The 144,179-nt window shown below is 36.8% G+C and overlaps 1 long non-coding RNA gene across 1 annotated transcript; it reads right to left on the bottom strand.

Moving 5' to 3' along the window:
• Positions 1-32,548: 32,548 nt before the first annotated feature.
• On the bottom strand, positions 32,549-123,577 carry LOC115610853. Its single transcript, XR_003992362.1, has 5 exons — positions 123,404-123,577; positions 95,736-95,934; positions 93,089-93,163; positions 40,014-40,146; positions 32,549-32,645 (listed from the first exon to the last, which is right to left on the bottom strand). It is a non-coding gene; the product is annotated as an uncharacterized LOC115610853 (long non-coding RNA).
• Between the last annotated feature and the right edge of the window lie 20,602 nt (positions 123,578-144,179).

The raw sequence follows: 144,179 nt of genomic DNA, 5'->3' as shown, positions 1-144,179 counted from the left end.
TCACATTTCACTATGGTGAGATTTCCTGCTGGCAGCATATACCCTGGGAGGGGCAGATGACCCGTCCTTGGGCTGGGGGGCCCAGGTAGTACCACAACACATTTCACTCAGCAATTTAGGGACCTGGAGACATCCTCTGATACCAAATGCTTTCAGAACGAAATAAAGGTTGCTTCCTCCTCTGCCTGTACATCAGCCCTGGCTGGAGCCACCTGCTCACAGCAAGGAGCTGTAACATACCTGGCAAATGCAGCACTGGGAGCTGCTCTCCAAATCACACATTCAAAAATACTTTGTGGTCTGCTTTTTTTCACACTTACAGGCATTATTAGACAGAGCCTACCTACGTAGCTCACAAAAACAGGAGTATGAAATGCAGTGAAGAAAAAATAGAAACAAAAAAAAAAATAGCATGACTTTTTGACTTTCCCTGTAGAAATGATTTGTGCCATTTTTAATTTCATCCAGGCTAAAGAAAGAGCATACTAAATAGTCAAGTGCTATATTACAGCAGTCGGGGGCGGGGGGGGGGGGGAGCAGACCTACATTTTACATTTTATTTTTTAGACTCTGTGTTCAAGACACTTAAGATTGGAGATTAGGGCATCAATACCTTTTGCTAGAGTGGTATTTGGTAGCTGCATTTTGTACTTTTAGGCTGGTCACAGAAAATAGTCCTAAACCATACATAAAGAAAACATTATAAATATTATTCAGAAATAGACATACATTATAATAAGCAGCTAATCAAAACTGGTTGTAAGGTATTTTGCAGGCCTTTTGGGAAAGATGAAGCATGGCTCATTAAAGCAGGATGGGGGAAAAAAAAAACCAAAACCTGTATTTAAATCTGTTTGATGCCAAGGGTTTAATCACAGAGGAGAGCCCCTTCTTACTGTATGAAAATGTTACAGAAAATAAAGGGATATAAAAAAAAGTAATCTGGTCTCCAGATACACATTTATCTACTAAGATATGCATGAATCTATCTTTCTATATTTGAGCAACCCATGACCAGCTTTTAGTTTTTGAAACAGCTGCATCATTTGCTTTATAGAATTAAGAAAAAAAAAAAAAAAAAGAAAAAATTACAAGGTATATACTCAGTTTGGGGAATACTTCTCTGTATGCAATAACACGCAGGCACACAGCAGTACTTTTATTGCATTAGAAAGAATTTTTCACATTTTATTCCTGAACGCCTGGAAGGGCAGGAAAAATGATGGTCAATATTTCAGCTCTGCATGGAGATGGTTTTAAGCAATTAGGCTCAAACTCTGAAATCAGCTACTGCAGATTTTCTTTATATCTCATTGTCTTCTCCATCTCTTTTCCCTTCTTCCTCTGCTATAAACCGTTGAGTCTTACTAGCAGTCTTTAAAAATGGAAAAAATTTATGGAAAGTAGCTTGAATAAGTTCTTGGAAGAATGACACAGGCTGCAAGGGGAACCCTAACCTCAGGGCTGAGAAATGGTACTTGTAAGCAGGTGAGTTATTACCTGTGAGAAATGAAATGGCAGCAGCTGTTTGGGGAACTTTCACATGAACAAATCACGATGTGGAGCTCTTCCAGGTCAGGATGCAGAACCTGGATACTTTACTGCTGACTTCCCACAGTGTACCAGGATTAAGGCTCATTCCCTGGAGATTTAGCGTAAATACTTATCAGAACTCTTTGCTGAAGTTCTCCAGGGGCTTTTGTGGGATTTGCTTATTGGACTTACAGAGTATAACATGTACATTCCTTCTTGATTCTTTGAACATCCTGTTTATACTGATAGTGCTAAACAAGGTTTTATATATCTCTCTCCCTGATAAATTACATTTTATTGTTATAAACTACTGAGCCTCCTTAGCACTAATTTTTTTATTTTATTTTTTTAATTCTCATGCATTACATTTAAAGACAGGTTGAAGTACCTGGCTCATTGTTAAAAATCTGAAAAAGCACAAATGCCATTTGAAAACTGAAGCACTGCTAGAGCAAACAAACGACTAAACAAAGGAGCTTAGTAAAGGAAATGAGAAATCTGCTCTAAGCATTCTAGGGAACAAAAGGCACAGCTGAAACTAATGAAGAAGACAGTAAAATTCCTCTCTCACTCAGCCTGATAGCATGTAGGCTCATGGGTTTAAACTGAAACAGGGGAAGTTCAGGTTAGATATAAGGAAGAAGTTCTTTACTGTGAGGGTGGTGAGGCACCGGAACAGGTTGCCCGAAGAAGTGATAAATGCTCCATCCCTGCCCGAAGAAGTGATAAGTGCTCAAGGTTGTACAGAGCCTTGGGTGACATAGTCTAGTGTGAGGTGTCCCTGCCCATGACAGGGGGTGTGGAACTAGATCTTAAAGGTCCTTTCCAACCCTAACCATTCTATGATTCTATGTTCAAAGCACCAAACAGGTTTATGAGAGCCTGGATTTTAACTCTTCCTTTGGTACTGACTTTCTGTGTGATGCTGGGTAACCTCTTTACACCTCAGCTACAAATAAGCCTCATGTATCATCCTGTTGCAATACACTTTGGAAAGTATAGTGAAACTGAAGATACAATACTTATTTCCTTTACTAAGCACCTCTAAAAGACAAAGAAGTGCGAGGAATATTTTGTTTCCCTCTGGAGAACTCAATATGAGGCATAGGGCTGAAAAGTAATAGTTACTTCTGAACCTTCGTGTAGTAGGATCGGTACAAAAAGAAATCTTGACTGGATTTAAAAAAAAAAAAAAAAAAGAAGAAAAAGCGAGGGTAATTTTTCTCTTCTGTTAAAACAAGATTTAAGATTTGTCTGACTTATTTTCTGCTATTGAGAAAACCTCAGGCAGAAGAAAATCAATTTCTACTGAACTTCATTAACTGCTAGATTTCTCCTATGTTCATGAAAAATGCCCCATTAATGATGTCTGCGTGTTATTTTTCCATCTTCCCAATTCTCAGCTGCATCATTCTCCTATTTCAAAGAAAAAGTCCTACAGAGAGAAGTAACCTCTTCTATGTGTTTACAGAGAAAAAAAATAATCTAAAACAAAGGATGTGACACAAAAACCCACACTGAATTTCTCGGCATTTGATTTTCATTCAGATGAATCTGCCTATGATGAAAGTTGTCAAAGAAAACCCCGATTTCAGAAATCGCTGTCTAGATCTTCACTGTCATTTTCCACTAAACTTTTTACTAAGAGTTTGAAATGCATCACTCTCTTATTAAATTCTGGCTCTCTCAAAAATATCTCCAAATAATTTATTTATTAGCATTTGAAAGGAGGTATTACCTTTAAAGAAATCTTTACAGCCACAATTTTGAAAATGCTAACACATCTTCCTTGGAAGATTTACCTCTGTCACAAAGATGAGTAGATGGTGTGTATTTCACTGGGAATGTTAAAGTCTTTCCCTTGGTATTTCCAGACATTGGAAGCAGTAAGAATGGATAATGGCAGTTTCCTTTCTTGCAGTACCTACAGATTTTCTTCAGTTTGATGGAATAAATTCTTCTAGTCCCCTCTTCCAGTTTCTCTGTACTGAAGAGGATGCAGAGGGATGTGAAGAACTGCTCTCTATACAATCCTACTCATTATAAGAATGAACTGAGTTGAAATTGAAATCTGAGTTTTTCAAAATGTGCAAGACATTAAAGAAAGCTATTTCTGAATATCTGGAAATGACCAAAAAACCAAAAAAAACCCCACCAACAACAAAAAAACCCAACCAAAAAACAATAAACCCAAACCATGGGCTGAAAATTACTTTTGTGTTAAACAAAAGAGTTGGACTCTCCTAATAAACAGGAATCAAATAAAGCTAGGAGTAGAACACATGTGTGCATGTATTGTTAGAAAAAGAAACCTGCTATTTTGTATTAGAAATGTTAAGACTGTCAAAAGCTGTTTAGAATGACACAGTAAGGTGTCATGACAATTCCCATTCCAGTTTCTTCAGATGCCATAAGCAATAAAAAAGCAGACAATGTTTAAATGTGTGGATTTAACCTTCTAAAGCACTTACACATATATGAATATATGTAAGTTATATCTTCCATTTTGCCACAAATCCCAAAATAATGAAAGGCAACGATTGTCTTTCCCACCGCAATGGAACCCCACACGCAATGACACATGCGCACTTATTTATTACTCTGTTTACTACCAATAAAAGTGAAAATAGCAGAAGCCTATCAGATATCTCTATTCACAACTCAGATATTTAGGCTTTTATGTATCACATTCACTCCAGAAAACTAGAGCTGAAGCAAATCAAGGGTTCACAAGAGAGCACAATATGCCAATACTTTCTCTTCTGGTAAAATAACACTGGGGGGGGGGGGGGGGGGGAAGCAAACAACTTTTCAACTTTTTCCAAATAGTTTCCTTTCAGTAGTAAAATTTATAAAACTATTTGTTCCCCAGACAATTCCATTCCTATGTACTCAGCCTTTGGGGAAAATCTAATTTTATATAAAGGTGTTTCAAATACTTCTTTATATATATTTGTTTTAAGAGAAATAGAAGAAAGATTATGTCCATTTTTGCATTTCCATGATGGGTTTATTTTTATAAGCTGTATATAAGTGACTGCCTAATACAGGAATGAAGGGCACTGAAAAGCACTGTTATGAAGGCACAGGCTGAACATCAGGTGACTAGTTCAGGCGGTGCTTATAGGCCACAAAAGGGAGAATTTCTTCTGTTCATGAGAAACTGAGCTGTTGCAAAAGCATCATAATCCCAACACTGGCAATGTTCTGGAAAAGGGTCTCCACAAATAGCTAAAAAAAATAAGAGTAAAGAAGAAATTGTACTAAACCCCAGCAGGGGTAAAATTTGAACTGGGACAATGGCATGAAACCCTTGAAACCATCTAAGCTGATCTATATTTTATGTGTTCTTGCATGCAAACAACACTGAACATTTTCTATTCCCCATGTTCTCTGTAAAGCTGATGAACTGCAAATTTTTTTTTTTATGTGCTCTAGGAAAATGTGATTAAAATTAACATTAGGTAAGGGACTTAAACCTGTCAGGAAATCATGAGGGAGCAAAACGTATTTCTGTGAGAAGAAAATGCTGAAGATTTTTTAGTACGTTTCACCTTAACTGATTAGCTTGTTCTCCTGTTTGACTGTACCACTCAGAGATGCAGGAAACTGCTGCTACCAGACATAAATAAACTTTCAATACGTTGTGAAGACCCCCTGAAGAAATACGTTCTTTATCAATCAATCAATCCAAAAAGTTCGTAAAGAACTAGATTATTAGAAGTCACAGTTTTCTGGGTATTGCTTGGAAGTGGACATTTTAACTGCATGACAGCTGAACTCCCAAGTATTTGGATAGAAACTCTTTCTCCTGTGGTTTGCGTGGTACTCTTTTGTGTGTACATACATATTTATCTACTAGTGTCCAAAACTTCTGAAGAAGAGTATTTGCCAAACTACTTAAAAGAAATAGCTATGCATTTTTAAAAAATAGTGCTTGTATGTTTGTGAACACCTCCTCATTACTACTGTTTCTCTTTCCTACCGAGTGTCCTCCTGTTTTTTTTAAGTGACAAGCTTGTTTATAACTAAGATAAGTAAGTAGTACACATTTCGCATATAGTAAGTTACATTTGAAATTTAAATGAATAGCACAGCCATCATGGAAATAAGTACTGACTATTCAGGTTAGAGAAGCTGCACTTTTCAGCTGATTCAGCTCCCACCATGACTTTTGTTAACAGGTCCAGTCAAGAGTCCAGTCATTAAATTGGCATTTGCCTGTTCATTTAATTCACCCATGGGCTCATTTGTGAGAAAATTCAACGGAAATAGTCATATGGAAAATGTTATAAGGTTGCCTTAGAGAGTAGTCTTTGGTTTAACTATTGGCAAGGAGAACACTTTCCCTCCTCAAGTACTCCTGTTCCCAGGAGGACCATTAACAAGCAAGACCATTCACACAGGAGGCTTTTGCAATGGTTTGTGTCCTTTGACTCCCTGCCAGTATAGATCCAGTCCCACTGAAAGGAGTTTCTTCTGGTACAGGCACAACTAATTTCCATTTCCATTCAGCTCATTCATTTCATGGCTTTTGAGGCAAAGCCTCACGCCTATCCTTTGTCTCTGCCCTGACTATGAGGACTCGGCAATTAGCAAGGATCTATCACAACATTAAGAGTGAGAAGCAGAAGTCAGAGAGAGAATTGTGGAGAGCTCAGAAGCCTGCCATCATCCTTGCAAGCAATTTTGTAAGTATGAGAAATGGCCATGACTGTGATTAAATACATTACTGGTCCACACTCATAAATACTATATATTGAGTGTGCACACACCCAGGTTGCTTCACTTACCACTAGTTCGTTCAGTGGTAACAACAAATTATTTCAGAGTAGGATCTTCTGATATGTATTCTAGAAGGTCCGTGTGGGAATTAATTAGTTTCCACAGGGAAGCATAAATTTAACACTTCTTATACGGCACAAGGTCATTAAATGTTGGCTCTTTCATTACTTTGCTTTCTCTGTAGCCCAGACCAGTATGTGGTATTTATTGATAAACATGTTAGAAAAGTGAACAATTGCCACCAAGAATAACTTTCTCTAGTCATAAAAAAAGTTCCTATTTCTTATATAAGGCAAAAAAATACTGTTCAAACTCTCCAAAAAACAAATTTTCACAAAGCTAGTGAAAACAAGGTCACACATTTACTTTTGTTGTTCTGATGTGCTGAAGTTTAAACAGGGTCATAACCTCAGTGTATGAAGAAAAGGTTTCACTTACAGAGGCTGGTCCTGAATGGAAACAGTTTAATTTAAGGGATATAGCACAGTATTCAGTATTATTAGGATTGATCTTCTCTGTATATATCAATAACCTTGATTTGAGAAATGTGTTGAACTTTGATGAAACCTAAAATGGAAGAAAACAATCAATATGAAAGGGAGAAGAAAGACGCATAGTCAGCTTATGCTTTGTATGAGTTTTTTACAACATTTTTAGATATTTTGAATAGACTTTGCTGTAAACAAAGTTAGGAGTTTGTTGTTTCTTGTGGCAGACACACCACTTTATATGTACTAGCAAACTGAAGTCAAAGGCAACATAAAAGAGTTTCTGGGACAGCTTGAAGTCTGATAATTTTCCGTTGTTTCACAGTCATTTGATATCAATGCCACGGAAAGACAATTATACTGTTATTACAGGCTCCATTTAATTCCTCCAGCAAAACCTGTATTTATTTACAACTTTCTTCATTCAGTTGCTTTCTGGCCCCCATCTCTAGTTAAATATAACACTTTCTACTTTTGATAAATGATATTTGATAGCTATCAGGGAGGCACCTGTGCTTCCTTCAAAGTTGAAAATAACACACTGACTCCCTTTTCCATTTCTAACAAAAGAAGAAAACAATAATTGATACGTATTTAAAGTACTAACCTTTTCTGCCAAATAGTACGGACATACTTCAAATTGCCATGTAAAGGTTGCTGGAAAATGTTAAAGAGCATTTTGCCTATCAAGATTTTCAGGCCAAGAGAATTCAGTACAGAAAGCTGTGTGAAGAAAACTTCAGTGTTGTTTTTCAGTAGCATGAATCATTCACAAAAATCAAAGTTTTAATCACCTTTGAGATACAGAGTACTGATTTTGCAGATCTCTCCTTGTTTTCATCACAGCAGGAGGAGGTGAAACAGCCTAATAAAAGACAGGTAAGCATAATTGTTCATTACATGTTCAAGAAGACCTCTAGAGGGGATTTCACTTACTATTGCAAGGTTGAGACAAGGTAACACTACAAGACAAGCTTATATTAATAATTCACTCCTGTCTTGAAGCAGCAGTATGAAAGTCAAAGACACTCTAAGGTAGTGGTCAACTAAACCCCAACTTCTAAGCATTATGTTATCAGACCCCTCTGGTGTGGCTCCCAGCTAAAGAACATTAAAAATGTCGAGACTGAGACTGAGACTGACACGGAAAGACAAAGAATGATATTGGTGTCAGCATGACGCTTGTTGAGTATTGTTAAAACAGTAACATGAGCAGCTTAGCAGTTACTGGGCAAAAGGGGTTTTTTCTTAATACATTTGTTAATTGTAAAAAATTATCTATTAACATAAGTAAACTAAAGACAGACAGACATTTCAGAATAATACATGGAAATAATGCAGTGGTATCAGATCTGTTTATGCAGAAATAGTATGAAAATCCCAAACCCTTTCTTTATTCAAAAAAATAGTAGTAAGTACTCCACTGATTCAAAGAAATACAGAAATATGTTTAGGGACACTAATAAACACAACCTCAAAAAAGCAATTCCTTGAGAAAAGGCATCGGGTTTGTAAGGAAATAATTAATTTTCTTCTGGAAGAAATGGACAATTCAACTCTTAATTAACAACATTAACTCAAAAGAAGTACTAAGAAAGAGAAGAGAGAATAAGAACTGAAATTGAATCATTATGTCTATAGAAGATTAGAAGCCAAAGTATTAGAAATTTGTAAGACAAATTTGCAAAGTATGATAATCAGAATGTATTTGGGAGAAAAGGGGAGAATAGAGCTGGAAAGGGAAATGGAATATTTATGGGATGATAGAACAATGAACTTAAATGGAACAAAATAATCAGCCCAGTCAGTGGTCTGCTAAATTTAACTCCATGTGGAATCCTTCTCATTTATACTCGTGGTATTTCAGACTTCTTTTGTAGTACCATAAAATATTTCAGGCTATTACCCTAAAATAAGGTGAAGAAAGAGTAAATGTAATAAGAACGAATATGAAAGATAGTGGATGCCAACTGTCTGGTGCAACTAAAAGGCTGTTAAATAGGGACTAAACGGATGACATAAGAGCAATACGTGAGTTTGATGACTGGCACAATCACAGGATTAAAATAGGATACAGGGAAATAGGTATCAGGATACCACCCTGAGCTGATCTGTCCTGGATACTGAATGAAGATTACATCCATACTAGCCAATGACCATACCTAGGACGCAGAATATTGCTGTACACTGGAAAACAAGTAACACTGAAACTGTGACAACACTCCCCAACATAAAATTGGCTCCTTTCAACTCCCAAACAGTTTCTGGTTCCGTTTCAGGAGCCTGAATAATACAGACTCCATAGCCACTGTCAGTTTGCACATAGTCATTTGGGTTTGACAGCTAGGGAGCTCCATGCCACATTAGCTTCAATACCTGGGAGGGGATCCTGTGTTTGATAGCACAAATGTAGCCTCAGTGGGGTTACTCCAGAATATACAGCAGCAGTGTTTAGGCTGCTACACGTGTCTCCTCTTTCTCCATCAAGCTGTGGCTCAGATACAACTTAGTACTACTAGACAACAGTAAAAGGAACAGATTTCCTCTGAAGCACAAAGTATCTTTTATTTCCTATTCTCCTTTACATTGATCAATGTTAATTCTAAAGTTTGCCTAATGTACTCTCTCAAAGCAATAAAAAAAAAATAAAAAAAAAATTAATAAAACTGTTCCTTCATATAAATTGCACAGTTCTAGCACTTCATTAAAACCTAAACCCATCTGTGCACAGGAAAGGTGAAAGTATTTGGATTCTGAGCCAAGATGGCAACTGCAATGGCAATTTTAATATAGTAAAAAAGGTCACAGTGATGTCCATAATGTGCGATGCCTAGGAACACTATTGTAGGTTTCTCTTCCCTTATACACCACAAAGCACTGCTGGCAATTCATAAAGCTAAGAATAGTTAGGCAGCATTAAAAAAAAAACCAACCAAACAAAAAACCCACCCAAAATAATAATGCATAACTGAGCTGTCAGATCTACTTGATAATTCATACAGGACCATCAATCTGTGGTCATGCAAGCTAGAACTTTATTTAGACATATACCTCATTTTTAGATCCTTAGAGCAGAATTAAAACTCTGAATGGCTTTTCCAAAATTAATCTTCAGATTTCTGTCGAGGGTAAGGCCTGTTTCCATCCGGAGGGCGAACACTAGGGACATCCTGCAAATCCGACAGATTGCAGGAGGTCCACCCATACTGGTTCGCACTGGTGGCCAGGTATTGGTATTTTCCTCTCTTAGATCTTACTACATTACAACTTTAACAGATCAGGTAAAATAATCCCTTTTATATTGCAATACACAGCTGCTTTCACATTAATGGCAGCAGGGAAACATTTGCCTTGTCTTACTTGTATTTGCCTGCCTATCCTACTCCTCCCCTTTCTTCTCTTTCCTTTCTCCTCTTCCCCGACTGGAGGGTATACTCACACACTTCTGACAGTAGCCACTCTTTCTCTTTGGAGGCTGGGAAATACAGACAACAGAAGTAAAAAGTGAAATAAAGAAATAAACAAGTAAAAAAGTAAACCAAACAAATGTAAAATACATAAGTAGCTGTTACTTCTCCCTGGAGATTGTGAAAAACTGAAATCAGAAGTAAAAAGTGAAATAAAGCAGATAAAGAAATCCTCAATCAACCCCAAGGCTAAAAAATAGCCAAATGTTGGCGTAAAGTCATAAACTTCATGCTAGTAACCAATAGGCATGTTTATCAATAGCATAACATGGGTCAAAAGGATGTGCTCTGTTTTCTAGCACAGTGGTTAAGAAGAGAAAATACTGCTACAAAGTCAAGTTATTACTTTGGAATGAAAATGAAAGCTTACCAGATCATTTTCTCATTACAAAGTGAAACATAAGAAGTTACTGAAGAATTCCATACCTTCCTCTTTCCATCCATACCTGTATATATGTCTGTGTTATGTATAAAACTTTCACAACTAAAATCTCATAGTTTCACATTTCTTAGGGAAAAATAATTACTTATCAAATGAAACATCTTCTGTCCTATTTCAAGCTGAAGGATATTTGAATCTGAAAATACCGCCCTCATCCTTGTTTTAAAGTCCTGATTACCAGTCTCGATTTTGGTCTAAAAATGTGGGGGCACATATGATGAGGTTTATTTTCGGAAAAAGCACAGTTTCATTGAAATTAAAAAGCTTCTCGAAAAAGACCTGATTTGAAGAAAAAATTAACGGGAATATTTCTGTGATCCAAAGAGGAGAATCCACCACTGTGATCCAGTCAAACTGTCATACACAAGCAACAATACCACTAACCACAAGGGCTCTACTGATTTTGCTCTTGACCAATTTAGAACATGTCATTATGAATGTCTGCATGGAGGTCCCTCTATTTCCCCCACCGAATCTCTATCCGATCCAGGCAGCGAAAATCCCTAAATCTACCTGTGACTATTCAAATTATGTACTCTGTTACAGACTAGCTGTTTTAAAGGAAGACTGAATTACGATCGGATACATGAAACTAAATAATTGTAATTTACAGCATTATACTACAAAAGGATATTTCATTTTATCAGAAACATTTTGCCAGCTCTCTCAGTGAGATACATGCAATGTACTGTAGTAGGCAAGACATTGAAAAGACATATCAGGTATTAGTCTACCTGAAAAACATTCTCAGAAGCATACTTTTATTCCTCTTCAAGCAGCTTTTGCTACCCCTCAGCTAGAAACTATTGGTCTGTAATTACAGGCCTGTAATTACAGGCCTTTCAAGTTATACATTCAGGAATTGCCGAGGTGAGTATCTCCAGAGAGGACGCCTTTAACACCGGAGCGGGGGGAAGCACAGCGTCCCGGAGCCTCAGTTCAGAGCGGCAAGAGCGACCGAGGGAGCCTCAAATCCTTGACAGGCCTTGCCCAGGAGCCGGCAGCTCCGCTGACGGGAGCAGCTGACTCACAGGGGGCGGCGCCAGGAGTGACGGCACCAGCCCTCAGCGGGTAAAACCCACCCCAGGGAGCGGGAGCGACCAGGAGCGCGGCGCGGCAGTTTGAGCGGGACGGTGAGCACCCGCCTCAGGACCAGGGCCCGCTCTGGGAGCTCTGCCCCGGCGGTGGCCAGCGTAGGCACCCAGACAGAGCCGATGAGAGGGGAGGCTGCGGCGCAGACCTCGGAGTGTAGAGAGTGCCTCGACTGGTCTCTTGGGGCGAGGGTGCACAATCGACAGGGCTGCGCTCGGTGCGCCCTGGTGGAGGTCCTCCTGCAGCAGGTGGCTGAGCTGCGGGAGGCTGTTGGAGAGCTAAAAGATGCCAGGGAAGCTGAGAGGAAGCTGGGCTGCTTGCTCCAGGCCCAAACTGTGCAGGGGCGGCAAGCGCCCAGCATTGCTCATACAGGAAAGAAGGAGGCAGCAACCCAGGAAGCTGGGAATTAGTTACAAGAAAAACTAACAAAAAAAGGAGGAAGAGGACAATTAACGACAAGCGACTTCCTCCTAAATCTGATGCCCCCACCCAGAACCGCTTCACAGTTCTGCAGGGGGCTAACGAGGAAACACCCACCACACCTAATGAGCATCCTGCTGATGCACCAGTAAAGAGGATCACTACTGGTGCCTCCAGGAAAAAGCAGCAGGTCATAGTAGTAGGAGACCCTACTTTGAAAGGCACAGAGGCACCCATCTGCCGGCCTGATCCAGTCTCGAGGGAGGTGTGTTGCCTGCCAGGGGCTCGGATCAGGGATGTTGCTGAGAGGCTGCCTGCTCTAGTAAGTCCTGCTGACTATTACCCCCTTCTAGTGGTCCATGTGGGTGCTAGAGATATAGATAGGAGCAGCCTGGAGAACATTAAGGACTACAGAGCCCTGGGAGAGGTGGTTAGGGGCTCTGGAGCTCAGATAGTTTTTTCATCGGTTCTCCAGGACAAAGGGGAGGACCTTAAAAAAGCTAGGCGCGTTTGGCAGCTTAATAAATGGTTAGAATGCTGGTGCCATAGTTAGGGGTTTGGCTGTTTAGAACATGGGGCTCCATTTGGGAGGCCAGGTCTGCTGAAGGCTGGTGGAGCTGGTCTGACAAGGGGAAGAGCTGTTTTGGTAGGAGGCTTGCCAGGCTGGTCAAGAAAGCTTTAAACTAGATGTGTTGGGGGAGGGGTGCATCGATCCATCCCAACACTCCCAGTCAGTTGCCAGCACCAAAAACTTGGAGCGATGTAGAGATGTTCCAGCTGCCCCAGCCATTGAGTCGGCTGCATCTGGAGCTCAGCCCAGGTGCCTCTATACAAACGCCCAACAAACAAGAGGAGGTAGAGATGTGTGCAAGGCTATGGGGATATGATGTCATTGGTATCACAGAAACATGGTGGGATGGCTCCTATGACTGGAGTGTTGGAATGGAAGGTTACAGGCTGTTTAGAAAAGACAGGCCAGGCAGACGGGGAGGGGGTGTTGCTATCTATGTCAGTGATAGGCTGGAGAGTATGGAACTCTGTCTGGGGACGGGTGATGAGTTAACAGAGTGTTTGTGGGTCAGGATCAAAGGGAGAACAGCGATGGGGGACATTACGGTGGGGATCTGTTACAGGCTGCCTGATCAAGAGGACTCTGTGGATGAAGCGCTCTACAGACAGATAGGAGCAGCCTCACGCTCGCAGGCCCTTGTCATCATGGGGGACTTCAACCATCCTGACATCTGTTGGAGGGACGGTACGGCCCGGCACAAGCAATCCAGGAGGTTCCTCGATTGTGTGGAAGGCAACTTCCTCTTTCAAGCAATAGAGGATCCGACAAGGAGAGGTGCCATGCTGGACCTTGTGCTCACCAGCAGGGAGGGACTGGTTGGAAATGTGACGCTCCAGGGCAGCCTTGGCTGTAGCGATCACGAGATGGTTGAGTTTGAGATCCTCAGGACAGTGAGAAGAGCGTGCAGCAAGCTCACTGCCCTGGACTTCAAGAAAGCAGACTTTGGCCTCTTCAGGAACCTCCTTAGTAAGGTTCCATGGGATATAGTCCTAGAGGGCAGGGGGGCCCAAGACTGCTGGTTGGTATTCAAGGATCACCTGCTACGTGCTCAGGAGTGTAGGGGGTCTGTAAGGATACTGGGGAGGGACTCTTCCTTAGGGACTGTAGTGGTAGGACAAGGGGTAATGGCTTCAAACTTAAACAGGGGAAGTTTAGATTAGATATAAGGAAGAAGTTCTTTACAGTGAGGGTGGTGAAGCACTGGAATGGGTTGCCCAGGGAGGTTGTGGATGCTCCATCCCTGGCAGTGTTCAAGGCCAGGTTGGACAGAGCCTTGGACCACGTGGTTTCGGGCAAGGTGGCCCTGCCCATGGCAGGGGGGTTGGAACTAGATGATCTTTAGGTCCTTTCCAACCCTAACTGTTCTATGATTCTAAGTGAGGCATGGTAATGGACTGTGTGCGTTCTGCTCATCCATCACAATACATTTTTGACTACTACGTGAGAATAAGACAGAATTCATGAAACTGAAGACATGCATTCAGAAAAATTCATGGATTTATGTCATGCATGGTTTAGAACAACAAAGTTTTAATCCAAATATCTCTTCTGATTTTTTATATTTTTCTGCATGTTCCCACTTTATTTATCCTCTTGCACATTGTATGTATGCACTTACAAAAAGAGGGGTGGAGGAAGGGGGAAAAAAGTGATTTGAATAATTAAAAACCTTAAGAACAACAAAAAAAAAAAGTTTCCTTTCTCACCCTTATTTTCATCATTATCAAGAGATGAATGAAAGCAAACATTAATTTCCATTTTCAGTGAATTCTGTTGCTCTAACACAGTAACTAGAAAACATGCTTCTTCATGGAAACTCCCCCAAATCACCTTACTTTAGTGGAAAATACACAGAGACATGAAACATCTAAACCTTTGTAATATTTTTATAAATCAGGTCATGCAGCAAAGGATTCTTGATTTTCTGGTATTTGTCTCACATGTGATGGCACTAATATAAATAATGGTACCTAACCAAGAAAATACTGTTCCAAAATTGATCATTAAATAAACAATAATACATAAGTGGCATTAAACATTAGCCTCTTAGAACAATAATCACAACCATTGGCAAAAAAAATCCTTAAAAAATACTGGAAGATTGTATTCTCTAACTTCTGCATTCTCACTGCTTAGGACATATCTCATTTGTAGCTCAGCTCTAATTAATTTATTGCTTGCTCAATACTTGAGTAGTCTAGCATCTTTTAATAAGTTAAATGAAAAGCATTGTACCTAGCATGAATGTTTCTAAAGATTTTCTTTATTAGTGTAAAATTAAGTGCTCAATACTTTGAGATGTATGGTTATTATTATTTCCATAACCTGATGCTAAAACATGTCCAAGATTATACTGGAAAATAAGGTATAAACTTCTGCTTTCTTTCACTTTAATGTCCTGCATGCCCTGCAAGCTCTATTTCCAATAAAATTACCATGAGTACTTAAGTAACAAAATTAATAAATAGTAAAAGTAAGGAAGGGTTGCTTGTTGTATAGTATTTCTTTCTCTAGTCCCAGCACTTTGGGCTATGTTACTGAATCTAGTGATAAATTTTTATTGCTATGATTACATCTACAGTAAAACAAAATTTATGCACTTTTTATTTGGTCTATAAAAATGCATAGAAGGAATAGATGAAATTACTTCATCTGGTTTACTGCTAAGGTCAGGAATTTAAGGATCATATCTCTCACCACTGTGGCCCGCCCTAACTGCATATACTGAGAACAGGGAAAGAAAAATCTGTTTCTATGATGAGCATGAATGGACAGTTTGTTTTCGCCTGTCTATAATATAATTGTGTAAAATAGAAGAAAACACGAAGATGGCAAAGTTTCAAAGCATCCTTTAAAACTGCAACAAGTTTAATTCGAAAAAGAGCCAAGAAAAGATTTCTAATGAATAACAGCTTGGAATTACAACTGTATCTTTCTTGAACATACGTACATTTTGTATAGCATGTTTGAAATGTATATTTCCTGAACATATTTTACAGCACAAGTAAAAACTCAACTGTGAAATTTGCGTGATCAAGTGAATATATGAACAAATACATAAGACACTTCATGTCTGTATACCCAACAGGCCTCTGGGTGCCTACATGTCTGGTGTTTGTATGTAAACACAGTACAGGAGCAGCAATGGTGGTTCATTACATTTATCCATTTTTATCTATTTTAGTGCAGGCAGCAAAATCAAAGAGAATTTATTGTCTTTAATTAGTACCAATAGAAACATTTCTATTACAACACATTTCTAAAAGTCGACCCTGAAATCAGTGGCTACACAGTCCTGTCATGTGACATCCTATCAGAGTAACATTTTGTAACCTTGGAATCTCTTCTGTAGCATAACATTTTACAGTTCATAATCTGTGTTTCAATAGACAAAAATGAGGAGAGGGGGAAGAATAAAGAAACTAAATGGTCTCTTCTCCCAAGTAACAAGTGACAGGACAAGGCAATGGCCTCAAGCTGTGCCAGGGGAGGTTTAGATTGGGTATTAGGAAAAGTTTCTTCACCAAGAGGGTGATCAGGCATTGGAACAGGCTGCCCAGGGAAATGGTGGAATCGCTGTCCCTGGAAATGTTCAGAAACCATGTAGATAAGGCCCTCAGTGACATGGTTTAGTGGCGGACTTGGCAGTCCTAGGGGTAATGGTTAGACTTAATGATCTTGAAGGTCTTTTTCAACATAAATGATTCTGTGATTCCCCTGCTTCAGGTGAAGATTGGAATATTGGTGAATCAGACAGAATTATGACCTTCTGGTCATTCAAGTATTCTGAAAAGTAACAGATCACTAGTGCTCCTGGCATATCCCTTTGTCAGTGCCTTCCTTTTCTAGGAGAATGAGCCTTGCTAGTTTACAGAACCTACGTACTTCTAGTATGCAACAGACAAGCTTATGCACGCTTTCTAAGCACTTTCACAAGTGCGAGATGAATGGAAGATACTACATGCCTGGAGTTTGCTTACATTTGGGAAAAATTCTGCCTATGAAGGAAAAAGCAGCCCTCTTCCTCATCAGGGTGAGCTTCTGTGTGGTGGTCTGGAGAGGGGAAGGACTTTGTTACTGATGGTTTATTTATGTTCATTTATTTTTAAATGGCAGCTGTCTGAAGCTGTTCAGTGTTTGAAGAGTGAAATTAAGTCTCAAGAGAGATGGATTAGGGAATAGAATGCCAGGAAGTCAATCAAAAGTTCACAATATAAGTGGTTTACCCTATAGGTCTGAGAATCTATTACAAAGCTTCCCAGTCTGTCATTTGATATAGTCGTTTGATAGAATCCTGCATCATATGTGTGTGTGTGTATACATATATATATAACACACTATCTCAAAGGCATGCTTTCTTTCATACTACTAGCATTCACATGCATGCAGTATGAATACTCAGCACTATGAAATGTTCCATTTAACTATATTACCATTTTATTCTTCTCTAATATTTAATAAAGACAAAATTACCATATAAACCATGCAAATGCCAGATACCATCTTACACCAAGTCCATTTCTCACGAATTCTTGCCTGACACGTAATCCTTTCTCCAGCCACTAAGTCTGCTGTAGTACTCTCCACTTTTTCTATTATATTACCTTTAAATAAAATCCTAAATGATACTATTCTTTCCGAGACTTTTTTTTGGAAGGAACAGGGAAAGAGAGACATTCTAATTAAATGTACTCATTGTTGATGGCAACCCAACATTTTTACTTACAAAAACTCCACTAAAAAAGTTCAGGTGAAACATGATTCTTAATAATCAGAGACTCAAAAGCATTGTAGAGCTGATGGTTTAATATTGTTCTTTGACTTGACACTGTTGGGGCATACTTTTTTCCCCTGAAACATATTTGATAAAGTAATAGCAATCAAGCTGCTATAGTAAACTAATAGATGTAATGAAATTCTATTAGTACCCAGGGACTTCCGAAACTGGAAGGAGACAATAGATTAATTTGGAAATCACTCTTTCGTTAATTCATTACATTCCTCTTTTCATAATTCTCACATGCAATCATGATACAACACAAATGAAAGCGACAGGTGAGAAAGCAGGTGGGATAATTTAGGAAATTATTCATCAGTAGAGGGAAGAGTTGCTGATCTATCAGAAAAGATCATAACATGACACTATTTCTCCTTCTTATTCCCTTCCTTTTTGTATTTGAACCCTTATAAACCCCCAGATGCTATCTTTTTCTGGGGGCAGGGACTGGCTTTCACTGGGAAGAACTGCACCAGAGATTACCAATCAGTACACCAGCAGACCAGAATGGTTTTTAATGGGAACTGCAGTGATGGGATCCTCCTGTCAGAGGGGCAACAGCCTGGAAATCTACAAAGAGACATAACCAGGTATTAGACTCACCCCAGCGACTTCAACTAACTCCACCCCAAAAGAAAGGGAACGAGTCTCTGAAAGAGAGCAAACTGGTCCTAAAGGAAAAATATACGTGTATGAGGCAATGACAAAGTTAAGATTTGTGCATTTTAGCACATGACTAGTTTTTTGTTGTTAAAAAAACATGTTTGAGGAGGATGACTTCCTCTTACAGGGGCAGCATCTTTATTCGACCCAGCAGGACCACCAATTCATATATGGTGGTTAAAATTGAATTTTTATCTAATTTGATCCAAACAGAGCTATAATCCATTAAGGAACCAGAATGCTTCAGCCAAGGTATACTTAGCAAACAGTTCCGAAGTGGGCAATAGGAAGTTCAACAGCCAATGCTAAAATCCCCAACTGGCTGGGTTTTACAGTACAGCATGAAGGAGCAGAAACCACAGATGAACACTGTAAGAAGTGAATGCACATCTGACTAACAGCTCAATTAGATGTTGCTCCTGAAGACACTAACAGATGTGGGACTGATTTGCAAGCCACAACTTCAATGATAATGTACTTCCTCTGGCCAAGTGCTGATCTAAATGCTCTACCTGACCCCTGAAAGGCATCTTGTTTTGCTCATGGCTATGAGGGAACAGTGAGGGCTGGCTGCTCCCTGTGGGACTAGACTTGAGCTCAGAGGCTGAGGATGGAGTTTGCCCCCATGACTAATCAAGCATAGCTTTGTCAGCAGTGCAGATCACTCTTGCTTGGTGGGGTGGGGAAGAACTCCCATCCAACAGTTTGCCCTGATGCAAAGTTTGATCCCTGACTTTGTGGGTTTCATTAGCAGACTGGGAGACTGTGATTCACGTAGCTCTACTTCTAAAAGTTCTGCATTTACTATTTGATGCATTGATCCTTTCACTTAATAGCTAGCCCTTAAGCCATAATAACTTACAGATATATGCATTTATTCTACAATACTCTGAAAGGTCTTTTTAAATATTCATTCTATTCTGCTAAGTAAGCATCCCTCTTTTCCAGAAGGCCTGTGATTAACACTCCTTTCATCTGTCACCACTATATACTGCCTTTGGGAAAGCCTGATCCTCTTGCCACTCCGAAAACGTAACTTGAACCAGAACTTATTTTCCCTACTTCTGCTACTGACAAGCTTCAGGACTTTAGGCAAATCACTTGACCTTACTGCATCTCACTTTCCTCTCCATTAAAGTGGGGATAGTGCCTGGCTTCATAAAGTATGTCACTTCTACAGATTAAAATAAAACGCTATAGATGAACTTCTTGTAATTATTCTACACTGAATGGAAATTTCATCCTTTAAGATGATGCCAATGACAAAGCTGTCAAATCAAAACTACTTCTGGCAACTAAAATCTTATATCAGCACCATGGCCCAGTGCCATTAGTGAGGCCATAAATAAGAGAAGGGACACATTTGTTCAGCTCACTTGACAGGATCATCATCAGTAGCTGGACTTCCAGGGCTGTTTTTTTTAACAAATGAACACAGGATATAGCCCAGTGTTAATTTACACAGGTAAAAGAAGATACAGGAGGCGTATACAGAATTTTCTATTAAAAAGCAAGTTGGCAGCACAATACAGTGTTCAGAAACAGTTCTAACAATGTCTGCTAAAGCTGGTTTAAAATGGTGACCTGCCTATTTGACTAACTATTCTGAAGGATGTGGGATAATTATTTCAAACTGGCATAAAATTTAATTGTATGGTAAATTAATGAGTAAAAGTCTTCTTACTGTTTTTTAATAAGTATGAAGGAAATACACTTAACTTTTCATATAATGTAGTCAAATTGCATAAGCAATAAGAGCACATTAGATGCCATTCTTATTACATCAAATCTGTGAACACTGTTAATACATTAACATTTAAAAAGGTGGCCCATGGCAAGTCAATTTCACAGCAATTAAAACTAAAAAACTGGTAATTGACATTTGATAAGTATGTTAATTGATATCAAGCTTGCAATAGCTAACATGTTAAGTGTCGATTAGATCCATGTGTTTTTACAATTAGAATTTATTAATAAAGAATCTAATTACAAAATGTTGGTTATGTCAATTTATGTTAATTATGCAACAACTAAATTTATAGTGGAAAAAATTCCTTCAGTCCTCAACAGCACTTTAAAATTTTTCCTAATTTTTAGCATTTTGCATTTAATGCGTTGTCTGCTTTTTCCTGTTGTAGTTGCAACAGGGATGTTAGATTGATAATGTAGAAACACTTGTCCAATTATTATATTTAAAAAAAATTAAGATGAGCGCTTCTAGCATACTTTTTATGATAACTACCTATTCAAATCTCTTCATAAAATTTAGAACAAATTTTCTACGGTTTTGTGAAAGTACAGTTATGAAAATATTCTATATTAAATGTGGTAAGTAAACCCAAGAAATTTATTTTCCTCATTGTTCATGTGCTGTTGCTTTTATTTATAGACCACTGATTATGGACACTAATCATACAACTGTGCCTGGACTACACAGATCATAGGTATTTCCTTATGACCTAAAGTTGGAAAAATGCCTGTGCAAGGCAGCCAAGGCAAAATAGGGGAAGATGGGCATAATTTCATAAGGCTGATGCTTAGTCACAGAGACTGACTCAGAGTTCTAGATTTTGACCGGAACAGTTTGGATATTTACCCATTCCTGCCCAGGACAGGAAAATGACCACGTGAAGCTTGTCCCAACCAAAAAGCAAGCAAACTGGAAGCAAATATAAGATTTTACTTGTTTGTGCTTCAGAAAAAAAAACCAAAACCAAACCAAAACCCAAAACCAACAAACAAAACAAAACCTGCATTTGATGTCTAGTCTTTCTGATAATACATCCAGAGAGCAGGATATGGCCCTAATATACACCACGTTTTGTTTCAAAAGTCAGCTTCCTATCATGAGATCAGCATAGTGATTGAGCTCACAAACAGCCAGAGTCCACTCCCTGAGTTTCCAGCTAAGCTTTTCTCAGACCACTTAAAGATCATCTGGGGACATCTGTTCTGCTACGCTTGGTTTCTACTACAGGTGGCACCATGCTTTTTAGGCTGGTATGCATTGATGGAAGCTGGAAAGAAGAGATATTGCCACCAAGGGCTTGAAGACAGGGTTGAAACTAGAGGTGCTGTAAATGACTGGAAGCATCAGCCAGAACCATGAGCCACTGTGAGAAAAGCAGTCAGCTAGGAGGAATTAATGCAGGGAGAGAGTGTCAGGCACCATATGCAGGGGAACACAAAGGGAACAAAGAAAAGAAAAAATGTTTAATACCCTCAAGGCACATATAGAGAATTAAGAGAACTGCAAGAAAGGGAAAGAAGCTGGGTACAGTGAAAGGAGAAAGAAAAATGAAGACACCAGATTTCTACGCTATTTTGTTTTCATGTAAAAATTTGTTTGAACCTGGGAAGATAGGAGTTCAAATCAAGGTGAACAAGACAGAAATATTTTTAAAATGATATCATAAACTGAAAGACTTAGTGACATGTATATTGGTTTGTATTAACAGTTAAATTTCTATAAAAAATAATTTCCTATTAATTTTCACCATTTTTCTATCTTCATCTTCCTGCCTGTTGACATGGAGTCTTTGACCGCTGCTTTGGAATTTGAACAGCTGCTCTTTTGTGCATTGTAAGGTCACCAACAACAAAGGTCCCTTTACCTAACAAAGTTAAAATTGATTCTCTATTGGTCTTGTTTATTTGTTCAGAACACTTGTTTCAATTGTCATTTCTGCTATTGCAACTTCTACAGCTTACTTTGCTTTTAATTTGACACCAATAGGGAAATTTGATTTTATTTCCACCTATTTCCCAGCCTGTCACATGTTCGTCTCCATTTGGGACAACATGCAATGCTGTTGTCTCCCTTCACTGTGAGTATGAAAATTAGGTTTACACTAAAGCAAGATTTTGCAAGGAAAGAACACTTTGACCTGACAATATCTGTAATTAAATTCTTAGAGAGAGGAATGCTGAGCTGAAAGTATTTAAAAATTAACCTCCTCTGAAATCTGAAGTGCAACACCTTTTGGTACTTTTAAATGAAAATTGATCTAGTAAAGCACAATAGCAGATTTTGTGTCTTCCCCTCCCCCCCGGAGATTTGTCCCCCTTTGTCAACCAAATTTAAAATCCAGAAAAAAAGGCATAGTTCAAAATTCACAAATGCACTGGAGCATCATTCATGAAAGAGAGAGAAGACGACATAATTTGGGAAAGGGGAGGGGGGGAAGAGTTGAGATGAAGCAGTAAAAAGCTGCCCTATAAGCGTACACAAGTAACAGTTTCCAGTATTTACCTAAATAGCAGTTTAGTAAAACTGCATAGGCCTTTGACATATGGCTGTTCCATAGCTGTGTACGGTATGCACAGTTATCGGAAAAATTAACAGTAGCCTTTCCTTAACATCATGACAGAACCCGCACTTTCTCATTTTAGGAAAATAATTTCTCCAATGGCTTTGTTTTATTTAGTTCTGCTCCTCTAACCTTGCAGAACAGTAGGTTTAGAGGCTCTCTTGAGCTTGCTTCCAAGTCATTGTGCTATTTTGCTCCTATCACATAGTATTTCTCTGTGTAAACAGACACAGTAAGGCAACCTTTGCCTGCTGTCTTGGCTCTGAGTGAGGTCTGGACAACCCAGGGTCCCTCATCAAGGACAGTAAATTTTATGTACCATATATATTAATTTACAGAAGAGAAGGCAGCATCAAGAAGGCTGAAGGAAATCTTCAAAATGCCTGTTAACATCCTTTATATGGCATTTCAAGTATCCTCATAAATTCTGTTTCTGATATAAATATGCTTTAGATACTGAGCTCCTCCACAGATCCAAAATTCTATCTTATGTACTACAAGGCAAATGTCATGGTTTAAGCCCAGCTGGTGACTCAGAACCACACAGCCACTCGCTCACTCCCCTACTTCTTCCTCCTCCTGCTCCCGGAGGGATGGGGAGGAGAATCAAAAGAATGTAACTCCCATGGGTTGAGATAAGAACAGTCCGGTAACTGAGGTGTAATACAAAACCACTGCTGCTACTCCAATAATAATAATGGTAAGGGAGATAACAAGGGGAGAGAATACGATTGCTCACCACTCGCTGACCGATACCCAGCCCGACCCAAGCAGTGATCTGGGCCTTCCAGGTAACTCCTCTCGGTTTATATACTGGGCATGACGTGCTGTGGTACGGAATACCCCTTTGGCTAGTTTGGGTCAGGTGTCCCGTCTCTGCTTCCTCCCAGCTTCCCCTCCTCCCTGGCAGAGCATGAGACTGAGAAAGTCCTTGGTTGGAGTAAACATTACTTAGCAACAACTAAAAACATCGGTGTTATCAGCACGGTTCCCAGGCTGAAAGTCAAAACCACAGCACTGCACCAGCTACTAAGAAGGAGAAAAAAATAACTGCTACAGCTGAACCCAGGACAGCAAAACATAATCAATCACAAAAACATTGCAGCTTTTAGCAGTGTAATTCCAGTGAAATGCATGCAGACCTACAGCATTCAAGATGTTATTTCAATTTAGTAATAATTTCATGTCACTTAGAATGGCGGCTTTTAAAAGTTCATTTTTAATTCTACTGATTACAATAGGGGTGATACCAACATAGATATTGATTTCTTACTCAGTACTTGAGAAACTCTGTCAATAAAAAGATATTTTTAACATAAAGATTATATTCAGGCTTATTTATTTCTTAACCTGGACACATCTCTGTCCTCATATATATCACCTGAATCTTCAAGACTCTCTGAAGAACAGCTAAAGTAAACAGTCTTGTCATGCATTTTCCATTATTGCAGCTTCCTTCTCAGTAGCTTTGGCATCAGAACCTGGATGATCAATGCTAAACCTGACATCCTAATCTCCTCTGGCTGTGTAACTTACGTTTTTGCATCCTTACCTTTCCAAAGACTGAAAATAAACCATCTTTCTTGCTTACAAGACCTTTTAGCAACATTTCTCGGTTTTGGTAAGGGTTAAGAATCAACACAAGCATACACTTCATAGAATCCTCGGATGGTTAGGATTAGAAAGGACCTTAAAGAACATCCAGTTCTAACCCCCTGCCATGGGCAGGGACACCTTCCACTAGACCAGGTTGCTAAAAGCCCCATCCAGCCTGGCCCACTTTCAGGGATTAATTCCAATGTAACATCAATTTTAAATAGAATAGGTTTCCTTCATAATTTTCTTATTGTTCTCCCTAGATTTATTCTTTTTAATGACAGAAAACTAAAAATAGTTTTTACTTCCCCCCCCCCCTTTTTTGTAAGTCTTTAGAATAATTTTCTTGACTTTAATAAAGTTGTTCAAAATACCTGCAATGTTATTAGGCCCAGCATTTAAAGAATTTGAATGAATCTTCAAAGTGCTCAGTTCAGGAGATTTGCAAAATTAACTTTGTAATTACAGTATGCAACAAAATACAGTGCTGAGAGGCATTTTCCAACTGAATGGACTTAATTTCTAGCATTAAACATTATGTATCCTGTCTCAGACAATTTTGGCTTTCCTGAGCATGGGTTCTGTAAGAGAGGCAAATTTCCCAGCTATTACCTCTAGAGAAAAATGTCAGAAACTACTCCATACACTGCATATTGTCAACCTGCTCATTTCAATATCTACCTGGTTTTGAGAAGTGAATTTGGAAGGACAGATCCTGTTTACACAAACTGAAGTCTTGTTCTATTTAAAAGCCCTGTTTGAAGGCTGCCAGGGTCATCTTCTCATCCCTCCAGTTTTAACTAGAAGAAAGAAAAACAACTCCAAAAAACCTTTGAAAAAAACGTAACTTTCCATAATTAGGGAACTTGGTTTTGTAACACATCAGGGACGATGTGTAATGGCTTTTATCTCGGCACAATCTTATTTGGAGACTGATGATCAGCTTTTATTTTTTTGTTTTTAGACATGGTATTCCGACTGTAAAATGAGAAAGTCACATTTAAATTTGTATAAGCAGCTGATATGAGCAAGAATATTCAATTGCCTTTCTATGGCTTTCGACTTGTTTTTTTCTCCCTCCCCCCGGCCCCCCACGCTTCAGGCAACTTTTTAAAACATACTTCTGTTGTATTTCACAACCAAAATACAGAACTACCCTGCAGGTCTGAGTAAAAGTCCAGTGTTTACATAAGACCCAGTGGAACACTGAGAAACCTAGCAAAAAAACCCCACACCGAATGTAGATAAGCAGTGGAAGAATTTCTTTTGGGGTCTAAAGAATTCTCGTTATGTGTGGTATTTAGACTGCACTTGTAATAGGTCAAAACTGAGTGCACTGGCTTTCTTGATAGCTTGCATGGGCTTGACACTGTCCTTCACCACACTGACTAGGCCAGGTAGCCTGCCATACAAGGGGGGACACATGCAAATCCACATGGCCAGATGACTCTGAGAAGTGTCTGGCATTTCTTGATTTGGTCATACGTTAAAACAAACACACTCGTACAAGCTATTTGCATGCCCTGACACATAAGGATACCTACTGAATGGTGAGTGGGCCTAGAGGTGTTTTCTGTAATGAGGACATGCCACAGCATAAAACTGACCTTTCCTGTAACTGACATGCAACAAGTCGTGGAGTAAACATGTCTTTTTAGCTTTAAAACATTTGATTACTTCTTTTACCGATCAGTAGTAACTTACTAAATTCCCAAATCTAAATAACACAAAAAATCAAGTTGAAGGAAACATAAACATAAATTTTACAGAGTAGTAAACTTTTTAATAATAATCTCTGTGTAGATATCCTTTTTGCTACGAATTTACATCTGCAAAATACCATAACAGATTGCCCTGCAACTGCAACTACACTTATAAAAATCCTGCCATCTCCCATTTAAATCTTAGTTTTTACCCATAAAAACATGCTGAAGGCACACAGAATTGCATGAGTGGTTAAAATGGTAATTTTAAGGAAAGAGTTTTAAATAAGTGCACACATAATTTAATATCCAGAATCCTGAAGAAAGTTAGACAGACTGCATGGTCCCACATTGGAGAAGGCAACATCTGATTTTGCACCTTAAATAAATTATATCAAATATTAATGTGACAGAACATTAACTGAAACCCTAGAAACCTGTACAAAACAATACATAGGTGTCATCTTCAAATAATTTACTGGAATAAAAGCAGGGGAAATCAGTATAGCTGGAGACCTATTTTTCATGTTTCATTCTCACACTTTTGAAAGATGCTAGAGGTTTGGGAAGAAGATAAGAGAAGAATTTGATACAGAACACAAAGACCTGGAAACCTTTCGATGCATGTTCCAATTATCTGGTTTGTTCCATTCACAGATATTGTGCAGTTTAATATGCACCATTAGTATCTGTTTACTAAGCTTCAGACATGAAGGACCTCTAGATTTAAATGTTCACACCAGTATATCTTAATTTCAGCACTCTGCTCAGGTTTTAGCTAGCAGGCACAATAACCGAAATTCTCAAAACTAATTTACCAGCACCTTGGAAACCTTTTATCCTTCATACTCTACAATAAAAAGACTTTTTGTATTCTCATTCCACTTGAAGTCTTTCTTGAAACATCCTTCTCCTCAATCCTGATAAAATGTGTTCCTGAATCTATATATGAAATAATTACCTGAATATACTTGTGAGAAGCTTATAATTATTGCCATTTTTATTATATTGCCTAAGTTAACTACTGGGAAAAAGAACAAAATTAAGCCCCCACCCCCCAAATATGCACTGCAATGAGTTTGTTTAATTAAAGATTTGTTTTTATTTCATACCAATGGTATCTTGAGAAGGGTTGGAAATGAAGAAATTCAGTAATCAACTGTGCTGTACCTAGTAGGTATAATCTCTACTGCAGCTTGTTTTTCTTTTCTGTCTACAAATTAGCCCCCTCCCACAAGGGAGAATGATTCTAATTTAACAGCACCAAAAGCCTCTTGATGTTTCTACCTGGACACCCTCCAGACTTTGAGGGAATTATGTCATGTGTATGGCTGTTTTCCAGCTTCTTCCTGCTTTCTAAATCTACAATATCCTAAAAAGAAAAACTTCTATTTCTTGCAAGCTTTTGGAAACAGAGCACGTAATTAACTATCACTTTCCTTTCATTCTAATTTTAGAATGCTGCTGCTCTGTATGTGAGCCTACATTCAAATCTGGGACATTTAAAGAAAAGAAAATACAAACAATCTTGAAAAAAATATAATTCATTTTTGTGCGACATACAGGAAAATGAAGAAACAAAGCTTTCAGTACTTTATCAACTTAGAAAACAAAATATAATTTGGGCACTGCCTCAGTAATCCCCATGACATTTTCAATTCTTGGGTTACGAAAAATGGGAAAGCAGGATCTGTAAATAGCTCAATATTTTTTTCAGTAGATTAAACCAAATTAATAAAAAAAAAATTTATTACTCTGATTTTGACTGAAGCCTTTCGTTGTCTGTCCAAGGTCATCAAGCTTTTCCATTTTAAACTTAAAGGTCCAGATAAGTACCCTTTATTCAATCAAGTACCTGTAAACTTGAAAGCTTATAAATCTGTGACTGAATTTTAACCTTGGGAAGATCTGTGCTAGTTTGATGGGTTTTAATAACAAAACAGTTGATGTGCTTTCTGTTTTCTTTTCTCTGGCCTAGAACTGTAAATATTAAAATATTCATGTATGAAGTATTATATTTTCCTCCAAGAACTATCATAGTTCTTGAAGAACTATCATACGTTCATAAAGCACACATCACTAAAGAAAGGTTTAGGGCTTTGTTTTGCCTTTTTACCACTCTTGTTGTTCAGAAGTGGTTTCTTAAGAATGTACAACATAATTTGCAGACCTAAAAGATATAGGGGTCTGATGATCAACTAGTTATCATTTAGACACACAAGTTGTCTTTATAATGCTTCTTTTAGCCATTTTGTACATATATATATATTCATAAAAGAAAAATCAAACTAAGAAGAGAAAGCTCCAGATAGTTACTGGAAAAAAAAGAACAATTCTTAAAATGCAGAGACCAGAATAGGAGATTTCACTGACCTGCTCTGGAGGCAAAACGTGAATAACCACAATAGCTGGGCAAAGCCTGTCAGAGCTTAAAAGGAAATGGCAGTGCTGTGAGCTAATCAGAGGGTGAAATATCTATTGTTACCCAGATCAAAGTTAGTTCTCTAGATCTGGTACTTCCAAAAGATAAAACATACTTTAATGTCAATTCTCAGACTCTTTAATTTCCTTGAGGAAGCCAGCAGGGACATGAAAACTGTGGATAAGTAAAATGAATCTTTTGTGTGTATACCACATCGACTCTACAGCTAGTTAAAACTGTAGAGCTGTTTCTCTCCACCACCCAAGACTCTACAGCTGCTGCATTTTCTCAGACATTTCCCATATTTCCCTCCCCCCGCCCCCCGTAATCAGGCCTACATTGAATTCCAATTTATTTCCTAATATTTTCTCTCCTTTTGCCCTTACCTCCCTCTCCCATGTTTATCAAGTGTTTCTTCACTGATTTAACATTACGGTGTGCATTACTAGGTATGTATAAGTAGTAACTCCTCGAATACATATCAATCATAGAAAAGTAGAATAAGGACCTCAAAAATCAACTAGGCTGCATATTAGATCAACATCACAAAAGAATTAGAAAAATAACTAATTAGTTTCTGATGGCTGTCAATGACACGAACTACTTGCTATTGTAATGTAAGGAACTAAAATCTCAAGAAATAGTAATGCATGTTCATAAGGCAAATAGGATCTGATTAACTACAATTTAGCTTCTTTTCATGAGCTAGAGGAATAGAACATTTTATTGTCTTGTTTTTGTTCTGACAGAACATTTCCACTTTCAGTATTTGCTTTTTTCCTAAACCTACTCACAAATCCATTTATATCTTCATGCCTTTAGTAGGTTCTGTCAAAATTCCTGTGTACCTAGAAACAAATGTAGTACGTTTAAGTACTGTACTGTTCCATTTTTAAATATGGAAGTCATTTAGGACCTTTCTTAGATAACTATGTTTTAAGATTGATTTAATAGTTTTCTAGGCACTAGTTTGACAACACATTATTTTGAAGACTGTTTCCTTGGGATATTTTTTGTATGTATACCACATCTTGTATACAGTCAATGGTGATGCAAGGCTGATTTTTTAACATGCTAAAAAAAAAAAAAGAAAAAAAAAAAAAGTATAGCATTTTGGTGTAGTTCTGCAGGACTACACAGTGATTAAAAAAAGAAACAAAAAGCTAAAGCTTCATACCAAACACATATACATAACACATCAAATAACTGAAGGTGGTCTTTCTCCCATCCTTCAGTCTCAAAACTTCTTCCTTACCCTGCCTGAGGCCAGAAAGTCTCCTGTCGAGCAGCTTGCTCTGCTTTGCAGAATCTCAGTTTATTGCTGATGCAGGCAATGACTTCCAGCAGGGTTGTGAACTGCTCCCCACGGTGATCCCTGTCCTCCCATTGCAATGACCAGATCGCTTCAAATCACGTGGAAAACTTCCCAATTTACAAAATGCACTTCATCAAATGACATGTTCTTATGTAAGGTCCTAAAACAGAGAACAAGTGCACAAATACAGGAATTGTGCTTCCAAACTGGATTGACATATTCAAAAAGTAACTTCATTGCCTCCATAAGGAATCACATCTACACAACCTTACACCAACAGGTGCTCCAGGTATTTGGCTGCTGCTGTTGCGGTATAAATCTTCACCATGGGACTCTGGTACTGGAAATAACCTCAGTGCTCTCTTTCAACTCTTTCAAGTCTAATGCTTTTTCACACATTTCTACAAGTGCGGAGCAAGTATTACACTTAGCAGCCTATGGAACCTCAAAGCAAGTTTTTAATATTTTCCCCAAATCCTCTTCATCCTTCTAACGTATATCACATCCCACCATTCCACAGGGTGTTACAAGCTCTGCCCAGAGTTTTGGCCTCCTTTAACACAAAGGACTGTCTCATCATCTTCTCCACGGGGATAAGCAATAGCGAGAGACCTTCTGGATAAAGAAGATAGTTTCCAAATGTTTTCTATCTGAGCCTGCACAGACTTCTGATGAAAGAGGCACCAGAGCTAGAGCTGCTTGGACAGCAAGAGAGCAGATGGCAACTGCACTAACAGTCCTCCTATGCCAGAGCGGCATCTGTTTGTGGGTGAGAGTTTGCTGATGGAAAATCCAGAGGGGACAAACTTATCGTGCTGTGACTCTGAGAGATACTCAAAGAAATGCTACAGAGTTCTGAAACTGTAAAGATTCCCCCTTCTCAGCAAATGGTAGTTAAGACAACTGTTCCAACCACAGATACATTCATAGAAATTTATGAGATTATTGATGGAAAAAAAAAAAAAAGAAAAAAAAAGGAAAATTCCAAATTTAAAAAGACAAATAAAAATCACATACTCTAAAATAAAAGTAAGTAAATAAAAAAGGCATGCATACTGAGAAGACCAATTCTAGACCAATTTGTTGTGGGATGGTGGAAAAACACCATTACAATCTCTTAATCTTTTATCCATATAAATATATGGATAGGGACATATTATATGCCAGAAAGGACTTTTAAGGTAAAGCACAGTTGCAAGCAGTAGCAGGTATATGATGACACAAGCACGACAAAGATCAGGGCATGGCAGCTTCTTCAAACAGCTGGGAGTGCGGTCCCTACTCTGGTAAACCAGGCACAGCCATAACACTTCTAACGGACTGTCAGTAGAAAGTTTCCTACAGACAAGGAGGAGAGAGTGCAGTAGTTCAAAAGACATGACTTGAAACAGTATTTAGATTGTTAATGAGAGGTAACTGCAAATTTTGCTAAAGATCTGTATTTCAGCAAGGTACAAGGAAACAAGTCATTCAGGGAAATACACTAATTCTTTCCTGTATTGCCCAGAAAGTACAGCAGGAATTTGATTTATTCCAAACTTGGGAAATCTGACTTTAAAACTAACGCATGACAGCCTATACTTACACAATTTTGCTTGTTTGCAAATTTACTTCTAAACCCTGCATATTTTGGCCTAATCTCACTCTTCCTTGAAAATATTTTCACATGTACATTGCTTTTACGAGTCCTTTTTTCCCCCCTCCTCCACATAATTTAGATTATTAGCAATGTACTATCCTTAAGAGGACTATGATTAAAGGGTAACTTTAGCTTATTCCCAAATCTTAGGTCTTCTATAATATTCCCAATTGTTCTTAAAGACAGAGATATTTAAACAGAAAGTATTTATGCACATTAAATCAAGTGTGCCTTTCTTTACAAAGGTATATTTATAAAGTTTTAAAAGTCTTACAGTATTTTTGTGTATTTCACATTATTCATGTTAAAAATCACCAAAGGCACAAACAAAATCACATTTGCTCTTGAAAACAAGAACACAGAATCAAAGAATGTGAATGAAAAAATTAACAGTAAGAAATGAATTCCAGTAATAGATTCCTAGATTCCTTTAAAGTAGATAAATCCACATCTGTAATGAAACTGATATAATTAAAAACCTCTAAATACCAGAGGTCATCCATATGGATAGCCTTGTCTCTGCAAATCTCTGTGTGTACCTGCATGAACATCCTTCTATATTTTAAATGTGGCTGGGGGAATTTTCCCCTCTCACTTTATTAGGTCTTTCAGGACTTTCACCTTATTGAAAAGCATTTTAGCAGCCTTTGTTGTTTGACCATATAGAAAATTAAGCCTCTTGGTAGAATTATATTCTCAGTGATGGAAATCAATATTTCCCAGATGGACAATTGAAAGGACTTACTCTTTCTGTTTTAAAACCAGTGTCTGTGTCTCGTGCCACATTTCATCGTTTATTGCTCCTCCCTCATAAAAAAAGTGTTGGTGTTTATAACTTTGCATTTATTTCTAACATCAGAAACCTATAATTCTGACTGCCAGAAAAATAAGCTTCAGAGTTCAGAAGCCAACTCCAGGGCAATCTACAGAAAAACTCAGGCACTATTTCATATTGGGCACATGCCAAATCACACATATTGCAGGCACACTAATTGATTGTTACAGAAAACCCCTAACTACCAGTGAAAAGAAGCGACGTGACAAACCCAGACACTGTTACAGTTCTGAAGAATTCTCTGGAGCAATGACAGCTTTAACAGATGCATATCTGTCCTCATACTTTACAACTTGGCTAAAGAAAAACTGCTTTTCTCCCATCAATTTTTGGGAGGAAAAACAGCCCCACCAAATAAACCCCAAGTAAAAAAAATCCTACTGGATGGAAACAATCTCATTTGCAGTGAAAAGTTCCTTCTTCTAAGACAATGATTTAAGCAAAATCAGTTTGTTAATGATTTTTTCCTAGGAATTGAATTTCCACCGATGCTAAAAATCCTTTTACTTCAAATTTCAGGCCAAATACTTTTGTCCAGGCTAATTCAACTCAAAAGGTTCATTTCTTCAATAGGCTCCTCCCGTGCCCTGTGGATTACATGATAAAAGACTTGGTTTACATTTATAGGCTTATTTTAGTTGTACTCTTAAAATAAAGAAGTAGATATCTCTAAACACTGGTAACAGATAAAGCAGTCAACAATCTTATCTGTTTATGCCATATTGAGGGACACCAGCTGTGTCATAAATGTAAGGACTCCAAAATAGAAATGTAAAACTTTTTACAAGATGATTTCTTGATATTTTCGTATTTCAGCACTGCTTGTATAGTAGTCCAACTTTTTATCAAGATATATAGAAAGAAGAATCAGCTCTCACAAGGCATGTATTATTCGACCATTGTTACTGCTATTTGGGACTTTAAAGACATTTAACCTTCAAGCAATGCCACTTACTTGCATGACATCTGCATAACAGCTGATCTGTTAAATCACAGCTGTATCTGGAAAGCCAGAGCCATAAACCATTTGAAAAAGTAACTTATATATAGATTGCATATTTTAAATATGACAAAGTTACTGTCCTAATGCCAACAAGGAATCTCAGTCATTATATGTGAAAAGAAGTATTTGAAACTTTAGAGAGAGTAAGAGAGATGGTGCTTTTTCCTCCACTGTATAGCCTCAAAGTAAACTTTTGCAGTCTCACAGTTCAAGGGTGTTATTTAAGCAATTTCTCTCATTTGAACAAAAAGAAGTGCTTTAACTCAATCCCTGGTTTGGTTTTTTTTTTTAGTACAAGAATATGATGTTTGATTTTAACATAAAAAAATAAATGGTTCTCATGGGATACAAAATTCATACACATGCTGCCTAAGATACCATCTGAAGAAAGAGCTTAGAGCAATATGTTGCTGGGAGTTATTAGTAGGTCTAATATCAGTATAAAGAACAGTTCTGTAACTACCATAGTGATATTACTGATTTATCACTAGCATCAGCATTTTTATTTTTTTTTTCCTCTTCTATCATTGTGTTACAGCCTACTTCCTATTATTCATCTATCTTGTTTCCCACATAAAAAAAAGTGTTACTAGTTCTTTTTGGTCTTCTTCCCATTTTCAGCATTCTGTCTTCATCACTACTTAGGCCATTGACAGTAGCTACAAAAATGAAGCACTGTCAACTGCTTGTTCCAAGTCAGTTGCTTTTCCTTCACACTGAGTTCAATTAACTGGGAAAGAAAACACTCATATAATATCAGGAAACTCAGATTTTCCTGTTCAAGTTGACTTGTGAATTCCACCTCTTTGGAGGTTTCGGATTTGTTTATTGTTTAGTCATCACTGAACGTCTCATCTTTTTCTCTTAGTAGTACGGACAGAGAGAAAGGAGGGAAAAACAGCAGCTGAAATCTATCAGGGAAGAAAGTGGTTACGTTTGTGCCATTTTGGATATCAGAACACCAATAACCCATATTATTGATATATGTGATGGGGAGAGAACTACATTGCAAAATTGTTACAATTTTTAAGGATTTTTACCAGGGCAGGAAAAGAGGAGCGAAAACCCCATCTTTTTAAATGTATTTCATTAAGTGTTTGAAATTTGCAGAATGCCTTGCACACACACTCAGTTTTTCCAAAGGTATACTGTCTTGCCAGTGCAACTGTAGCTTGCTCAGTTTACTTGCTCAGATTACTTGCTTAGATCATATTTTTCCCATTAACTTCTACAGCTTTACTGGTATTAGCTGAGCTCTACTGCTAATAAAACGGAGATGGAGACTGAGGAATTCTGACATTAAAACTCAGTGAGAAAGCCCCATCTTGTGTCTCCCATTAACAGTTGCTGTGCAACAGTAATGCTGGGAAGTATGCTCTCCCATAGTCATCCCTGGCAGCTGTAAACACTACTACCTTCTTCCCTAGATGTGCACACAGTAGCGGTTGAGTACCTTCTTTCTCTTTGAAAATTATAGTCTTCTCTCTTATCCTTGCTTAGCAATCAGAAGTCAGAGAGAGCATCTTTATTCAGCTCGAAGAGAAGCTTGAAGTGAAGCTCTATCAAGGTCCCTGTCTCAAAGCTGTAGTTCCAGGGCCACCCTACTGGAAGTGCTTTACCTGTGCACAGCATTTCTTTGTGGTTTCTTTTTGTGCCCTTTCTGTTTCTCTGTAAGATTCGGCAAGAAGAACAAGATAAAATCATAAACAAACAAGTCTGGTAAATATAGGGACTACAGATGTTCTTCTCTTCAGGTTGGAGATATCAGTATAAGTGATGTGAATGTTGTGAAACCTAACTTCAGTTCTCTGGAAAAATACTGTAATTTCCCCCTTCATTTAAGGAGAAAAGTCTTTAAAACCTCAAAATTATATCATTGCCAGAAATCTTAGAAGGCAGCAGACGGAGGGTCTGGCTAGGGCCACCAAGCTGATTACTAAAAAGGAGCACGTACTTTACACACTGCTGAAGTGTGTGGTAGACATGCCGTAACACATTTCAGTGGAGCATACCTTTTTTCAGACATAGTGCTCCTTAGAGCTGCTTGCTTTCCCCACTGTGCTTCCAGTCATTTCAAGACCTCACCAAGCCCAGTTTAATTCATCCTCAAAAAAAAAAAAACCAAAAAAACCTCATTCTGTTTCTTTTAATTTTACTCTTTCTTCCCTATTCCTTTCCCGTGCAACCCTGTGCAGAACACTTGAGATGAGAGCTTAAACCCTGCCTCTCCACTGCCTTTTCACCTGAAGTTGGCTGGGAACAACTATCCCGCCCCAGTTGGGCTGGCAAAGCTGGCTCAAGATTTTGAGTACCTGGCTCCATCACTACATTCCCTTCTGCTCTGCTGGTGCCATCCCGACACCCTGGCAGAGGCCAATCACACAAATGCTGGCCCCAGGTCTGCCCTACAACCATGCTTCTGCACTTTCTAATTAATATCTTCCTTCCTGTGTGAGAACAGGCATCACCATTCCATTTGACTTTATTCTATAATGCTTTTCTAGTGATTCAGGAGACTAACCCACACTATTACACTACCTCAGCAGAGACTGGTTTTCCTCCCGTTGAGGTCAATAGCAAAATTCATGTAATAAGAAAAACTGACTGCAGATGAACATTAACCATATCCTTTCAACATTTTTCTCTGCCTAATGGAGTATATTAAAGCTTCTCTGCATAACTTCTGAATAATACTGTATGCAATTTCATTATTAAAGTTTCACTTAATTTAATTCTGCTTTGAGGTTTCTGGTTAAAAATAAAATATGATTAATGCTTACAAAAGAGAATGAGAACTCTGGGTGTTAAGAATTCTGATAATGGCTACAGTTTCTGGGTAAACTGCTTCAGTAATTTTCTTAGTAAAACACATTCATGTTACCCTTGCTTATTGCATTTCCTTACCCTAACAGTCGCTGCTCTTCCCTATGATTCTTTCTAAAACTAATTAGTGTGGCTTTTGTGCCCAATATAACACACTTTAAAAACAACCAGTTTCCCCTGAAGGTCATTAGTGGTTGTATAGAACTGAAAGAACATGAACACCCAGTTGTAGGTGTTTATCCTGCCTGCATCATGAATGAATTTCAGCTTTAGAGCAGATTTACCAGATCTCCCTCTGGCTGGCTGTTAAACCTGAGTTTCCAAGAGAAGAAAGCTCGTATAGGCTAAGAGAAAGAAGGACAACTGTGATGTTACCCATGTCCAGTCTGAACAGGGTAATGCCAAACATTTCATGACACTATTAGCAGCTCTATTCCCAGTAGTGATTCTAAAATTTTACTAATACTGATTTGGATTAGATATTCGGACAAGAGCAGAACAAAACCTGAGACTGTGTTTCCAAAAACTTGAGTTTTATAAATTCATGATATTCTTTACCCATGAAGGCTCACAGCCTGGCTGGCAAGTCAGTCAGTGAAAGCTTATTAGGATAATCAGGGATTCCTTAGAGAAAGAAGTTTTTTCAAATGGGGTAAAGAAAGCCAGAAACAGAAGCTTTCCTATGCTGTTCATTCCCTGCCTTTTCATTGTATAGATTTAGCTGGAACTTTTTTCACAGAAGATGCGCATGCTTTCAGAGTCTACTTACCTATTAACATGTGGTAAAATATTATATAGTTATTAAGCACAGTAGATGTTGTGTGATAAAAATGGAAAAAATAGCTAACCAGTCCATCACATTTATTATTGTTATTATAGGAGATCCATAGTACCTTTCCTAGCGGTAGTACCTATGTAGGACTTGAATACAATGAGGTGATTCGGAATTTACAAAGAGATGGGTCACCCTACAATTAAGGATGCCGATAATCACATTTTCCCATAGGTTTTGTTAATTCACATTTGGCCAAGACATTAAAAGCAATTATGGCATTAAGCTCTTATGGGTTTAAAAGAAGATCTTTTCAGATAAATAAAAGTACATGATAATAACTGCTTTTTAAAAATTGAAATTTATTCTACGGATGAACTCCAACAAAACTACCAAATTCCAAATGCTGCGGAAATTGGAATCTGCCTGCCAATCTAACAGAGATAAATTAACTGAGCCTTATTAACTAGAGAGAACCTAATAAATGTGGTCCTTTTCCTAAGAATTATGTGATACTAGCCCCGACCCAGAAAATAATCACCTTTGAGCATAATAAGTAGTTCTATTGAAATCAATAGAAATTCCCGTAAAAGTAAAATATTAACTTAAGCCTGTGTTTAGATCCTGTGAACAATTTGGACCTTACTCTTTGAAACCTATCTTGAAAATAACAAGCCATAATGATCTAGAGAAGGAGATAAATTATGAAAAAAAGGAGTCAGCAAATAACTGATATTACTTGCTGCAGCTGCAGGTTAACAAATCAAATCTAAAGCAGCTATTGCCGTCAGACAATAGAGAAATTCAGAGTAAAATCTTATTCATGACTAGTGGAGCCAGGGGTACTATTATTGCGCTTTGCTAAATCTCTATAGCCTTCATTTATAGTCACACGACTTGGCATATAAATTCTCCTTTTATGGTCATGAATTAAAAAAAAAGTATTATTGATTATAGAAGTATCAATACGATTCCCAAATACTGTGATGAAAGCAAACCCTCTAGATAAACAAACAGAACATGTATATGACTAGAGATGTGCTTCCCAGCCTACATCCACTCCACTTAAACACTTGTCACCTTTTTTGTAAATGCGGGCACAAAAAAAGGCAAAACTCTCATGTACACTGTATCTATCTCTTGCCCACTCAACACACAACTGAAAAATAAAAGCAAAGCATATCTTTCAACTGAAGTAGGTATGTTTCCTAAGATTTTTGTTTTGTTTTTTTTTTCTTCCTCCAGAATAAGGAGGAATTGATGGGAAAATGAGGATTTGAAGGCAGCTTCTACTGCTAATCATAAAATGTTCCGTTTGCCACAGGCTGCTTAACAAATTGAAATTTATTTCATTTAGAAATAATATGGAAAGGAATATTTTGTTTCTTGAGTATCAAACTGAACTATAATATAAAACCTTTCATGAAGAAGCCAGACTTATAATTTGCAACTCTATCACTTTGAGTCTTACCAGTGCAAGACTGGGCTCTCAGTTTAAGTTATCCTCCTAAAAATCAAAGTATGCGATAGAGATAATTACGTAATCTTATAAATTCCAAAAGGCAAGAAAGCTGTTAAATACGTGAACATAAATCATAGGGACACCACTGTAGCCAGCTACAAGCAGAGTCTCCAAAATGCAGGTAAATTCTCCGGAGAAGAGTGTGAAACCAGCTACATATCACCTCCCTCTGCCTAAAAGCTATGCTGCACAGGATTGTGGGATGCAGAAGTAGATGCTGCCTGCTCAAGCACTGCTGAGAGTGGGAAGGATTGGAGCCATTACCAATCCTTCCTTTTTAAGAAAAACCACACCTCCAGTAGGGAACGGAGCCAGCTCTTTCTGTTAAACTTCACTTCTTTACTATTTGTTTCTCATATAAACAATAATTTTCCATCCAAGTTAGGAAGAAAAGTTACATTCAGTAATTTAACTTTGCCCTAAATATTTCTTTAGACACAGAAGAGGCTTCTTGGTTTTAACATCAGCCAGTGATAAAATAGACTATGCTGAAGCAATCTGAGGACTCCAATAAGAAGGACAAGGTGTAAACAGGAATTTACTGTACATAATGCATTTGATCAAGTCCTGAATGAAGGAAGAATATTAGTTCTAAAGGGCAGTCCTCAGCTGACATGCAAAATGGGTGCTGGACCCAAACCTTAGGAACATTCTCAAGACAGGCATGGATTTAGAAATGCCAAAGCATATATAAGCATATATGGCTATATTTCAGCAATCATCTCTAGTAATCACAGGAATACCTTTCATTAGTCTTCTTATCCTATTGCATAAAATGAATGGTGAAAGACTTCTTCCCATTAACTGGGACAGAATACAGATCTGTCAGCAACTGATGTGCTCCAGCAGAATGTGAATCAGCCTCTGCCTCTCACATCAGCTTGCCTTTCTCCATTCGTGAGTGCAAACACCTCATCCACTCTCAGAAACATCTGTTCATCCTCTAAGGAAGGAGGCAACACTGATTTTGTGGGTGCAATTATATAAAAAAACAGATCTGTTCTCCAACCCACACCCTCGCAATAGCTCAAGCTACTTACCCTTCTCTTCTAGTTAGGATCTGTAATGGTAAAATACTACTCATTAGCTTCTGGGTTGCCCTGCTTGCAAAGTTCCACTACTGAACTGGTTTGAAAACCAATATGACATTTGGAGTTGAAAAGTTGAAAAAGCAAGGATTCTCCTTGGAGATAAACTTTTCTCTTGCTTTTGGGTTGCTACCAGGAAATCTGCAAGCCTCTTGGTACCAGACCTACCTTCTTCCTTTTCTTTCTTTGTAATATTATTGTCTCTCTTTTAATTATAGTGGCACCAAGAGACCCCAAATGCAATCAGTGACTCATTCTGCCAGTCTCTGTGAAGGCATACGGTATGAGACAGTCCTTGCCCTGAAGAGCTTACAGTTTAAATAGGCAAGACAATAATGAGAGACATTAGCATTGTTATCACCATCTCCCAGGTGAGAAATTGAGTCACAAAGATGAAAAGCAACATGCTTAAAATCACATGTCTACACCACACAGTGAAGCATGGTTCAGTCCTCTTGGAGTTGACAAACATTTAAGCTGACAAATTTACACAGTGGAAGGAAATGTTAATGTGCCAATTTGGGTCCAGAAGCCCTACAGACTGGAAACGCACCATTTTGGCCAAGACAAGAAGCTCTGAAAGGAAGCATTAAGCACACTTAGAGTACAACCAAGTCAGATGTCTGCACCACACTTCCATTCAGTCTGGGTGACTCAGGACACACTGCACAGGTGCCCAGGAAAAGCAGGCAGTGCAGAAATGGAGATTATTCAAGACTTGATCAAATAGGTTTCTTTTAAACCCACCTTTCATTCTTTTATGGTTTATCCCCAAGGTGGGAAGTGGACCTTCTTTATAGACTTGCCTTCTCAGCAATCCTGGTGTGCTGGACTTCAAAGCATGGGCAGAAAATCTCCATGTTTTCATAGCAGTAAAGATCTGAAAAAAAAGCCAAACGGTATGTTGTGCATCAGTTTGCTAATATCAGTTTGGGAATCCTGTTTAAAATGAAGAATATTGTACATATTTGAAAAAATAATACAGTAAGCTAAATTGCAAGACTATTAACATAGAGTTTTAACTCCTCTGAGGAAAAACATGTTTCTGAAATTAACTTAGTTCAAAACTATTATGTAGTTTATATATTCATATAGAAATAGTTTTATAATTCATATAGAAATGAGAGATTTCACTTAGCTTTTTGAAGTGAAGTTACACATGGTGGTTATACCGAATGAATAATATTCAGTGTTATTCATCGGTTTAGAAGCCACTGGATAGGGAATTATGCTGTCCTGTTAGCATCTTCTCTATCACATTTTTCTTTCATCTGATTAATAGCATATTAAATTTTGTTTATTTTATCAAGAGATTAATCAATGATGAGGAGCGTTGTAAAATTTGTATTTTTTTTCCTGAATCTAGGAAAAAAATACATGATTTTCTATAGTGCCTTCTTGTGCCTGACTATTTTCTTCCCAATAATCTTGGGATGGTTATCATTTTGAGTAGTCTTCCACTGTAATTTTGAAGCATAAATTCATTTTCATAAAACCACTAAGAGTTATGAAATAGACTGCCCCCCAAAAACCAGAAATTAGCATGAGCTGCTGCGACAAAACACTTCTTGCATCACTTTGGTTATACTCAATGTTTTTCATTTTTGGCTACATATGATATATTATCCTTTTCTTATTTTAAAAATATTTGAATACACTGTAGAGTGTGTACATTGCTGCTTGTAGTATGAGACAAGTAGTTTGCAGGTACTACAGTAGTACCTGATGTTTGTGATTTATCTTGATCTTCCCCCTGCTTTCAACATTTTGATGAGAAATACTGCATACCAACCTGGTTAAGACAATGCAATACTTATAATTATTTACTTCTCAAACACATGTGCAAAGCTTTCATATATTAATAGTCTAGTATATAAAGAAAAGTAACATACATAAAGTCTTCAAATGGAAAGTAAAATAAACTTAACATTTCTTTGAAAGTTTAGTTTGCGTGAAGAAGCGAAACTGAAAACCAAAGGACTAGAAGAGATCTCCTGGATAAGGTCCATGCCACATCATAGCCACCTCATAAAGTCATCCAAACACATTGTAAAACTAATTCTTTTACTTCCCACCCTTTTGTGCTACTACTTTTGGTAGCACCTCTTGATTGTAAAGGATGAATGCCAATTATTTTTTTTTTCCCCACATTAAAATCATGCTATCTGTCATTCCTCATCTATAAAGTCAGTCATTTGTTTCTACGAATCGAAAGATTATCTCTGTGCAATAAAAAGACTGCTTTACATATCAGTCAGTTACTTAAAGGAGTAGCTACATGTTAGCTCATGAATGAATTCTGATAAGTAGTCTGTGGGGGATCAAGAATGACATCCCATTTTCCAGATGGGAAGACTGAGAGGGGGGAAAAAGAAAAAATAAAATATTAATTTCTAATCCAAACATACTGAAATCAACCTAAAAGATTCACATCTTATTTTCTAAGCTTTACTGCATCTACTGATTTACAGGATCGGCAGACTGCACAGAACAGCTACCATCTCCAGAGTTCACTTACCACACATACTCGATCTACTAAAAGGTTATGCAGGAATGTATGAGAGAGTATAGGTGCTCTGAATAAATTAGAATAGGCCTGAGAAGACATAGTGTTCACACTGCTCAGTTGTGATAAAGTCTTCTCTCAAATCAGAAGTTTTCCCATGCCTTTTTATATAGACTTTTACATTCACTGGGTATTCACATCATCTCTAGAATAATTTGCATATCTGCCTAATATTTAAGGAGGTATATGATGGCCTCTAGTGGTGCATATCAGCATGAAAATGCTGAACTGCTGCTCTATTTCCTCATAGTTTTAAAGATAGCGTGTAAGAAGAATGTACACACTCCTGAATTGTATCTTACAAATTAAAAGAACAGCAGAATATGGCACACAGCAAAGAATATGAATGTTTCATCTCTTTTTGCTTGGTAACAAACAAAAAATTTCTTGAACCAACATCATTACAGTAGAATAACTTAAAAATATTCCAAATCTTCACCATTTCATCTTTTTTCCTCTCTCCCAGGTTTCTGATCACTCTACGCAGTTAAGCGTTAATCTGCTGGTACTGTCAGTCACTAATTCACTGGGGATACTGCAGATACTGAACAAGATAAAATTCATCTATGATTTTCCATATAGAAGGTGCTTACAGAGTAGATATTCTTCAGTTTTAATTAGTCTTTCAAGTTAAAAAGACTTTCATCATTGCATTTGTGAAATATTTTAAACAGAAAGACAGTACTTGGTAAACAAATTCCTAACAATGAAAACACCAAAATACAGTTTTACCGTACTAATTTTACCTTATTCTTACAAATGGCTTCTCATAACCCAGAGAACTGTAAGGCGGCTCACACAGCTGATGGGATTTGCTATCATACTACAGAGTACAAACAGGTAGGCAATTAAACACTAATATATTCTTTAGCAGGTTTAGTATTAAACAGCTGTGTGTCTGTGCATCTTCTCTTGAATATATTTGTTTTGCTATTTTTATTTCTACATGGCCAAAACTTCACTTTGTCCTTCAAAATGCTTAGCAAAAATGTCAGCACTTCTAGGTTGAAGTTTTAGGCTGTAATTTAATCCTGAAGAGTTTCATGCACTCTTGGAATTAATATGATGCGAATTCACAGATACTAATTTCTTTTTAAGCAGCAATATGTTTTTTTTCTACCAAAGCAATTCACGATTTCCTGGGAAGTTTCTATATCATGTTTTTAAACATCTGTTAACATTTCTATTCAACAGCACACAAATTTACAAGAATTTGAAAGGCAGAGCTACTGATCTTAGTCAGTGTCCTCTGCAGCTCTGCTTCAAACGAGTGTTCAAAAACTAAGTCATAAGATAGACAACTGCTGTAGCTTGTTCCTATGGCTAATGCAGAGATGAAAAGACACAGTAAGGCCATTCAAGGGAGCTTCTGAACACACCTTTCCCTCTGTTATGCAAACATTTTGCAACAGCATCCTTTCCTATCCTGGGCTATCTGCAGATTCAGTCCACATGTTTTGTGGACACAAACTTAGGGGGAGAAGGATGTTACTAGGACTAATTTTTTTTTCCTCATTCTGAAAGTTATTTCACAACTATTGTTTGGGAGATGGAAGCATGCAATGTCACAGACCCTTTTCCTGCGATTTCTGTGTTTTTGCAAGGAAGACTGTTCAGGTACAATCGGTGTTCTTTTCACTGGAAAAGAGGCTCAGCAATGCAAAAGTTGAGAGATGCCTGCAAACTGCACAGACTGGCAGTAAGCAAAACCTTTTCACATCAGAATAAACAGCTATAGGTGAGGAAATGCCTAATCATATGGTAGGTAGCTGATTAGACCCTTACTGTGCATTAGCTTCTTTAAAGTGTAAAGAGTAGAAAAGCTGAACAATTTTCTTAAACGTTTCTGGGAAGTTTTCAAGAATGTATGTTTTTTCAGCTGTATCTTCTTCCTTGCAGTTTCTCGTGTTTCTCAGGGTCTTATGAATTTTCAGTATCTTACTGCCTCTTCAGCTACAAACAGATACTTCTGCTACACGGTCCTCCCCCCAGGCACCGTGTCCCATATCGCAGGGTTAGCAAACCAGGTTTTCACCCAGCCAAAGTGAGTCTACTAGTTGAAAACCAAGGAATGATCCTTTCACAAGGGGATTTTTCCTCCCACATCCTTCCTCCTCTGCCTTGCTCCCGCCCCCAGCATCACATGCCTAGTCTCCCGTGCTCTCTCCCTGGGATCTGGATGCCCAACACAGTGTGAAATATTAACTAGATAATGATTTTTATTTCCCTTGCAGGAGATCAGAGGAACTACCAAGAAAACCATTGCTAAGAAGCAGAGTGCGGAGAGTGCCGTCATCTGAGGAGCAGTCACCAGTTGCTCTCTGTGCAGCAGTGATGTTAATGTACAGTGCTATATCTTAATAGCCATCTCAATTGGCTATTAAAATGCAGCACTGCACATTAAAATCACTACCCCACTGCTGCAAGAATACTTACCAAAGATGCAGTCCCTTGAAAATTACCTTTCAGCTCAATGGAATGCTGCCATGCCAAATGAGCTGTCTCAGCTCCTCTAATTTTCTGCTAAAGAAATAAAACTCTTACTTTTTAATTTTAAATTTACATCATTATGCTGAATGGCATATTCATCCAGGGCAACACAGACAGAGCATGCATATACTGCACGCACTACCTCAGAATTCAATAGCAGAAATACTCTGAACCACCTCAAGAAAACTGTGCTAAACTTTCAAAGGAGTTGTTATTCTCAGTTTCTTTAAAGAATGCCTTTTAAGAGCACCTGCTTGCAGGTACTGGGGAGAACAGGAAAATGTAGCTGGTAAATGTTTGTTTCTGGAAACCTACAGGTTATAAAGCAAGTGAATTCTGAAAAGGTGGGACAACAGAGATGATGAAGGCTACAGGAATGGACTACAGCCAAAAAGAGGAAGTGGAAAGGCTGGCAGGCTGTATAATAATGGGGAAGGATGAAGTTTAAAAAAAGAATTTAGTCTTTCGGTCCAGAGATGGTTTGTAGGACCACTTTGTCTCATCTTCTGAGTACGCAGATTCAGGTGAGAACAAGGAAAGCCACAGAGGCAGCCATAAAAACGCAGAGCGAGCTCATGTTGCTTTCCCTGAGTCATAGTAGATGATGATCAAAAGTCAAGTCAAAGAGTTACCTGGAATGTGGTAAAAATATGTTTTAATTGCATAAGCTTCAAAATGTAGACAGGGTCTCTCTGCTTCAAATATCTACTGAGCTAAATTGATCTGGTTTGAAAGGTGAAGGTATATCTGTTTGATAGGCTTGAGCATCTTACTGCCTCTTTAGCTACACAGAGCTGCTGCACACCTTATGCTGCACAGCCCAGCTCTCGCAACCATTCAAGATCTGCCTGATCTGGTTTGAAATGTAGAACTAGTTAGGGGTATTCACATGAAACCGAGTTTCTTCAAAGAAGAGCTGATCCATAAACTTTATGTTTTAAGTATACTGGCCATCATCAGATTTGCTTAATTTTTTACCTGGATTGCTGATATATCTGCGTAGGGCCCAGAAACAACTGCACTTTTTGGCTTAAGTCAGACCTAATTTATTAGGCTGCCTCAGAGCCAGGGACTCGAAGCTGCAGAGCAACAGCCCCAGGGAGTCTGCTAGCAGGGCTGTCCTGGATCCTCAAACCTCGAGGGAAACTAGCAGCTAGCCCAGTGGAGTTGACAAGGTTGGCAGTTTCATTACTGGTATCATCTGGGCTACTGACAAGGACATCAGTTTCAACTAAAAATATAAAGGGACAGAAAGTTCTTATTTGTCAGAGAAATCAGGTGTGTGATTTCTCAGATTTAGCCCCACGAAATCCACACATGTGCAAACTAGATTTGCCTTTTTTGACAGCTCTACTGCAAAATTGATCCTTGTTTTTCTTTTCAAGTCTTCCTATAAGACTATAAAACTGATCAAGCTGTAAAAAAAAAAAAAAAAGACACCCAACCAAACAAAAACACATTCTGAACTACTTGAATGCACAGGATGATGGTTTATATAATCTATTGCTAGAATTTGCAAATATCTGCCATTACAGTTCACTAAAATTAGGAAAATGTTGTATAATTAGCTCTTCAAATAGAAAAAGCAAAAACACTGCTCTGCAGCAGAGATCATTCTCCTCCCTTTTTAGTCTGACATTCTCCATCAGTCTCCACAAACACAGTAACACATCAGACGGCAGTGACATTCCAGCCTACGCAAGAGCGTGGGAGCAAGCTAAGAGTATGAAGCTCAACTGCGCTCAAATAGAAGAAAAAGGTTTGGCCAGGAAAAAAGTCTTTTAGAATTTTGATCTTCACAGAACGGCTGAGGTTGGATGGGACCTTCGGAGATCATCTGGTCCATATCTCCTGCTCAAGCAGGGCCACCAAGAGCTGGTTGCCCACCACCTTTCACTGGGAGGTACTTCTTGCCCTCATGCTTTGGTTATCCTTACGGATCTCAGTTCAGAAAAGGCAAATACTTCTGAAATTAAGTGTGTGTGAGGGTGGAATTAGTGCACCAAATAGTCTAACAGAGTCTTGGCTGGACTCCACACTACCCGGCACCAAAGCCTCCGTGACTTCAGGAAAGGGTGACACTTGCCATGTGTAACTGTCCAGCTGACAAAGGACAGACCAAACGAGCACCTGCCTTTACAATAAAAATAAGTCTTTCTTAACAAACAGTCTCTGCAGAAAGAAACACTGTGCTGCAACATGCCCTCCCCTCCTCCTCTTTTCTCTTTTCCTCTTCCTATTGTGCTTTAAATAATCTGCGCCACTGCTTTATGCAACACCAACAGCAAGCACCAGGAAGATACTGCACTGGTGACCTTGGATTTTCCAGCCCATTACTCCTGACTAGTCTCCACAAGACTGCTACATTGCCACCTGCCACACAACACCTCCTCCAATGTCGCGAGGAAGTCAAAATCTGTTTGCGCTTCCCCCGGTCCTGCCCCCCTTGTGTCACAGAGCTTTTTCTGTCGATCTGCGGATAGAAGGTGATACAGGGCTGCCAGTGTGCTAAGGATCCTTCCTTCCTCCTATGCCCATGTTTCTCACTTATCTGATAGGAGGCGTAGAAGAGAAAGGAATATGAGGGGAAACAGTTCAATTTTCAGCCTGGTTAAAGGAGTATTTCTAATCAACAGATACTGCAAACTTTATAAAGAAATCAGAAGTCCAGTATGTATTACAATTTTAAATAATTTTTCAGAAAGAAACCTAGGTACTTGCAACGCATAAAGATGCGTGGACAGCCTGAATGATTATGTCCAGAAAAAAGGGGTCAAAACAACGTCCTCTCCACTTGTAGCAATTTTTACACGCAAGCCATATTTGAAGTAATTAGCATAGTTGTTTGCCTTTTTATTTCTACAAAAGCAGCTGACAGACTATCCAGAGACCCTAAAGAAAATTGCCTCAGGGGAAGACAAAAGCTGTCAACATCAAGCTGCAAAGATCTCTTTGAGGAGGAAAACAAATTCCCAGCAAGAGAAGTTGATATGCTCGCTGATGAGTTGTTCAAATATGAAACGCAGACACTTGGAGGGAGCCTGCTGCAAACACATCCATAGAAGAAACAGAACATTTGGCAAAAAATTTGGCACAAGAAAAAATGAAAACTGAAAGCAAGCATAAGGATGCAATGGAACTAAGGCAATGCTGGCATGCCATACAGAGAAGAGGAGCTGAAGGGAAAGCAAATATGCCTAGCAAACTAAATACAAAAACATGTGCTGACTGGCAACACTATCTGTAAGCCCTGGCTACTCCCAGCAAGTAGTGATGCTACTTGATTCAAGTGTTAAGGGAGCATTTTATGTCACACAGAAACATGTAGTAGAGCTGTTGATATTACTGTATTTTATTAAACTAATACAACAGCAACAACAAGAACAGTTTAATAACCTACCCCAGAGAGTTAGCAGAAAATTTTCTGTTTCAAAAGCTTTTTCAATTCCTACAATGAATTTCCCACAAAGACATTTCCTGTAGGCATTGTTAATTTTTGTTTAAATGCCTCAATTTCCTACTAGAGTGTAGAAAATAAAACAAATCATTTAGACCCGTTCAGGTAATTTTTTCCTTTTGGTTGAGCTTCTTGTCTGAAGCTGACATTCTGTGAGAGCAGCGTATCTTGATATATTTAAATACTTCAGCAAAATTTAAATGTAAAAATAAAAACTTCGCATGCTCTTACAGTCATAAGTCGAGCCTGCCATGATCTAGTGGCACCTTTAGTAGAGTCCTTGAGTATTCCTGTGAACAATTATTTAGAGATACTTTGTCAACTTATGTACCCTATTTATTCCCATATCCTACTAGAGACAGACAAATCTTGGTACCCTTCGGAGGAGTGCCCCAGAGAAGTCACTCAACAAGAAAGGAAAAAGTTTCAATTTCTATTTTGGGGACTAGAGTTTTCTCTACAGTCAGATGGTCCAGTGAAAAATGAGGAACCATCAGAATCCACAAGCAGGAACTTCTATATGAATCTAGGTATCCAGCACGTAATTAAAAAATTAAAATACCTCCCCCCCTACTTCTACAAATACCAGGGAAGCCGCACAAAACCCCTGCAATACACAAGGAATTAATGAAAGCAATAATATGTAAAAATACTTAATCTATGTAATTTGATGCCTTTTAGCTGTTTTATAAAGTAATTCAGGCAGAGCTAAGATAATAATTCCACTACAGACAATAAGGCAGTCATAAAACAGGGCAGGTAAAGCTAAGACAATAATGAAATTATCTAAGTAAAGCCTATTATCTTCATTAATTTTCACTCACTTTCCACCACAGTGGGAAGATATTAACTTGCTAATATCTTCTATCCTATTCAAAAAGAAATGCATCCCTTGAGCAAATAAGCTAAATTATTAATTGCTTTGTATCAGGATTTATAAAATAATAATTATGAATGTGTGCATAAAGTTGCAGTCTTTAGATGAAATTGTGACTGATGGCTGTTTCAGAGAGTATCCCTGTCTGTTACTTTACATAACTCTGAAATCTGCTGAACACCTTGAAAAGGCCAAATATTTTTTATAAAATGTATCAGTAAAAAAATTTGAGTCATTTTACTAAACTAAACTTATCTATTGCTGTATCATACCTAAAGGAACCAACAAGAAATGACTTACGGTCTTGCCAAACAGTTGTGACTGTGGCTCAAAACCAGTTTCTAGGATGAAGTAATCAGTTGCCATAATCCTTCTGTGGAAGCTCTAATACCCGTCTCTGAGAATACAAGATGAACTCGACTGAAGCTATTTGCTTCAGGTTTCAAAATCACTCTACCAATAAATGGAAGACGTTAGAAGTCAATAAGCACAAATCAAAGATCTAAACCCATGCCCTTTCATACGTTGCAAACATAGGAAGGAAAATAATTGCCTTCTCTAATATTTCTTGGACCTGGTAAATCTCTTATAGGACATGTAGTGATAGGACAAGGGGGAATGGCTTTAAGGTGACAGGGGGTAGATTTAGATTATTAGGAAGAAATTCTTCACTATGAGGGTAGTGATGCACTGGAAGAGGTTGCCCAGAGAAGCTGTTACTGCCCCATCCCTGGCAGTGTTCAATGCCAGGTTGGACGAGGCTTGGAGCAACCTGCTCTAGTGAAAGGTGTCCCTGCCCGTGGCAGGCGGCTGGAACTGGATGAGCTTTAAGTTTCCTTCGAACCCAAACCATTCTATGATTCTATGATTTATGCCTGAGAAAATCTACAGCTTCCTATATACATGCAAAGCTACAGGCAGCCTTTAGTTGTATGTTTTTTTCACGTGCTCTGAAGTCAGTTATTTTAAAGGCAAAGCTAAAAAGATGCACCGATCTTTAAAAAAGTTCTTGGATTTTCTTAAGAACCTTTAGAACACCAACTTCTTTCATCTTTGTTTATTATCCACAACCCTCATTCATTATCCTTTTAGTGACTTTCAAAAGAAAGTGTGTACGCATTCGGGTGAAGCACATAAAAGAAATAAACAGCCCAATTTTATTCAAGAGATCACTCTGCAAATTAAAGTTTCTCTATAAATTGTAAAACCTGTAATAATACTATAAAAGCTACTAAAATCCCCAGTCCTTCAAGACCTACTTCAGGACAGCACAAAAAGCTGCTTATTTATATGAAAGCAAGAGGAAAAAAACCACCACCAGAAGTCCACTACAAACTCAATTTTTTCCATAACTTTTTAAGTAAACTGCATAATGTACTCCTCAAAAGTCTCCATGGAAGAATTGGTCCAGCACCAAGAGTGGAAACCAAAAACAGTATACCAAGGCATAACAGTAATCAACGACCACACGTTTCAAGTATTTTCAATATCCACAAACCAGTGATACAATTGCAGTCAGAAATTCAAATGACTTAAACTAAAATGCCTGTGTTAACAAGAAATGTGACCATAGGAAAGTGAAGCCTCTCAACAAGATCCGCTTGTAGCAGATTTAAAAAAGTTGATCAAACTCTGTATTCAATATACTAGAAAAAAAGATCACCAGAGAGTTCTCCAAAGATGTTAAATTCTATCGCAGATTCCACTAAAAGATGAGAGACTAGAATCAAGACAAATTTCAACTTCAATAACTATAAAAAGACTTAAATCTGTCACTGTGAAAGCATACAAAATAATGAAAAGAATCACAGGAGACAAAAGAATTATGACTTCGAGGCAAAGCACACATCCAATGGACCCCAACTGACTAAAGCAGATTTAACTGAATAACAATATAAATCCAAACCAGAAAATTGTACATGTCCCAACACATTTTAAATTCATAGTACTGTTGCTTTTGTTGTTGATTAATTCCAAAATATCTAAATGTCAGCGTTTTTAAAAACAAAAATAGAAAACAAAAAGGACATTCTGCAGCTGCCTCTAATGTACTAAAGCTTCCAATACCAATATTAGAGATCAAGACTTAATTTTGTCTGGAATCTTACTCAGCAAGATTGGCAGGGGGGATGACAGCAGGTAGCAGAAATAACTACCATAATGTATCAGAATATGATTTAAATTACACTCTAAGTTACATGCATTGCAATTCAAAACCAAACATACCAGTGATTATATTCTTCAAAAGCAAAAGCACATCAGAATGATGACCCTGCTATTTTCATTGAGGGAGACAAAGCACAGTAAATGCTCCAAAGATACTCTTGATACAAAGACAAGTGGATGAATCAAGTCCTTACTAAAACTTCCAGAGCCATAAATTTTGCACAACTACAAAACCTGGATAAATAATTCTGGTTTCTCTCATAGGTTTTGCTACTTTAAATGTAGGGGCTTGGCTCTCATTTCAAGAGTGTTAGACACAGTGACTTTTAGACACAGTGACTTAAAGAGAGGACTATGGAAGTGAAATAAAAATTGTTATCACTTTTGAAAAATCTAGTAACATGTCCTTGTATAGGATCAAGAGTTCTAATTTGTTTGTTCCAGGAGCTGGTATTCCCCAACACACGTGATACAGGAGGCAATGTAGGAGACAAATATGGGCTCAGACCATAGCTTAAAATAGAAAATAAGTTTAGTAATGAAGACTTGCTTGAGAACAAGCCATCTGCAGTTAATCGAGTTATTGAAACAATTCTCTATTATGTCCCATGTATAATGGCCTCAAGGTTTTTACTATTGGTAGCTGGTCTCCAGAATGAGAACTCTTCAAATGATGATTGTCTAACACAAACAAAAGAACACCACCCCCACCCCCCTCAAAATAAAAAGCCACACACAAAAACCCCACAACACCCAAACACCACAAAACCAAACCACTAAAATAGTACAATTAACAAACAATCCTATCAGCAACGAAAACCACCATTATTAAAGAGTAGTAGATGAAGTGGATGACATATGCTACACAAATAGCTGTCTAAAAAACAACCAAAATTATCCCTCAAACCTCCCCAAGCAAACAAACCAATAACACTTGGAAGGCTGATGTATATTCCTGAGGAATCATTTTGTCCTCGAGATTCCAGCAGATCTTTCCTTAGACCTTCCAAATATCCACTGTGCACATGCCCTTATACTACCTCATGTCTTTCTGGTGTACATGACACAGGACATAATTCTGACAGACTCCTGCTTATTCATCTATTTTCTGTACTGGTTACCATTAAAGCATAACCAGTATGCTTTATGTGGCCAGCCAGCCTTCTGAATACACAATGCTGAAAAATATGATAATTCCTGGATTCTGTGGAGCAAATACAAGTTATTTAACACTAGTGCATACTACAGTAATTTCCATGGAGCTATAAACTTAATATTATGTAGATCTACGTTTTAATTCACTGCATAAGAGCTAGGTGGCAACAGTTGTAGCAGGAGATGCAACTGAATGGATGAGAACACTGAATGAGGCAGACCTTTGACAAATCACCCAGAAAAGCTGACAGTGAAAGACAAAGTACCTTAAACCTCCCGTATTTGAGTTTTATTTTAAAGTGAATAACGTCAAAAATACAAGGAGACGTTCCATGGAAGTCAAAGACTGTAAGAACTAGGGTTAAGAAAACTCCAAATACCTAACAACCTAACAAAAACTCACCAGAACGTAAGACAGACACCACATCCACTTAAAATAAAAAAGGCAAATATTAAAGAAGAAAGAGAATTCAGACAACTCTGGCTGTACACCTCCTCTATGATTATACCTGATCTGAGCAGCCAGAAATGGAATTTGGGCTTCTGTTCCCATCTATTGAAGTGCAACTCCCCTTAGAGTCACTGGAAGTAAAGCCTGAGACACAGAGGGCAAACTAACTCCTCACTTACATTACAGAGTACTCCCATCATTGATGTTAAAGGAACACAGAGTCAGGGAAACTGTTACTGAGGATGAGTCTCTGAGTACACGCTGGCAGCTGAATTTTCCTAAAATTGCCATAAAACACACATTTACAAGTCTCTGACAGCTTCTTCACCAGCTGAAAAAATGAATGGGAAATTACATGGTGGAAGCTGCTGCTGAAGAATTGCAATAAACATGAATGATAGCATATATGTAATATCACGGCACAATACACACAAAGCTCCTTTGAAAAAGTGGGAGGAAAGAAAATTAAAGAATCCACTATTGGAAACAAATACAGAAGTTCTTTTATTAAAACTTCAATGGAAGTCAAGTGATGAATTTCAAAAGGGAATTTTGCTTGGCTAAGGAGAATTTAAATAAGAAATGAATAGTAGGTCAACACCTTCACATTTTATTAAATATTTCATTGCAAAAAAAAAAAAAAAATAAAATCCTTCCTTCCTTTGGTTGCACGTTCTGCATTCTGAACAGAATGAAAACCTGCCTGAAAATTATAAATTCTTTTAATGCTGCTATTTCGCATTAATATATTATGTTAGCCTTAAATTATTATAGTGGACAAACTAGCTGAGCTGGCTTGCTTTCAATATTGGTGTTCCCAAAGGGAAAATGCTGCTTGTTAAAGCTAAAATCTCCTAATGTTTTCCTGAATGAGAAGATGTAGAGAGTGTTTTTAAAGCATTAACAATGTTCTTATTATCCCAATATAATGTTTGCACAAGCTAATGACTGTTACCATACAATAACATAATACACAAACTAATATGAATGTATTATCTGCTAAGAAACAAGCATCTTCCTCACACTACATTTGAAAAGCAAGTATGCTGTCCCAAAGACAAGTTTCTTCTCATGAGGCCTTATGAACTACTACAACTCCACTTGACACTTTTTCATACCTGGAAACTGAGGTATTGGAAGGCAATATTTACTAAGTGAGGTTCAAGAAGAACTCAGTAGCACTGTTGGCTTTGGCATGCACTGTGCCTTTGTTGCAAGAGTAGCAGAACTGTTGGTGCAGAACAGCAGCTTTGGAAGGAAGCAAGCAAGAACACCCACAGACAGCTTTCAAAACCTGGGATTTGCCTTTTTAGGGACTGTCTAGATCTGCACTGATTCAGTCAATATATTTTTAAAATCAATATTGCACTCAGTTTCCTGGATGCCCATCTATAAGAAGTCCCTAGCACTCTGTGGGAGGGAAGACTAAAAAAATAATAAAGTAACTAAAATGGAACTAGAACAGAATGTGGGTGTTTAGTATAACAAGTATGCTTTGACAGGAATGTAAGCAGTTTGCAGAAAGTATTCAACTTGATTGGCAGAAATCTCTTGGAAGGAAATTAATGATGCAAACTATTTAAAGGAAAATAAGAAATACAATTTAAGCATATTGGATACCCATTAAGGACTGAATTATTTAAAACCTATCCTACATTATGATCCAGCAGCCCTCAAAACTACTGGTTTTATTTGGAACATTTATTTCCATCACAACGTAATCAGAGAAGTAGTTAAAGAGCAGGTTTGACATGTCTGTATAAATCATATTATGAATTAATGGCCAAAAAACAGTAGTAAGTGTTCACTGGTCTGTAGAAAGAGAAGCTTATGTGTCTTCTATACTGGAATATCTGCATTGTCCTGGGAACCTTTTGCCTTCATGTCTCAATAGCCTCTTTTTTTGATTATGAGTCAAACTATGTTGATTATAACAGTGGGAGCAACATGGGGTTACTGGCAGGAGTATAGAATCCATTTCTTTTTTCCTGAATAAGATACATTTTTTTTTGCTTCTTTATTGTTAAAGAGCAATAACCCAAAGAAATTGTTAACCTGCTCTTACCAGCCATCCATTTTACTGTCTCGACAAATTCTGTATCAAATATTCTTATTTTTCTGGGTAGGAAAACCACCTACTTAATAGCCATGAAAATATTCATGGCTATCAGAATATTCAATCACTTGCTTTTTATTACTTGTAGAGTATTTCTAAACAAAGAAAATAATAAACAAAATCAAACACCACCTAATATTTACATATAGAGCAATATCGAAGCTAAATTTATTAAAAAAAAAAATAATCTGTATGTCCATCTAATAATTTTTCTGCTGGGTTTCGGAAAAAAAGCCATGGATTCCAAGAGATTTCTGAAGGTTGCTCTTTACAGTGCTACTGCAACACCAAACAAGTTCACCCAGAGGAAGGTGGGAAGAAAGGAGGAAGAGAAGCTAGTAAAGTCATAATCTTTGCTCATTGAGCTTCTGGTGAGAGATAATAAAATACTAACTCTCAAAAGACAGATGGAAGACATCTCCAGGGAAGGATCTAGGTTAAGTAAGGACCAAAACATTTGCAGGAATGACCATCAGGTGATTTGTCTCATACCCACAAAAGCAGTAAACCTGAAGCAGTCTCTCATTAGCTGTCCCATCAGATTGCTGTTGATAAATACCAGAACTGAAACGTGTTGTCTAAGAAACATGTTATTTTCCTGCTTCACCGATCTTAAATGTTTGGAATGCCAGATTAAAATAATGTAATATTGTATTTAATAATCCAAATTGATAACTGGGATTTACCTGCTGTTCCAAATAAGAAATGCTTTGTAACAGAATATAATATTCTGGAAATAATATAGCCACAATTTTCTTCAAATGGCTGTAGAATAACAGTTACCCCTATTTTTTTAATAGTATGACATACATGCTAATTTTAATTTCTCCAAAGTCAAGTAAATCAGGCAACTGTGCGCTTCCTGACCTGGCATGTCATGCACCCAGTTATAAACATCTTATAGTTATTATGCTTAATTAGCAAACTGGGAACATGTATTTCATACAAACTGTTCTTTATAGAGGTATCTGTATACTTTGTGTATATTAACTGGACTAGGGAAGGGCAGAAACATGCCAAAGAGGAACTGAATGACACAAGACTCCCAGAGGAAATAAACATTTCAAGTTTTTGTACTTTTCCCTTTTCAACAAGTTGTCTGAAATATTTACTTTAAATAAACTACTTGATATTGAATTCTATTTCCCTGTTCCATAAAGTTTCTGTGAACAGCAACGTTGCAAGAAAACCCAAAACATATGCAGAGGGATCATTCCCTTCTTGCCTAATACTTCTGTCTTTTTGTGTCTGGTGAAAAAATCAGTGCAAAAAAGTGGTGTCTAATTCTATCTTTTTTTTTTTTTCCCCCCGGGTTGGGGAGGAGGGAAGGAAAAAAAAAGGAGAGAGAAATGGCAACGTAAGTCACAAGTTTTCTGAAGAAACAGTTGTTGATTCCTGCACAAGGAATAGGATTAAGCCACAAGGTTGAAACTATGAAGCGGTCTCTGTTAAAAGGAAGAATCTACGGTGTTCAACCTTGTAGAGCTGCCTAAAGACCTTTCTACTTCCTAAGTTTCTCACACAAAAACATTCTTTATGCTCCACGGGCATCTGAAATAATCACAGTGGAATTCTAGTACTATATTAATTATTCTCTATTCTGTAATAATAATAAAAATGAAGACATCAGAATAAAATATACAATTTTGCAAATGCTTTAAAGAGACGGTGACTCTAGTCGAACTGATGCACTAAGGATATGCAAATGAACTTCTACATGCCATTTGTAATTCCTATGGTTCCCAAGCTGCCAAACACAAAGGCTGCTACGGTACTTCAGCTCAGCAGACTACTCTATAAAAACACATCTGTTATTAGCACATTAATGAAAAGGCCTTTCCATAATATACTTTAACATGTTAATATGCTCTATTTTATTTTTAACCTCTCTCAGCTTTCAAGCAATTTTTTGATAAAGGAAAAATAAAATTTGTGATCTGGGATGAGAAATCTACAACCTTGACAAATATTCACTATTTTCTGATTTAGTACGTCTGGGTGCATTTAGCAATTTAATGTAATCTAATGAAGATAGGCTTTTTAGTTGCACTTGTGAATCCAACCATCAGAGTACACACTGAAGTAGTTATCCCAGTATATCTATAAATTGTACTAGTGTGTCCAGTTATTTTAACAGGTTTGTAAGTTCTTTTAACCATTTTTGTTCTTACTTAGCTCCAACTGCTCTTATTTTTTAAGTTAAAGGTAACCTTACCCTTATCCATATTAAGATTTTCTACCTAAAGCTGTACTGCTGCTGACCACATACTCTGTGGTATCAGGAAAGCTTGATTAGTTTAACTGGGACCTTAGCAGACAAGAAAATAATAAATGTTTTAAGAAGCCATGGTCAGCTTAACAAATATATGCCTGATATGACTTTTGTGACTTTGCTATGAAGAAAACGAGAGGTAATTTCTAACCTTCTTGAAAATACATGCAGAACAAGTTACCAGTCAATGAGTGAGTAAATGAAAGACAAGGTGTCTTCATTGGCAGGCAGATACTGGCTGATGTTCCCTATTTAAGCGCATTTTAGGTAAGAGATGCACATCTAATATAACACACAATATATGCACAGAATTCCAGTAAACACACTGCAGTTCTTATTTGATCCTTGATCTTCCCATAAAATAGAAACTAGATAAACCTAGATTAATCTAATAGGTTGCCCTGAAATTCAGATACCAAATTATAAGGAGGAATACTCTGCAAATTCAAAGACTTACTACAAATTAAAACAATAGAGATTTTGATACAAAAATAGTTGTGCCAGGTAATTAGCATTTAATTTACAGTGCTTACTCTGTCTTCTTAATTATAATGTAATGGTGGTGTTCTCTTTATCATGTCCATTGCTACAGCTCATGAAAAAGTTCAACATGAAGAATAGAATTACACATGCATAATATTGATGGGAAGAGGGGATCAAGTGCAGTACAAAGATTATATGTATGTCAAGATACTCATTAAATAGACCCTCAGAACAAATAACCAGAAAAGTATGTTCTAAATAATGAAGTGTATTCTTCCCCAAACCACAAATACTTTAAGTAGAACTTTATGTCATAAGTTAGGTTAGTTTTCCCAGTGACAAAGTTCAGGTATCAGGAAGCTTCACTTGGACAATGTCATCGTATCTGAACATCAGGTTACTTTCAAAAGATATCCTACAGCCCAAGTATAGCACCAGAATGTCCTGTTCTCACCCTGCATCTAATTCTTTGTTCTTCTCATGTCCATTTATCCTGCAAAAACATTTCTTAGTTTCAGCTGGTGTTAAAGGGACTGTATAGGTCAAAACACATGAACCTTTTGAAGCTGAATAAAACCTTGAAATTAAGTAACTGAATGCCTAAAGAATACAGTATATATGGAGAAGAGGAAAAAAAGAAGTCTCTCTATACACATTTTGTGTTTTTCATATTCCCACAAACCCTGAAAAATACATATCTCACCGATTGTACTATCACCAATATAATGCCAGCAAATTTATTCAGTATTGGGAACAATTTTAAACACCTTTAAGTACTTACCATTGTTTTTCTTCATTTATTATTGTAGCGCAACCCCCCCAAGTTTTATTTCAAGTGAGACAGGAATGAATTTCAAAGATTACAATTAAAGAATCAACTTGCAGTTCTGCAAACATTAACATACACGTGCAGTGTAAGTACAGGGTAACCCCACAGACACCGGAAAACTGCTCATCTGAGGCCAAAGGTTTCCTACCCCAAATCCCGTAAGTGACAAAATGCCAGCCAAACATTTTATAACAGAATTATTTATATGCATGAATATCTACAGGGAAGAATTACTCGCACATATAAAACTACTGTGAGGAATAAAACCCTAATCACAATTTATGTCCACATTATAATCTCTAAAACACTTATTTTCAAATATAATGCAGTAGATAATATTAAGAAATACTTGCTCAGAGCTAAATATAAACAGAGTACAAAATACGTATTAAAATGTCATTAAAACATTACTACATTGAAGTACTAGTTAAAATTATACAATGAATGCATACATCATGATTTGATTTAGATGACTAGTGGAAAATATTTTGAACAAATGAGATATATTTATGTGAAAGACCACTCAAATACTAACTGAAAACAGATATTGACAGGAACAAACTCATTTTTAAGAGCAAGCTCTTCAATGTATATTAATTTTTTCCCCAATTATCCCTTTCTGAGATTAGCCTCTGAATACATGATTACCCAGTCATATCACCTTGTGAAGAGATTAATCTCTAATAACACAAACAAATGCCAAGACCAGTCCTTACATAATTAAATATCAACATTTAAGAAAAACTGTGAAATTCCTGAAAAATCTAAGGAAAAGGTCTCAGACTAGTTTATTTCATATATTGCTGCTTCGTCCTTCAAATAGAATTTTTGAGAATAAAGAAACCAAACCAAACAGCCAAATGAATAAAGGATTAAAAAAAAAAAAAAAACAAAACCAAAAAGCAGTGTTTATTTAGGGAAACCAACATAAGTGACTGCTGTTATTATTCAGATAATTTTAAATAAAAATAAAAATTGGTGGTGTGCCTTCTTACACTAACAAGCAGCACAACCTGTCAGTGACTACAAATTCAGAAAGGAGGGGAAGGGGAAAAAAAAACCAAAACCAACAAAATTAGAAAACCCCAGAAGCCCTGAGGATACAGAATTCAAATAGCAGCCTTAAGAAAATGAGTAAAAAGCCCAAGTGGAAAGTTGAGGGGAAAGAATTCACAGGACAGCCAGAGAGCAAGGAGCATCCTAGGAGCAAAGCATTGAAATGATGCATGCAAATAACAACTAATTGCTGGAAGACCTAGGAAGGACAATATGAAGAAATATACAGAAAAGAATATCTGAAAATCTGTCACAAGCCTAGCATAAAGCTTGGCCTTTTCAGCAAAACAAATGGTACTCCATTAGGCTCATGTAGAAGAGGGTCCTCCAATTTTAAGTCATATAGTGGTTTTTCTTTACAAATACTTAGACTGAAGACTGCTGCAAGCTGTAACCTCGGAAGAGACAAGGTATACAGAATAGGGGCTTTCTAGCAGAAAAATTCTGTCCTGGTGAAATCCAGCAAAATGATAAAACCTGCAAAATGTCTTGAGCTAAAAAGTAATAGGGAGAAGAGAGAAAAAGGAGCTTCAACGGGCACCTTTAAGCCAGAGATATTTTGCTTGAAGAAACAGACCACTTCTGTTTCTTTGTCCCTTCGATACTGCTAAATTACAGGCACTGTAAGTAAAGCAGATTTAGCTGAAGTTATGAAGGACCAGGAAAAAAGGGAATAGAATTCCTATTGACTGCAGAGACAGGAAATGAAATTCAAAGTCTCGGAAACCTTGGTTCATTTTTTTGTAAGAACTTCTGAAGCATTGCTAGTACACATTTTAATTCATCAGTGATGGTAGCTTAAAATGTTCTAAGGCACAGAGCAAGAGGTTTGGTTTTCTGTTGGAAGCTCTGTTTTGAATTGGAATAAAAAAAGTCATCAGTATATACTCATATGCAGCATGACTCACAGTATACTTGCATTCAATATTCACACCGATACTGTCTCCAATGAAATCACAGGTGATAGATACATGGTAAGCTTTCTCTCCTTCTCTTAACATAGTTCAACATTCTACCCCTAAAAACTAGAACTATATCTGTGAATTAGAAAAAGAAAAAAAGGCATTAAAAATAAATATCAAAACCGCCTAAATCAAAACAAGACAATGGATTCTGGCCACACCTCAATGTTGTGCTAAACATGGAAGACAAAGACCCTAATTAGCCAGCCCAACCATGCATTAATACATGAATGATGAATATCCAAGAGGATGGCAACTTGCAGCGACCAAGTCAATGATTCATAGAGAATTTTCCACACAGAAGAAACGATCACCTTCAGAAACGAGGTATACGTTGTCTTTTTGAGCTAGGAATTGCCTGTTAAGTGAATTATAACACAAAAAAGATAGCATCTCTCTTACCATGTATGGAATGGAGCTTAACCTAAAATAAAAAGCTTTCTGTATATTAGAAAACTTATTAATGTACTTCCTGCTTTTCTCTATAGAGATATTTGTACCAAGCATAAGTATCTTGGATCTCTTTGGTATCAGTAGTTAAATCTGTTGGTGTTTATACAGAAACCTTCCCCCAGACACTCCTTCAGTTCCACCCTCTTGTTTGAGCTAAAATCCCAGACTGGAAAAATAAGCACAGGAGAAATTTAAAAGCAACCATAGTGCCACATACTATTTAATCACAGGGGCAGAAGCATAGGAATTTCTTTATGGACTGAGTTCAGGACACCTCCTTGAGGCAAAACAATATTTCTACTGGGCTAAAGCACTGTGTTTATGTACCTGAAGAATGATAAATTAAAAGCCAGAGCTAGTGTGGAGTTTGTAAATACTCACTTAATGTTTACAGCCAGGAAATGAAGCAAATCATAAAGCTTTTGAATTAACCACTGTGCATATAAGCATTTCTCCCAGGACCAAAACTTAAACTGGGAATAGTTTGGATGATAGCACAGTGACACTTAGTTCTAAGTTACCTGTAAACGCTTGTTAGAAACAAGGACAAGCAGCAAAGTTCCCAAATCATGCTTTAATGCTTAGAATGTTGCACAGGTCACATCAAATTAAGAACTCCTGAAAAATACCAGAATGGGAGAGTTAATCCGCATGCATTTCCTAAATGTGTTGAGGAAACACTTGTAGGATTACTTTTTTTTTATTTTATGACTGCAGTGTTTTTAACTTCATACCAGCAATTCATCAGTCCCCCTTCAGCCACAGGAAATTTGTTTGACCCACAATGATGGATTGATTTACTTCAGACATCGTGTGGCTTACGAAGGTACTAGCTTGTGTTTTATATGGAGGAAAGTTTACTCTTACTCAATCCCTCATCACTCCGTAAGATCATCTATAAAACAGTGATCATCACACATAGACATAAGACTGAGACCAGGTCAGCAAGGCAAAACATAGGTTTACCTTTTGATCTTCACAGTCCATTTTTGTCAGCAAAACGGATGATGCATGTGGTATATATAACGTGAAAAATGATAATTAAAGAACTTGCAACAGAATACGGAATAGAATAGAAACAAGAGAAAAAGTCTATGCCTGAATCTTGATATTTCTGAAATCAAGGCAAGGAAAAAGTGTCAGCTGCAGGAGAAAAGAAAATTCATTTTGATAAAAGATAACTGGTAACATAGAGCACAGGGAAATATCCAAATACACAAAAACTATGGTCATGTTTGATGCTGTGCTCACAGGTCAGAGAGTTTTTTTTCAATGTTTAAAGGAGCAATCACAACACTCAGTCAGGGAATAATGATTTAAACAATTACTCTAGTAGCACTTAAGGGGAGCTATAATTCTTTTACATAATTTCAAATTTTCAAGAAGCACTGTTTCCCTTCTTTTCTCAGCCTGAAGCAAAAGTGGAAGCAGATAGAAACCAATACTTTATAATTTCATATTTTGGAAAGCATGCTTAAGTTAGACAAAGAGGCGTTTCCTCAGGCTTTTGAAACCAATCTCATATGTTAGTGATCGGAAGCAAGAAAACATACATCATGCTGCTGCTTGAGTCTAGAGGTGATATCAAACAACAACAAAAAAATTCCCTGATTTGCCAAATAGGTACTTTGAGTTTCTTATTTTATTTAGTTGTCAAGAAACCAGGAGAATCTGAGAGCAGCCCTCCTAAAGGATAACAATTCTTGACAGCAAATACTTGTCTGTCTTCAAATTGTTTTCCTTTTGCTGACAGCTTTCCAATCTTCTCCAGAATTAGCTTGGATTGGTTTTCTTTCCTTACAGTTCCAGTTTCCTTCAGGTTTATGGTTAGCTGGAAGATAGCGTTGTCTATGGTACGCTACATTAACAGCTACCACACAAAAAGCTGACAGTACAGCCTACAGTCATATTCCACAGTCCAGCAATATGTGGCAACTGACCTGACTGCACTGTTCAGCCCATGAGAGGAATTGAGGAGGCGAGGGCAATACTACCAATGACCACAGTATTTTGGGGTAACATTTCAGGACCACCATGACTCAAGCATCAGCCCTGCTATTTGCTCTGCATGGCGGGGCGCTGGGTCACAAGGGCTGGGAGCTCTATGTTACAATGCCTTACCCAAATAAAAACCTAAGAGGAGGGCTCATCAACTCCCAAGTCAGCCTTCCTTCTCTGCCACACTCTCAGCAGGCTTAGGAAACAAGGGAGGTACTGGAACAGGCTTCCCAGGAAGTGTTCAAAATATATGTAGATGAGGCCCTTAGTGACATGGTTTAGTAGTGGACTTGGCAGTCCTGGGGTAACAGTTGGACTTGATCTTAAAGATCTTTTCCAACCTAGTTGATTGTAAGGGAGATACTTGCCTCCATCTGAAGAGCAGTACACCCAAAAGGGCCAGATTTCAGGGACACAAGCATATGAACTGCTAGGAAACTGCAGCTAGAAAGGCTCTTTTGAGAATTAAAACTGATGTAGAAGTTAAAACTTTATTTGGAAAGTCAGGACAATATGCATTTGAGGCAATATATATTATTCCATATTAAACAGATTAAAATTTATGCATAAAAGAAACTGCAAAAATCAAACAGATGATGTAGTAGTGGTCAAGTAGCAATGCGTAAACATAAAAGCAGAATACAGCATGAAAGAACCAGCTGTATCAAATATTCACTAACAAATGGGCAAAACTGCAGAACCACATTATTAAAAGCCTGAGAGCACCCTTGGTTTCCGTGGAAATTAAACCCTTTACTGCAGATGAGGAATTTAGTTAGCAACATTTGCAGGACACCTTCAATAAATTCAGATCACTGGAAACAGCAATCAAGCTCATTGATAACCTTGCTCATAATCAGCCTTCTAAAACAGCAGTAAAAATCCAAAACACAAGGTAAGTGTCCACAAAAGGGCACTTTATTCAAATTGTGATACAGATTCTTGTAGTCTTAACAAGCATGAAATATGCTCCCTACATTTTAGAAAGGAACATAGGAAAATATTCAGCATGCCAGAAATAAGAGTTGAAAAGCACCTTCTACACATTCTAAAAATAAATGGATAAAACTGTTGGCAATACAATTCTGTTTTATTATCATAGGAACATTATTATATCAAGTATATCAATGCTAATTTATCCTCGGTTAAAAAAAAAGGTAGTGCGACTAGATAAAGCTTCCTGAGTTTTTTTGGTTGTTTGTTTTTTTAATGTGGTAAACAGGATAAGGAACAGCTCACAAAAAGGAAAGTTTTAAATAGTTTTTTTTGGTTTTTGTTTTTGTGGTTTTTTTTTTGTTTTTTTTTTTTTTTAAAGCAGTGTATTGTTTTCTGTGCAAAACCAAGAACATTAATAATGATTCAACCTTATTTTGTAAAGGGAGTTTTTGTGATTCAGAATTCCAACTATGAATCTTACTTGGTACTGCTCAGCCTTTTATTTTGAAGCTTTTCGTTTCTTATTAAAGAAAATGTAAATTGCTCTGAAAATGTTCTCTGTGCACAGGAACAGGCAAATCTCCCAGGGAACAACCTACATCTCTGAGGCTGTGACCAATCATTTGGCTGTTGAAATTAAAAGATACTACAGAGTCTCAACTTCTTAGAAAATGACAAGCTCAACTTCAGAAATATAAATTGCCAAATACTTAGGGTTTATTTAGCATAGAAGAAAACAAATTCTTTCCTACTTTTCAGATTTTCTTCATACCCAAAAGGATCTCTGGCATTTCTAGATGCATTGTATGCAGTGCCCTGAGGGTACTTCTGTTTGTATTATTATAGGTGGCTTTGAGAGCACAAAGGGAAGCTGAGCAGCTCTATCCTCTGTGAACTGTGAATGAGAGCCCTGTAATACAAAGAGAGGCACCCCGAGGGCACCAATGAACTCGTGTGTGTGACTAAGTATCTGTGTATGCATGCTTTAAAACATAACCAGGGCAGAACTCTTTCAGATGAACTGATCTCTAAAGGCTGCAGTCTTGACAGGACTATTTTTCCCTTTTCTTTAATATTTCTTTTTCCAGATGCCTTGGCTTGCTTTCAGCATTATTAGTGTCTCTGATAACAGAACTACCTATGTTTTTCTAATGTATTCAAGGCCTTATGGTTTGAAAATTTTCCCTTGCAGTGACTGGTTGTCAAACTTGCCATAAAGAGCAACCCTAAGTAATTACATTTAAACAAATAAAAAAAAAATAGTGCTTCCATTAAAATCCTAAAGGGTCTCTAAAATACTTGTGTTAAAAGTAAGCACCTATATTTTATCTTAACTATTTCCTTTTGTTTCAGGGGTAAGAACCAACTTTTACATTGAGATCATTTGATATTATCAATGTAGATCAGCTTTCCCCAGCTTTAGACCAACAGAAGAATTTTCTCCCCTCCTTGTAGATATTAGGCAAATAACATTTATTCTACCCAAGCAAATAGAAAAATAAAATACAAATGCTCACAATGCTATAAAAAGTTATGGCTTTTTTTTGTTGTTGTTTAAAAGATGACTAGCATCATTTACAAAGTGTTTAAAAAAAAAAAAAAAAACTGAAAAATTAAAGTGGGCTTTAATGTTCTTCATAGTACCACAAAAGAGCAGGATAAAAATTAAAATGGTGGATCTTATCTTGCAACGGCCTGCACTAACAGGAGCCTGACTCCTACAAATAATTCAGTATGAATGGAACAAATCATTCCCTGTAGCCTATGCAGTTTTCGACGCCAGGTGGTATTCTTCCCATCTTTGACCTAAGTCCATGAACATGGACTTCCACTTTATTTCAAGTGTAAGTGGATGCTTTTATCTATCAGTAAAGATAAACCATAAATCTGATGGTTTTCTTTGCTGTCGTGACCTAGGCAGCTGCTGGCTTGTAGAGCTCCAGCATGGCCTTACTGGGCAACTGTAGACAATTATGCGTGTCTCTACCAAAGAATAATTTGCATGCTTTAGGTATTTATGATCTCGTTTCCTTAATCGATTAAGACAACTTTGTTTCAAAGTAGCCTAACTTCTACATATACCTGGAAGACTCAGAAATACCTCCTCTATGAACAGAAACATATACATGAAGCACTTGGTGCCCTCAGTCTGCAAAAGGACATGGAAAGCACAGCTGTTAGCGATAGCAGCTAATGGTGAACACTGTTTATAAGTTACCTAAAAAGATCTAAAAGTCATTTAACAATGAAGCACTTAGGCCTATGCAAGTAACAACCTTCTTTCTAAATTTATTTAGATCATACAGCACAACCGTTAGCAAAAGAATCTGGATTAAAAAAATACCTTTATGCCAAACTTGGGATCAGCCACTATGAATAACTCAATTTCTTTTAGGTGAAAAAGCAAGGTATGAATGTGGATTCTTGCAAAATAACTGACTTCTCCTAGAAGAATGTTGAAGAGCCCCTAGGACACCAGAATAATAACAAAAGTAGAAGGCTCATCCTTTGCTTTGTGGTTTTATATTAACAAATTACTAAAGCAGCAGAAGTTTGGTCAATACCTCTGATTTTAAGAATCACTCATTCAAAATGATGCCGTTTGCATTCAGTTATAACGTGCAGGGCTTAGGAACAAAACAGGCATTACTTTCCCTTTTCGTTTTTCTGCTTTGTCAAAGGTTGCACTTTTCTATTTTCAAAGAGTTTGATTTTTTATAATTGATTATACATCCATTGGCATGGACAGACTTCAGTGGTATAGAACAATCACTGTGCAATACAGCTTACAGTCAGCTTTGACAGTCAGACAGACATGCTTAATTACGGTTTTTCCTCATTAGAAAAGGCTGCCTAAAAAGTTTATTCACTAACGCTAAGGGTTTTTTTGTTTGTTTGTTGTTTTCTTTTTCTTTCTTCAATCAATGAACAAAATATGTCTATTTTGGATATTTTCAATGAAAAAAGGTCAGTTACCTTCAATTCCATAAGAGTATGGAATAACAGCACTTAATTTACCAGATAGTAAACACTCAAAACTAACATTCAGCACATTTCCAAGCTATTTAAAACAGCCTGGAACTTTCATTCACAATATGCCTTTTAAAATATATAGACAAAGGTTTTTCTCATTTGGGGTGAAATTCATTCTGTGCAGACTATTCATTTATATCTCTCCTAAAATTTAAACTAAGCTTCCCCCTCTCCCCTTAAGGAATGTAATTGCTATCCTTCATTTCTATTAGCTCCCATGACATGCCTGACTTCCAAATGGAGAATAATGCGTTATCTGTGCCCCAAGGAATTTATATTAGAAGATAAACCATATTATTTCCTTAAAATGAATTATTTTAAATAAAAATAAATAAAAAAAAAAGACATGCTAGGATGCAATTACTACATTCAAGAGGACACATTTAGTTCTCTTTAAATTGATGTTGAAAAATGCTGCATGCTTAATGGCTAATTCAGCTAATAATATGCTATAACAGGAACTATATTCGTAAAGTGAAATTTAATATGTATACAGATAAAATATCTGTTTAATCTACTGTCCATATGCTAAAATAGAAATTATAGGTTGATATTTGCTTCCAGTGTGACACAACTGTGGATGAAGTCTTAAACCTTTCTTTGATACTCAATCATGTGTTAAAAATCTATGCTGTATTTTTCATGCTTCCTAAAAGTCAAATATACAAGAGGTTTTTTCAGAACACCAATGCTATTACTTGTGACTGGAAAAAAAAAAAAGACAACAAAAACAAAAACAAAGACTCTCACACTTAAACCTAACAAATACCCCCAACCCAAACCAAAAAACAAACATCCCCCCACCCCCCAAAAAAACCACCGTAAACCAAACCCCAACCAAGCCAAAAACATGTATTCAAGGTCATTTTACAATATTTTAAAAACCTCAACTATTACAATTTAAGTACATAACTGCAATAACTACATGTCATTTCTGCATTATGATAGAGTAAAAATAGCAGATAATATAGTATATTGGGATAGCCCATTTAGATCCATGCAACCTTTTGAATAAGATGATGAAGCTTTTAATTATTTAAGCTTGCTGTTTTGCTTCTACTTAGTGCCCCAGGCTGCCTTTATTTATTTGATAAAGCAATATATTCTTCAATTTTCCTCCTAACCCTCATCCTCTCTTTTAAATCAAGATTAGGAGGAAAGGTATAAAAATGGATCTCTCACTGACTACAGCTTAAGAAAATATGCATTTTAATGGCAGGATAGAAGATACAAGACATCAGGAGAAAAGAATGGAAAACACTAGAAAGTTATACAGGAAGTGGTTGAAGACTCCATCACCAGCACGTGTTATGAACAACTTCATTATATTAAGCACGTACTAGTTGCATCTGATTCTGTTCTGTGAAAGATGGATGGACTGGATGACTGCCAGAAGCCGCTCAGAGACCTATTCCTTGCCATTTTTCACAAATTTAAGTTTTAGGATAGCTTCTACCTTCTTCAGTACAGCAAGATACGGTTTCAAATGAATGAATATGGCAACAAAGATGTCACACAAGACTAAGTCCCACTTAAAATATAGTCCTTTATAATAACAGAATGTGCATATTTGGTAGCAGGATAAGGCCTCACAGATCTCATTTGCAATTTCTTTTGTTTAGACTGCCTTATGTGTCATAGCCAGAAATCCTTGATCACTCATGCAAAACGTAAACTTGAAATTCCTCATTTTCAGGAAGTGCTGACGTGCTGTTTTTCTCATATACTAGAAAAATGTTAAATGAATTGACCTGTACAGGTTTCATTTGAATGGACCTATGACAGCTACAACTGCAGTACAGTTTCAAGCCTGACAACACATCTGTATATTTTCAAATATTGTAGTCTAAGGAGCATCAGCATATTTTTTTGTTTGCTTGCTTTCAGATTCCAATAAACCATTTACCTTTCTTCCACTGTTACTTTAACACACTTTAACCAGAATTAGCAGAACAGTCTTCTCAATAAAATGTGCAGATTTATTTTATCATCCTGTTGAATTCTTATGTATTAGAACAAAAGATGCTTTTAAGTCAACTCGTATGTCTGTCTTCTTATGCATGAAACAATAACACATTCTCAGAATAATTCTGTGTATTTTCTATCCCTTCATATTCCAAATTTAGAATGGGGACACACTCCTTCCAGAAACTGTTGCTGATGCTGGATGGATGGGAAAGGTGATAGCATCAAGTATGGAAAACTTAAAACTTCAGGTCTCCTCTTATGGGAGTAAAAGACAGGGTCTGGCTCTGCATGCATCGAGTCACAAAAAAAAACAAAAAGCAAAAAAAAAACCAAAAAAACCAAACAAACAAAAAAAACCACACAACAAAACACACAAAGACATTTGCCAAACTCCAAGGCATGTGTTATGTGACACCCAACTCCTCAGATCACAGCAAAAGCTTACTGAGGCTTCTATTTGACCTATTTGACCAGTGCAGAGTTTAAAAGCGGTTGAAATAAAATTGCAGTCAACCATTTAATCTATGTTCCAATTTAATCTATCTTCCCAGTTTCAGAGTCAGTGGTGCTTTTGATCTGCTATCTGAACTGCAAAGCCATACAAATAGATTGCCTCTCACGTTTCTTTATATAAAATCAGTTAATGTTAAAACCCAGTTTTTCCAAGTCTTAAGGAAAACTTCTGAAGTGTGAACATAATCTATATATTCATGTAGATATATAAATGTGCATGTATCTAGAAACTATTGGTTCTTCACATTCATGTTCCTATACAAAGATTAATATATATTTCCTTCAAAAGTTTAGCAGAATCTAATGTCTTTTGAGCAGAGATAAGTCCAATACTTCTGCTTTATAAAAATGAAGATATTTTATGGACAGTTGCAGGAATATCACCGAAAACACTTTGAACATGTGACTAAATTAAGAGAACTATTAAAGCGTAGAGAATGTAGCCTTAGTTCTGGGATTAATTAGTTATCAGTCAGAATTTAATAATGAATCTTTGAATATTGTTGAACAAGAATTTCTTCCAACAATCTTTGGACAAGTAAAGCCAAACAGTCTTCAAGAGATTAAATCCAAGGATTCTCTGTAAGAGTGACTTAATTAAAAAGGCTTAAGAGAAGAAATGCTTTAATACAGGGAATAAGAACTATATGACCCTTAAAAGTTGACTGAAAGTTATCACAGTTTTGAAGATGAGTGATCAATAAAAACTCAAAGGAGGAACTCAAAGATATTTTAGGAGTTGCTACTAGGTAGAAAATAAGGAAAGTAACTCATGTTGTATGAGCTTTAGGTGACACTCAAAGCATCCTACAGGACTGCTGAGGTGCTGCACACAGCAGCGGCTCAGCACTGAGCCTACACAAGTTCTTCCAAGGACTACAAATCATTAAATGCAAGACCTCTTAAAAGTGATACACATGCTTTCTTTCTGTCATTAGTTTGTAATTGCTTCTTTATGGTAGATTCATGGCTGCACTTCTACCTCTTCATTCTTACAGATGTTGATCAATACCTGTATCAGCTCATCTTATATCATAATCTTATCTGAATGAGACCAGCAAGGAAACCAGAGCCAGCACGGGCTTTCTGGTCCAGCATTGCTACAGTTCTGCAACATAACGATAAGGCTTGGATGTCAGTACATCTGAGAAGTTATTTCAAAACCGAGGTAAAACCCTGGATCTCTAAGAAATTATCTAGAATATATGAAAGTTAAAACACACACACACAGAAAAAAAAACCCTAAACAAAAACAAAAAACAAAAACAGAACACAAAAAAACCCAAAAAACCTAACCAACCAACCAACCAAACCCCCAAACAAACCCAAATCAATCGAAGAAAACAAACCCAGAGGAAAACCAGTGGCAGTCAGTACTAATTCATGGGACTGAACTGTCCAACTTTTTCTGTTCTAGCTAAACTAATTTTACAAGAACTGTCACAGATGCTGGCGAAAGCACTTAATGAGGGAGACACAAGGAGAGTGAAGAGGGGGCACTATGGGATTAAATTAAGCCAATTAAAACAGAATAGAGCAAATGGATAAAAAGCAGCTAATGAGACCTGTATTAGAGCCATCCCAACAATAGAAAGTTACCAGGAAATACTGTATTAGTAAACTATAATGACACTATTTTAATAGATACTTCCCAAGCACAGTTTAGGAAACAAATGGACAAACACAAATACAGACACAAATCAACTACCTCAATAACAACCACATCTCCAGCATCAGTCTCATAAAAACGCAGGAAAGGGTGGTGAGGCACTGGAACAGATTGCCCAAAGAAGTGGTAAATGCTCCATCTCTGGCAGTGCTCAAGGCCAGGTTGGACAGAGCTTTGGGTGACATGGTCTAGTGTGAGGTGTCCCTGCCCAGGGCAGGGGGAGCTGGAACTAGATGATCTTAAGGTCCTTTCCAATCCAAACCAACTCAAACCATTCTATGATCCTATGCAAAGCACTTTGTTACGAAGATTTCAAGGAAAACTGCACATGTGATCTGGGAGAAACATTAACCTAACATGTATTTAATCTCAGTATGCAAGTGCTATCCACTGCTTTCCTGGTACAGCTTCATGGTGGAAGAAAAGAACTCCAAATGAGTTGATCAAATCCCCCTCAGGCAAAAATATATCCCAACTTCCTTGCTAGAGGCATTTGCATAGCAAGCACACAGTCCTGAACATGAAGACCTTTGTGACCAATTTAAAGTCATGCGGAGATCAGCTGCCACTGTTTGTCATCTGTATTTCTGGAAAATGTCACGTATGCAGCCTGTCAATGTACTGAAAATCATTTTCAAGGAATTAGTCCCCTGCACTTTGAAGGAAATGATTCCAAACTGTTTTGTAGCAAGTTGACTTGACACTGCAATATGGAAATTGTGTGAACTATCTGTTTCCGCTAAGGTAGCCTCTTTGTTTGTCCAAGCACAGGAGGAAAGCTGCAATGTTTCTTAATTCAGCAAAACTGGGGAATATGCATGTAAAAACAACACATTAGTCTTGCTAGTGTTATCTTCTAGCTAGACACGGTCCTAAAGGGACACAAAAATCTTTTATCCCACTCTAAATCCAGATACAGAAAAAAATATAAAGAAAGAACAAATAATTTGGTCCACTCTTCTTTGGAGATCCTTATCCCTTTTTTCTCACCAAGGTTTCCCCCTAAGGAGGGCGTGCTGGTAACCCCAGGGGCTAGGAGCAGGGAGGCAAACACATGTGACTGTGCATAGTGAATAGTAACTTCTTAGGACTTAGTTGTAGATCAGTGGTTAGAAATTTTAGCTTTTATGAACCTAATATTTCAGTTTACTTTCTCTATTGCTGCTATTGATCATGAATTTATAGTTCCCTGATTGCCAGTTGTTTATAAGTTATTAATAAATTCATAAACCACTTCAATCCTGATTTTAGCGTGAACTACTTGACCTGAGTGGTTTTTCTCTACGGCTGAGGCTGCTGTCCAGTCAGTACATAACATGCTGCCTGCTCTGAGGTCCTCCCTAAACTCAAGCATTTTTGTCCAGCTACTTAGGGCTGTTTTTTCCAGGGCAGAAGCTGTATTAACTCAGCCAACCACATTGCCAAAATAGGCATTTCATTACACAAAAGAATAGTCATGTCATAACACTATTTGTTTATTCAAATCTGTACAGAACATCAAGTTCTCTTGCTTGGACACCATTTAATCAAATTTCAGATGCAGATACAGCCTCAAAAATTACAATGCTGCCAGTTTAACTTTTCTTCCAATTTTGTTTATCCCACTTATAACCTTCAAACAATATTTTTAGTTTTCATTATAAATACATTTACTTGTATCAAAAACATTTTCAAAACTACTGCTTTGGAAAAGGGCCTCTCTCTCCCATCGTTTAACATCAAAGTAAAATGCAGTAGAATAAAAAGCTCATAGTATATTTGGTAAAATAACAGTTCTTTTACATCTCATGCTTCATTTAAATTAGATAATTGAAAGTTACATGTATACATTTCTATTCAGAGACCAAAACTCAGTATTACAAAGCTAGAGATACTTGAAAGCACAGCTGTCTAGTTTCTAGAAATATGACAACCTGTAAAAGCCAGAAGCAGCTCTGGATGTTTCTATCCAGTCATGGATGGCATTGAGCCATCTTCTGAAACAGGAGCTGCCTATATTACAACAGCATTTCAATACCGACTTCTCCTAGTAAAGGATTTAAGCTTGTCCTTTTTCTTACTTTCATATAGGTTATAAATGTTATTTCTCAGAATTAGATATTGGCCCTAGCATGTTTTAGGATTTTGTTTTACTAGTAGGTTAAAAAAAAAATAAATGAATAATTCAAATCAGCCATAAGTAAAGACAAAATAATTGTTCTTACCAAAACAAATGAAAAGTCAGTCATGTGGGGACAAACAACATCAGGCATTTCACTTAAAGGAACTCGTCGCTAATGGTGGAAGACCTGAGCTGGATTTGCAGCATGATATACACACTGGATAGAACAGTCCCCTTGTGAAGCAAGTGGGATCAAATTTCTCTCTCATTTCAGTTTTTTGGTGTCTTGGCTAGGTAGAACATCTCCAGCACAATTTCAATCACTTCTAACAGATGTATTAACTTAAACACACGTTTCTTTGATGGTTGTGATATGTCTGAAGAAAAGACAGCTTCCAGACTTTTTTCCCCCCAAACCAGCAATTTCTAGAAGTTTGTCTTTTGAACTTTGACAAAAATACTGTCACATTCCCTTGCTAAAACTAGATTTTCATTCATCAAATTAGCATCCACCTATATATGGTTTGTCAAATTAAACATTAACATTACAAAAAATATTTAAAGTTCTTCGCATTTAGAACTTTCAGTCTGACAGGTATAAGGCTGTCACAAACCCATTTTTAAGATTTCTCCCTAATTTCCTCTAGGAAAAGTTACCAAGGTTAAGGTAGTACATGATACACTCCATTGATAGAAAGGTGTCCTTTTGTACCAACACAGCTGCACTTGAAGAGGACTGCTCCTCACAGTGTGAGCAAAATGTTGAACATCCGATCACTAAGATATTTAGATTTTAAGAACAAAGGCTTCCATACTTCCCTTAGGTATCTATTTGGACCACTGTAACTTTTGGAGCAACATGCAATACAGTTAAGAAGCTCTTATTGAATTTAAGGCTTCTCCAAAAAACAAAAAAAACAAAAAAAAAAAAAAAAAAAAACCCAAAAAAAAAAAAAAAAAAAAAAACCCAAACATAAAAAAATGCTTTCTTTTCTCACCCCCAAAAACTTGGCTGTATTTCACTGAAGATATTGAACATAAGGAGGAAGAAAAGAAAAACAAGAAGAAAAAAAGGCAGAAGCACCTGGAAGTAGAAACTCTCTATAGATCATCTTTCCTGACTGGGAAAAAGTATTTGCTCCAAGCACCGCTGCAGAGATTTACTGTTTGTTTCTCTTGGAAAGCAACCTTTCAAGAGAATTGCACTCTGGATTGGACTAAAAGAGAACAGGCTGTGAAGATTATTAATTGAAAAGGTTATTCCTAGCAGGGCTGAGAATACATACGCAACCTCTCTGCCAGCTTTTTTTCTGCAGCAAAGGACTACGTTCAACTACATAGTGACTTCTCCTAAAACTGATCAAACAGATTTTAGTCCCCACTCTAAATACTGGCAGTGGGGGAAGAGAAGACTTAAATGTTTCTTACATGCCCTGAACATCACAATTTCTCTCACAGAACTACAAAGTTTAGATTGAAAACAAAAGGAAAACAACTTGAAAAAAAGAATCACAATATCATCAGTGTGAGTACATCCTGTTTCAGCAGCAGCTTGTGAAGCAATCCTTAATCTCTGATTGTAAGGATTTCTCCAGCGATATCTATTTCCCACATTGATTTCCGCTCCTTGTACATCACTCAAGGTGTCAAGATAGACCTCCACTACTAGTTTATTGGTCCAGCCTTGGCTGCACTTAACACATTGCCTCTCTTCTAGCCCTAAGACACCATCATCTAATTCATCTGGAATGACTTGGGGTCTACTTCAATGTCAGACAATAAAAATAAAAATTAGAATGGAGAGAGGAGGAAAGTCCTCAGCTTTCTAATTTACTCTCCTCAATTTACTGCTCACTGCCAGCCCACTAGCCACAATGCTCTCTGAAATCACAGAAATCACAGAACAGTCCCAGGTTGGAAGATTGTCAGGTCCATCCTTTCATGGACAAGAGAGTCTCGATGAGATTATCTAGTACACTGACAAGCTGTGGCTTGAAAATCTCCAACGGTGGGGACTCCACCATGTCCATGGAGAGGCTGAAGAGTGTAAGAGTGTTCATGCTCTTCACTCACACTACCCAGGGGGGATACAAGAGAGATTGCCGTTATAATTATATCCTTACTTAGGATACATTAAATACACTCCTGTTGTCCAAAGCAGCACGTAGTAACAACAGTATTTCATCATAGTCTTAAATTAAGCAAATTATACAAAGAAGTCACTGTGTTTCTTGTTCTATTTTATCAATAGGTGTAGACAAACAGCTCCCTTTCCTGTAGAGATGACTACACAGAGAGGTTATAATGTGTAATATTAATCAGATCAGCTGACTGCAAATAACCAGCAGACATCCAGAAAATTTACATCTATTACTTCTGCAAGTAAAATTGGATCTACTATTTTCTAACTACGTGAACACAGATGATTAGCTTCGCCTGGTTTTACCTGTCTTCACTACTATGAAAACTAAGAAACAGATAATTTACTTCCTCCGTGAAGAACCGAGATACCTGAAGAGGACTGTACTCCCTTAACTGATAAATAATTTTAGTGATTTTAGTATATTTTGTGTTCTTTTCCAGAAGAGAAACAGGTCAAAGATACCACAAGAAAAATCTGAGATTTTAGATTTAATTTACATTTTTGGAGCTGCTTGGTGGCAGTGACCTTCAATCAACATCACAGTATCACTCCTTTTTTTGAGGAGGAAATCCCGTGTTTACATGACCTAAAAAACCCAAGCCAAACCACAACAACAACAACACAAATAAAAAAACCCCAAACAACACACCAAAAACCCCACCAAAAAAAACCACAAACCCAAAAAAACCAACAAAACACAAAACCAAAACCCCCAAAACAAACAAAAAACCAAACCAACCAACCAAAAAAAACCCCAAGAACATCAAACCACCTCTGCCCAAACACACAAAACAGCCAACCAGGAATACTTCAAGAGTATCTTTACCTGATTTGCCTTAAATTGCTTCTTTTTGGGAAAATCAAGATTTCTGTTATCCCTTCTACAGACAAGTAGGAACTTTCTCAATAGGACCATTTGTGGGTCTACTGCATATAACTACTGAACTTTATTGATATGGTTTGGGTATTTTTTTTTCAAATGAGAAAAACATTTATGAGGAAAAAATGCAACACATTAAACTAAGTCCACAAGAAATCTTATTTGTCATACATTCTCTGAAATTTTGGAAAAATAATAATATGCTTTTTACTGTAAAATGAATCACTAGAGATATAATAAAGACCCTCTGGTTGAGCTTCAGTATTCTTTTCATTAGGCAAAAAGGAAAGAAAGGAAAATAGCAAAGCCCCATTCAGCAAGATTACAGTATAATGTCTGCCAGAGAAATGAACTCCAGTAAGCAATCGTCTTCAAGATGGTGTGATCCCAGCTGTTCACCCATTTGGATCAAACCGATGAGCACGTAGAAAATTACGCAACTGAGCTGCCAAACATTTCCCACTGCTCCAAGCACAGAGCCAACTGAGCTGCTGAAACCATAAGGTGATGCTCAAAATGAGCTCATTCACCATGTGCTTCTCTCTTCTCCTTGGTGTGTGTGAGAGAGCATATATTTCAGCACCGAGAGGACTTTGAGACACACAGAAACAGAGATAAAGAAAAACTAATTAAGCTCTCTGTATGCTTGCAAGCATTGCTAGTCATTGTAAACAGCAAAATATCTTGCTCACCAGTCACATTTCAAAGAATCCCAGAGGGCTACTGCTATCGCCCAGGTAGAAGAAAGGAAGGAAGACTGGAAGTGTGACCAGCTGCATTCCCTATTTGCCGTGGAGAGATGGGGTGCAAGGAGGAAGGAGATGAAGGGAAACACTGCATTAGATTTCTCAGTAGAAGGGCTGTTAGAACAAACCATTAAAAGGAACAGTTTGTTTAGTGCTATAACCACAAGTGATTCTAACAGACATCATTTTCCGTAATCTTCCTGTGATCTCCTCTGTTTTTCTCTCCTATAACGCTACTTAAAACAGTTATTTTAACATCTCCTTGTAATTTCTGGAATTTTGATAGTATGCATTTCCCTCAAAAGCAGAAAGCTATCGCTTTACTAGACTGTAGGCATCATCATTTCATTATTTCCTAAACTCTGAATCCTTGCCTTTACACAGATTTCAGAGGCCGTTTCTGCAGCTGGTTAGAATGGTAATGAGTGAAGAAAACCACCTCCAGACGATAGCTGAAACTCACAATTTAACTCAGACAAGGCCTTCTGTCTTTTATCCTTCCCTTATTGATAGCAGTTCCTTTGCTCTAAATCTCTTTTTGTGTTTCTGCTTTTCTACCACTGGGAAAGTTTAAGAGAACTGATTAATGAGATGGTGTAACTTTTAATTTATTTTTTTTTTTATTGTACTTGTATGATAGGTGCATTCAGCTTCTGTGCAAGAGAAAACTGCAGTTATTCTACCCTGCTCACAACAGAGACTAACAGAATCACTTAGAGCTTTGCCACGGAAAGGCAGAGAATCCAGGCCATTACAAAGTAATTTCAGATTGCAATAAAAAAATAAATTAGTGGAAACAAAGATACCAGTTGTCCAGGTTTTAGCTGGGACATTTTTCTTCCTAGTAGCTGGTGCAGTGCTGTGTTCCAGCTTTAGTCTTAGAACAATGCTGATAGCACACTGATGTTTTAGTTGTTGCTCAGTAGCACTTACCCTGATCAGGGACTTTTCAGTCTCTCATGCTCTGCCAGTGAGGAGAGGCACAAAAAGCTAGAAGGGAGCAGAGACAGGACACCTGACCCAAACTAGCCAAAGGGATATTCCATGCCACAGAAGGTCATGCCCAATATATAAACTGGGGGGAGTTACCCAGAAGGAGCCAATTGCTGCTCAGGTCGGGCTGGATACAGGTCAACAGGTGGTAAGCAATTGTTTTTTATTTGCTTGGGATTTATTTCTCTCTCTTTTTATTTTCCTTTAAATTACTTTTTTTTTTTTTGGTAATATTATTTTTACTTTATTATTAAACTGCTCTTATCTCAACCCATGAGTTTTCTCACTTTTACCCTACCAATTCTCTCTCCCATCCCACTGGGGAGGAATGACCAAGTGGCTGTGTGGTGCTTAGTTGCCAGCTGGGGTTAAACCACAACATCCATGAAAATCACAACAATTTCTATATAACATAATTTAAAACCAGGATGGAAGCATTTGATACATGTAGAGAGATCACAACATGCTCAGACTGCAAAATGAGTAGCTGCTAACGAAAAGTAATGACAGATAAGACACTTCAAGGAAAAATCTGCTGTTCCAAAACAGAGAAAACTTAAATTGACTGAAGTGAAGGTTTTACTTCACTGAAGTTTGCAGCATTAGTTTTTACAAACATTACTGGGATGCTGTTCAGATGAAGTAGCAGGAAAAGTTTGAAAACTGGTTAGAGCAAATGTTCTTTTCATAGTGAAGCTACCACTACTGGTAGTGAGATTGCATCACTACATTCCAGTAACCGAAATTAACATCCCTTTAAGGTTATGAGTTTTGATTGTTTTCCTAATCCATGCAGTCCCATCCCTCAGTTCGATGTTACAAAAATACACAAATAGGGATTGTCTTGCTATATGTACCAATGCAAATTTCCAAGCTACTCTGAAAACTACAGAATTTTCTCCAATGCCAAAGTAAATAGCAGAGTTAAGCTTTCTTTAACAGTATGACCATTAGTATGGAATATCAATGTAGAATCATAAAAGATGACAGAGAAATAGGTAATTGGCAATTTGAAGAATGCATAGCAGCCAAAATATGAGAGAGGTTACTGAGAAAACTTTCTAGGCTAACACGCAGAATGAAATTTAGCACACTGGAAGAAATGGTTAATTGAAACATGAGATAGTTCTGGCTGTTGCATTCATTCTGTGAATATTTAATAATTTCCCCTCTAGTCATCTAATGTCTGCCACTTTTCCACAAAATAAATACTTCATAAACTTCCTTTAAGGAGGTTTCTTATTATCTTCTATTGCCACAATGTTTCTTCCCTTTCAGTATCCTGTTTATCTTCGGCTGAAACATAATGAATTCTTCTTTATAAAGAAAAGCCTTGCCATCACATTTAATTCGCTTGAAAGGAAACTGTCACTGCACTATGATCATAATCCTACTTGACTCCTATGATGCATTTCGGTTGGCATTTTATTCGCATGGGGGGAATCTCTGTTTTTTTGTTGTTTTTTTTTTTTTTTGGAATGAAGTCTCTTTCTCCTTCCTCTGTGTGTCAGCTGCTATTCAGTAATTCATATGCATGTCCCAATTTGAGGTTTTTTTGCAAACCAATATCCTGCAGTTACATGAAAAATACTGTTATCAGTATTTCAGTTATTTTGCTATATACTCTCAACATTACCAATGTATATTCCCAATAATATCAATATTATTGTTTCCTATGCCCCACTAAAAGAACAGTTTAATTTACTAATTTTTTACATTTACTAATATTTGTTCTCATCTGATTGCTTGAAATATGCATTATTTAGACATTCAAACATATGATTCCAGATGATTCTGCTCTTTAGCTTGCTCTTTTTTGTCTCTCCCTTCTAATTTTAGTACCAAGAGCATACTGAACTCAGCTGTCCTTACAGCACAGAAACATTAAAGAGAGAAACTAACTTCATTTCTTGTCCAGGAACCCCATAAGACAGAAATATAAGGGAACAGTGGCAATTCTCCTTGAAGCCAGACCCAAGTGAAATTTCCTAGGATAGTGGGTTGACCTCTTACTTCAGTTTTTCATCACTGCTGCACAATTTTGACAAAAGTAACTCCTCAGACTACATAAAAGAGCTCTACAGAGGACAGTCTGAGAATCACCGTCCTAGATTACTGGTGAATGACAAATCCATGCAATTTGAGAACTCTATTTCCTTAGAGAACTTTCTGCTTTCTCTTCATTTTTTTAACTTGAACTTGTGCTTTTACCCCTAAACCACTTCTTTTTATATAGTTCAGTGTATTCTTACTTTCAATTCTAGGGATCACTACTCCCTTCCCACTTAGAGCCTATAAAGAGCAAGAAATATGCCAGAAATGCTAACACACATAAACACTTTTTTAGATATAGCAAAACTTAAGAACTGACAGCTTTTCTTGTGCTTTTTAACATAGATCAAATTTGATGAAAATCCAACTGGTACATCAGTACCTAGGAGAACAGCATAAGTAGCAACAGACACAGAAAAATAGAGGATGATCTCTTAAATAACAAGGAAGCATTTCCAATATGATGACATCATATTGAAAAAAAAATAAGTGAAATAGGCTAATCGAACCCACCCCACAGATTCAGGAACATGAGCGTAGAAATTCATTCATACCAGTTAAAACAGAAAATCAGGGATGGGGGAAGAGAAAGTATCCGAACTCCGGGAATGTTCAACCTCCTACTATGCACTCCACAGAGCCCATCAAGCATACAACCAAACTACAGTCCTCTCCATCTTGCAGTGAGGCTTTTGCCTGGCCTCTAAAAAGTTTCTTTGCGTAGGAAATTCTCATATGATTAAGAGGAAGACAGAGAATGAAGTGGAATCTTGGCTTCTCTCTAAAAAAACCCACCAAACCTACTAACATCAAACCAGAAAACACTGAGCAGTCGCACTGCTGGGAACACACTGAACACACTGGGAACTTTCTGAATCCTGTAACTTAGGAGACATGCTGATGGAATTGTTTCAGCAAATGAAGGAGGCAGTTTTGCTTCTATCAGACAATTCAAGAAAGGCTGATGTTTGTATCTCTGTTATCTCTGTAGAAGTGCTGACACTAAATAAATAAATAACCCTGAAACTCAAACCTTGTTATATTTCTCTCTGGATTCGTGTTTGTTACATGTGCAAGTCCAAATATGGGCTATTTTCTTCTTCTGTTTTGGAAATATCAGAGAAAAACTTGCACAAAATAATCACCAAGATAAAGAAATAATTTGTCTTCATGCTGCTACTCTTCTGAGTATCTCAAGATCCATTTTCATTGTGACAGATAATGTGAACTAGCTGCACAGTAATAGAGACTGGAATATTAATAGATGGCTTGAAACCAGTTCTTTAGATCACAGAGTTATGAAATTACATCTTTTCATTGTTATTCTAGTTCTCTCTCCCAGTTCCATTTTATTTATTTTCTAACCTATTTGTTTCCAGACAAGACTCCAACATAACGCTGTTTTAGAATCTTCTGGTTAGCAATAGAATCCCAAGCTGAACTTAAAACCAAGACTATACAGACCAAAATTACACTGGCCACCTTGAAGTTAAAAGCAGTGTTGCTTCACTTTCAAGCCTACTGTCCTAATGTTATTTCTTAATAAAAAGCATGGTAACAAATAATGACAGAAACTGCAAAAAGTAGGAAAATATGAAGCAAGCAGGAAATAGTTGTTCGGGTTTTTTTTTTTTTAATAAGAAACCTTCAACAACAAACACTCCCTGGAACAATAAAAAGATGCAAAATGAAAGCATAAGAACAGATAATCATAGAACAGAAGGCACAGCTAACATTATGCGTAATATTTGCTTACAGGGAATATATTTCACTGTGACCAAAATAGCTAAAAGTGTCTACATCAGTGTCAAACTTCTGTTAATCTTATTCTAAAACAAAGCGGGGGGGAGGAGGGAAAGGCAGCTTTAAGAATGGAATGCTTGAACTCCCTGTTGAGGTCAAGTTTTCTCCTTTGGCATACTCAACAACCATGATATTCCGAACTGTCACTCTTGCTGGGAATAGATAAAACAGAGTACTTAAAGCAGACTGGTAGTTCAGCATGACAGTAGTTACAGTATCAAATAGCCTCCTGCTTCGCATTTTGATAGGTTAAAATTAAAAACATATCTAGTTTCCAGTATCTTTATCGGAATAAAGTTTGGTAATAACAGGAGTCCAGAACATATTTGTATATCTAATTGTTTTCCTCATGATTGGTACTGATTAAAAATAACAGATTCATAGCTTCCATTGGAAGACACAGTTTTCAGCAACATCTAGAAATACCTTTGGGCTTTAAAAAAAAAAAAAAAAAAAAGTGTTACACCTTTCAAGAAGTAATTTTACTACAAAATATCACCCTCAGGCTCTTTGTAGGACAGTATGGCCATTAATAATGCTTTCTTATTGAATATGATCTGATTTACACAACTCCAATAACTTAGAATTCTTTTTTTTTTTGGCTTTTTGGCAGTTCGGCAGTATGACCAAATTAGCTCTGTTTTCCTGGCACAATTAGTTGCAAGTCCTTCATTTTCATTCTGCTGAAAACTGAAGGACAAATCAGTGATAACAGAATCACTGGGTCACACTTGGGTAGTCAGCTAAGATTGTTGTCTAGGAGCAATTTATCATGTAAATGGTGTCCGCTTTGTTTTATGGAAATCTGAAAACAGCTTTCTGCATGATTGAAGCCTTTGTCAATGAAAACCCCTTCAAAATGTGACAAATGTTTCTTATCTCTGGGAAATGCTGAAAGGACTTAAGTGATAAAAACTATATATACACTTACTATTTTTATCCAGGTCATACACATATATAGCATTCTGAGGATTTAGCAGCCCTGCCAGAAATGTAAGATTTTCTCTATACTGAATCAATTCTATTTTAGGAGGAAATCAATTTCATTCCAGAGGATTCAAAAAATATTCTTTGTTTTACCCACATTATTTATAAATATTAATTACCATCATCATAAATAAACAAAACACAGTATGAAGTGTTTTCCCAGAGAAAAATAAACTGTATTACAGTTGATTTCCAAGCCATTTTGAAACGTGAACTGTATGCTTATTAATTGTCACATACCTATGTATGTCAAAAGCCACTTGCAGGGTCTCATTATCTCACAGACCTCTTCCTTCCCACTCTCCCAATCTGCAGTCATTTTCCATTGTGCGCCATGGTTACACTTCAGCTCCCACAGGTGAATTAGGAGATACATTCCACTGTAAATAAGTGACATCAGAATGGGACTATGGGAACCTACATCCCTTATAATACAGACTTATGCTTTTTTTTTTTTTTAATGAAATTTAAAAAGTCTGCTTCACAGAGTCCCTTCAAATACATTTAGCTGACTGCTCATTTAAGGAAATATACTTAAAATATCTGGGATAAAAAAACAAGATACCCATAAGCTGAGTGTGAAAGTAATATGAAAAACAGTTTCTAAGAACAGCAGCATCCAACACAAACCCAACCTCAGGAACTCATGCTCTGGAATTAACAGGAATTTTCCACCTTCTACAATACAGAAGGTGCAAGGCCTCAATTTTCAGCACAGGCCATAGTATTACATGAGTGAGTTCCACCAACAAATGAAATATGGCTTTATTTATCCCATTTAGGCTGTGTTTGCTTGAAGAATCACAAGATTCATTAATTTTCATGAATTTGCTCAACAAAAATAGTTAACAGCAGCAAGGGAAATATCCATTTGTCTGAAATCTCAGGAACTGGAGTCATCTGGCCCAGTCATAGACATTAGCAGCATAAACCCTCGAACTCCAGACAGCCCCAAGTTACATGTGTCAATGGCATAACATAGATTATGTTCCCTTCCCTCCCCGCTCCCCGAGAAAGAAATTGGAGCGAGTTCAGCAGTTCCTACTTCACTATTTCTAAAAACTGAGATGAAACTTATCCCAAGCCCCAGCAAACTTTTCCTTTTAGAAACAATGATCTGCAATTCTCTGATAAAAACTTTCAATCATTGACCTTTCTGAACTTGCAACAGGAGAACAACCACCTTGAACTATTTACACAGAGAAGCAATTTTCAGTTTCATCAGCAGTATGCAAACAGACAGTAAACCAGATTGCTTTCAGCTGGATGATGTTGGAGACAATTGTTCTGGTACTGATATTCCTATTTCAGCAAGCAGCAGAGCATAGAGGAAGCAAGTGAAACAACAGAAAGCAAAGAAAAAAAGTCTAAACTACTACTACTTTAATAAAATAATTCCAAAATTCTTCATTTAGCACTGGTAAGATCCAAAGCACTTCAGAAATCTCTCTTGTCCCAGCAGATTAAATGTGTTCTTGCATGGGAAGATTTCTGTGTTGCAATCACATTCACTTGAAAAAAACCTCCACGCAGTCTGCCTGGCTAACCAAAACCCAGATGTTTGGTTCACTTATGGTATTTGGTACCCTGAAATTCCTAGCCAGTCTTCACAGCAGAGCTCATCATTTTCCCTGTGCTTTGCAGCCACATCATCCATTTTACACAACCTGTATATTAATATTGGTTGATGTGAAATCCACTTAACCGAAGTATTTTTTAGCGACACTCCAGAGTGAACTGACCAAGCCACATCATGTGCTTCTATATGTATTTACATTTATTGGTTAAACATATCCTGGAATCCAAATTAATGCACCATCTTTGTGTTTAGTAGTTCTAACTTAGCGTACATTATATGAGACAAACAAGTAACACAAACAACACTGAGAAGTTATTCCTAATTGGCTATCTGCTTTCCTTTGCTTCCAAGTTCTGTCATCAGACCTATGATGAATCATGTGATACAGGTAGAAGATTTTAACAATGTAAAAATCACAAAGTTAATTTTAATTCCTACAATCTTGAACACAATAATTTGGACCATTTTTTCAGCCTCAAACCAGTTTTTATTTGGTTCTGGACCACTCAACACTCAACTTTTGTAAAAGACTCACACTATTTCAGTGTTGGACTTCATTTTAAAATTCATTTTTTCCTTTAGCTTCCAAATATTCAAGTTTGATAAAACCAAATGAGCTCAAAGGCAGTCAGATTAAAGCCTGCATTTTTGACATAAGCGATCTTCTTTAACAGAAGGCACTTTTATTACCAACTTTGCATTCACTTTCTGTGCAGGAAGAGAAAGTAATTTTAATTTCAATGGATATGGATTTTAGTGGCACTCTCTAAAGCTTTACCAAATCTCCATCAGCCTGATAAATTTGGTCACAAGGTTCAAAGCAATGAAGTCCCAGCAGAGTGAGAAAATTCGCCTGGATTACATACAGTCAGAAAGAATATTTCTGTATTTTCTTCAATGTTTCAGCAGAGATTTGCTCTCTCCCCTCAGGTTAGTATAACTAAAAAGAGACTGGGTGATGGGTTATGAGTTATCAGGGACAGGGTTTCTAGCTCAAATTGAAAATAATGGTGGTCAAAGGCTGCTCAGGTAATTGAGTGTTTATGCCTGCAGCTGTACTCTGTTCAACCTTCATCAGACTGATAGTATCTCCAGATAAACCCTCTTAGTAAACCATTTTCATAATTTGGAATCCATCTGTGCTCAGAAGAGACTGGTAACCAACTGAAATGTTTTCCATTAACCTGAATGCTCTTTTTCTGGTAAAATTTCAACGTATGAGAGAGGGGAAAACACTTTAGAACAATTCAGTTATAAAATATTCATTAATAACACTAAAGAATAGACTTAACAAATGCCATCAAGTAGCTGTCTGGAGATATTACACAGACCAACTTGTTCTTAATTTCAAAGAAAAAATCAGAGCTAATTAAACCTTTAAGGAAAAAATATAATGGGTTTTGATCAAGAAATATGAACACTATTTTTTCAGCTTTTATTATTCTTCCATCTAGCTTTATCCCAAACATTGCTTATCGGATGGAAGCTCCAGGGAAAAATGAAGATATATATTTATACAGCTGAAATCTTTCTGTATCAAGCACTACAGCAACACTGCTTATTTGAAATGCCCTGTTGTTCTTTACATGAGCAGATAAACTTACAGAAGCTGCCTGAAGGAAATTTTAAATGAACATTAAATACTTCCATGCTTTTAATCAATAAAAACAAAGCTTGGAAAGTCTGATTTATTTAAAGACAAACGGGTGTTTCTATGGTCTCCCGTTTACAAATTTAAACTATAATAATAATAAAAACATCTCAGAGACCTGTAGCCTGTTTTAAATGTTATTTCTCCTTTGTTTAAAATAACAAGGCCAGTCCCTGGCCCCTTCAAGCAAAACCAATCCAAACAAACACAACCACCCCTCCACACACACCCCTAGGATGCTCTACTATTACTGAAAGGGAAAATAAAATTGAAAAAAATTCCTATGTTTTCCCCAATAATTTTTGTGGTGGTTGAAGAAGGAAGATAAAGCTTATGAACTAAGAAAGAAAATACCATTATGTTATTTCATAATAGCACAGTGATTCCACTTGACAATTGGGTTGAAAATACACAAGAGGAGAATGAGTTCAAATCATTCCACGTGGAACTGGGAGAAAACAAAAAAATTCCTGCTTCTAGAGTTTCCTGTATTTTTAAATGCACTAGAAACTTTTAATACTTCATTTCAAAAACAAGGGATCATAAAATGATGCTTCTTTCAGCACAAAGGAAGATATAATCAGCTCAGTGACTCAGTTTTTAAAATCAGAGATAACAACATTACGATCTAGTCTATCCTCTATTGTAATGTTGATGGTAAGATTTCAATCCATAATTCCTTCATCATATACATAATTCCTGTTTTCTTTACTATGAAGCACCTCTGTCTTTAGTGCACAGATCCCAGAAAAAGACACACATAAATATAAATGTATTGCAGGCTTAAAATGTGATCCCTAGGTTTCTTTCAAGGTACAAAGTGACACTGGTAAGATAGGGGTGACCGCTTTTGCGCCTCAGAAAATTGCCATTTTTAGTCATGAACAGAAACATGGCATGGTAGACATTCAATTTTGAGAAACTATAAACTTGAGTGTTCAGCAATTTATATTTTTTTAAATGAATCTTAGAGGAAAAATTTGAATTGCACTGGCAAAAATGAAATTAAATCTGCAGTACATTTAAAAATTATGATGGCTGTAAGACATTTAAACTGCCTAGTGTAAAATCTAAGGAAATACGGTTTGAGGCTAAAGGAAGAGACATATCATGAGTACATAGTGAATGAATATCAGTATCCTATTTAGATAAAATTGTTTACATTTGGGTGTAATATTAATCATTTTCTCCCATATTTCTAAAAGATGCCAAGATGTGGACCTCAAGATGGTTGGACTTTCATAAACACGCTGAAAGGACAAAAATTGCAGAGCTCACTGAAACTACAGGAAAGAGTCAAAGAAAATGACAGTTAAAAATTGATATAGCTTGTATTAGAGAGCAGTAATAAGGTGCCAACACTGAACTCTTGATATTCTAAGAACAGTCCACTGCCCTACTCATTGAACCTAAATTTAAAACAATTAGTCTTTCCTAATTTAAAAGAATCTTTTGGCTACTTAAAACACAGAGAAATATGGAGAACTGAACAGCATTAAACTCATCTGAACACATTAAAATATAAGGCTTTAGCCTTAGTTCTATAGCAATTAATGCTGTGCAGCTTTAGAATTTCATCACAGTATATTAACCAAGCCATAAAAATACAAATTAGCTCTTTAGTATAGAAAAAACACTTTCTAAAATTATTTTAATAGTAATAGATTTCCTGTCTATGGTGTTTTAATTACATCTCTTAAATTACACGAATCTGTCTTATTCAACCTTCACGCTTGTGTTTATTGTTATTTAAAATACATTTAAATAAAAGTCCGGCATACACAGAAATGACATAAATGGAACAACATTGCTCTCCATAGTATATGCACTGTCCTATCCGGAAGTCAGGGCAATGCTTTATATTTATTGTGATGAATAGGACAACATATTTATCATTATAAAGGTCATAGTTTTTGCCAAGCAATCTTCATCCCTCAGCCTGATAGATTGGCCAGTGAAGACTATAACTTTAGACACCACTGCACTTTCCAAATGATGCTCAATACTGAGATAATAAAGTGATATGTGAGCAGAGCAAGGCAGGTCTGCAAGGCAGGTCTGCAAGGCAGCAACAAGGTAAAAGCTCAGGAAAAAAATCCAAACAGGCTGTGGAAACAGCGGAAGGTATTCAGAAAAGGTGAGAGTATTGGAAGAGGTGCAAAAGGTAGAGAGATGACAGGTGACATTAGTAACTAAGCCTGGGCAGATGCACAGAACAAGATAGAGTTTCCAAACAACACACCCACATGCTTGCAGACGCTGGTGAAGAGTGCAGAATTAAGAGCTACACTTGAGGAAATGCCTACTATGATGGCACTAATCACACTCAGCATTCAGAAAGCTTTGATTTATGTGATGTTTGAAGAAAAAGATTTATTTGGATCATGGGGAAAACATTCAGAAAAGATCTGCAATGACATCTCTTTCACAGACTTATCCTTACCTGTATATTTTCACTCAAATATCATAAATAATAAATGTCCTCAAGGAGCTTCAAATTGTCATACTTAGAAACATCACCAAAAATAACCATAAAATAGAAGGTATTAAACTATCAACTGCTTAAGTGTATTGTATACATACACACACAAGGAAGTAGAGAAAGGATTAACTGATAAAGTATCCATTTGTTGACATAAAATAGCACTTTACTTAACTGCACCTTAGCTGCCTTGTAAGTGCATGTCCACAAGACTTACCTTAAGACAAAATATACTAACCAACAGTGAGTACTCTAGCACCTCTTAGAAGTTAAAAATACCATTGTAAAAAATCTGTCAGCCCTACGCTAACTTAACAGAGACTTATCACATTTCAGTAAAGGAGCAGTATTTAATAGCTGAAGCGCAGCAGCTATCTAAAATGCTTAAATATTTCAAGAAGTCAACTGCTATATTTTAAATGCTATGTTAACTAATGGCTTGGTTTTCTTCACTGCTTTATTTCTGCCACTTCCCTCTTGGCTTACTGCAGGCTCTTACCACCACTTTTCAATAGCAGGGGCCCCAATCACCTTAATGGTACAGGATAAGCCTAAAATACCATCACACAATGTGTACAAGAGGAAAAGGATTTTTTTTTTCTTGGATTAACTAGGATAATTCTACAAGATCCACTACTGGGAGAAATCCACTGTTTTCTAACACAGACAAGAGCCGTTCAAACCATGTACACTCAGTACTTCAAGAATTTTCTACAGCCTAATAGACAGAAGATGGAATCCGGTGAAACTCAAAAAAAACAAACAAACCCAGAAAGAAAGAAACAAACAAAAAACAAACCACCAACACCAAACCAATAAAAACCAACATACTGCTATACTGAGAGTAGGAGCTACCTCATCTGTCAGCAAACATGAGCAATAAAGCATAGCACTGTCCTTCAAAGACAGTGTTTGGTTTCGTTTGGGGTTTGTTTTGTTTTTTTGAAGAACACTGAGTTTGTTCAGGTTAAGTGTTGAAGTGAATTGCTATCAATGCTTCATCCACCAAGGAGATCACCCCCAACATGTCGCCGTTCAGCACACATGCATTACGCGCTGCAATCTTGGTGAGACATGCGGTTCAGCTGTAAAGGCACCATTAACATACAAACTTGAAAAATGTTTATTCATAAATACACACCGTATAAGTAACACTCTCAGTCACAGACAATTCCCTGGTTAAATAAAACTACTTCACGGCTTGCTGAGCCTGCCACTGCATCAGTTGTGCATGCCCGCACCAATCAAAACAGGTCAAGGACCTGAGTGCATTTTGGGGATCTGCCTTCCCACTTCTCTTTGGCTGACAATTGATTTGCAAGGTACATTTTGCCTCTCCTGCATAACAAGATGACAAGTTACATTAGAGAATGAGCAGAACAGATTTATGCTTTGGACACTATAAAGAAAAAAAAAAAGAAAGAAAAAAAGAAGGATGAAGCGTAAGAAATGGGCAAGAAAGATAAGCACAATTCTGACTTTCTTCTCAGTTCCTTCTACCTGCAAGGAAGGATGTTAATTGTTTTAGGATTTTTAACACCAAAAAAAACCAAAAAAACCCCCAACATAAATGTATGACAAACAACTAGTTGTATACAAAATAATGATGGAATTAAGTTACCGAACTATTTTAAATACTTTCTCTTTAGGTTGTAATGACAAAACAATAATGAATTTTATGTTAAAGGAATTCTTTTCAGACAAGCTAATTTACCAGAGGTTTGGATTGTAGAGTTTGGTGACCTAGCAATTTCCCTGTGAAAAGTCCTTATTTACACAAGTTTAAATCATGGCTGTACTAAAATCATCAGCTAAAGATAGGTCCAGCTCAAACCCAGATCAAACAATCACCAAGCTGTCGTGGTTTGAGCCCAGCTGGTAACTCGGAACCACACAGCCGCTCGCTCACTCCCCCCCCTTCTTCCTCCCCCCGTTCCCGGAGGGATGGGGAGGAGAATCGGAAGAATGTAACTCCCACAGGTTGAGATAAGAGCAGTCCAGTAACTAAGGTATAATACAAAACCACTGCTGCTATCACCAATAATAATAATGATAAGGGAAATAACAAGGGGAGAGGATATAATTGCTCACCACCCGCCAACCGATACCCAGCCTGACCCAAGCAGTGATCTCGGCCTTCCGGGTAACTCCCCCCACTTTATATACAGGGCATGACGTGCTGTGGTATGGAATACCCCTTTGGCCAGTTTGGGTCAGGCCGCCTGTCTCTGCTTCCTCCCGGCTTCCCCTCCTCCCTGGCAGAGCACGAGACTGAGAAAGTCCTTGGTCGGAGTAAACATTACTTAGCAACAACTAAAAACATCGGTGTTATCAGCGTTGTTCCCAGGCTGAAAGTTAAAAAACACAGCACTGCACCAGCTACTAAGAAGGAGAAAAAATGAGTGCTACTGTTGAACCCAGGACACAAGCATCAGACAATAGTCTCTTCTTTTTTTCTATACTCATTGGGAAACTCCCTCCCCTGCCTGAAGAGAAACATTTTCCATTTTTGTGCTTGTTTACTCTCACCTGTCAGCATGACTCAGCCCAGCCTTGCAGGTTTTAACACTTCAGGTTAGTGTTTCTTCTGAAATACTCAAGTCTTTTATACAAATAAACAAAAATAGAAAGGAACTGCTGAGTTTATACTGCGGCTGCACTTCACTTCAAATGTCATGATGGAAAAATCTCACTTTCTGCTATAATTTATGTAGTCATTTATGCCATTATAGAACTGATGTGAAAGAAGACCATCCTGATTTGCTAGCACCTTACATCACTTATTTTGTACCAGTTAAGTGACTGTGTATGGTTCAGGGCAATGATAGGCTCACGGAGCACTAGTAAATTTGTATAATCTCAGGAAAAGGATTAAGTAATTGACCTTGCAGAGAAAGAAAGAGATGTTTTTTCTAGTTTATTTACTTTTTTTTTTTTTAATACTTTTGATTTAGGAACAGTGTGGTCCACCTGGAAGGTTTTTTTGCTTCTCAGAAATGAACAGGGGGCTTACAGTCAGCCAGAATAAGTTGGCAAAGCCCAGCAGACAGCCTCAATCACACGCAAAAAGAAAGGGGGGTGGGGGAGCGATAAAAAAATTCATTCTAGCTACACTGAAGTTTAACAAGTTCCTTCTGGAGCGACACATGAGAACAATAGAAAGAAATGTTTCTATTTATTCAGAAAACAAGCAGCTATTTATGAAATTCCTCCTATATTTATTATTGCTCCTTTGTTGTAAGATTTCATTTTCCTGTAGGAGTTATTCTCATGCATAAAAAAACCACGCATGATGGAATATTTCAGAAAAGATCTGCAAATACGATGTATTTACATAAACACAAACAAAATGTGTGAACCAACCAAATGGCAGTTTGCCCGCAAGATAAATCAGTGTGGACATCTTCAGAAAGAGATACAGAATTTCACAAGGAAGTGATTATTTTTGTCTCTCCTTATGGAACTCACAATTGAAGTACATTCACCAAAAGATTGTTTAACTGTATAAACAAAATGACTCAGAACTCTTTGTAACATGCTTTTGACAAATTTCACAATAGCGAAGCCTTACGCCTTACCCAAAGGTTAGTTCACTTTCAGTGGACATCTTCTGTAGATAGCCATTAAAGAGAAAATACACATATCATATACAGTAGTAACTCCCCCCCATTCTTATATACCATGTCCCTGACCTCCTCCAAATTGAGATAACAAGTAAATCAAATAAACACAGCAAAATGTTTCAAAACAAAATCAGTAATTAAAAATATAAAAACAAGCAAACAAACAAAAGAAAACCTTATATAGTATGTGATATAGCGCAGGCAGAATTAAGAAGTACTGCATGTTTTCCAGTAACCCCAAATTTAAAGAATGCCACATGATTATGAGACACACAAATTACCAACCTCCTATAGACACAAGAGCATGCAAGTGATTTTTTTAATTTTTTTTAAATCTTAATCCCTCAGTAACAGTTCAGGTCAGTGAGCATTCATTATATAAAAGCAGCATTTCATTTGACCAAACCACCTTACCTAGCACCATTCTGAGCTAACACAGTTTACAGCACTCCAACAAATAACCAAAAAGGGGGAAGTGTAAAGACAGGGAAGGAAATAAGCATCAAAATACCAAGTTTTCTGTTTGAAACACATTCCTTACACAACCACAACTTTCTCATTACCTTTGATATTGTAGCCAAGTCATTAAACCTTGAAGAAGCACCTTTCTAAAACATTTGCCCTCATCCTGATATACTTACTTTATTTAAAACCCACAGTAACCTGCAGAAATCAGTGGCATTTCAGGCTGATTATTGCCCACAGCTGTACACTCTACATAAGGTAGGTTTTCATAATTTAAAAGTTTACTACCTGGACTGACCACCTAAAATTCTTTCCTGGAATACACACAAAAAACCCTAAACAAACAAACCCCACAACCTCCAAAAAAAACCCAAACCAAAACAGTACAACCCAAAAAGCAAGAATCCTAAGACATAAGTAGTAGGGAAGAACTTTGCAAATTTCCCAACAACCACAAAATAATCTTATAAATATTCATTTGCCCAACTTATTTAGTGTCAGATCCCTTCATCTTCTTTCTCAAATCCAACACACAGAGATATAGGAAAAAACAAAGGAAGAATGGAAATGAATGCCTATGCAAGAGGATTATGAATAGCAGAGGGAAAGACACTAAGAGATAGGGAGATCATCTAAAAAGCAGAGAAAAGTGTTACAACTTTTATATGGCACCGCCTTAAATCCTCATACTTTTCTCTCCCCCTTTCCAAAGCCTGGGCAAGAGACAAGCAACATTTGCCTGCAGACTAAGCATCTGAGCCCCAGCACGGGGAAAGAGAAGAGGAAACAAACCCAAAAACCAGCATACAGTCTTGCAGGAACACACCACTAGCACCCCCACAGAGACCATGAGAAAAGTTAACATACCTTCAGCTCCTCTGCTCCACTGGTACTTTATCTCACTTCTTTCCCACAGAACTAGCAAATTATTATTTTTAGGTCCTGGAGACAAGAAATTAGACAGTCAATGTACAGAAACCACCAGGACACAGATCCATCAACAGACTGAAATCTCACCATCATCCTAGAACTGACTACAAAATGGTGACAGCAACTACATCACCTTTTCTCTGCTTCAGCTGTTCTTCATTCATACTAAGGCCTCAGCTGTCTTGTCTTACAATCTTGCATGCATCTGAAGGTTCCCAGGTGCTAGGCTTTGAGGGGTTTTGAAGGTTTCTTTCATTTTTTCTTTGCCATCCCAACCTTTTGGGTTCTCTTGGTGTCTGGTCTATTAAGAAATATAGCTATGTATGGGTTGATTTGCTGCTCCTGAGGAAGAGCTGAATTTAACTTTTAGATAGTCACTGTTCTGCTGCTAGATAGGAAGGCCTCACTGCATTTAATGCTTGAAAGCTAAACTCTCTAGTGTTGTCCACTTATAACCACTTGCTCACTTATAACCAAATAATAGTTAGCCACTCCTGTTAACTACACTGACTGCCAGGTGCTCCTATTACTTGAGTTCAGTATTAAACCACCTATTTGTCACAGATGCAAGGAGCACCTATTAACCTTCACATTAATATGGTTACTTACTCACTTCCAGAAATTCTGCATCTCTATTACTCAAAGTACTTATTTCCCTCTCTCTCATCTCCTGTCTTTTAGGTGTCTTTTCAGACAGACTCAACAATTTGCAAGATGCATGCAATTTATGAAACTAAAGGAAGACCTGCAGAATTGGATATGCTCTGTGCTTTCAAAAAATGTTCAAACTCTATTTGCCCTAAGAGTGCTCACTGTAGTAGTCAATACCTCCTCTAGAAGTATCACAACGAACATATTGTGTCAGCAGTACCCCTTCCCTGATTCCTTTTCAATGTACAGTTAGTGTAAAAGTATAAAGATACTGATCAAAACATCAGCATAAATAACAAAGCAAAGATAACAACTGCAACAGTGTAATGACCACATGCCTATGAACGTTTATAAATATCCACAGGTAGCACAGATGAAACAAGGAATCAGCAGCCCACATTTCTTCCCTACAAAGCCACAGAAGAGCAATACAAACAACATGAGAGCAGCAGTTAGGAAGAACTTCTAGGGGTGAAAGTGCTTTGTAGGATCAGGGAAGGAACCACTTTAGAACACATTCACTTCAGGTAGTAAAAGGTTGACTACTGCTAAATCCATGGATGTTCATGGTGGCTAGATTTAGAAATTGTTTACCAAACATGGAAAATTTTCAGATATAGTCTGACAAATTTTGGTATGACAAAATGATTTCTTAGTCCTGTGAGAGAAACACAGGAATATCTTTAGTGGGAAGGTTATCTGCATAGATGCAAGAGGAACTGCAGGGAAGTAATCTTGTTTTCAAGCCCATTTCTGAAGCCCACAGTAGGCTAGGCAGCAGCTCTAGCACTACAGAAATAAAGGCAATGCATGACAGCAGTGTTACTTGGCTATTGATTCTTTTCCTCTGGATATCCAATGAATAAAGAACTTTTTTATAAACTGAGATTGTCACAAGCAAGTATGTGGCAGACATTTTCAATATAAATTTAAAAGAGCGAGCATGGCTAATACCAAACACCAGAGATTCTCAAACCTTCAGGTTGACTTGGGAGAGTAAATCCACACAAGCTGATAATCCAAGAAGAGAATCAAGTGGATTTGTGACAAAACACAGCTTATATCATAAGAACTTCCATATCCCTGATCTGACTACACTATGGCCAGAGGACTGAAAAGTCACATCTTGGGCTATTCCAGTCTCAGTTGCGACATTTCAGAAACACTTCAGAATTTCATAGTTGTAATTAAGAAATCAATATGAGGTCACCTGTGCATGACTGACCCCACAGTAGAATCCCTTCTAATTTACAACAAAATATAAAATAAATTAGGTGTTTGTTGTAGGTGACTGACTTATCATGAAAGCAAGGTTTCAATCCTATCTTCTGCTGCCAGCAGTTTATAGAAAAACAGAGAAAAGAATTAAAAACAGCCTCAAAGACTGTCTTTCTCTGCCTCTTGGAAAAGCGCTGCACACTTACCTAACTGTGCATGGATTACACAATATGTATTTGTGGAAAATATTCTACCATATTCTACACATTCTCATAAATAAAATATTTAACCATATTCTACTGCTGACAAAGCTGAATGAAATAAAAAAATGTTATTGTTCCCCTCTTACCTCCAAAAAGTCACATATATTTTGAATTGACTTCAAAACAAATTAATTACTGGAACAGGGTTTTGAGGATTTGGGCAGGGGGGTGTCTGTGCGTTTTCCTGTGCATCTAGCTTATGACTTACATAAGCTTGAGCCTCAAATATTTTGCCACTACATCCAGGGGAGAGAGGGATGTGTCAGCAACCTAGAAACAAAAAAGATGAGCTGTTTCTAAGTTCATGAACAGCTTGTTACCTGTATTGTTAGTCTTGCTATAGCAATAAATGCACTCACTCAATGAAAACTGAAATCATACAGTTTCAGATAATAAACCCCCCCATCTATATCAGCAAAATAGTGACACGTTTGGATTCTTTTACAGATCACCTGTTGTTGATGTACTTCAAGAAGTAGTGACGTGAGTTGTTCAGCGAGACCTCACAATCCTGCAAGCAGGATTATGTAACTTCAAGGGTGAAGCACTGCATGTGACAAAACTTTCCGCTGGGAAAAAGGTGAACGTTTCAGTAGTCTCTTTTTTCCACTATATGTGACTTAGCAGATTTCACACTGCTTTTCTCAAAGCCTGAAACAGAGAAAAATCTGTACGGTTAGCAAAAACATGCTCTTGAACAATATTTTTTTCAATTTCATAAGTTAGTTTAAAATAACCCACACTTTTAGTATAGTACTTTTTTCTCAAATTATTTTCTAATGTTTATTTTTTAATTAATGTTAAACACTTATGTTACCGATTTATTATTTAAATAAAATTTATGTTTTCTAGAAAGTATTTATAAAATATTATTTTTAACTAATTGAGCATTAATTATTCCAAAACCTTTTCTATCTCATGTGGATTTATTTCTTTTTGTATGGGAATTGTTAATTGTTGTATCTGGTTGCTGTTACTACTTCGAGAACAGTTGACGAGTCTAGCTTCTCTAGAAATCAACTTCCCTAAACCCAGGTTTTATCCCTGTTGTATTCAATAAGGAATTTCCATGAGCTATGGCAGCCTGGTATTGCGCCAGTTAGTTAGAAAAAAGTGAAGTTTTTAAGATATATCAAGGGGGGTGGGGAGGTGTGCCTCAGTAATTTCTGTTCACTGGGGAGGGGAGCCTCCTGACTTACAGGTTTATGAATGGTAAAAAAAAACCAACCCAAACTTCAACCCTTAATAATGGAAACTAAAATTTATTTGTTTTCATAACAAATTAAACAAGGATACAATGTCAAAAGGGAATTGTCAATGAAAAGCCACCACTGCAGAATTCTTAGCTCAGTTACTTGGGCAGGCATCTCTAATGTTGAAATTTAGGGTTACATTCTACATCTAGAAACAAGTTTCTTGTGGGGAACAAGGAATCTAAGTCACTTCAGAGTGCACGGGGTGGAGATGGCCCACTGAATGTGAGTTTCTAGCATGGCACCAAGTGAGAAGACACAATTCTCCAGTGTATAAAGAGCAAATAAGAAAGTGTTATTTCTTCTTTAGGTAACAGACAGACTTTCCTGGAACAAGGGTCAGAAAAGGAGCACTTAATTTTTAATTTTTGATTTATGATAGTAAATTATGTAATATTCTTAATATTTATGATATTTTTCATTTATGATATACAAAATATTTTAAACAGATTAGTAAAGAGCTGCGTTTTGGAAAATGTATCTGTTTTGCTTATTCGACACATGCAGGTTGTAGTTGTATGATAGTCTACACATATGTGCATTAAAAGAGGTACGACACCGTTTTTTCTGTCTAGCAGAAAGCAAGATTAGCAAAGACAAAGCAAAATTCAGTGCTTTGCCTTTGACGTTAAAGAAAAACAGAGAAGAAATAAAGCAATTTTATTTTTTAATTATATGAACTAGACTTCACAGTAACGTTTTCATTCTGCCTAAAAAGAGATGTTGCAGCTGAACAAGAGTATGAGTTTTGTGCAGAAACTACTGGATAATACTCTATCACCTCAAGATCAGCTATATGACTGTAATGCTACCTTATTTAGATATATGCATTTCATATATTTTGCTTTTCACTATGATTTTACAATATTATTATTCCTTATTTTAAATTTACTATTCAAAATATTTTACTATTAGTCTGTGAGTCATGAGTTCGCCCAAACCAGGTTTTTTCAATTGCCTCACTCCCACTGTCATCAGTAAACAAACATTGTTTTATTGGTATGAAATCTGAAATATAATGGTATACTTGTTCTTAATTACAAATGGAAACAATAATCAACTATTCCAAAAGAAACAGTGTCGATAATAATTACAAAGTAACTAAGTCTAGATTACAAACTTGCAACAAACCCTGAAGTAGCATTTGCTTTTCTGCAAATATGTGTTGTTCTAATTATGTCCTTGTATTCATATTTAGAGCTTTGTGTGATAGTGAAAGATAAAATCTTCCTAAAAGTGTTTAATCAAACTACCTCTCTTTAGGAGAAGAATCATCTACAATAGAGACAGCAAATGTCAAAGCCTGGTATCATAAATGAAACAGTGAAGAATCTCCCAAAATCTTCCTTCCTGTTCTTGGAAAAATATGGCAGCATAATTTAAAACAGTTCTACCTTCAAAATGCATTCTATATTGCCACCGTCTGTATAGTAAGACTTCTCTTATGAGAATCAGAGTCTTATGCTTCCATCTCAGATGCTCTTTACTATTATTCATGCTAATGTAAACATTGTGATATAATGCCAAATTAAGCAACAATATACTGAGTTTATTTCCAGCTTTTTAAGATGAGATCAATCTTCTAAATCTTATCCTCTGCTAGAGACTGTTGGAATAACAAATAATTTAATAAGCATGTAAACGAGAAGGCTTTATACAAATTTAGAAGATATTGGAAAGATACCTGGTAACAAGACAGTATCTTTGCTTCTGCTATGATGGTGATAACTGAAAATTTCAATTTCTGGAAACTAATTATCTCAATAATATATTTTAAAATATTCTTATATTCTCACCCTCAGTAATACACTCTATTTAAATCTCTAAAGAAAAATGATGGGCAAACACAAAATTGCCATTTCTGTTCCATTTGTTTCACTTCTTTTTACATCTGAACTCTTCTTTACAGGTCTGCTGTTCGCTGTACTGATTTATTGAGTCACAACTGACAACATTGTCCAAATTACAGCTGAAGTAACACAAACAGCGATAAATCCATGAGAAGCCAGAAGATAGAATATCCGAGACCCTTCTGGACAACTTGCCTAATAAGACCAAAACATTAAATCCAAGATGAAGTTTACACATGTGGCGTATTTATTCTTCTGCTTGTAAGAATGATTATGCTATGACTATGAAAATAAGATTTTTGCCAAGACCAACAGTGGTATTTTTATCAAAGTTATGTAAAAAATACGTCACATATATTTTTGACATTATATGACATTAGCTTGAGCAAAGTATTTATCAGATTGCATGTATTTTTGCCTTGTAACAAATACAAAAATTTGATGTTTTCTTTCAGAAATGAAGAATTAAAATTCCTGTAAAATGTTGTTTCATCTTACAGCAATTTGAAGACTATTCTTAGTGATCAGCACAATGGAGCCATCTATAGATACTGCTAGAGGTATATCCTTTCTTTGCATTCTCAGGAAGTTCTCAGGAATTTAACTTCATACTGTGAGAGTCTTGAGTTGAGAAAACCAGGTAGCACTGAATAGCTTTATGATTTGTGATTATATTCCCTGGAAACCACTGCATAGGAATATAATGTTCAAAACTTGACTTTCCATGCTGATCTAGTTTCTCATATGTATTGCCGATAGGCCAGGAAAAAAGGCAAAGAAAATGCATTAATTACTTATTCCTACAAGTAGACATGGACAGAGATTTAGGAGGTTTGCAGCATTACTGACCCTGTAATTCTATTCTCAGTTGGCAGAGAATTTCCTGTGTCTGTAGGAAGCGCTTCTTTAATGCTAACTTAAATGCTAAAATAAATAACAAAACAAACCAAATTTAGTTATAAATTACCTCAAAATTTTTGGATGATGACAGAAGCAAATAGCAGAATGCAGACTGCAGGTAATCTACAAGAAAACTGAATTAGCTAAATATTTTATCATATTAGTTGAAAGCTTAAGACAGTTATTTGAAAGTCCTGTTCCTCATTCCAGTTATTTCCAGTAATATCTGGAAAAAACATACAAAAACTTTTGAACTTTTTGCTTTATTTTATTTTGTTTTCTGTGTACAGTTTAAATCCATAAAACCCCATAAATTTTGCCTTTGAGTTTTGGCTGTGTTTGGTAAGAAATCCAGGGAAATTAACCAATCGTATTTTCTGCAGTTTTTTGAAAAGAGATTAAGAACCTTGGTCTGCTTTACAGAGAAAGAGAGAAAAGAGAAGCCATTTATGGAGGACACACAACATGGCCACCGCATGCAATCTGCCTCCCCTGTATTCCTTAGCATTCATGCTGAATTAAGGATGTAACAGATACACACTTGCCTGCCCCTGCTGCTACCTATCCATGTCCAACCCTGCTTTGAATCTATTGACAGCCTTTACTCTTGTAACCTGCTGTGGCCACAAATTCCACAAGTTTACTGCCCACTGAGAAAAAATACCATCTTTTTTTTGTCTAATTTAATCATGTGTCCTAGCAGTTTCAGTGATTGCCCTCTAGTCTTAGTTCTGTGAATTCTGGTGAACAGTTCTGTATTTACCACCAGTGTCCCTTCTCAGTTTTCTTTTTCCCAACTAAAAAGTTCACCCAAAATGCTTTAAACAAGCTAGTCCAGAACAAGTGTTAAACTAGGACACTTCTGCACAAAAATCCTTATAATTGCTAGGAATACAGTTTTGGTTTTTTTTTTTGGTTTGTTTTTTTTTTGTTTGTTTTTGAAAGCTGAGAAGATAGTTTTGCTAATACAGTGATGTGTAGTGTCCAAAAGATTTTAAATGAAACTTAGTTTAATTCAACATTTCCAAACTCAAACCTTCTGAAATTACAGAAGAAAAAAAAAAAAAAAAAAAGGGGGAAATGAGCAAAAAGAGTTAAAAGGTTGGTTCTGTTTGCTGTTATTTGTTTTTATTTAATAAAGGGCTAGACATGCCTTCTGGCTCACGGGACTTCAGAAACTTGCAGAACAGCCAGGTTTCTATAGTTGAAGCTGGGGTGTTCCGCAATGCTCCCCACAGTCCCGGTTCCAGCATCCAGCATGAGTGTTTCATATTTCATCGTCCCTTCGGACTTTTAATTTTGGCCCTACATTTGATTTGCCTACTGCATTTTCTATGGTTAATTTTCTTCTATTTGATTTTGGCTTTCTTTCCCCTTTAATTTCAATTCTTTGCAGTGTCTCCTAAAAAATCCTTAAATTAAATTTTCTTATTATATCAGAATGCATTTGAAATTTATCCGAATGAGTAGTTAAGAGTTGTAAAAAAAAATTAGTAATGCACAAGAAGCTGATGACAACTCTATGAGTACACACCTATTGTTGGTTATTTAGTTCTGTTTCGATCTCTAGTAGATAGGAACATTCTCTCTGGAAAAGAAAAACTACAGAGGACTGAAATCCATGACACTAGTAAGACAAGATGTCTCGAGTCATTCAGCTGGAATGTCCCAGTTTGTACCTGAAGAAACGAACATGCTGTGCCTTAGTGGAATTGATCCCTGTCCCTCCTGACTGTTTGGCTGGGACATACTGTCCTCCTTTTTCGTTACGATATGCATCTACCACATGAGAAAGTAATCGAGACTTAGGAGAGAATCCCCACAACGCACAATTGGTAGAAACAACACAGAATCGAAACAAGCCTAAGGACAGAAAAGAAAATCAAGACAAAAGGGCAAGGAAGGATCAAGAGAAAATCTTCTTTATCCTCCTACTTGCTGCTATGATCAGGCTGGTAGATGATCAGTAACAAAAGGCTGAAATTAGCCCCCAGGGTTATTCTTTTGCCAGGGACCAAAATACAGATCATACATATCTGGCAGCTTTCAGCCTCCATTTCTTTCATACAGATAGAGAAATGCCATATCTTTTGTTCTAAGACTGAACTCAATATTTTTGTTTTGGATTTTTCATCACCAATCCAAAACTTACTTAATCATAAAAGCTCTAATGATCACCCATTCAAACTGTTCCTCTAGGACTGAACTAGAATTTCTGTTGCTGTATTTTAATTCTTTTAATAAAAATTTGACTTTTTTCTCTAAAAGATCTGTTTGAAACATAAAACATAAGGAGGAATTCTATAGTCCCTGATATTCAGAAGCTTTAATCTGATGATTGTGACTACTCCATTTTCATAATTTATGCTTCTCTGATTTATACATTGTGCCTTAATTACAGCGACAACTACCGCTCAACAAGATAATCTATAAACCCTAATAGTTTCATATTATCTCCTACACCTGAACAGACTCTTCTACTTCTGAATAGAATATATACTACCACGAGAAAAGAGTAAACTGCCCTTATACTGTTCAAGAAATTAAACCCCTGGGAAAAACAACTCTGAGTCTTCTCTGTTGCTTGTGACTTTATTTTTTTTATTACTGAAAATCATTTTTTTCTAGAGCTAGATGTATCTTCTCTCATATACTTATTAAATGTTTGATGTTGGTCCTATTATTTTTCCTTATTTTAATCTATGTGTCAGAATAGTGACTGCCCAGCTGTCTTATTTTTATGGTTTATTCTTATGGCTTTGGTTTACTCTCTGTAGATGCCATTTTAAACACCCATTTGCTATTTTTTGAGAGATACCTTTGCCATCTTTACTGACTCGGATTATTTCCTAACAAAGGCAACATAGACGATATCTAAGATATTATACTTACGTGAAATAGTGTAGTTCAAACGCCTGATTTCACCCACTCAGCCTCCAATCAAGGTCCCTGGAAAAAGACTGGTTTTAATCACAAAACCGCAGAGGTTTCTGGAACCATTTTGGAAAGTCTAAAGAATTCTCATCTGGTGACTCCAGCTACTGCTTAGATTTGAAAGTCCACAAATTATTTGTTTCCCTTTGTGTGCAAGTCTAGTGACTCCTGAATGCTTTTAGGCTCAGACGCCTGGAGAGAGAAGGCTTGTTTTCATTCTGTTGACAGAGGCAGAGTTAGTAGGCCAACAGGCAGCCTCCAGACTTCCTGCCAGTATTACCATCCTCTGGCTTTAAGGTAACTTTTCTCTGGATAGAGGAATAGTTCAGTCTGTGTGCCAGCTAACTTCTCCCTCAAACTGCCAGAAAAAAAGACAATTAATGCCAGCTATGATGATATTTCTGATATGGGCACTATTCCTATGGGAGCTGGATTGAGTCCATTATAATCATTTAATAAAAAAAATGAACAGGTGGTGGAAAGTTTTAGTCATGCCAATTTGTGTTGGTATTTAACCAAGAACTTAATTGTCTTTTAAGCCATTATCATTCACTTCAACTATCCTTTGGGAAAAGATTTTGTGGTTACCTCAGTAGTGAAGCACCATCTAAGAAGGTGGAAGATACCTTCCCTACATCATAGGGAAAAAAATGTCACTAAGATATTTTCTAGCAGTAAGTCTATCAGCTACATATGTAGTGTAAAATTTTTATTATGAAACACATTTTTCCTTTATAGTGTACCAGTATTGATAATTTGGATTTGCCTGATCACATTTAATTATACTTTATGAAACTTAGATTTCATTACTTTTGTTTCTGGAGTGCATTATCCTGGAAGCACATCATTTTGTCCTGAGAACACAACTTTGTAATATGCATTTTCATGGTGCAAGCAGCTGTCCTTATTTAAGAGTAGCCATGTCATAACATAAAGAAGTTAAAACACTACAAAATTTTAAAGAAGGAGAGTAAGAACCCGTGTTAGTGTTTTATAACTGCAATTTAACCTAAATGATTGTTTTTTCCTTTAAATCAAATGTCATAATTTCTCTGTCATTTTTTGTATTTGCATTTACTGTATCTGCAATAAAGCCTTCTTCAGGTTTTTCAGATTTAAGCAGAATAAAGAAATAACACACATTTGACATTTTTAATACGAACAGATGAAATCAATAGAAATAAAAATGGTAATTTGTGCAGTAGAGCACAAGTTATTGCATCAGCTTCATCAATAAGATAGAATGTCTTTATATATGGCCATCATTTTACTTTATTAAATCTACATCTATGATGTAAAGCACTAGGGAATCCTCACAATGATCATGCATGTTTCAGATGCTTAAACATTACATTCAACCTCACTAAGTCTCAACCAATCATCCACACCACTAATATGATTGCAATGTTTATTTGCTTGCATGTCACTTATACAGCATTTAACAAGGAGAGAGAAAAAAAATGTAAGGACTATGTGGAAGCCCTCTTAGCTCAAACAACTAATACAGAGCAAAGGTGTACTTCTAAGTACAGCAAATATCAGTATACTGTAATTGGAAAGAAAATGGCTGTTATGATTTACCTTTTCAGAAAATAGACCAGTTCCAGACTGGAGGTTAGGGAGGGAGATGTCAAAGAAACAACATATTGCCATCTTAAACAGGCAGCACCTACATGAAATACTTCATAAAAATTCTTGATGAGCTACAACACTCAATCTACACAGGTAACATTTATAGCTGACTCAAACTCAATTAAGTTAATTAAGGTAATTTGTTCAACTTTTCGTGCCATCAGTATGAAGTCCTATGATGATAAGGTGTAATACAACACTACCACAGTAGTAAAGCAAGTAATGTAGGATATTTTATAACCATTGTCTTCAGTAACATCTGTTAGTCGGGCAGTATTTGCTAGAATAATAATGTAAGATTTGCTACCTAGGATACAAGTTATGACAAATTCAGTTGTAAATAATCTATTTGTCAATGTAGCAATTTGTTAAATGCATGGCAGAATTCCCTCTTCTCATGTTCTTCCTTTTCTTTTTTTTTTTTCCCTTAATTTTGGAAGACTAGACTTACTTTTTATTTCATTCATTTCTTTTTTTTTTTACATGTTATAGCATGGCACATTATTTTAAAACAAGATGAATATGTTTGGGAACGAAGCATGTTAGCAGTGAGAATACTGCCTTCAGATAGTAAGACTCAGGTTAGAGCAGTTATTCTGTAAGACTCCTCTCACAGGTCCTCTTTAGAATACAAGTTCTCTGCTATCACTTGACTACCTGCAAGCTTAAAAAAATCATGTAAGTAAAATTCAGGTTCCCAGCAACTCTACTTACAAGTATCTATGAGGCATTTCATCCATAATTTGCATTTAAGTATTCATTTTCCTCATCTATTTTTTCCACCTTTTCTACCTCCTCCTTCTCCTTTACCAAGCTCTTAAAAAATCTATAAATGAGACCACCAATATATTCAGCCTCCTTCTCCTTCTCTTCTACTCTAGTCTTTTGTTGTATATGCATACATAATAGGCATTGTAGAATTCAAAATGCTGATACAGAGTGCTGATTATTTTTTCCTGCCTTCCAATTCTTTTGATTTTAACTGTACTACTGAAAAGACATAGGAGCAGAGTTGGGTCTCTCCAGTGTGTGAAATGCTTTCCTGATTTTAGCAGACTGGGATATCTCTGACCTGTGCAGAGATGCTCCTGTCTGATGAGATCTCACCACTCTCCTGTGATGTTCAGGTAACTCAGATAACAAGAGGAGGCAGGTAGTTAAATTCCTTATCATACAGCACATGCTTAAAAGGTGAAAAGTTTAGTATCTATGGATTCTTAACTCTGCTGTTCCTAATCTTACTAATTCGACATCTCAGACTTAATGCTGCATTGATGTAAAGCTCTATAACCTTTCTCCATGCCTTAATAATACAATTTAAAATACCTTTTAATCATTTTTGCTCTGACTTTTTTCTCTTTTTTTTCTCCCTCCTCTCTTGATGTGGATACAAGAGGCAAATATATGAATATCTTGTGCTAAGAAGCCAAGTGTTTGTAAATAAAAAACTGAATACAATTTAACTTTAAATTATCTAAGTACTTCGATACACTCTTACCCACCATCTCTGTTGCTCTGACCCAGCATATGTAATTTCTCTTTACAAAAGTGAAACTGCCTTTACAGCAACAAGAAGAGAGTGCTCCTCACCCTTGAACAGGCTAGACAGTCAGACTATTGAGGCATCTGTGAATGTAGGCTCCCTCAGAATCAGGAAAAGTTGAATCCCTAGATTTCAAATTGATTTAAACCCCACATCCCATATAGGCTGCTGCTGTACAGTAAAACCCACGTATTTATTTCTCCTGCTTTCACGATTTTGCTTTGGTAAATCATTGGAACTTTCTCTTAGCAGAACTCCTTTCAGAAAGGAAAAAAAAAAATTATACATGCTGAAAGGATGAGCTAGGTAGCCATTGTACATTCATTCACTTCCCACTAACTACACTTTTTTTTTCCAAGCCACACGATAGTTAAGATTACAAATTTACAGTTCAGGTAATCATCTTTTCCATCAGTTTTTAGATCTTTTATTATTGTAGACTCATCAGATCTGAACAGAAAAAATACCACATCTTTTATAAATAAGCTGCTTGTACTCAGACAATTGTTCAACAAGTTTCTGCTACTTAAGGAGATAGTTCCAAATAGTAAAATAGTCTCAAATATATACATCATCCAGTATAATGTCTGGAATACAATTCACGAACAAAGGAAGGATGAAAAATCTCATTGAAATAAGTAGGACAGAGCAGGAAAGGATTTTGTTCTGGGAGCTTGCTCATCATCAGTAAAAAAAGTGAACAGCATGACAGCCTTGTAGGTTAGCAAAGTTAATGCCCTTTCTTTCTTAAACTTTTTTTCTCACATTTCAGGCACATTAAGTCAAATTTTGCCCTCACATGCATCACTGAGCTCAACAGGAGGACTCCTTATGCTTCCAAGGGCAAAATCTGTCCTACACTACTTTTGGACATTTTTTAATGTATTACTTTACCCGTAGTTACTTCACTTTCTTTAAAACAGACTTTTTCCCTTTTTTTGGAACACTCAACTTTTCCTCACATTAATAATTCATACTTTTCTGTGATCCCCTAAATTTACATTTTTCTCAGTTTTATCAAAAGATCTACAATTAACAGCTTTTATTTAGCCACAAGAGAGCAAATAAAAGTGTAATAAAAAACTTCCACCTTCTAAATTACTTGTTTTTAAATCTCATTTCCTCCACAGATGAATATTTTCATATGCAAAACTTAACTTGCCTACTGTTCTTGAATGATCACTTACAATGCTATTTTGAAAGGAGCACTTAATCAAAGTATACAAATATGTCTTTTTGATCATATGAAGCAAGCTGTTTGCAGATGGAAAAGCTTAGAAATTCTTTTCTTTGAACTGAAAGTGACATTCAAAGACATTTTTAAGGAGGAAAGAGTAATAAATACCAAACTTACATGTTTCTAAACAAGCAGTGATGTCTATTCATCTGGAACAGAAGTATAACAGAATATGCATTTAAAATATAACTAGTATTTCTGTATTTATATGCCTTGAGACATACGACTGATACAGGGAGCTTTACCAAAGCAAACAAAATTAACTATCATCTCAGCTGCTTATGCTAAATATACAGCATACTGATTTAAGACACTATTTTTTTTTGTAGGTTACAAAGTTTAACATGAAATTATTCAATTTTGAGAAAAGTTTGCTGATACATTTACACAACAAAATGCTCTCAATTTGCTGCCCGTAACTCCTTTTTGAAAAAAGCCATTAAATACATATAGTGATAACAGTGTTCTTTTAATGCTTTTTTAAAAGGTTTGTTGTGCTTATCATTCAGTTTAGCTGGATGCCTCACTTTTGGTCATGTAAGTAAGAATAAATTATAGTGGTTTTGCCAAAAGCGGGAGTTAAGACTGTCATCACTAAATATATCAGCTTTTAGGCAAATGCAGTATCTCTACAAATGGTCAAGACGGGCACTGAAGGTTCAGTGTGTAGCACCAAGATACTTTAGGTAGGCTGAATCTGCTTACTTGACCTTTAACAGTAACTCACAAAAAACAGTTCAGCTTAAAAATATTGGTGCCAATCTCCAACTATCCCATATGGTCAATATGTTATGTACTTGATGAGCTCTAGGTTGGGTGTTCATCACCATAGCAAAACACTAGTAAATAACACAAAAAGTGCCTTATCCTATGTTTTTATAAGATCTGTTTCAGTCTTGCAGCAAATAGAAGTCTATGATGGTACATGAAACACACAGGTAAATAATTCTAATAGTGGAAAAAAACTTTTCAATCTCTATTATTTTCATGCCCTCTAGTAAAAAGCACACACACACAAAAAAAAATAAAATAAAATAAAAATTCCAGGTCAGTTTTTTCCTTGCAAAGCTGTATATTCTCCATACATTCCCAGATGCCTTGATACAAAGACAGATCAGGGAAATAATACAAATATTTCTCAGGCAGATCATCACATTTGTACTTGGCTAAGTGTAGGACACTGAGGCTTTTCTTCCCCTAAAGAAAAAAAAAAAAACACCCAAATAGGGAGTGAATAGTCTTTTACTGGCTCATTAAACATTTTGCAAGCACTAAGTGCAGCAAGTTGCATTCCCCAGAGTAATGCAAAAAACTACATTTGGCCAAATGGCTGCCTGGATATAAAAATATTTTTATTGGAAAGCTGCTGGTGCCAACAGAAAAATGTGATTCCCATTTTCACATACTTAGTGGTTGTGGACATTCACTTGCAAGTAGCTGTAAGATATCACTGGCAGCACTGCATTAGGATAATGTGGTTAGAAAACAAAACTATGTTTGACTACAGGAATAGCTTCTGGAATATTTTACCAAGTGTTTCACAGGGATCAGAACAGACAGGCAAATGCATTCAGCTACAGAAGAAGGCCTGATGTTATTTATTTTACCAGGAAAGAAGTGCTACTCTGGAGAAATAGCACACAAACTGAGTGTTGTCTGTTCAAAGTGCTCTGGAGAACAACTTCACTAACACTGACACTCCTAGTATGAACAGCGGTCAGAGATTATAGGAGTCCTGAGAATATTTTCTGTCATTACAGAGCGTACATTTTAAGTTGCCACAAGCCTACAAAATACAGTGTGATTGTCAACACTTTTTCACAGCTTTAGAGTCAGATACTGGCAGAACACAAACCAGTAGAAGGAACAGTGACTAACTTATGACAGTCCACATTCAATATTTGCCAGGAGTTAGTTCTCCCATACTACCTGTCTTCCATGACTTGCTTCTAAAAGCTGCAATTTTTGTGGGAAAGAAAAACCCACAATGTGCACTGCATTCGATAAGGGTAGGAAATCTTAAAGTAAGCCATTTGTTTAGCTTGGCAATACAAAAATAGAGTGTTCTCATGTAACTTATTCAACAATTGAGAAGTGCTATCTATTTCGATTGCTTTGATTGCTTTTTTACAAATGTTATAAAATACTCTAGCAGAAATAATGCAAATATTTTATTAGACACGTACAGTAACACTGCATTATGAGCTCTTAATCTTTCTCAGTTAGAAATATATTTACCCAAGAGCTCACTGTTGACTTGGTTCTGATCCCATGGTAGTCAGTATAAATCTCACCATTGTTAAACCAACAGAAATAATTGGAAAGCCCACCCTTAATTAATATATTATTATCACGTAGCATGACTCAGTACAGGAGTATTGACTCTGATGAGATACGAATCTTCTTTATAATAGCCCAGTACTTTACTGTGATTAGGAAGAGGCTCCTCTTCTCTTTTCTTCCTGCTCCTTTTATAATTTCCCTCTCTTCCTTTCCCCTTTCCCTTTCCTTTCTTTTTTCCTTTCTTTCCCTCTTTTTCTCAGCATGCTTAACTATCCCACTGTAAAGACAGAACACTCACCAACTGAATGATCTGAATGATCAAACATACCGAAAACCATGTAATTTTTTTCTTAGGAATGAACATCTTCCTGAGACATGCAAATAGTGTGAAATATTTTCTAAGATCAAGTTTTCAGAGCGACACCACTCTCTACAGCAAGTATTAAAGATATATGATCACTTTACTTATTACTTCACGATCATGTCTTATGGAAAATAACTCGTGTTAATTCTGGGGCTGACTGTACCATTTTAAAATGTTACTTTAGTATGTTTTATAAGAGTATAAAACCATTTCATTATTCTTCTGATCAAAGAAAACAGGAGTAGTCTGTGAGGCAAGAAAAAATGAATGCCGCAGTGCCTCATTCAGGAGGTATCAGATATTCTACTTCTGTAGACAGAGCAGAATGAAACCTAACAGCATCAAATAACAGCAAATTCAGAGGACGGTGGGCATACAATTATTCGACACTAAGCCAGACAACTGGCACTGAATGTCAAACAAATTATGTTTGCATTACAATAGAAATGGATTATATTTGTATGAAAATCCCATTTGTATAACGGCTAACTAAAGACAGTTAGGAATCAAAATAACTGGGTCAGAATGAGAGAAGAAATATAGAAAGATAACTGGTTTTCATATGAAATATTTGCCAAAGGGCATGATATGATTATTAAATTAGTGAGCAAGTATTAAACCAATTAATGCGTTATCAGAAATTAGTGATTGATAAACTACAGTGTTGTAAAAAGAAACTTTTCCCAGGAACAGTTTGCGGTGGATGGCAATTGGCACATTGACAGCGGTAATTGTGTGTCTCTCGTGAGTTGAAATTTACAATCCTGCTTTGTTCAGCAGATGTTTTAATTACAAGCTTGGGACACGCAGATGTTTTTGTGCAGTCAGGGAGAAAAATCCTCCACGATGTCACAGAATTGCAGGAGTAAGGTTGGAACTGATCTGCAGATTGGCACAGTCCATCCTCCTGCACTGAAGCATGGTTAGAAACACTCAGACCTCTGGCAGATGTTTGTTTTTAAAAGTTTCTATTAAAGGAGAGATTTCACCATTTCCCTAGGGAAGTTATTTCCTTCTGCTTAATTATTCTTTTTTGCAAAAATGTTTTCTGTGGTATGTAACGTAAATCATCTTCCCTACAAATCAAACCTATTTTGCCTTAGGAGCCTTGTGGAGCCAGAAGTAAACATATGCGTATGTGAAGACTTGTCTGCCCCTTTTTTCTCTTTGAAAGGATTCTAAATTCCCTAAACAGCTTAAGATTTGGGAGCCTGCACTCAGTTTTGATGTGTGCTAGACAGCTGCCTGCAACACCAGTAACGTGTCTACTTTACGTACCGAAGGAAAATATTTATTTGGCAACAAGTCTCACCAACGCCCAGATACAATCCAATGTGGAGAGAGAGAGAGAAGAAAAATCAGAACACCTAAAGATAGGTGGGATGTTTATTTTCTCTGCCCATCTCTTTCTTTAAACTGAGGTTCCCAAAATACAAACATTTCATAAACACTGTTAGAAGCATGAAAAAAAAATATGCAGTAATTCGCCAGTATATTAATCTAATACTCTTGTTAAATACAACTCTAAATGAGATATGCATCCCATAATAAATTAAAATCAACTTTCTGATGCACAGGAACTATTCTTTCAGTATCTTTTTTAGGTGAGTCTAGCTGTTTCACATTTTGTGGGCACATTTGACTTTTCTCTCTTAAATACAGTACATTAACTAGCCCTTTAAAATACTACTCTGCTATACAAAGATAATCAATTTGAAATCTGCAGTCTGAAATGTTTGCACCTTTATCTGCATCTTCTTATATATGTTTAAAAAAATGTAATTGAAGGTACGCGAACATAGAAGAAACCAACAAAATGTCTGTACAGAATCATGTTCATGAAAGACCCCTATAGTAATTTAGTTGAAAAATCTTTTCCATTTTGAATGCCTGCAACTAAGTGACCAACCCTGGAGGTATTTTTTTCCAAATCTGCACTTTCATTTTAAATTGAAATCAGCTAGTTGTACCACACTTCCCTAGGTAGCTACCAAACTGTGGTATGAAACTATGCAGGAAGTCCTAGTAAAGCCAGACTAGATCATACCTATTATTTTTACCTTAACCACTCTGCCTGTTTTCTGGTTGAAGAAGAAAATTTGATTCAATATTTGTTATTTGTTTGTTTCAAAATTTGTTCTTGACAAGTCCACAGTGGCTTTCCTTATCACCTTTTTATCCCCTAGATGCTTAAAAATTTATTCATAATTTGTCTAGGTAAATTTCTGTATATAGATAGGCTGATTGGTCTTCATTTCCCAAGCATCATCCTTTTCTTCTTTAAAGTCCCTATGTTTACCTTCTGCCACTCCCCTGGGACTTCTCCCACTCTGCCTTAGTTCACGGGGATAACTGCTAATGTTCAGATACTTCTTAGGCTACTTCCTTAGAGACTCTGTGGTGAAGTAAGGAACTGACCTTATTTTACTACTTTCATTCACCCAACTCATATAAACATTCCCTTTCCTGCTTTTCAATACTCCATAGCTTTCTTCAATTTCTCCTGTTAACTACACTGGTTGCTATTAAGCACTAGAACTGTATTTTGTTTTGCCTTCCTCTAATTCCTCATGTATCCATGTGAGCTCTTCTGGTTGTTTTTATGTCTTTTGCTAGTTTTCCTTTGTATTGTTTCTTAGACTTCCCGGTTATCGTCACATAGTTAAGCTAGCCTTAATTTTTATACGTATTTTTGTCTACTTTTACATGACTCCTTCAGTTTTATTTTCAGATTCTAAAAGAAACCTTAATGCTTCCCTTTTCTTCTGCTACACCTTTTCCTGTAACCATTTCTGCTGCACTTTCCATGCCAAGTGCTCTCAGAGGCCACAGTTTTGAGTGAATATTCTACTAATGGGTACTCAGAAGAGAACACTTTTGTGCAGTGGTTGTAAGTGAAAGGGTGCTATCCCAGTTTAAATTCTCAAGACAGTATTGAAAAAATTCTAAGTAAGTGAATTGTTCCCATCCTGCTGCTCTTGCTTCTTTTTCACTTCTTAGAACTATGAACTGAATCATGTGACAATTTCTTTTCAATTGCCTGCCAGCCTTCCCACACTCCATCTGCTCTCTACCTTTGAAGTGAACATTACATGTAAGTTGCCTCCTCTGAGATAAGAAAATGGCCTCCACGATTTCGAGAACTTGTTCATGTCTACTGTGTTACCAGTAAACACCCAAGCAATTCAAGTGCCTCCTTCATTAGAACAGGGCATGTTCTTTGAATGCTTCCTGCAATTTCTCCAAACCCTCATTCGCTACTCTAATTCAGTATCTGCAGTCAGTACAGGATCCCTGGTCTTAGCCAGTCTTAGTCTGGCTCTCTATTCTTCCTCTAATTTAGGTAAGCAAACCACTTCACCTCTCTGAGAATTTAAGTTTTCTAGCCAGCATTAATAAATGGGCTTAAAGATGGTTATACAGTATATTCATAGAGATTGAAACTCAGAAGAGTTTTTCAAACCCATTCCCCATTCACCCCTGCTCTGTGACCTACTGAAAAAGGATTAAACTGTTCCAGCCTCAAAGCAGCTTACTGTTATGCTCACATTAACAGCAATAAAACACTAAGTAGACTACAAGGCCTAGGAATGGGCAAGGCCAGATGACATGGAACCCTGAACCAAAAGGGTGCAATCAAATTTCTCACAATCCCATGAACACAATCCATTTTGCAGCAATTAAAGAGTTCATCTTTCAGCTTAGTTTAGTTACTCCTATTTAGCTATTTTGTTGGAATATTCCATTTTCCAATACAGAATAATTTCACTGTGTAAGCTGACAATCTGATTCACTGTCACTCCCTCCCCTACTGTTTACAACCCCCTCTCCCCACCCTTTGATCCTTCCACACAGTGAGCTCTCTAAATAACTCAGTGAATTAATTTTCATTTGTCGTACAAAAACCATCACCTATTCAGATCTTATCTACTGACTGTATCACCACACTTCACATCAGATGACTTTAACGGGGACCACCAGAAGCATTTTACTTTCTCAAACTGAGTTCAGAATCTTGATTATAGCTTAGAAAGACATAAAAAGAAGTATTTCTCACATTATTATTAGTACATTTATCTGGAAGACAGATTTAATCCTACGAAGTGTTAAGAGGCTTAATAAAGGGTCTGTCAAGTATTTTCGCATGCTCTGATAAATGCCATTATGTGCATGCCAAATGAATACTATAAATATGGATGATTAAAAAATTAAGAACGTATTTGTTCATCTTTCATCACCAAGAGATGAATTTGCATTTTGATTTTTGCATTTTGAAAAGCAGTTTGTATTGAGCTAGAAAACCTCAAAAGAAAAAATAAAATAAAGTAAAATAAAATAAAATAAAATAAAATAAAATAAAATAAATCTCTGACCTTCAGATAGAGAAACTTGATAGTTTTGATTATTTTGGGGTTTCTAACTTAGCATTTGACTATTGAAATTTCAATGATAAAGATCTACAAACAGGGCTGACTACTGTGAAAAACAGTGAGACGGTATCATCAAGTTCCTCCTGTGTTTTTATCAGAATATGAGCAAACTTGATTGCAGCTTCTTCTCAATTAAAAAAAACCCCACAAAAAACAAATCCTCTCCCCTCCCCCCAAAAAAAACCAAACACCACAACCAAATCTGTAGTAAAGGGTTCAACAAAAATTGCAGACAAGGTGAATCATTTCAGCAGAAAATCTTACAAGTAGTAAATTTCCTAATGTGAGATATTAAAGTATTAATTAGAGGGCTGCAGGCTCCACCAGGATTTAAAGAGACATCTCCCTAGTGGAAAGTTAACAATTTTCAGATCATGGAAGACATTCTGAAGCTAAAAGCTTCATGGCTTTTAAAGCACTTTTTTTATTTCTTCCTTGTTTGTTTCTCTGTGTGTTTTGTTATTGTTATAAGATCTTTCTAGATATTAGGATGCTTTGTTTATTCTGAGAAGAAAGAATGAACTTTCATGTGATGTGGTCTCTACAACTCATATTGAAGAATATGCTACTTAGAAGTCAGGAAAGATTGATAAAACAATTAGCTTAAAAAGGATTCTAAGAGAAACTTCTTCGAAGTATTCAAGCTTCCAGCAAATTATATTGATCTAAATCCTACCAGATCAGAGGATCTTAAGAAATAGATGATAAAAGGGTGACTAATGGGCAAATAAAACAAGTTAGCATTCCCGTGTGATGACTTCAATCACAACACAGTTATATTTCCTTGTCTAAAATGTACTAAGTTCAGTAGGCTTTAAAAGCTGTAAAGATACTGGTAGTTTATGTAACTAGTCACTTCATGTCTCAGTCAACTACTTTTCCAACTAGGTGCAAATTCATCTCAAGTGTTTTTAATCATCAATGGACAGGGACCTTATTAAAGTGATGATAGCCAATGCTTTAAAGTAACTCCACAGTATTGCCAGTTCCTTGAATGCACACTAATGCTAATTAGATACCCAAGTTATTTATCTAAAATTGTGGTCAATGGATGGGATTGATAGCTGCTACACAAAGTAGATAACCCTCTATAAAATCCAGCACTCTACAGCTGGATATTATCAGGATAGGCTCCTATGAATAAAAGTGGGGATGCACCATCTTTTTTAAGGAGAAAAAAAAAAAATATTGCCATATATATAAGCTTTTGAATGTTCCGTAAATTAAAAAGCACCCAAACTGTCACATGCTATGAACTGTCACTCCAACATCGCCTTGAATAGAAAACACTGTCAATCACACAGGACAAGTGTTTTTCCTTCCCTCCTGCTCTCTTAGTTTTCCAGAGCATGCTAATGACTGGCATGGAGAAAGACTTCCAGTCTGTACAGTGCTAAATTTAATGGAAGCAGCAAAACATACCACAAAGTAGGAAATAAATAGTATCAAGTAGAGAAAGGCTTTTTCATTTTCTCTTCCACTTATTCTCATATTGCATATTCTCATTCTGCTTGTGTTGTTATCAGTAACAAAACACCTTAGATGAGGTAACACCAGTACTTTTAAAAAGATTGTTAACGAGACTACCATAAATCAGAGCAAATTACTTTTTAAAGAACAGTTTCTAGACTGTAACTCCCATCTAAATACTTTCTTGTAGCCAACTGTACAGATATCACCAATGTCGAATGCAAGTTGATACACACTTTATATCCACAGATTAAGAAAAAAAAAGTTTGTTGTTCTGAATTTTAAATGTGTTCCTTGGCAGACAAAGAAAAATGTCTATCTGACAGCCAAAATGACTGAGAACAGTAGTGATAACTCAGTTATTACTAGGGAATTTCTAATTTCTTCTCTTCATAAAAGTTTAATGCTTGACTTTAATTTTATGGTTTCTAAATTCACAAGGAGACAGCCAGAATTTCAAAACCGATATACATTTACATTTCTGAGAATGGAAATGAATCTGTTTATCTTTCCTTCTTGAGTATAAATGGCCTTTCTATAGACCTTCAAAGTTAAGTGAATAGTGCTTTAAATATTTTAAGAATTGTATTTTATACTGCTGATATAACTTGGCATTTTGCCAAGAAAAACTCTGTTCTAATGATCAATTGCTTTGTATTCCCTTAAAGAAAATTAGCATAGCCCAAAAAATGCAGTTAAATCCTTCTGACATTTAAACTATCAAATACATATGAGAATTAAACTGGTTTTAAACAGAATGGTAAGACAGAGCTTTATGACGGTTGTCCTTTTCAAGAAACTTTTTGTGAACTTGTGAATCTAAAACCTTAGGATAAAGACCTTATAAATATAATTAAAGTGAATGCAATTCTAAGTCCACACACATCCATAATTGGTATCACTAATTTAGAAGCATAATATTAAAAAAATAATAACCTACTCTTCATGTATGGATACAAGTATTAGAAACAAAAAGATCTTGAGTTTGAGTGCTAAATAAAAAACCACAAATATATTTTAATTTTCAATGGGAAAGACTTCCTTTTCACACTTATCTCTTAGTTGAAAAGTAACTAAATACTTTTTTTTCCTGCTATTAAAAAAAAAATCAGAAGAGACATCTCCAGTTGCAAAACGAATGGTGCTTGTTACATGTGATTATTAAAGAGAATAACAAGGTGTCTCTGATCATTTACATTAACTTTTCAGTGAAGATTAATTTTGTGACTAAATGCTTTCTAGTACTTCTGATTTGCTGTGTCAGATCTCAATCTCTGTATGTCCTCACGCTCTCCTTTTATCTTTAGGGAATTGTTCCCCAACTGTAAAAATATGAATACAATCTCAAAGCTACATCTAAAATTTCTTGCAGTTACAATATGGCTGACTAGTCCTCAGTTGGAATCAGTATTATCAAAAAAATTCCATTATAAAACTATCCCCCAGAAAGACAAAATAAAGCTGATATTAATTCCTATTCAATTCAGGAAGAATTACCTTGATATTCTACTGTATTTTTGTAAAGAAATTGTCATTAAGAGGTAGTTATTTCAAAGAGTTGGCATTCTCCCATTGCCTCTCTCGCTTTCCAGTTATACCAAGATTACCTCTGTAGAAATTACACACTTAAATCAAAATAAAATTCCTTTTGCTGAGAGGATAACCTAGTGCTGGATCTTTCTGGATATATGTTTGTGCTGCAGGTTTGTATCAGCACTAGTTCGTACCACAATATTTGTACTACAGGCTTGTACCACAGTTTTTGCCCAAGTACAATGCACTTTATTTCTGGTTTTGATGGATGGATAGCAAATGTGAGAAGGTGAAATGGATTGAATACTTCAATCCATCTGCTGGCATGCCCTCTGGTATCTTGCTGCACCCAGAAACTTCAATGCACAGTATAAAATCACATCTTTAATCCTTCTGTTATCTACTTATATATACCTACCCTTCCAATCAGCCTTGTATAAAGATAGGTTTCTGATGTTATTTTTTCTAACAATTTTCCTATTGTATAATCTCTTGAATGTATTTGGCTATGTTGTTTTTTTCTGAGTAGGCCTGGATGTTTGCAAAACATTAATACAAAGTTTCAGTACAGGTTTAACATGGTTAGCTTAACGAGAGTATAAATGAGTACTGAGGGTTGAAAGACTTCTTTAAAACTCCAGAGGACATTTAATTCTGTCACGTAGTCTTGCTGTGAAACAGCAGAATTATTTTCTACAGTTCTACAGAAGACATAAGTAACAAGACTCTTTCATTACACAATTGGAAGCAGAAACTCTACAGCAAAATGCCTAACTCCATTTCTCACCAGATTTTTCTGATGTAGCTTTGTTATTACTGATCTCAGCCTCCTGTCATTTCTTTTCTTTTTGCTTTCACCAAAATGTGCATATAAAGAGTATGAAGTATTTTTCTCTAGACCTTCAGGATTTTACCAAAACTTTCTTTTTGAACCTACAAATATGATACAGCATTCAATAACTCCTTTCAAAGATATGTTATTTCCTTAGTATGTGAAAAGATTTCACTTCTGAGTGGAAAGAAATCACTTTATTTCCTTGTACTAAATTCCAATCTCAAGCAGTATTCTTTACTAGGCCTGTTCTAATTTTTAGAGCATAATCATCTCAACAGTATTTATTTTTACAAATACAAAATGAATCTTAGCATGAAAAATTAACTCTGCATAAAGCAAGAACTGAATTTCCAATGTAGCAACACTTCCAAGGTAATGTTTTAAAACATACAACACTTTAGAATGTAAATCTGCTTAGTTAGACATATGTGTTAAAAACAACCATCAGTTTCCTGGATGTTGCAAAACAGTTCAGTACTTCCAGCGTTAAACCATCACAATCATTTATTCTCACTGCTTTGCCTCTCCCTTTCCTGTCTGAAACTCACTATCATCTCCTGAATAGATTTCCTCCACCTTATCCACCTTTTCTCACATTCCTAAGGAAAGAGTTGCACACAGTCCAAGAGCAGCAGTCTGGAAAGTCTTATTTGAAGATTTACAAAGTTCAGAGGATGAAAGCTTCAAGGTGACATCTTAGCTTACCACACAAATAGTGAGTGCTGTCTTCTATGTGCATTGCCTTTTGTAATATGAGAAATTACTTAGGGGAAAAAAAAAAAAGCAGTGATTTAGACTGTTGTTAACATTTGTGTTTATATTTAACAAAATAAAATTGTATTTATTCATTTCTATTAAGACTGGGAAAGAGTTTTAATCCCTTTGATCACTTAATCTCTTCATATCGAAAGAATTACTAGTACCAGGTTGAGATTGGTTTTTAATATGTAACTGTAGGAGCTATAATAATTCAGCCATGGCTATTTTGTCTTATTTATACATTTTTGGTTTTCACAGACTTAATATTTATGTTAAAGAGCTGGAAAGGGAAGGAAAGAGATGAGGAAACGTAAAATTAATTAGTGGGTACTATCAGCTTCCTTCCTATTTGGAAAGCAAGCAGATAAACAGTATACTAATTTCTCCTGACTTGTATTCTAAAGGCTGGACAGTTTTCATCTTTTGTTCATTTTTATTTTCCCAAGGTCTCCTGCCTGCTTCCACTGTTTGTTCATGTCCTCAAGCCCCAGGGTTCAGCATTAGTTGAAAAATCTCACTTAAATCTGTTTTCTCACAGTACTGTAAATGTTATCCAGCTCTAATAAGTCCCTGAAGTGCTACAGTATTTTTCCATCTTATGTTTGTAGCATCCTATATGGATGAATTCAGATACTACCAACCTTCTGATTAATATATTGTGCTTATAAGTTATTCTAATTATTCTTAATTTTATCCCCGTAATTGATCTTAATTGATCTCCATACCATTGTATGCACTGTAGATTGGCACAGAACCATGGTATTATATTTCATATAAAGATTTGTATGTTGTAAGTCTAGTAGGGACTATTAAAATAATTTCTGAGCTTATGCACAGTGCATGTCAAGTAAATACTGCATCAAATTTTTGACCGAACTTAAAACACAACCTCTAGAATTATATATTGTCTACATTTAAGATTTTGATGAGTGGGGGATTCACTTTGTAATTTATTACCATTAGTGGAAAAACCCTTTAATAATATTTCTAGTTTAACCAGAGAACCACTGTTTGTTTGCCAACCACTTGATCTTGCTATGACTTTTTCTTCAGAATGAAGGGCTACCTATCGACAAAAGTCTTTTTTATATATGTTATATATATTACACACAAATATATTTATATATATTTATATATAATATAACCCAAATATATTTTTATATATATAATATATATTATGTATAATATATATTATATATATTTTTGTTTATATATTTTTGTATATTTGTGTTAATATATCATAATAAAATTATCTCCCAAACTAAGCTGGGACAGATGAAGAAGAGTAAAAGAATTAAACTCTTCTGTACCTCAGAACTTCTGATTCTCAAATCATTCTGATGGCTTTTTTTTCTCCTTTGAGATAATTTCTAATTTGTGAACTTCCTTTCTGTATTGTAGGTACTACAGCAAATGTCTTCTGGACTTGTGTATCCGCCTCAGCAGAATATTGACTTAATTATTTCCTTCTCTATAGTTTCGGGTTGACCTTTGCGCTCTCAAAATAGTATTTCAACAGCACTATCTACAACCAGGACATCCAAGACATTTTCCAAATCAGTATGCAAGATAACAGACAGTCTCTCTTCCTAGAAAGGTGACTTCCATTACATCTCAGTCTGTTTACGCAACTGTGACTACAGCAGTAAGGAAGCGCATGATAAATTCAGAGCTGACCTTCCATCATGACTCAGCAGTTATACTTCCTAGGTAGGCTTCCAAAAATCTTTCTTTAGGCAAGACATCCAGCTATCTAAAATACATATATGCCTAAAATTGCTTCTTTGAAGTTATTTTTGTATCTTATTAGACAAAATATTAGTTTTCCAAGTGAGACTATTTGACAGTAGTTAAATGGATCCTTGTTTTCAATAATGACATATTGTAAACAAAAAAAAAAAGAATTCCCAGTTTCAAGTTCATGACATAATTAAAAAATTAAAATTAATTCTTTTTTTTTTCCTTTTCCTCATTTCACTGTTCTCTGACACTTCCTTTTTTGGATTATTTTCATCCATTCATGAAGTACTGCATAAAGGGGACTCCCACATAGGAGGGGCAAAACAATTACAATAAACTATTCAGAAAGTGAAGCAAAAAGTTTGAGTCTTCGAAAAAGACTTTTTCTTAACTCAAAAAGCAATGAAGAAACATAGCATGTTTAAAAAACAAAACAAAACAAAAACAACAAACAAACAAACAAAAAAACAAAAACAAAACAAAACAAAAAAAACCCCCAACCACCACACAACAAATTGTGGCTCCCTGTCCCTCCCTTTGCTATTTTATATCACTTTTTAGTCCTGATTCAGGGGACTACTTTATTTTAACTGAATAACTTGCCTAACAGAAGAGGAATAACAAGACTAAGTACAGAAACTGGGTATCAGCGTGATTTATTCTTCCCTTCTGCCTTCCTACATATTCACTAATCCACTAAACTCAGCATCTGAAGAAGTAACACTCAAACACTCCTCTTCTATACTTCTTCACCACTGAAAAAAGGACAGTGTGGAAAGTGGGCTTTTGGGTTCACAGAGTTAATTTATTTTCTTTTCTGGACTGGTCTACACACAGAGTAAGTTTTGTTGCCTTCTTTACCCACGCTATCCAATAAACCACAGCCTGACTGTAACTAATAATACACAGTGTTCCCAAAAAGAATTACCTACTCTTTTAGCAGTAGATAAAAATCAAACTTGTATTTCCTGAAATCAGATTTCCTCTTACCCACTTTGCACTGTTGGTATCTAAAACATATCTGGCGTAATTATTCCTCTTAATTATTTCTATTTGATTGACACACTTATTCATCACATAGAAGTAAAAAAATAATTTTTTACTTTATGGCATTGTTTCAAATCCCTGGTCTTTATGCATGTAATGTAAATCTTTCTCATTTAATCTCTTTAAAGCAAGCCCTAAGAAGTATCTGAATGCTATTCCTCACTAATAATTATTTTATAAACCTCTGCTTCATTCTAGAAGAATTAGTTGAATTCCCTCTATAATGGCAGCGATGCAAACAGTAAGAGCTCACTTTCAGCAAAATCAAGTCTATCTCTTAGGAACACACTCTGTAACTGTCCACTGTGATTAATGTGTTACTGTTTGATCTAGTTTTTTTTCTCCTTTAAACAAACCACCACCCTGCATATCTTCAAACACATAAGACCATGAGAATGTCAAGTTCCCCAGGATATTGCGTTATCAGAATTATACTGAAATCTTAGGGGAAAAAAATGTATTTTTGCTAACAATAACTACCTATTTTTTTCACCCTCGCATAAATATGAAATAAGGACTTAAACAAAGATGAACATACAATCAGTTTGACGCAGGTGCCATTTTTCTCACATACAATTACACTCTTTGTTTGAGTGAAGGCTGATTTGAGATGGGTGAAGTGCTGCAGAAAGAACTCTGCTCACTCAGAAAGTGAGCAAGGCATAAATTACTCCACTTCAATTTGGCCAATGGAAGTGAGGTAAATAACTATTATTTACTGCCCATTATTCAAACTTATCAAATGAAATAGCTGTCATTATTTTTCTATGCCTCCACTGCAATGCAATAAAGTTCTCCTAGACCTTAAATCTAAAGGATGGAGTCAGAAGTACCCCTATAATGCAGAGCAAGGAATGTGTTTTGCAAAGAAGTTCTTCATGCAAACACTCTCTCCTCTCTTTGCCCACTTCAGTGTAAAAATAACACTGAAGTGTTAAAGGAAGGGATATACCCTTCCTTTATATCCCCCACATCAGAGTTATTTTTAATCTTGAAAGCACAGACTATAATTTAAAATGAAACTCAACTTACTCTCCTAAATCTATACTTGGTTTTCATACTTATAATTTTATAGAATTTATATGCATATAGATTTGCACACCTGTATGCACACATATGAATTATTTCCCATCTATACATGCAAACCAAACTTACATATAAAAAAAAGTAAATTGGAAACTAGACAAGTTTCTTCATAGGTAATGCACAGATAGAATCATAGAACCATAGAATAGTTAGGGTTGGAAAGGACCTTAAGATCATCATAGATATGCTTAATTACACACCAGCTGAATACAAAGCAGCTTTTATTCTAATGAATACGTCTCCTTTTGAAATCAATGTAAGACACTGAGTGACCATGTCTTGAACATCAAGACATTCAAAGATATGTAAGTCTGAACCTAGGAAGCTACCATGAAATGTGCAATTTTTAAAGCATGTCCAGCACACAATGAACTTATCTCTCAATTTAAACACTAAAATTAGGTAACATGAGATATTCCGAAATACTTCTTTAAGCAGTTTCACACTCCTTGCATTCTGATAATGTTGATATTATCTGTGACACCTATAAAGATTATACCAAAGATAAGAAAAGTGAAACTAGCAGCTTCTGTGACAATGAATGACTCAAGGCACTGTAAAGACCTCCTTATTTCTTTTTAAGAGGCAACCAGTTTTGTTGTTTGGAGTTTTATTTATTTTTAGATTTTTCCTTATATGAGAGAAGTACACAGCCAAACGAAGAGGAAATAAGTAAATAAGGCTTTTGTGACCACTGTAAATACTACAGTCTCTGTTTTTAAGCAGTATTCAACTTTAGCTTTTTTTTCCTGTGTCACAGCAATATTACATGTGTAATCTACAAAATAAGCTTCTGCAGACAACAATGGGTTATTCATCACATTTGTACATAGAATAGGGGTGGAATTTCTGTCTAGATGTCAATCACACTGTATGCATTAGTTTGAGGATTGTCAGTCTGCTGCGGTTAATTGGTGTTGAGAGCAGCAATGGAACTATCACCCAGGACTAGTTCCAGTAGTACCAGACACACAAAAAAGCACACTATGTAGTGAAAAGCTGGTATTTCTCCTCCTATGACCATATATAGTTACTTCTACTCTATGTTCACAGCATTAAAATTTTGTGGATTTATAAATGACACCATAAAAATCAAATGATACCAGTCAACTTCCTTGTAATTTGAAAAGTCTGAATTTTAGTATTTCAACATTGACCTGATTGAAATACTATCCAGAAAGAAATTTCCAAAGGATATGTGGGTAAAAGAAGCTGTGAGCGTACCTTTGTCTCAAGAGGTTTCTGTTCTGTCAGTCTTTATTTCTCCATCTTCTGATTCCTCAAACCTTGTTTTATCTTGGTTACAGAAATACAAGTGAACTTAAAATTTCCCGAATCTTTTATCTTTAGCCAGTTCATAAGCATTCTATCAAGGTTGCTTAAAACACCATCTTTAAAGTTTCTTTTGCTACAGGAAGAGCGTAACATAACTTTGAGGCTAGAGAGGGTCATAGTATTTCCAACAGAAGTAGATCTTGGCAAAAGTGAAATTCTAGGAACAGACAAAGAAGATTTCAGAAACTGACATGCATTACATTACAGACTGACATTTGGCTGGGGTTTAAACAGTAGGTGACCCACTATTAACAGACTGATCCAGATCATCTTCGAGGGTTAACAATGAGTGCCAATCACAAACCAGCAGACAAGACTAGTGCCTTGCTGTGTGAATGACTAGGATTTAACTATGTGGAATGAAATCAGAGACTCACAGAAGCAGCACACGGTGGGGTGGGAAATTCACAGTATCATGTGGAAGTGGAGACCAGAGCCACATCCTAGGGTGCAGAAAGAGAAGGAAGGGTAGGCTTCAGTGTTGCTCTGCAAGTCTGTGTGGAGACTGAAGGATAACATCGGGGTATTCACTGAGGTGGAGAGACATCAAGACCCAACGCATATTTAACACAGAAATACTGGAAAGGTTTATTTTCATTCCAACACAGAATAGAAACAAGAACCTTAAAAGCTATGGTGAAACTGAATTGTTCTCTGAACACCTGATTCAGGGACTGCTTTTTTACCAATATCACAATTACATTCTCATCAGACGAACATCTTATCCAGATCAGATGTTGTAGGAGACAAAGTTATTTCTGTTCTTAGCAGAAACAAACTACAGGAGTTCTTGTATTGTTACCTCCCCTCTGCAAGTTTGGGTTTTTTTTGTTGTTGTTGTTTTAACTTTTGTGCTATTTTTAAAGGAAGTTCTTAGATTTATGAGTCCTGAAAATAATAACAATAAGAAAAAAAATAATAATCATAATTTCTGTAATTTTTGTGGTGCTTTTTTTGGTGGCAACTATGACTGCAAAAGAGCTTCTATGCAAATCAACTGCTGAATTTTAAGTTTTTTGAGTTTCTATGTACATGATTTCCAAAAGCATCGTTAAATCACTATTGACTCTAATAGAAACACAGTTATGCTAGTGATCACTTAGCTTGCTCCTTTGGTTTTCTCATCACAGTTTTTTTGCTGATGCCTGAATTACATGCATTTTTTGCTCTCCTTTCTTTCAATGAAAGTTCTTAGATGTGTTTGCTAACACATTTGATGTGTCTTTTCTTTGGAAAATTTATCTAAAATCAAGACTATCTAAATAATTGGTGAAGACAGCTTGTGAGTATTAGATGTTTTTCTAAGAACTTTTAAGTAACTGATAACTATAACTAGACAAGTTAAGAGTTTACACTAGATTTTTTTTTCCCATGTTATATATCTCTTAAATGATTTTACATTACTGCTGTATTAAGAAATGTATGCACAAAGAACAGCAAGACTTCGAATAATCTAAAATTCTAAATTTCAACTAGCCTCATTGTTTCAAAGCCAGTTGCTAGAAAAAATTATACATGGACACAGCTTAATTTTCCAAATGGAATATTTAGAATACTAAGCTGCAGAATTCTGTTTGGTCATTCCAGAGCTACCAATTACTATTTCATTGATAGATTGCTTTGTAGTCATACTGACCTACACACTTTGTTTGATGTAACTGTTAAGGCCAGACTCTGCTTTCTTAGAGTAAATATGCATTATTGTTTCCAGAAGGTGTCAATTATAGCAGGGGCAAAATATAGGGCTGTATTAATTTACAACTTCTCTTAAAAGTATGGATTTTAAAATATACTGTTATTCAACTAGTATTCAAGTTAGTTGTAACAGCTATTTTCATTTGCACCGGTTCTATTTCAATCATAGTTATGAATTATACTAATTCATAACTATGTTTCGTCCTGCTTTTGCTATAACACACATGAACCTGCTTGATATTTACTTTCGCTTATTCTTTTTGCTTGTTTGTTTTTAAGACACAAACTTTCTGAATTATTAGGTTATTACATTAGCTTTTTAAAAGAAATTGAACTCTGGACTTAGGCTTCATCATTTATATTTGGGGGGATACATAATCACACAGTATATAGATAACGTAATCAGATCTTAAGAAACCATATACACTGTGGTCAGCAAGTATTTGCTACAAGAGCTATTACATTAGTTGGGTTGATGGCCTTTTCATACTGGTATTTCTGTAGAATCTAAGATTTTCATCTTCGTATACACACAAAAGCCCTGCTGACTTCTATATAAATACACAGAGTATAAATGCATATACAGAGTATGTGTCTAAACACATATCAAGATGTAGACATAGAGACAGCAAGAGCCTGTATGATTATGCGATACTACATCTTCAGAAGTACGTATCAAAAATGATAAAAATTTATTGCTGTGGCCAAAAACCGGAAGGGTAGAATTCCTTCTAACATTCACTAGCTATCTACTTCTAAAAATCCCATACTGAGATAATAAAGTATCTTAAAACATTACCAAAAAAATCATCCTACTGGTAAGGTTCAGGAACCTGCACTTAAAAATGTGTCTGTATAAAAGACAAAACAAGCTTATGCCATGCAAAAATACTTGTTTAAATTCACATCAGGAAACAGTTGTAAACCTTGCAATTCCAAATGCTACCTAGCTGAGTCATACTGCATCTTCACGTCTCTGGTGAACAATACAGCTGTTCCACCAAGATGATCAAAGTTCACCTGTCATCAAGAAATACCTGCCGTCAGCCACCACTTGACAGGTAACAGAGATGTTACGAAAATTAGTATTACCAAAATGTATTAACAACTGGCTGTATCTACACTGCATTACAAAAGAAATGAAACCAGAGTCTGTGTGGAGGCCTTATATTTGTACCATGTTGTCCTGTGATGCCGTACTGTGACTGTTAGTAACTAGTGATAAGCTATGTAGCGAATTTGCCAGGCCTCGGAGCTCAGGCTTCTCAGACCTGCCCTATCTTTTAACAAACTGCCTGCGGCATTGTCTTACTAAGTTATGCTGTGACAATAACATTTCTGTCGACTGTCTGAGGTCAGGACTGAGAAGAGTAGAGCACAGCACCTAAGAAAAGGGGTAAAATCTAGGAAGTGTGTACTGAGAAGTGTGAATGTAACAATTCTAACTTCGAATTTACAAATTTATATGTGTATGTTTATATATATGTAAGGTGTGCTTTCTTTTGCCCATAAATAAGATTGTGAGTGTAGCAATACTGTGCAGCATGCTGCCTTCAAACAGTGCATGGTATTATAAGAAAAATGACTGAAACTCACAGCTGGGTGATGACAGTAGTTTTGGAAGGAAGTGAGAAATACTCCTGAAATTATTTCATCCATCCTCCCAGTATCTAAAAGCAATTCACAAATAACTGCTGAAAAGAATGTTTCTTAACTTTTTCCTACTTTCCTTAAGCTATTCGACATGCTTAAGACATACTCATGCTGTCTAAAGATTTCTCAGAACATGTCTGAGTTCAGATGGCAGAATACAAAACATTTTAAATCAGGAAAAAATGCAGTGAGCTACTACTTAACTTGACTATAACGTAATATGTGCTCTCAAAGTAGTTTTTTAAAATGGTAGCTGTGACAGAATAAAATATTATAGGAATCTGTTTGTGCTCAACTTCTGTTACCAATGGTTTTAAGAAAGCCTTTAACAAAGCAATGTTTCAAACAATGTGTTATCAGAAGGATGAGGATGAGGCAGAGATCCTTAGGCATGGGAGAAGACACGAATTAAAAATGCTTATTTGGTTTCTGATAGCTAGATCTGATATTTGAAATCTACATCACTTCTTAACTAAAACCAATGTGGCTAAATCTGCGGGTTACTGAAAATCTGATTTCTAAATTTCTTTTACAAAAATATTGACAAACAGTAGAAAAAATGCTTAAGTAGCCGGCAGGTAACACACCATCTTCATAAAGGGTTGCACTGTGACCATCTACAGATATGAAAATGTTCAAAACTCATATTTCACTCAAAAAATACTCTCCAATCCTCCAGTTACTTACAAAGATATATTTTGACTGAGTAAGCTCTGTCTTTTTTTACTCTGTCTTTTTTTATGTGGCTCCTACAATACATTAGCATAATTCCTTTATTGAGAGAATCAAATCTAAGAGCACTTCACTGATGAGGTCCAATAATTGCAACACTCGTCCCTGTTTCAAATTTCTTGCCTTACTCTGTGGAGGTAAGAGAATATGCCCCCCTCCCTTTTTGTAAATATGTAACAGAAAGCAAGCTTTTATCTACCTCTTCTCTGAGTTTGTTCATTTTATATGCCAGGTTTTCATTCTCGAGGCACACTGCTCACTTTTATTTTAAACCAAGCTTTAAGTAAATATAAAATAATTAATAGAAGAGGTAGAAACAATAACGCATATATTGGAATTTTAATATAAAATTTGAGATCATCTAATGCAGAAATACGCAGTACATTCCAGATTACTTAGTTGGTCTTGACTGACTCAGATGTAATGGCCAATGAACAACTCCATACTGTGTCGAGACACGGCATCCCTCCTCCTTCTCCTTTTTATTAGCCATAGACGTAACTAACCAAGATTTTTCAAAATTAGTAAGGACTGCAACTTAATTTACATTGATTGGCACTGCTTATTTGATATATTCACATAGGCTGTTTTTCTTTGCCTGAGCTGCTTACAGTGAAAATACCACAAATTTTATCAGTATAATGCACAGTACCATGAGCAGCGTAAGTTTAATCATACTTTCGCTTTCCTTAAGAGTTCTCTTTGCAGTTCAGTCTTCATTTCATTCCCTTTTAATTTTACATGGCAGATTCTGAGAACATCTTAGGATAGCCTGGGATTTTTTACAATTACTTTTTTATATGAACTTAAAATTACTGTTCTAACCAGTAACAATACAGACAACTACGGCAAAAGTACCCCTAAAAGCATACTACAAAACTTACTCAAGATTACTCAGCTGAGCCAAACGTCTATTTTTGCGAACACCCAGTAAGTAACAGACGTTGAGGTGTGCAAGAAGTAAAAGTGTAAACCAGCTCATTCTATAGTGCATCCTTTCAGTTTCTAGCACTTGTGGTTGTTAATTCAGAGATGATGTAAATTCTCACTGTATTTGTGAAATAAAATATTAAAACTATATTGTTATCTTTCCATCTTAACAACAACCAATACCTTGACTCCATTCATAGTAAGATTCTATTATACTAAGTACAGTACAAACATATCATCTCTACCATAAAGAATTATCTAACAAAAATTTATGAGGGAAAATCTATGAGGCTAAGAGGAGTTCAGGAATTGGAGGAAGAAAAAAAAATACAAAAATCTTACCTTAAGTGGCTTTTCAGATAATCTCTGCTACAAAGAACAGAAGTATGGTATTCAAACTGCTCTCTTTTTCAACTGGTTAATGGCCATCGTTTATGATTTAATTTGTGCAGTAAGATGATAGAGACTACGTTTTGTTTGTATTTCTGCAATAACTGGCTAATCAGATGTTTCTTGATGGAGATCTCTCCAGCTGCAAGACAAAATTTAATTCAACTGTATCCAGTGCATAAAATTACTCACTAAGGGATCCAGGCCTTCTCTCCTTTATTAATCCTAGGGAAAAATGTTTCAGTAAAAATAATCTATTTTATAAATAAGTTAATTAATAAACAGATAAATGTGTCAACATAAGTAATAATGTCTAAAATTCCTAAGAATTACACAGTTAGTATTTTTAAAATTTTATATGCAATTTCTTCTGTTTTCAATTCATGATGGTGTGAAAAAAATAGTAAGTGTAGATTGAAAGAAAGATCATCATTCTGAAATGAAAAACTCTGTTTATTCAATTTGATAGTAGACTGGGTACAGTAATAGATGTAGACCATAGATGAGTAACTGAGCAAAAAAAAGGTATTTTGCTGAAGTGTACGGCTCACTCAAAGTCTATTGACTCCTATTCTCACAGAACTGCCCACATGAACTTCCACTATTTGCCTTCAAAAACCTTATAACCTTTAGTTTATTCAGACAATAAATCCCGTATAAGCACTATAAATCCCTATCACAGCTGACTTCTTATTTCAAATTGAAAATATAAGTTGTATAATACAGAATTCATTTTAGACTACTCAGAGAACATTTAAATTCTTAATTGCACAAGGGACATGCTTTTTTTCCTACCATAGCTCTTCTGGATGCAAAATTACAGCACTGGCAACGTTGCAATTTACAAAGGTGCTAATGAGCTTCTTTAAATAACACAGATTATTGAAGTAATGTTCTTCTGTTGTGATTTTACAGTGGCAGAGAAGTTTCACACAATGTGGGAGAGCATCGTAATTTGCTTTCCTATTTTCTTTCTTTACTTCAGATCGAGAAAACTAAGAAAACTGTCAAATAAAGTGACACTAATTTATTTCTATCAAATGTTCCCCTATTAAAGCTCATTTTCTTATGCAAAACAAGTAAATGGAAAGAGGAGGGGAAATTCCTTCTCTGGGTAAATACAAGCTCCCTTTATTGCTTTTCAGAATGTCACACGTTTCCAAAATGACAGCAATACTCGTGCCATTTTAGTCAAGTATTTATCAAAATGTACTTACGGGTTTAACCATAGGAAAAATTCAGATGGGGCATGTTTTATATTTTGTTTCTCACATTGCACTTTTTTCAGGCAATGTGAAGGAATATTGTTAACTTTTTTGCATCAGAGAATTTATGGAAAAAAACAGATCATAGAATCATAGAATATTAGGGTTGGAAAGGACCTTAAGATCATCTAGTTCCAACCCCCCTGCCACGGGCAGGGACACCTTGCACTAAACCATGTTGCCCAAGGCTCTGTCCAACCTGGCCTTGAACACTGCCAGGGATGGAGCATTCACAACTTCCTTGGGCAACCCATTCCAGTGCCTCACCACCCTCACAATAAAGAACTTATTCCTTATATCTAGTCTAAACTTCCCCTGTTTAAGTTTGAAGCCATTACCCCTTGTCCTACCACTCCAGTCCCTAAGGAAGAGTCCCTCCCCAGCATCCCTGTAGACGCCCTTCAGATACTGGAAGGCTGCTCTGAGGTCTCCACGCAGCCTTCTCTTCTCCAGGCTGAACAGCTTCAACTCTCTCAGCCTGTCTTCATACAGGAGGTGCTCCAGTCCTCTTATCATCCTCGTGGCCCTCCTCTGGACTTGCTGCAACAGCTCCATGTCCTTCTTTTGTTGAGGACACCAGAACTGTACACAGTACTCCAAGTGAGGTCTCAAGAGAGCAGAGTAGAGGGGCAGGATCACCTCCTTTGAGCTGCTGGTCACGCTTCTTTTGATGCAGCCCAGGATACGGTTGGCTTTCTGGGCTGCAAGCGCACACTGCCGGCTCATGTTAAGCTTCTCGTCAACCAACACCCCCAAGTCCTTCTCTGCAGGGCTGCTCTGAATCTCTTCTCTGCCCAGCCTGTAGCTGTGCCTGGGATTGCCCCAACCCAGGTGTAGGACCTTGCACTTGGCTTGGTTAAACTTCATAAGGTTGGCATCGGCCCACCTCACAAGCGTGTCAAGGTCCCCCTGGATGGCATCCCTTCCCTCCAGCGTATCAACTGAACCACACAGCTTAGTGTCATCAGCAAACTTGCTGAGGGCACACTCAATCCCACTGTCCATGTCGCCGACAAAGATGTTGAACAGGACCGGTCCCAGGACTGGTCCTGAGGGACACCAGTCGTTACAGGTTTCCAAGTGGACATTGAGCCATTTACCACAACTCTTTGCGTGCGGCCATCGAGCCAGTTCTTTATCCACCGAGTGGTCCATCCATCAAATTGATGTCTCTCCAATTTAGAGACAAGGATGTTGTGCGGGACAGTGTCGAACGCTTTGCACAAGTCGAGGTAGATGACGTCAACTGCTCTGCCCCTGTCCATCAGTTCCGTGGCTCCATCATAGAAGGCCACCAAATTGGTCAGGCAGGATTTCCCCTTAGTGAAGCCATGTTGGCTGTCACCAACCACCTCATTGTTTTTCATGTGCCTTAGCATGCTTTCCAGGAGAACCTGTTCCAAGATTTTTCCAGGCACAGAGGTGAGGCTGACCGGTCTGTAGTTCCCCGGGTCTTCCACCTTCCCCTTCTTGAAAATGGGGGTTATATTGCCCTTCTTCCAGTCATCGGGAACTTCACCTGACTGCCAGGATTTTCCAAATATGATGGATAGTGGCTTAGCAACTTCATTCGCCAGCTCCTTCAGGACCCGTGGATGGATTTCATCAGGTCCCATGGACCTGTGCACGTTCAGGTTCTTAAGATGGTCTCGAACCTGATCCTCTCCTACAGTGGGCCTAAGGTCTTCATTCTCACAGTCCCTGCATCTGCTTTCCAAGACTTGGGCGGTTTGGTCAGAGCATTTGCTAGTGAAGACTGAGGCAAAGAAGTCATTAAGAACCTTAGCCTTCTCCAAATCCACAGTAGCCAGTTCTCCCGATAGCTTCCGGAGAGGGCCCACGTTGTCCCTAGTCTGTCTTTTATTTGCTACGTACCAGTAGAATCCTTCCCTGTTATCCTTCACATCCTTTGCCAAATTTAATTCTAACTGGGCCTTAGCTTTCCTAACCTGGTCCCTAGCTTCCCGGGCAATGTTCCTGTATTCTTCCCAGGCTGCCTGTCCTCGCTTCCACCTTCTATAAGCTTTTTTCCCTCTAAGTTTCCTCAGCAGCTCCTTATCCACCCATGGAGGTCTCCTGGCCCTCCTGCTGCACTTTCTTCTAGTCAGGATGCAACACTCCTGAGCACATAGCAGGTGATCCTTGAACATCAACCAGCAGTCTTGGGCCACCCTGCTCTCTAGGACTATATCCCATGGAACCTTACTAAGGAGGTTCCTGAAGAGGCCAAAGTCTGCTTTCTTGAAGTCCAGGGCAGTGAGCTTGCTGCATGCTCTTCTCACTGTCCTGAGGATCTCAAACTCAACCATCTTGTGATCACTACAGCCAAGGCTGCCCTGGAGCGTCACATTTCCAACCAGTCCCTCCCTGCTGGTGAGCACAAGGTCCAGCATGGCACCTCTCCTTGTCGGCTCCTCTATTGCTTGAAAGAGGAAGTTGTCTTCCGCACAATCGAGGAACCTCCTGGATTGCTTCTGCGGGGCTGTACCGTCCCTCCAACAGATGTCAGGATGGTTGAAGTCCCCCATGAGCACAAGGGCCTGCGAGCGTGAGGCTGCTCCTATCTGTCTGTAGAGTGCTTCATCCACAGAGTCCTCTTGATCAGGCAGCCTGTAACAGATCCCCACCGTATTGTCCCCCATTGCTGTTTTCCCTTTGATCCTGACCCACAAACACTCTGTTGACTCATCACCCATCCCCAGACAGAGTTCCATACTCTCCAGCCTATCACTGACATAAATAGCAACGCCCCCTCCCCGTCTGCCTGGCCTGTCTTTTCTAAACAGCCTGTAACCTTCCATTCCGACACTCCAGTCATAGGAGCCATCCCACCATGTTTCTGTGATACCAATGACATCATATCCCCGTAGCCTTGCACACATCTCTACCTCCTCTTGTTTGTTGGGCGTTTGTATAGAGGCACCTCAGCCGAGGTCCAGATGCAGCCGACTCAATGGCTGGGGCAGCTGGAACATCTCTACATCGCTCCAAGCACTTATTACAGGTGCTGGCAACTGACCAGGAGTGTTGGGATGGATTGATGCACCCCTCCCCCAACACATCTAGTTTAAAGCTTTCCTGACCAGCCTGGCAAGCCTCCTACCAAAACAGCTCTTCCCCTTCTTTGTCAGACCAGCTCCACCAGCCTCCAGTAGACCTGGCCTCCCAAATGGAGCCCCATGTTCTAAACAGCCAAACCCCTGACTATGGCACCACCATTCTAACCATTTATTAAGCTGCCAAATGCACCCAGCTTTTTTAAGGTCCTCCCTTTGTCCTGGAGAATCGATGAAAAAACTATCTGAGCTCCAGAGCCCCTAACCACCTCTCCCAGGGCTCTGTAGTCCTTCTTAATGTTCTCCAGGCTGCTCCTATCTGTATCTCTAGCACCCACATGGACCACTAGAAGAGGGTAATAGTCAGCAGGACTTACTAGACCAGGCAGCCTCTCAGCAACATCCCTGATCCGAGCCCCTGGCAGGCAACACACCTCCCTTAAGACTGGGTCAAGATGACAGACGGTGCCTCTGTGCCTTTCAAAGTAGAGTCCCCTACTACTATGACCTGCTGCTTTTTCCTGGAGGCACCAGTAGTGATCCTCTTTACTGGTGCATCAGCAGGATGCTCATTAGGTGTGGTGGGTGTTTCCTCGTTAGCCCCCCTGCAGAACTGCGAAGCGGTTCTGGGTGGGAACACTGGATTTAGGAGGAAGTTCCTTGCTGTTAATGGTCCTCTTCCTCCTTTTTTTGATGGTTTTTCTTGTTACTAGTTCCCCTCTTCCTGGGTTGTTGCCCTCCTTCTTTCCGGTATGATGCCTGACAGCGACCCTTCAAATGCATAAGGGACCTGGCAAACAGCTGACATCATTGAAAATTTTTAAATGGGGAAACAATTCTTTTAAACAAATGTAATAGTTTCAGCAGAGATGGTAGACTTCAGATTATTCGGTGTAAGTGTTTATGAAAAGTTACAGCAATTTCCAAAGAGAGACCGAACAAAACTGAATGAAGTATTGCCTCCAGTAATCTCCAGATGACACCATACCAAATGCAACCACCAGCATAAATAGGCATACCACTTTTAAGATACAGTTACAGCTGAAGCCCTTATAGCAAAGATTAATTTCATCTACTACTTAAAATGTCAAATCTCTTTCAATTGCTTGCCATTTCTACAGACAACAGCTACTATTATATTATGAATATTCTTAACTGAGATCAGTGATGGCTGTTTGTTTATTTGGGCTTTTTGCTTTGAAGGGAGTTAGAATGGGAGAAAATTAGAAATAGCTGCGCAGTCTATGTATGTATCTCCAAGGTGATACTGGGCTATTTCACAGAATCCCTGTTCCAGTAGGCCATTATTGCTCTCCATAACGGTATGACCAGTCTTGATGGCATTTTCGTATGTGACAGAAATTTTGCAGTTCCATTTTCTTTGGCTTCCCTTCCTTGATCTCCTACCTCCTATGATGCTGTTGCTACTGGGTGGTTTGACATTAGTCCTCTGACCCTTCCCCTCCCTAAACTTTGCCAGCCACTACAGGCATCTTTTAATCATGAAGGTCTCCATCAAGGTTTTATAGGTAGCATTTTGCCCAAGCACTCCACCTCAAGAGTCCATGCTAGGACAATCAATCAAATTTATCCTAAACTGTATTACAACATGCAATTTAAATTTTACAATTTAATGGCAACCACATGCTAAATACATAAATAAATCACCTTGTTTTATTTTTTAAATACAAAATATAAAATCATGTAAAATAATTACAAAGTATTTCTCAAAAATCAAGCTTGATAAATTCTCAAGTAAACCCTAAATGTTCCATGTCCTCTGAAGACTTCAAGAATTTCTCTTTTCCTAGAACAGCTGCTTCTCATTTTAAGTCAGGCATTCAAATGAGGTGATGGATGTTCCACCACAAGATTAATTTCTGCAAAACTCCACAGGTAACAAGGGTAAGATATCTGAGAACAGAGAACAGACTGGGGCTCTGAGAAATCACGTATGACAATAGTAATGTGGAACCTATCAGATAATCATATTACTATTTGAAATTCTCCAAATGCCAACTGCAGAAAAATAATATTTTACAAGTTCTCACAGTTTTTTTCACTTTTCATTGAAATCCAGTAAAACCACAGAAAACAGTTGGAGAAACAATCGGGAACCCAACAAAATGTAAATATAAAATTTCACACAACTCAAAATGTTTTGCAGGCTTACAGAAGCAACATTTAGATATTGTTTCAACTGTTTGAAGAATATCTAGTTTAGTATTTCAAATTCAACAGCTTATATGCATAGTGTGGTTTCTATGATTGCTAGTTATTCTTTAAATAGGTTTAGAAAACCAAACCACAGAACTTGACTTAGACAGAATACTAGCTACTACATGGCTTTCCTTGAGATTCGTCTTTCAGGAAATCCTTATTTTGCCCCACCTCATTAGACAAAACTTTCTGAAACTGGCTGGCATACTCTGAGAACCCAAGTGAAGAAAAACTAGTATTCCCATTTGCATTAATATCTTTTTCTTATTTAGTAAACTAAAATTTATCAGCACAGGAAGAGAACAAACCACACATTGAAATGTAAGTATAATTGCGATTTAACATAAAAGTTTTCTAGAACCCTTAGTCAAAAACATTTTGATGCTCATTTACACTGGGTAGACAAGTTCCTAGGGGCACAGAAATACAACGGCCTTGGTGAGACAACAGCAGCCTCAAAAATACCAATAGGAATTGAAAGCAATGCTATTGTGAGAATGCTATGTTGCAGAAGTGAGATTGTGGCAAAACACAAAGCTTACTCCATCCCTGCTCATTTGTACTAAATAGAGAATAATTTCCTTTTGTAAGAGCGATTTTTCAAACAAAAGCTGTTTTTCCCAGGAAAAACATCATTAGTTCTTGGATTTCTAAATTATTTTTTTCTTTTTCAAACATCTCCTGTCTAAGAACAATGTATTTCAGAGTACTGTTGTTGTTGTTTTTTGTCCATATGACAAACACATCTTATCTTGTGGTTCTTTTTATGAACCACATGAATGTTTTCCTGATGGTAAAGCTTTCAAGATTTTAGATCTGGGAGTCTCCTGATCACTAAGCTCAGGAAGTTTCAGAACACACACATAAAAGTAGGTCATAGCTGAACTTACATGCTTCATAATTGAGGAGGGGCAATAGTTATTCATGTCCTTCTTTAGAGCAGCTGTTCTTTGTATTTTGTATAGAATCATAGAACGGTTTGGGTTGAAAGGGACCTTAAAGATCATCTAGTTCCAACCTCCCTGCCAAGAACAACATTTACATTGTCTTTTTCAGTCTCATTCAAGTGCAGAAATTATACCACATTGTTTTCTTCATTTAATTCATTTGAGATATCCTTAGGATACGAGTACAAATGACTTACATCCTTGGCACTGATATCCAAAGAAATAATGCTTATTTGTTGATAATATATGTCATCACTGCATACATCCCTTCCCATCTTTCTTTCTAATCACTTGTTTTTGCAACATTGATTCACTTTTTTTTTTTTACAAGTTTGCCTATGGGTTTGGACATATCGATTGCTTTCTTGCAATTACATTCTTATGTTTGCCATTCTTCTTGATCTAATTTAATTAGGACAGTGCATTTAAGCATTCTCTGCTTAATATTCTGACCTTAATGCCACCATACGCATAAGTGGAAAGCTCATGTAATGGTTCCCTCTATCATTTCAACATCTTTTTTTGAGTGTGTGTTTGAAGATATATGTTAAAGTATTTCTATTCTCTGCTCCAGTCAATTTATGAATTTTGACGAAATTTTCAGTATCCTTCTAGTCCATTAAGAATCCTCTTTGAGTACAGCACTACACTACTCTTCATCCTTTCCTGTTCTTTTTGCCCCATGTTCAATGTCATCTTTGGTATTGCCCGAGTAAAGTACAAAAGAAAAAAAAAACAACAAACAAAACCCAAACCTACCAATTGTGTTTCACTCAAATTCTGAGAGAGAAAATTTTCAAAAAATTGAATTTTTATGTGGCTGTTCCCCTTCTTTTCAAAGACTTTTTTAACTTTATGACTGTTAAGCACCTTACAGATTACCTCACTTGCTCTATGGTCAACACACACGATTTCCACATATTACACATACTGGAAAAGTTCCTCTGCATAAATGTTGAAATGGCTATGAAGATTTCATGCTATAGCACAATTCTACTGAAATTAGGGCTTGATGAAGGTGAAGCAGAATAATGAGGGGTTTGGGATTTTTTTTAATTAGTAATTCAGAATTCTTGGTGGAGTCAGCAATTTATTTGTTGTATTTTTTTTTTAATTATGAAAACTAAAAATTCAAAGAGTTTTCAAAGTTAATATTTTCTGTTTCATGATTTTGATGCCAATTTGGTAATGGTTTTGCTGCTTATATCCCACTGACAACTTCCAACCCACATACTAGTCAAATTTCACTAAAACTTTTCAACAGCTTCCTTTGGTCTTGTCAATTCAGAAGACAATCAGAACAAAAAGTACCAAACAATTCAAGAAAAGCTTTACATGCCAGATTTCTAGTGAGTAAATGCGTATCAATTTAATTTCCTTACTTCAATGTACTTATGTCAATTGTCTTGTTTTCTAGTCATTATTACTCAAGTGTTTGCTGTATTCCGATGCTGCAAAGTCTTGTACATGCGCCTTGAAGAAAGGCCTATTTATGTGCTTAAACTCTTGAGAACGTGTGTTGCTGAACCAGAGGCCTAATTTATAAACTCCATAAAGAATGAGACACCACACATCTTGAAATTTTTTCCTGGGTTGCTTTAAACAGCTTTTTACAGATTTATTTTTTTTTTAAATAAACCTCAGATGCAAACTTATAAAGTGCTCAGATTCTCTCGTTGTAAGGTTTTGTATTCAACAGAATTCAACAACGTAGTTTTAACCCAGTAGTCCCTGTATGAGGTGAAATACACTTAGTTCCTGAGGAGGACTTTCAACAGAAGTATGTGACCAAAAGTAAACTGTAATGAGGGACCCAGTAATTGCCAGTTACTGTCCAGTGTATTCAATCCAATTCTCTTTGTACCAGCAAGAGGAACAGGAACTATCACTTATCCTACTGCAACTTTTTCTCATTGCTCTTTTTCTGTAGCAATTCAGACAGATTTTAGTCTATCCAACTGATATAGGATCCTCAACTAGGCATTCCCATCATCACCTTTTTGTCACCATAAATTCCACTGTAATTTCGTAGGATAACAGTTCAGGGAACTCTTTCTAGATGAAAACTGCCATCTTCCCCCACCAATATAGGCATTCTCTATACCCCAACCCCCCAGATAAACATTTTCAGCTGGATTGCTTTCCCAGGCTGGCTCACTGTGCAGTCACACAAGTGGTGGTGCTAACACTTGCTGCAAGGTGATGATGGTCAGGGCCATGGGAAGTCCCATAGAAGCCCTCAGCTAAACAGTCTTCAGTTCTGTGGGACTGTATTGTACAACACGCTTTTGCTGCACCCTCAAGGAACTGAAGCCTGCACCTCCCCTCTGGGACTTTCACCGCTTCCGTCTACCAAGCTCCCTTCCATCCCTAAATCCGTATTTCCAGTTTTAACACTTTACACTGCATTGGAAAATTGTTTCTTCAGTGCTGTATCCAGGGTGGAGGTTAACTCATTCAACCTTACGCAAAGGAGTGCAAAGAAACTGAAGCATGTTGAACAGAAATAGATTTCCCGAGTTATTCTGTCATATCAGACACCCATGTCACAAAGCTGCCTTCATAAAACTATTGATCCCTGTCTTAGAAGCCTCTTATTATTTGACTTTTGTTTCCTGTATTTCCAGTGAAAGACAGCTTTTACTTGCTAGAAAGCTTCAGCAAGACACAAAGGGCCTTCTAATTTAATTATTTTTATTCATAGCCAGGTTATAACCATTCATCTTTCTATATAATTTTTATTTAATTCTTTCCCTTTCTCAGTGAGTAACTATGTTTGTATTTATAGACAGGAACCATTCAATCCTGCTTGTTATGTCAATCATGCCAAGATATTCACGTATATGAAAGACATTTCTCTCCTTCAACATTTTTGCTAGCAATTTCCACTCTTCTAGGGTGTTGAGACTCTGTACATATCTGATCTACTAGAATATACATCTTGATGGGGTGAGACAAAGAAATCAACTGCCAGCCCCTAACCTTGGTGCTTAGACACCTCTCTTTAGAGATATAAGCAATTTGCTTACCCAACTCAAATGTGACATCTCGCAAGGACAGCGAAGGTGACAGTCAAGGAGGGACGATTCCACCAGGAAAGATGGTAAGCAGGCTGTATGGACTGCAGATTCCTGGCATCGGCCTACTCCTCTGCAAAGGAAGGGAACTCTACTTTTGATTGGCGCAAACAGCAGGCAGCTCCTCCAAAGGCCATCCTCCATGGAAAGTCCTCTGTCACCAGCCAAGGGAGGCAACCACAGAGAGCAGTGACCCCAAAAGTCACTATAGCACCTCAAAAAAACCAAATCCACACTGTTACTTCTGCCTCATAATCGTAACTCTTAATCAAACAGCTGGTGTTGGTTATAGTAGAGGTTCACAGGTTTGAAAATCTACTTGCCAATAAAATACTCAGAAAAAGTTTGGTTTTCTTACTGGTGATAAGTAGCCTTAGTGAGCCCTCACTGACTTTAGCAGACTCGATCACATAAAATTATGCCAGATTTTATAGAAATTCCAGTAGCAAAACATTTTATTATTTTTAGTCTACACAATCAAAAAACCCAAACACATAGTTTTCCTTACTCAGAGAAGTAGAACACACTATATATTTGTATTCAGAATAGAGAACTTAATTTTAATGGCTCCAGCCAGAAGCAGGTCATGATTAGTATTTTGTTTTGTCATAAGCCTTATTTTTTTCCAGTGGAATTCCTTAGTGCAAACATCCCCTTCATCTTCTAGGAAGAAATTCTGACCATTCCCAAAATTATGATGATAGAATATTTCTTATGTTTTGTGATCATAAATCGACAATAAACAAGCTTTGATGCATTTCAGCTCTCCAGAGGTACAAGTGCATAACTCAGAATAAATACTGTCCTGTTGCTACAATATGAATAATTCATAACGACTAAGATCTCTTCATCTTTATTTTCCACAATGCCTCTTGCAAAATGCAGACTTGGGAACATAATTTATAGAATGTGTGTATTTCTTACATACTTTATCTTACTCTCTGTAATGTCATTCTCTACTTTAAACACTGCAAATGGCATGCCCATTAAATTTAATTATGAGTTATCCATTTTAATAAATATGCTCAGACCTGTGTGTTTATCAATATGTTATTTGCCATTACGAGCTGCAGTACTATGTTATTTATATAAAGCACCATTGTGTTTTGTACCTTGTCTTTACTGGCAGTGTCCATGACAAGCACAAAATCATATATAATGTAGCAAGTAAAATAATAAACATTAATTTACCCAGCATCCAAAATACATGCTACCTAAAAGAGAAATGGATGGCACTTAATTTAATGGTATTTTTTTAATATTCCAGCAATGGAAAATACAGAGAGTTTTTACCTGTGCCATTATTTTAAATTCTAAACGTATTTTTGGAAAAGTCATTCCCTCTCTTTACTTAGTAGGCTGTTTATCATAGATTCGATTTGTTCACTTTCCGAATCGAGAACATTTTTTATTGAATGTGAGATTTGTATTGTTATTCTTCACTTCAGACATCAAATTCTTTTGTCTCCTTCATCACAGTCTGTGTTTGATCAGAGGTCTATTATTAAAATGCATTTTTGTTTTATGGAAAGTATTTCCAGTCATACATAAAGTCACAGCTATCTTACCATAAAACCAATTGCTCTGAAACAAAGCTCTTTTTTTTTTTAATTTAACAAACAATAATGTTTTCTGTGCTGTATTAAGAAGATTCAGATTTTTCATGATGAGAGAAAGAAAAAAGCAATGACTATTTAAAATAAACCTTCAACCCAATATTGTGCTGATTCTTATTAGTTGTTCAAGCTTCATATCCTTGTTTCAGAGTCAATGACTCACTGGATGAAAAAGTTAATGGTAATTCACAAAATCATACAATAGTTAGGGTTGGAAAGGACCTTAAGATCATCTAGTTCCAACTCCCCTGCCATGGGCAGGGATACCACACACTAGACTATGTAACTCATGGCTCCATCCAACCTGGCCTTGAACACTGCCAGGGATGGAGCATTTACCACTTCTTCGGGCAACCTGTTCCAGTGCCTCACCACCCTCATAGTAAAAAACTTCTTCCTTATATCCAGCCTGAACTTCACCTGTTTGCTCAATAGCTTTCTCCATTTTTAGGCTGCAACCATTTTAGCTCATGCTAAATTATTGGGTAAACATGGAGAAAAATTTACTCTAGACTTCCATACAGGACAATGAACTGCATGCTTGTACTCATGAGAAAATAACGTAAATTGCTTCAGGTATTGACACATTTGGAAGCTGACGCTTCTTAGCAAGTGCATATAATAGAAATAAATGAGAAACACAAGTGATTGTTGGTAGAAACAAACAGTAGGCTAGTGAATTATCTGCATAGTTTAGGAGTGCTAGCATATATTCAAATTTTCCTTTGGTCCTTAGCAGCATGTACTGATCTCAAAGCTGTCCCAAGCAAATGAATATGCAAGGAAAGAAAATGAGTGTGGCATTTGAAAGTCAAAGCAGTTTATTCAGTGCAGCTTGTGATCTCTAAGGAAAAAAAAAAAAAGGAATGGAAAAGGAGAAAGGAATTTTACTTTCTGTGTCGAAAAGTAGCAGAAAAAAATAAACAGATGTTTTAAGATGACACAGTAAGTACTGATCAAAGTGCTACTGGGTGCGTGGAAAGAAAGAATGGCATTTAAATTTGAATGCAAATCAAAACGAACTCTAGGAATAGCAATGAAAAGAAAAATACTAGAAGTAGGAAATGACAGTGCTTAAAGGTTACAACAAGTCGGAAAAAAAAGAGAAATAAAAACGTATTTGATGGTCTAACAACTAGGGAGATTTCAAAAAGCAAAATTATTCACAATCTTTCTTTCTACAGTCATTAGGTGGAAGTTTTAAAGCAGCAAGGTGGCGATTAGTGGTTTTTTCTGTGTTTGTTTCAGACAACAGGTGTTTAATTCTGCAAGTGTTTTTAAAATCATAGCCCAAAGGATTTTCAGCAGGTGAAAAACTAGGACTGGTGTAACAGACAAACAGCTCAGCAATGAAAAAAATAACAACACTGAAGATGAAATGACTGAAAAAAAAGTAAGCAGGCATACTTAAAAGTATCCATAGCTGAGCAAACCTATTTTTTTGTACATGACAGTCTTCTGTTTCAGGAACTCAACTTGCAGGTTGCACTACCAAAGGATGTCTTCTTGCACTTTCAGCTGCATTTTAAAGAATTATCCAGTAAAAAAATTACTTATTTCTATACAGCACCTCCAAATCCACATACACTTGCTGTCCATGAGTGTTATTTTTAATAAAAAAGAACAGTGTATAGATTTAAAATATGCTCATGCATAATTTTTCAGGGATATCACTATTGTTCCATTTTAAGTCTTAACATGACATTTTTTTGCGTAACTGGAGAAATTCCTGATATTTATCAACTTTTTGCTTTTAACAACTATTTTATCACGCATCGTATGATGGGGCTACTATCTGCAGCTGTGCATTTGATAAAAATGAAATCTTTACTTTTTCCAATATAAAAACCAGTTTTACTGCACACACAGCAATTATATTTATCATGATTTGCTCATTTGAGCTTACCAAAGTCTCATCTGTACCATCAGAAAAGCAAAACAACAATGATCAATTACCAAACATGATTAAAGCGAAAATGAGGATTAACCTCATGTTATAGCAGCTTCTCTGACTCTCATATTGCTAATCACGTTTTATAAACAATCAACAAATCTATGGTCCAGTATGGATACGGAAACCTCCTCACCACATATTCAGTGTGCTCACCAATTCCTTTCCTTCTGTTCTGAATATAAGGACACGTTCATATTCCATATTTAATTGATTTCAATTTCAAAATCTGGAAAATCCTGGGATAAAATACTAATTTGAGTTAACGAACCAATAAACTGTCCATCTCTCCACAATTAAAAAGTGTGGGTTGTATTATCGCTTTTCTGTAGATAGGGATGTTTTTCTAACAGAATATCCTCAAAGGAAGTATAAATGTCCTCTTTTATCTTTTCACAACACTAGGCTGTTTGAGAAGTTGATATAACCATATGTGAGCTCAAATGGCCTCTTCCCAATCCTTTCGTGCCTAAATCATAAAGAAGGTAAGATACAGAAATGCAATACTAGCAATCTGCTAATACCATGGTGAAAGACCTATTATACATAGAAGCAAGGGCGTCACTAAGAGTAGGAAAATATAGACATATTGAAGAGAAGGCAAGAGATGCCTCAAAATACTATTTTTGCTTGCTCTTGTCAATTTATCAGGAGTAAAGCAAGGGCAGATTTTTTTGTTGTTGTTGTTCTTATACGACTTACAGTTCAATAAGAATGTAAACCTTCTTCCTCTGACATATTTTCCATGATACATACCTCTTCGAGGTGCTCAAGCTCCAAATCTGTGAACCTACTTTGGCTAAGGCTTTTCTGGAGACATCCTTCAACAACCTGCATAAATGAAAATGGAATGCAGATGAAAGTCACTAAAAAAATTAATACTGGATTTTTACTTCCAAGCTAAAAAGACTCTTTGATTTTGGTGGACATCTTGATGCGACCATTCCTGCCCAGCTGGATGCCATTAAGAATCACAACCAGATTGCCACAGGGCATCCTGACAATGGTATTTAAAAACCCATTAAAACAAACCTTTAGTGCAACTGAGACTTTATGGAATTAAATTAAGAAGGAAAAGGCTCACATCCAAATTAAATTAGCAGAAAAAGAGCTTGTTTTAAAATTGTTCCAAA

This window comes from Strigops habroptila, chromosome 7 (assembly GCF_004027225.2).
Source record: "Strigops habroptila isolate Jane chromosome 7, bStrHab1.2.pri, whole genome shotgun sequence".
Classification (NCBI taxonomy): domain Eukaryota; kingdom Metazoa; phylum Chordata; class Aves; order Psittaciformes; family Psittacidae; genus Strigops; species Strigops habroptila.
This window is presented reverse-complemented; position numbering and strand designations above follow the sequence as displayed.